Source organism: Eptesicus fuscus, chromosome 22 (genome assembly GCF_027574615.1).
Source record: "Eptesicus fuscus isolate TK198812 chromosome 22, DD_ASM_mEF_20220401, whole genome shotgun sequence".
Classification (NCBI taxonomy): Eukaryota; Metazoa; Chordata; class Mammalia; order Chiroptera; family Vespertilionidae; genus Eptesicus; species Eptesicus fuscus.
This window is the reverse complement of record NC_072494.1, coordinates 22,747,633-22,891,811: the sequence shown is the minus strand read 5'-3', so window position 1 is coordinate 22,891,811 and position 144,179 is coordinate 22,747,633. Positions and strand designations below refer to the sequence as shown.

The 144,179-nt window shown below is 41.3% G+C and overlaps 2 protein-coding genes, 1 long non-coding RNA gene and 1 pseudogene across 6 annotated transcripts; 3 read left to right on the top strand and 1 right to left on the bottom strand.

The window, feature by feature from the left end:
- Positions 1–24,942: 24,942 nt before the first annotated feature.
- ABL2 (ABL proto-oncogene 2, non-receptor tyrosine kinase) lies at positions 24,943–121,916 on the top strand. Of its 4 annotated transcripts, XM_054711460.1 has the most exons (14): positions 24,943–24,958; positions 28,253–28,303; positions 29,560–29,670; positions 96,705–96,767; positions 97,894–98,064; positions 102,352–102,647; positions 107,262–107,534; positions 109,037–109,121; positions 111,828–112,005; positions 112,762–112,946; positions 113,823–113,975; positions 115,280–115,369; positions 119,370–119,543; positions 120,092–121,916. In XM_054711460.1, the coding sequence occupies exons 3-14, from the start codon at positions 29,586–29,588 to the stop codon at positions 121,813–121,815; spliced, it is 3,477 nt and encodes a 1,158-aa protein (XP_054567435.1). In that variant the 5' UTR covers positions 24,943–24,958; positions 28,253–28,303; positions 29,560–29,585; the 3' UTR covers positions 121,816–121,916. The 4 variants fall into 4 exon arrangements, with proteins under 4 accessions (XP_054567435.1, XP_008144114.2, XP_008144117.2 ...); XM_008145892.3 differs by lacking the exons at positions 24,943–24,958; positions 28,253–28,303; positions 29,560–29,670 and adding an exon at positions 33,017–33,396; XM_008145894.3 differs by lacking the exons at positions 24,943–24,958; positions 28,253–28,303; positions 29,560–29,670 and adding an exon at positions 92,274–92,435.
- LOC129147861 (28S ribosomal protein S10, mitochondrial-like) lies at positions 83,918–84,936 on the top strand (annotated as a pseudogene).
- A 10,796-nt stretch (positions 121,917–132,712) lies between the features above and the next one.
- LOC114233090 (uncharacterized) lies at positions 132,713–135,995 on the top strand. The gene is made up of 4 exons (XR_008555080.1): positions 132,713–132,799; positions 133,849–133,944; positions 134,474–134,590; positions 135,014–135,995. It is a non-coding gene; the product is annotated as an uncharacterized LOC114233090 (long non-coding RNA).
- On the bottom strand, positions 132,785–142,637 carry TOR3A (torsin family 3 member A). Its single transcript, XM_008146035.3, has 6 exons — positions 142,172–142,637; positions 141,171–141,284; positions 140,296–140,561; positions 138,682–138,860; positions 133,678–133,802; positions 132,785–133,310 (listed from the first exon to the last, which is right to left on the bottom strand). Exons 1-6 carry the CDS (start codon positions 142,470–142,472, stop codon positions 133,060–133,062), a joined length of 1,236 nt encoding a protein of 411 aa, XP_008144257.2. The 5' UTR covers positions 142,473–142,637; the 3' UTR covers positions 132,785–133,059.
- Positions 142,638–144,179: the final 1,542 nt, after the last annotated feature.

Sequence of the window (144,179 nt, the reverse complement as noted above, 5' to 3'; positions counted from 1 at the left end):
CACAGTTCTTTTTTTTTTTTTTTTTAGTATATATTTTTATTGATCTCAGAGAGGAAGGGAGAGAGCTAGAGAGATAGAAATATCAATGATGAGAGAGAATCACCGATTGGCTGCCTCCTGCTCATCCCCCACTGGGGGGATCGAGCCCACAACTCGGGCTTGTGCCCCTGGCCGGAATCGAACCTAGGGCCTTTTAGTCCACAGGCCGACGCTCTATCCACTGAGCCAAACCAGCTAGGGCTGTACCACAGTTTTTTAATCCACTCATCTGCTGATGGGCACTTGGGCTCTTTCCAAATCTTAGCTGTTGTAAATTGTGCTGCTATTAACATAGGGGTGTATATATCCTTTCTGATTGATGTTTCTGGTTTCTTGGGATATAGTCCTAGAAGTGGGATTACTAGGTCTAATGGGAGTTCCATTTTTAATTTTTTGAGGAAACTCCATACTGTCTTCCACAGTGGCTGCACCAGTCTGCATTCCCACCAGCAGTGCACGAGGGTTCCTTTTTCTCCACATCCTCACCAGCACTTGTCGTTTGTTGATTTATTGATGATTGCCATTCTGACAGGTGTGAGATGGTATCTCATTGTTGTTTTGATTTGCATCTCTCAGATGATTAGTGACTTTGAGCATGTTTTCATATGTCTCTAGGCCATCTGTATGTCCTCTTTCGAAAAGTGTCTATTTAGGTCCTTTACCCATTTTTTGACTGGATTGCTTATCTTCCTTTTGTTAAGTTGTATGAGTTCTCTGTAAATTTTGGAGATTAAACCCTTATCTGAAATAGCATTGGCAAATATATTCTCCCATGCAGTGGGCTTTCTTGTTTTGTTGATGGTTTCTTTTGCTGTGTATAAGCTTTTCTTTTTTTAAAATAAACCTTTATTGTTCAGATTATTACAGTTGTTCCTATTTTTTCCCCCCATAGCTCCTCTCCACCCGGTTCCCACCCCACCCCCTGCTCTTACTCCTTGCCACTGTCCTCGTCCATAGGTGTACGATTTTTGTCCAGTCTCTTCCTGCACCCCCCACACCCTCTTCCCCCCCTGAGAATTGTCAGTCCACTCTCTTTCTATGTCTCTGATTCTATTATATTCAGCAGTTTATTCTGTTTGTCAGATTTTTTATTCACTTGATTTTTACATTCACTTGTTGATAGATATGCATTTGTTGTCACTTTGTTGTTCATAATTTTTATCTTTACCTTTTTCTCTTCTTCCTCTTCTTAAAGAATACCCTTTAGCATTTCATATAATACTGGTTTGGCGGTGATAAACTCCTTTAGCTTTTTCTTATCTGTGAAGCTCTTTATCTGACCTTCAATTCTAAATGATAGCTTTGCTGGGTAGAGTAATCTTGGTTGTAGGTTCTTGCTATTTATCACTTTGAATATTTCTTGCCACTCCTTTCTGGCCTGCATAGTTTCTGTTGAGAAATCAGCTGATAGTCATATGTGTACTCCCTTGTAGGTAACTGTTTTTCTCTTTTAATATTCTCTCTTTGTCTTTTGCTCTTGGCATTTTAATTATGATTTGTCTTGGTGTAGTCCTCTTTGGATTCCTTTTGTTTGGGGTTCTCTGTGCTTCCTGGACTTGTAAGTCTATTTTTTTCACCAGGTAGGTGAAGTTTTCTGTCATTATTTCTTCAAATAGGTTTTCAAAATCTTGCTCTCTCTCTTCTTCTGGCACCCCTATAATTTGGATGTTGGTACGCTTGAGGTTGTCCCAGAGGCTCCTTGCACTATCTTCATATTTTTGGATTCTCTTTTCTTTTTGCTTTTCTGGTTGGGTGTTTTTTGCTTTTTTGTATTTCAAATCTTTGACTTGATTCTTGGGATCCTCTAGTCTGCTGTTGGATCTCTGTATATTATTCTTTATTTCAGTCAGTGTATGCTTAATTTCTAATTGGTCCTTTTTCATATCCTTGAGGGTCTCACTATATTTCTCGGAGGTTTCTAGAAGATTCTTGAGTAACCTTATAACCGTTGTTTTGAACTCTATATCCAGTAGTTTGCTTTCCTCCATTTCTTTCATTTGTGACCTGTTTCTTTGTCTCCGCATTTTGGCTGCTTCCCTGTGTTGATAGAGTGGCTTTATGTGCTAGGTGTCCTTTAGGGCCCAGTGCCTCAGCCTCCCCAGTTACCTGAGGTGGAAACTCTTGGTGCACCCCTTTGTGGGCTGTGTGCACAGTCTTGTTGTAGTTAAGCCTTGATTGCTGTTGGTATCATTGGGAAGAATTGACCTCTAGGCCAATTGGCTGTGAGAACCAGTTGTGTCTACAATGGGAGAACTTCTGTGCTGGAGACACCCTTATGGGGCAGGACTTGCTTCATTGGGGCTTTGGCATCACTGAGTCTGCCCCCTGAGTGTGTCTCTTATGGATGTGAAGAGTTGTAATGTTGATGGTCTTACTCTGACCACTGGGTACACTGGCTCTTGGATCTCCAAGGAGGTGCAAAGTCAGCCACTGCCTGAGGCTACCCAGCAGGAGCTACGGAGAGATCTGTAGATTCCTCCTCTTTGTTTGGGGTTTGGAGGTGCCCAGATGAGTCCCAGCTGTGAAGCAATGCAAGCTGCTGTGGAGCCTTGAGTCTTCTTTTGGAAGCTCTGGGGCTCTCTGACCCAGTTGCAGTGTGTTAGATTGCAAAAGGCCAGGCCATTCATATGCAAAAGCCTCTGTGCACAGCTTGGGTGGGGTTGTAAATTGGGTGGGTCAGGGTCTCAAGGAATCACCAGGGTGGAGCAAACAGCAAGGGCTGACCATCAGCCCTGCCCCGAAGAGGCCCCCGGTTCTCTGTGTCCTGCGGCACCTTGCAGGAACAAGTGATTGCTGCAAGCACCTCTGAGAGAAAGCTGCCCTTGCATTCTGGCCTGATAGTCCAGTTTCTCTCCGTATGAGTCTGGGTCCCCAGAGTCTCGCCCAGAACTGGAGTTCAGAGCAGTCGGGAGCTTGTATCTCCCTCCCGATTTAAAAAGACAACAGTGTACCCAGTTGCCAGCCCCTTTCGTGCGTGCCTCTGTACCTCCACACTTCCACACCTCCACACCTCCTACTGGACTCAATGCGCTTTGCTCTTTCCTTCTCGCTGTAGAATTTCCACTCAGCCAGCCTTCCCGTGGTTCTGGATGATACTCGTTTTGTCTTTTAGTTGTAGTTTTGATATGGTTGTGCGTGGCAGCAAGTTCAGGTGTTTATCTATGCCGCCATCTTGGTTGTCCCCCGTTTTATTTTCTCCTGTGTATAAGCTTTTTATTTTGATGTAGTCCCATTTGTTTATTTTCTCCTTAGTCTCCTTTGCCCTAGGAGCTGTATCGGTAAAGATATTGCTACGACATAAGTATGTCTGATATTTTGCTGCCCTTTTCATTATTTTATTGTGTATTTTGATGAATAGAAGTTAGTAATATTTTCCTTTATGGTTTGAGCTTTTTCTGTCTTAAATTCTTACACCATGAGGTCACAGAGGAGAAGGTCTCTTACAATTTATTTGAGAAGTTCTACAAGCTTTGTTTTTCCACATTTAAATCTTTAATCATTTATTTGGAATTTATTTGATAAAAAATGTTTTTACCAGATCCAATTGAGCATCTTTTCTTAACTGAAAACTCTGTTGTATATTGAGTACCAACAGCAGTGTCTGTTTCTATGCTTTGGTTTACTTGCCAATCTTTTTGTCAATACCACATTGATTCAATTATTACAATTAAATAAGATTTTTTTATCTAGTAGGGCATGACTCTCTTGCCTGATTTTTCTTATTCACAATTTATTTAGCATTTATATATTTATATATTATTTATAATTTCATTTTCTTTAATATCTTCAATAAAGTTTTATAAATTTCTCCACCAAGATCTTGTACATTTTTGCCTGATTTATCCAAAATAACTTATACTTTCTGTTGCTACAATAAGGCTATCATTATTATTTTTTAAATGTTTTTATTGATTTTAGAGAGAGTAAAAAGGAGATAGAAACATCTATGAGAGAGAAACATCCATCGGTTGCCTCCTGCACACCCCCTACTGGGGATCAAGCCACAACCTGGCATGTGCCCTACTGTGAATGGAATCATGATATCCTTGTTCATGGGTTGACTCTCAACCACTGAACCACACCTGCTGGGCAAGGCTATCATTTTAAAATAAATTTTTCTTATGTGTTGCTGGTATACTCTTATATCCAGAAATCTTACTAATTGCTCTAATTAAATAGTTCATAGATTCTTTTCACTTTTAATGTAGAAAATCATATTATCTCCAAAGAGTTACAGTCTTATTTTTCTTTCAAATTCTTATATATTTTATTCCTTGTCTTGCCGTACTACACTGGCTGAAGTCTTTAACACAATGGTGAGTAAAACTGGGGTAAGTGGGCATTTCTGTCTTGTATCCTTTGTGTGTGTGTGTGTGTGTGTGTGTGTGTGTGTGTGTGTGTGTTGTTAATCCTCACCCAAGGATATTTTTCGCATTGATTTTTTTTTTTTTTTAGAGAGTGGAAGGATGAAGGGGAGGGGGAGGGAAGGAGAGAAAAACATAGATGTGAGAGAGACATTGACTGTTTGCCTCCTGCTTGCTCCCTGACCCGGGCCACCAGGGATCAAACCAGCAACCCAGGTAAGATGCCTTTGACCAGGAATGAACCTCGACCCTTCAGTGCTTGGGCCAACTCTCTAACCACTTACCAATACTGGCCAGGGCTTGTATCTGGTTTTAAAGGAAATACTTTAAATGTTTCACCACTAAACACAATGTTTAGAGTAAATATTTTGAAACTAGTCTTTATCAAATTTAGAAGTCTTCTTGTATTACTAAATCACTAAGAGCACATTATTTTCTGTATATCTAGGTAATTATATGATAAGTGTTATGTGATCCCTAGCTTCCCAGATGGCCCCAAATGACTCTCATCTCCTGGTAGTCATACCCTTATATAGTTCCTTCCACATTATACCAGAGATGATCTGTGTAATAAATAGAACATGGCAGAAGTTATTATATGTCATTTGTTAGGTCATAAAAGATATTAGATATATAGATCATGGAATAGAATTGAGAGTCCAGAAATAAACATTTCATTATGGTCACTTGGTTTTGAGACATGTGCCAAGTCACTTAAATGGGGACAGAATAGTCTTTTTCAACAAATGATGCTGATACAACTATACATTCACATGCAAAAGAGTGAAGTTGAACCTTACACTATTACAAAAAAACAACTAAAAATAAATCAAAACCAAAATGTAAAGCCAAAACTATATAAAACTCAGAAGAAAACATAGGCCTACATCTTTATGACCTTATATTAGCAATGGTTTCTTAGATATGACACCAAAAACATGAGCAACAAGAGAAAAAAAATAGATAAATTGTGCTTTGGCAGAAACTCAAAAAGTTAAACACAGACTTACCATAGGGATGCTCATATTCTTGACAGTCTCTGAGGCCCAGAGGCAGTGCTTTCTTCCGGAGAGTATTTGCTCAGCCAGGGGGAGCAGTACCAATCCAAGATCACTTTAAGCTACATTTTTAGCTAGAGTTTTTTGGGCTTCTTTTTGCATAGTTTGGAAATTTCAAAAGAGTCATATTTTTCCTCCCAATAAAGTTTAGGTTGAGACAGACTAAAGTCACAGACTTCTTTGTGGTATTTTTCTTTTCCTAGTTTATATGCTGAACTCAAATATGTTTTGGGGGTTCCCAGATCCATATAGTAGTTTCTGTTCAGTCTTCCAAAGCAAGTCTTGGTTTTCTCTCCTGCTTACTGAGCCCATTAACATTCAAGCTTTAGGCCACCCATGTAGACCAATAGCCCCAGAACAAACCCCAACATCAAACTGCATTGCCGATTTCAAGTTTTCCTATGTGTGTGTGTGTGTGTGTGTGTGTGTGTGTCTGTGTGTGGGGGTCTGTGTGTGTATTAGAACATTTTTAGGTGTCCTATGCCAGGAGGATTTCTCTAAACATCTAATCTGCCATAATGCCTGAAATTAAAAATCTGACAAAGCATATCAGATTTCAAAAAATAAATCTTGCCCTTGCCGGTTTGGCTTAGTGAATAGAGCGTCAGCCTGCGGACTGAAGAATTCGGGGTTCAATTCCGGTCTAGGGCACATACCCGGGTTGCAGGCTCAATCCCCAGTAAGGAGCATGCAGGAGGCAGCTGATCAATGATTCTCTCTCACCATTGATGTTTCTATCTCTCTCTCCCTCTCCCTTCCTCTCTGAAATCAATTTAAAAAATTTTTTTAAGTAAACACTAGCCTCTGGGAAAATGTGCCATGTTCATTCTGTGGCTTCTTTTACCCTTGGACATTGTTGCGTGAATCATGGTTTAAGAAACACAGTGGAAGAAGAAAGGTTAGATAGAAAAGTTAGAGAGAACAGTCTTCAGTGATTCCGTTCTTGTGTGGATACTTCCCTTCAGTGCTGTGTTAAATGAAAGTCTTTTGCAAAGCCTCCTCCTCTCCAAATGTATTAAGTTATGGAGTCTTTGTGACCATGATGTCTTTGGGTCAACTGCTAGAAGGAAGTCTGCTTAGAAATATAAAATGGGTCTTCATTTGAACTCAGTCTCATAAGGAATAGGTGGCCATAAGGAACAGAGAGGGGAGAAGGTGTTCGTTTATGTGGAACACTAAATCAGTGCTTCTCAAACTATGATGTGCCTACAAGCTACCACCACCTCCCCTGTCTTGTTGAAAATGCAGAGTCTGCCTAGAAGGGCTAGGAGGGCCTGAGATTCTGCATTTCTTACAAGCTCCCAGATGATTCTCCTGCTGGTGGCCCTAGGACCTAACTTGGAGTAGAAGGGTGTAGAGCAGAAAGGCTCTTTCTTTCTGCCCCTGGCACTGTCCCAGGTTTCCCTCTACTCCCTACAATTCTTTGACTTGGCTGCTGAAATCTAAAATTCCACCAGTTATACTTTTTCTGGGAAAAGTTGCAGATCGAGTCACAACTTAATTTTCTGTCAGAAAGTTAACCTCCTCATACCTGCTGAATTAGGAACTTTAGGAAAGGGCACAGATTTTTGTGGGTAAGAAGGGATTTTAACAGTGAGACACTGCATTAAAGGGTGAGCATAAAGGCGGAGCACGAGGAGGTTAGGAAGAGAAGTGGGCGTTGTGCAGCTGCACGGCATTAGGAAAGCTGGGACACCTGGGGTCAGCCAAAGGCAATATTGGGAAGTAGGAGGAGATGAAGAAAGAGGAGTCAGAGGATCCTATAACACACCTCATCCTTTTAAAAGCCTTGCCTTGGGCCAGTCTGAGGAAACCTGGTCCTCATAAAATCCATGTCTATTCCTTACTTCTTTCAGAAAGATAATATGACACCTGACCTGTACAGGTCAATAAAGATTCACTGTTTTTTCTTTATTTGCGTATGCAGTGGTGAAATTCAAGAAATCGGTCTGCTAAATACACATGATAGTTGAAGCTGTAGGAGAGGTCTTTTAATAAATATTAAAAGCTCCAAGATAGGATTTAGAGCTAAAGGTATGACAGGTGACTGACAGCACAGAATGATAGCACTTAAATGAGTCAGAGATCACCCAACCTTTTTATTCTGTGGATGAAGAAATTAAAAACAAGTAGGTTCAATTGGATTGCTCAAGTTCATCCGGGTAATCAATGAAATAGCCTGGACTTGAATACCAAGACTCTTGACTCTTAATCAAGTGCTTTCTATAATAAGATATTCTTGTTTGAAAAACCCAGGTTAAAAGGTTCTGAAAGGCTTCACGTTTTAATTTTATTAAGTCCTTTTTTAAAAGCATTTTTGTGCTTAATAATCTTGTACTTAAGTGGTCAACTAATTTTGGCTAATTTCCACGTGTTTGTTTGTTTTTACTTTTTATTTGTCCTTTATTTTCTTTCTCTCTTCCTCCCTCACTTCCTCCCTCCCTCTCTCCCTTCTTTTATTCCTTCCTTTCTTGTTTACAAATCCTGTGTCAAGGGCTCCATATATTTTTTTTATAATGGGGTCCATTTTCATTTAAAGGAGACCCATACAATTTATTATCTATAAGGCCCAATCTGATATAAATCCATTTATTTTCTGAACATATTCCAGGTATCACCAAGAGCCCTCCTTTTGATAAAACAATAAAACTTACTTTCCTAACCCTAACCGGTTTGGCTCAGTGGATAGACCGTTGGCCTGCGGACTCAAGGGTCCCAGGTTCAATTCCAGTCAAGGGCATGTACCTTGGTTGCGGGCACATACCCAGTAGGGAGTGTGCAGGAGGCAGCTGATCGATGTTTCTCTCTCACATCGATGTTTCTAACTCTCTATCCCTCTCCCTTCCTCTCTGTAAAAAGTCAATAAAACATGTTTTTTTAAAAAAATAAACTCTCCTAGCATGAAAGTAAGTTTGGTTTTCTTCTGAAATTCCTCTACTACTGTACACATACTTCATGTCTGGATTTGGATAGCCAAAGGCAGATGTGAAAAAAAAAGTTACAGCCAAATGAGATAAACCTGTGAGTCCTGACCGACTTTACTCCACCTACCAGCCTCGCCTACTTGGCCTGACACACCTTCAAGCGTCTGGAAGGTAAATATTAAACAAACGAAAGGTAACACTCTTTTACCATGCAGGCTGTGAAGCATTAACATTGATCACCAGAAATGGCACAGACTATTTGTTACCTTCCTAGGCTCTATCTTCCCACTTATTACAAAAAGCATTATGATAACAGACTCCAAGGCAAATTTTCACTCAACTCATGGCATTTTCTAAAACAGTTTGGATCTTATGCCTCCCTCAAAGATTAACACTAAGTAGGAGTGCCAAAAGGTCAAGGTCTTTAGTCTTCAGTCTTCCCCATTGCTGGCGATGGGAGAGAGCAAGAGAGCATTGTTTTAGAAGACAAGCTTTGTGGAACCCCTGAGCTCACACTGGGTAGAGAACAGATTATCCTGGCATTGCCATTATAGTGTCATAGAAATCTTAAAAAGACTTGTCACTTCATGGAAGATTTGTCACTTCAGGTCTCTTACAAAGATTCATCACTTCTCTTCTCTCTTTGATTAGCTTCCTCCCTTTAATTAGCGTTTGGAGCGAGAGCTTATAGTTCTGAGGGTGCAATCCCCAGGAATCCCACGCTTCAGACACAGAACTCAAACGAAAAATAAAAATGCAGTGTCCTTGCCAGTTTCTAGGTAAACTTTCAGTTTTGCTTTCCAGGTACAATGCTTAGGGGTAGAGTTTACGCGGATTAAAGAAGTTAGAGTTATATATAATAGAGCTTTTCTGGAATAATTTATGAGAAAAAAAACAGATGCCAATCTCTAGAGATTATTTTCTCTTTAGTTAATCAACTCCAAATGTAGCAAACTAATTTGCACTCCCCAAATTCAGTGGATTGTTATAACAATAGCTGCCAACATATCACGAGTCCCTTGGTTTCATGGTTCTGTGTGAGATGTTTGCTGCCTCTTCTTAAAAGGTGGGGTCTGTTATTCTACTCCCTAGAATCTGGATGGGCCTTATGACTTGCTTTGACTGACAGAGTGTGGTGGAAGTGACATAATGTGAGTTCTGGATCCGGTGCCTTAAGATGCTCAAAGCTTCTACCTTGACTCTTTTGGAGCAAAGCTGCCATGTAAAGAAGCTTAAGCTGGTTACCGTATGATAAGAAACTACTAGGAGAGGAAGGTCCCAGCCTCCAGCTACCCCCCACCAGGTCAAGGGACAACTCTTATGAGATCTTTACATTTCTTGCTTAATGTGGGATACATATATTGTAGAATACAGTAGTCCCTCCTTATCCACAGTTTCGCTTTTCGTGGTTTTAGTTACTGGAAACCGCGGTCCGAAAAGATTACATGAAAAATCCCAGAAATAAACAATTCACACATTTTAGGTTGCACACTGTTCTGAGTGGTGAGATTCAATCTCAAGATATTTACTCCGCCCCAGGTATGAGTTACTGGAGAAAAAAACAGCGATGCTAATGCTGTACTCTCCACTCCTGTTAGTCATTTAGTAGCCTTCTTGGTTATTAGCTTGACTGTGGTGGTATCACAATGCTTGTGTTCAAGTAAACCTTATTTTATGTAATAATGGCCCCAGTTGCAGGAGAGGTGATGCTGGCAATGTGGATATACCAAAGAGAAGCCATGAAAGGTGAAAAGGTAAAAATTATCGACTTAATAAGGAAAGAAAACCCAGGCCTCCTACACTTCAGAGACAGAACTCAAAGGAAACATCTACAGTAAAGAATGAATCTTCTAGCCATGAAATTGTGAGGAAGGAAACAGTTTTGCGCTCCCACCTCAAACAGCCACAGTGCACGATAAATGCTTACTTAACACGGAAAAGGCATTCAATCTGTGGGTGGAAGACATGAGCTGAAAATGACAGCAACATATTGCACCTGGAAGCATGGAGCCTGTAGGAAGACTTCAGTAAGGGATCCCTGAAACAAGGGACGCCAAGCCATTTACCGCAAGTCAGGGATGCTTGCACAGATTCTGGAACAGGTGTGGCTTTTTATCATCTCACATCATGACAAGAAGAAAGGCGAGTACAATACAGTAAGATATTTTGAGAGAGACCACATAACTTTTATTATAGTATGTTGCTGTAATTGTTCTGTTTTATTGTTGATCTCTTATGTGCCTAACTTATAAGTTACATTATAGGCATGTATGTATAGGGAGAAAACATACCATATGGAGTGTTTGGTACTATTTGCAGTTCCTGGCATCCACTGGGGTTCTTGGGACATATCCCCTGTGCATAAGGGGGACTACTATACTACACATATAAATAGAAAGGATGCTCGAAGAGAATGTCCATAGGATGTGCATAAGCCTAGGGGTTACACTGTAAAATGAACAGAGAGTGAAGGCCTTAAAATCCCTTAATTTAACACAGATGAAGTATGGCCAGGCATCAAATAACTATTGATCTTTAACAATTCCCCCAAAAGACCAGAAAAGCCAGTTAGAAAGCTGGGGTCACAATCGTGCATATAATTGATATAAGGAGCTGGTTTGGAAATAACACCTCAGCCTAAGAATCCCAGTAGACAGATAAAATGGGGAATATCATTTTTTTTAAGCTATAGTATTTGTTTCCTGGCTGGCTTTTCATTATCTTGTCTATCTGTTTATGAAACAGTTATGTGGCCAGTGGCTAGCATAACCTAAACACATAGTGAGAGACTGAAAACTAATCAAGACTCTTGCTCTGATTGAGAAAGATGACTTGAACATTGAGAAGAGGAGCTCTTTGAAAAGAAATGTGGTAGGAAACTGTAATGCTTGGTATTAGGACCCAAATCACTTTACACATAAAATCTTTGTATTTTTTTTGGTTTGAGGATCACAATGAGAGACTACCAATCTCTAAAGCAAGCATGACAAACTCGTGGCCGGCGGGCCGCATGCCTCGTTTAAGTGTCTCCTATGAATTGGAAGGCTCATCCTGTGTTCAGTTTGCACTCTTTTAAAAAAAAAATATATATATATATTTTTTATTGATTTTTTTACAGAGAGGAAGGGAGAGGGATAGAGAGTTAGAAACATCGATGAGAGAGAAACATCGATCAGCTGCATCCTACACACTCCCCACTGGGGATGTGCCTGCAGCCAAGGTACATGCCCTTGACCGGAATCAAACCTGGGACCCTTAAGTCCACAGGCCGACACCCTATCCACTGAGCCAAACCGGTTAGGGTATCAGTTTTCACTTTTAAAAAAACGCATCCCAATAACACTGGGAGGCAGATGGACCGCACTTCAGTGGTTAAGAGCATGATCTCTATAGCTACAGTGTCTGGGTGCAAATCCAGCCTCAGCTACTACTAGCTTTGGATCTTGGGCAAATTCTTCTTCATGCCTGAAGTTCTTCACCTGAAAGCTCAGGCCAGTGATAGTAATTATCTCCTAAAGTTGTGGGGGGAAAGATTGTTAAGGAAACAATATTCAGATTCTAAAGTATCTTTTTGGCAATGGTTATTTGGGGAAAAAAATTAAGAGAGAAAGATATATTTCCCATTCATTCAAATTCCTTACAGACCAGGAAAGAAAAAATCAACCCATGTTTAAAATGCTGCTCATTGCAAGAAAGCGTATTAATCATAGTAATTCTTTTAAAAAAATGTATTTTATTGATTTTTTACAGAGAGGAGGGGAGAGGGGTAGAGAGTTAGAAACATCAATGAGAGAGAAACATCGATTAGCTGCCTCCTGCACACCCGCGACTGGGGATATGCCCGTAACCAAGGTACATGTCCTTGACCAGAATCAAACCTATCCACTGAGCCAAACTGGTTAGGGCTAATCATAGTAATTCTTAATACACTTTACATGGAGCCCTTATACTTCCTTCAGTAATGAAGCAGCCCAAAACCAAATTGTGAAGTAGATGTAATGTATCTTTACCATCGCCCCCTTCGTGTTTCGGTGCCTCCCCCTAATAAGAAAACACTTCCCCAAGAGCCCTTCATTTTCCTGCCCTGTCCGTTAGAGATATTCAATTGTCTTATAAATCGGCCCGACAAACTAATCACTGCTAATGCTTTAACAGGTATGAACTTATCAATGAGTTACCTCATAGAATTGCACTCTGGGAACTTTTTGAAATAGCATCTTATCCAAAGCCAGCATTCAACTGGGAATGATTCCAAGGACATTGGTAGCTCTGTGATCAGAATATTTTGGAACAGACAGTTTCTAAAGAAATCTTGCCACATAGACACTGAGTTGCCAGCCCCGTCTCCAACACAAGCATAACTAGACTTGGCCCTATAAAAATTCTCCCCAAAATTATCGAGGTAAATGAGCATTCCCCTTTCTAATAGCATATGTGAAACCTTTAAGCTGATCAAGGATGAAATAGTATCAAATAATTGCCTTTAATGTGAGAGCCAGACAATAGTGTGTTGACATCTATGCTTTATTTTTTTTATGCTTTACTTTTTAAAATAACCAGCAAGTATCCCTATAATACATTTTTGTGCCAGAATATCTTCAAATATAGTCATTTGATAGATGAATGAATATTTACTGAGCACTTACTAGGTGTCAGATACTGTGCTATGTGGTTTCAAATGTGTATGAGCACATTTTATTATTCTTACTATACCGAATCCTCCCTTTTATAAAGTCAGTTCAGTGTTTACAATCAAACCTCTAGATTTCATATATGTATGAATGAATATAATGGATGTATGATAAATATCGTATTCCTTGAGGTGAAAGACTACCCATTTACTTTTCTATCCTCTGAGTCTCTGAGCCTTGTCCAATGCCTTAGTAAATAGACTCGCGGTTAAATTATTTTGTAATTCTTGAAGAAATCATGGAATGGTTTGTAGGACACATCATTGTGATTAGTACTTCATATCTGTATCCACTGAACGTATTGGTGTTTCGAGTTACTAGGGCAGAGGGGATTAATATATGAGCTTGACCTTTGTAACGGTGCTTTGTACATCGTAGGCACTCAATAAAGACTCAATTGAATGAGAAATTAAAGAAAGCATTGTGAGGGGTACAGAGCTATAAATGACGTGTTTTATAAAAGTATAATCAGATACTTCCTTCCCGGGTCCCCAAGCTTGGGGTTTACTCATGCCCTAGTTTTCCTGAATGTGGATACTGGATCCCTGTCATCTAAGATTCTTGCAGTATCCAGGGTAACCAGTGCATAGAATTTCTTGCTGCTATCATGAGGTGGAATGCTGACAGCAAAATGGCAGCTTGCCTGCACAGGGAGCTGGGCTGGCTCTGTCCCAGCTTCTGCCAGGGCACTGGCAGGATGCTCTTTCATACCAACCTCCTCCATCCGCATGCACTGCGGGCTTGTGGACCATAAGCTGGCCTCGGACTCAGAATCAGGATGTGCTCAGGTATGTGCCACCTCATGGATCCAAAGCTCTGGCTAATTTTTCCCTTTTCCTCTTTGGGAACCTGACCGTTTACTCTCCTAGTTGCTCCAAACAGAAAGATACATGGATTTTCTGAAAATCCAGCCAAACCTTCTTTCTCCTCAGAGTTACGACCATCCCCTAAGTCTCTGGGCCCCACAGAGGGAAGAAACAGCTCCTTGTTTGTATTTATGGGCCATCCTTCCCATACTTTCCTTGGTTCTTGCCATGGGATTCAAAGAATGGGCAGTAACTACCTTTTAGGAAGCCAAGTAGGAGTGGATCTAGCTTGGAGGTGGCCAGTCCTGTCTGTTTTCTGTTATTTTGCTCCATCTTTAATCCTTTGCTACCTATGAAGGGAGAGCTGGTAACAGCCTTGGGATCCTCCTTTCTCTGGGTTCACCCTTGTTTCCTGAAAATTCCAAAACGTGCCTTAGTGTCCATGGTTCTCCTTTGTAAATATCCATCTTCTTCAGAGCAAATGAAAGCATGACCATAGCTGGATAGTTCCTTCTGGCCGTAAGAGTCTTTGATGATTACTCCCAGAGTTCTGAGCTGTAGCTAACCTATCCAATTGGCTGCTAAGACCCATGGTGGGTCTTGATGGCTCTTTCAAAAGGATTAGGTCTTCCTTTCCTCTTTTAGAATTAGTCTCCTTAATTCTAAAAATCTTACAGGCAGTTTTCAAGCTTTAGCCTATATCTCTGCCCCTCATTAAGAGCAGTGTCTCTGATGACTTGGGTTTTCTGTGGCATCCATTGGGGATACGTTTTTGGAGCAAAATCTCTAAATGTGTATGATATCTTAATTTTTTTTTTATTTGAAGATTCTCATTTCTCCGGAGTTTAGTCTTAACATTTTTTACCAGAGAAGTCTGATGATTCTCTATATTCTAAAAAAAAAAATATTTTAACTTTTAAGGTCCGTCCCAAATCCTAATACATGCAACAACATGGATGAATCACGAAAGTATTATCCTCAGTGAAATCAGTAGACTAACAAAGTTACATACTATGTGATTTATATGACATTCTGGAAAAGGCAAAACTATAGGGATAGACAGCAGATTAGTGAATACCAGGGACTGGGATGGGAGAGGGATTGATTACAAAGGGACAGGACAATTTTTTGAGAAAAAACTGTACTTTTAGTGTAAAGTTTTAGTAAAGAGTGAGTTCCACTATATATAATCATTCTTAATCATACTTTTTTTAAATGTAAGAACTATTTTGCCCCAATCCTCTTAAGGACCTACAAACACTTCATCACATTCATTAAAGGCATTTTCTACCCAGAGATCATCAATAACTTTTAGGGCATCAGCACTGCAGCACTATATTGATATCTAGTTATCTCTTTCTAATAACTTTCTCTTTTGTGTAGGACTTCAGCAATTTGTCCTTATCAAAATTTTATTTTTTTATTTCCTGGGGGTGGAAAGGTCATTCCAGATAATACCCTCAGATTCTGGAAATCATTATTTTCTCACAGGCTGGATGGCCTTTCCCACAGACTATATTGCAACATAACACGTTAGGCATGTCTTGGATGACTTGTCCAGGCTTGGGGAAATTAGGGCTTTCTTGTACACCAAGACTTGCCACAGTCCATGCTTCAAAAAGGGTGCTGCTATTTTTAGAAATTTTATAGAGTCTGAGTTAGAAACTAAAAACTATCTTCTGTATATCTACCTTATACAAATTTCTCCAGGGATGGGGATCCCTAAAAGAAATTAATATCATCATGTCTTCTTTCCTGCATATTCTGCCAACCACTCTCTATGTGTCTGGTTTTAAAGCATCAGGTAGCATCCTTTCAAGCTCAGGCTCAACACAGACCAACAAGTCTGTATTCCCACATCAGCAGAGACTTATCAGTATCTACATCCACCCACGTGCTCTAGTTTATCAGCAGCATCATAGCCACTGTCTGAAAAACGTTGTCTACTTCCCACTTTAATCCATAACACAAGGATGTGCCAGGTGGGAATTCTTTTATATATATATATTTATTGATTTTTTACAGAGAGGAAGGGAGAGAGTAGAAACATCGATGAGAGAGAAACATCGATCAGCTGCCTCCTGCACACCCCCCACTGGGGATGTGCCCGCAACCAAGGTACATGCCCTTGACCGGAATCGAACCTGGGACCTTTCAGTCCGCAGGCGGACGCTCTATCCACTGAGCCAAACCGGTTTCGGCCAGATGGGAATTCTTAAATGTCCTGGGATAAGGCCCCGGATAATGTAACTTATTGCCCCTATGAACCAAGATACAAATATTGTCCCATCTCTTTATCTTCCAAATAAATTGCACTAGTCCCATTCTCACTTACCAGGAAGTCTAGAATCTCCCTCTTCAGGCTCCCTTCTCCCCTTGAATTTTCAACTAACTCAAAGCCTTAAGCACTTCAAAAGGGTCAGTCTGACATCCTTTCTGTGACAGAGACTGTTTGCTGATCACCAAACTAATTTGTGTAGACTTGCTAGATTTAGCATATAAAATGACAGGATGCCCAAATATTACATGGGACCTACTTATACTTAAAAAAGTATTTGTTGCCGAAGCCGGTTTGGCTCAGTGGATGGAGCGTCGGCCTGCGGACTGAGGGGTCCCGGGTTTGATTCCGGTCGGGGGCATGTGCCTTGGTTGCGGGCACATCCCCATTGGGGGGTGTGCAGGGGGCGGCTGATCGATGTTTCTCTCTCATCGATGTTTCTAGCTCTCTATCCCTCTCCCTTCCTCTCTGTAGAAAATCAATAAAATATATTTTTTTAAAAAAAAGTATTTGTTGTTTATCTGAAACTTAAATTTATTTGGATATCCTATATTTTATCTGGTAACCCTACACCAAACTCATTTCTTCTCTCTGGACATAAAGCTCTATACTACATTTCTTAGCTGCTCTTGCAGTTAGGTGGGGTTATGTAGCTGAGTTCCAGCCATAAGAACCTCTGGCGCACAATCCTCCTTGCACTTTTTCTCTCTCGCTGGCTAAGGATAAAAGGGAAGGCACCTGGGTAACTAGATCACCACTGGAGTGGGAGCTGCCCAGGGGAATCATGCAGGGGAGCCGTGTACCATGAACACTGCATGAACTGTGAAATACTTTTTTATGGTGTTAACCCACTGAGACCAAGGGCTTATTTATTACACAGATAGCTTTATCTTAACCAATACAGAACATTAGTATCTCGAAATGGAGTGTTGCTTTCTTAATCTGTTCTGCTGCTAGAACAGAATGCCATAGGCTCGGTGGCTTATAAACAACAGAAGTTCATTTCTTACAGTTCTGGAGGCTGGGAAGTCTCAGATCCAGGCGCTGGCAGATGCCGTGTCTGGTAAGGACCTGCTTCCTGGCTCATCGGTGGCCATCTTTTCGCCGTGTCCTCGCGTAGTAGAAGGGACAGGGATTTCTCCGGGGTCCCTTTGATAAGGGCACTAAGTCCACTCACGACGGCTCCACTTTCATGACCTAATCACCTCTCAAAGGCCCCACCTTCAAATACCATAACTTTGGAGATTAGGTTTCAACATAGGAATTTGGGAAACACAGTCAGTCTATAGCCGCTGCCATAACAAAAACTCAAAATTCCTGACATCAGTTTAGTGCAGTGGGTCTCAACCTTCCTAATGCCGCGACCCTTTAATACAGTTCCTCATGTTGTGGTGACCCCCAACCATAAAATTATTTTGGTTGCTACTACTTCCTAACTGTAATTTTGCTACTGTTATGAATCGTAATGTAAATATCTGTGTTTTCTGATGGTCTTAGGCAACCCTGCTAGCGGTTCTCAACCTGTGGGTCGTGACCGCTGCTGTAGAGCCTAAGACCATCGGAAAACACAGATATTTACATTACGATTCATTAACAGTAGCAAGAATTACAGTTATGAAGTAGCAACGAAAATAATTTTATGGTTGGGGGTCACCACAACATGAGGAACTGTATTAAAGGGTCGCGGCATTAGGAAGGTTGAGAACCACTGGTTTAGTGGATCAGCTGTGAGAAATAAGGAAACAGGTATCCAAACCTAGGAAAATGGAGATGCATATTGTGTACTGACAAAACATTTTGATAAAATGTCACTTAAAATAACGTAGAAGGATGATGATGTGCCTAAATGAACTTCCTGTTCTAGGGCAGTTTCTTTCCTTCCTTCCTTCCTTCCTTCCTTCCTTCCTTCCTTCCTTCCTTCCTTCCTTCCTTCTTTCCTTCCTTCCTCCCGTCTTTTTGGTGCCATGTATCCCTTTGGCAGTTTGGTGAAATTTATGGATCTCATTTCAGAATAATGTTCATAAAGGTACAAAATAAAATACATAAGACTACAGGGAAACCAATTGTATTGACAAATGCTTAGCAAAATACTTTTAAAAAGCAAATATGTTTTACATCTTTTTAAATGCATTAAATAGCAAGATCTAGGAGCATGTGATGGCTAATTGTATTTATTAATTTATTACTTTTTAAAAATATATTTTATTGATTTTTTACAGAGAGGAGAGAGAGGGATAGAGAGTTAGAAACATCGATCAGCTGCCTCCTGCACACCCCCTACTGGGGATGTGCCCGCAACCAAGGTACATGCCCTTGACCGGAATTGAACCCGGGACCCTTGAGTCCGCAGGCTGACTCTCTATCCACTGAGCCAAACCGGTTTCGGCTGTATTTATTAATTTAATCGGGCTGCCCAGATATTTGGTTAAACGTGGTGTTTCTGGGGGTGTCTGTGAGGACTTTATTGGATGAGATTAGCATTTGACTCAGGAGACTGAGTGAAGCAGATTGCCCTCCTCAATATGGGTGGGCCTTGTTCAATCGGTTGAAGGCCGGAATAGACAAAAATGCTGAGTAAGAGAGAATTTAGTTGCTCTCTGCCTGACTGTCTTCAAGCTGGGACATCAGTCTTGGGACTCAGCCTCGGACTGAAACTTACATCATCAGCTCTCCTGGCTCTCAGGCCTTTGGACTCAGACTAGAACTATACCGCCAGCTAATCCGGGTCTCCAGTGTACTGACTGCTGATCTTGAGACTTATCATGAGTTCAATGTAATGATGAGTGCATAAGAGTAAACAATATCTTGAGATATGTTGCAACATGTGTGCCGTAACTATAATATGATATGAAATACCTGCGACTTATATAATTCACAGGAACCAATACCACCACTATGGTTTGCTGCCTACGTTCATAACTGAATGAAGGAATTGCTAAATTTCAGTTGGAGGTTAGTGAAGATAAAAATTTTAATTTATTCCCCATGTTGGTGAACTCTGTTGGTTCTGTGCCTGATAACAGCTTCTATTACCTTTGCATTACCAGCTCTTACCTGAGCCTTATTTCAGAGTACTATTCCTGGGCTACTGCAGACCTTCGTCTACTGATGCAGAAAATTAAAAATGCATGGGTGTTTAAGTCCCCCAAAGGCAGCCCATAGCCAATGACTGACTGGTGAGGATGTATGACAAGTCAGCTTCTTTGCTTTGAGGTGGCACAAAACTGAAGTGTAATTGATGCTCTAGAGTTCCTCTGTAGGATGGAGCTGAGGTTGGGCCTTTGCCTAAAATTTCATCATATTATTATTCTGCTTTTCCCTCAGTCCCAGTTACTCTTTAATAAATCACTTGCACATGAATCCTCATTTCAAGGTCTGCTTGCAGATAACTTGATTTAATACACTCACCATCCAATTTATAGAACCCCTAGGTCACAGATCCCTGCTCTAGGGGAAGTGGTGGAACGAGTTTGAATGCAAATGTATTTCAGGTTGCACTTGCTGCTCTCAGCAAGTTATTGTTATTAAGAGACAGGTGAACCTAGACTAGAACAGAGCTGGACTAAATTCAAGCAGAGATCAAAGATAATGAGGAAAACCTAGAGATCATGAGATTTATAGAAACTCCCTCCGCTTCCAGGCTCCAAATATTAAGGGATAAGATAGAAAAAACCTTGAGTGACAAAGGCTTAGTAAGATTTCTAAGCAAACAAAATGACAGCTGTGTGTGTGGCAATCGGATTAAGATATTCTCCTCTCTGCTGAGCCCAAAGGTAACCACCTTTTAGGTGAAAGAGCAAATCATGGAGGAAAGAAACAAAGAAGTCAGACAGTCTTGAGAACTGGATCTAGATACGGCTGACAAATTTAGCAAGTAAAAATACAAGGACACCCAATATTTTTCTCTGGCAACCCTAGGTCTTGAAAATAACTTTGGGAGTAGTTACTGACACCAGAGTCTTTCCAAAAGCAAATAGATCAGAAATATCTAAGTTGTAGAGGGAATTGTATTGATCAAGAAATGATAAGCCTGGTCTAAAAAAAAAAACTGTGGCCTGTCCAGAGAACTTAAAAACAACTCTCAAGCCTCCAAATTTGCATGGGCAGGAAGCACATGATGCAAGCGCAAAGATGTCATGTTCTCCAGTGCCTACTTCAGATGTGGCCAGGAAGTGTAATGTGAAAAGGAAAGCCTCTCAGGGACTACAGAGAAAAATGCTAACAAAAAAATCTTCCCAAATGGTAGGACCATAGTCTAATCAAGGAACTTCTCCCACCCCAAGATGGAGGTCTTCACAATGCCCGCCCAGCTCTTTTTCACCAGTTGCTAAGGGCTAGTAACTATGTGTATCTCCTGAATGGGTGTGTGTGTGTGTTTGTTTGTTATATTGTGGATAGTTTGCCCTAGTTCCGCTATTGTATGCAGAGGAGGGGGAAAGAATAGTTTACAGAAAACTTGTTTTTCCAATTCAAAAGTTATTAGAACATGAGGAGCCATATCCAGACCTAATGGAGAAGACTTGTGTCACCCACAGATAGTGGATTTTGAGCTTGGTTCAGTGACTATAAGAGACTTTGGGTTGTTTTGGAGAAAGGCTTGTTTTCTATGTGAGGTGAAAAATGAAATGGGTATTTGATGACCAGAAGAGTGCACTACCACAGAGACCAAACCCGCGGTCTCCTCTTCCTGGGCACATAACTAGACTACATTTCCCAGCCTCCCTTTGCAGTTAGGCTGGGAAATGTCATGTGGCTATGTGTCTGAGTAATATAGTAACTATTGGGCCTGATCCATAAAAACCTCCAAGGAGTGAACCTTCATCCTTGTTCCCCCTTTTGGTTGACTGGAAGGTGATGATCCCGAGACAAACATGGGAACCACATACTGAAGATGGCAGAACCAATGATGGAACTTGGGTACCTGGATCACCGCTCAGAAGAGAGCTGCCTTAGAAAACCGCCTCACCACAGATGCACACTTTGGACTGTTGGGTAAATGAAGATTATGTTAAACCAGTGAGATGTTGAAAATTCATCTAAGACAGTGGCTCCCGAAGTGTGTGGCCCCAAGCCAGCAGCATCAGTCACCTGGCAACTTGTTAGAAATTTAAATTTGCAGTCTCCATCCCAGATCTGTTAAATCAGGAACTCTGGGGATGGGGGCCAAGCAAGCCCACCAGGCGATCCTGATGCACACTGAAGTTTGAGAACCATTGATATAACCGCTAGTGCCCTGGTCGGCAAACTGCGGCTCGCGAGCCACATGCGGCTCTTTGGCCCCTCGAGTGTGGCTCTTCCACAAAATACCACGGCCTGGGCGAGTCTATTTTGAAGAAGTGGCGTTAGAAGAAGTTTAAGTTTAAAAAATTTGGCTCTCAAAGAAATTTCAATCGTTGTACTGTTGATATTTGGCTCTGTTGACTAATGAGTTTGCCGACCACTGAGCTAGTGTAAACTAATACCCAAACCTGCTGTTGTTAACTAATAAAACATCAAGTGGGCAGCCCCTAAAGTTGATCAGTCAGTAGCTTAGCCTTCCTGAATCACTCCTGTCAGACATCTCTCATACAGATTCTTTTTCAGGTTCATTCCGTTCTGTTTCTCTACCCATTTCACTGAGGACTATAACAAAGGCACCAAATATCGAGCAATAAAAAGATCCTTTTAAAAAGGGACAGAAGTAGGGGAAACAGGTGTGTGAATACTTACACTGGTCTATTTTTGCCCTGACTATTTATTGTCTTCCAACTCTCTAGCTCCCAACCTTGTTCATGGGTACCAAGTGTTTGAAGAACCATATACATTGAGCTTATTTGTGTTCTGTTTAGAATTTTGAAACACTTATTAGATTTTTTGTTCTGTGTTGAGTAGAGAAAAAAAAGTCTCTCTTCAAATAATGACTGTTCTGGACAAGTCCTGGGTAGCAACTACAGATTTCCACTATCCAAGGAGGACACCTAGAGGCTACTTGTGATGTGGTAGCCTATCCTGAAACGTTTTCCAAATTGTTTTCTTCACAGACCCAATTATCATTCATAAATCACAGATCCTATAAGTCCAAGTAAAATAAATATTAATGTGTAGTTAATCTTTAAGAGGAGGAAACAGACCTAAAGAGGTTGCATTTATTTTCCAGGCCCAGTAGAAGTACATTACAGGGTAGAGAAGAACTTGTGAATGTGATAGCTGGACAATTGGGGAAATTTGAATGCGGACTGAATGTTGGTTGATGTAATTGAGTTAATGTTGATTTTCTTATCTAGTTAGAGCATTATGCTTGTGTGGGAGCATGTTTTCTGTTCTTTGGAGATGCCGGCTGACATTTAAGAGTAAGGTTGGGAGATGTCTGAAACCTACTTTCAGATGTTTTGGCAAAAGGGAAGAGTGTGTTTACATATAGAGAGAGGTGTAGCAAGATGTTGACAGTTGGTGAATCTAGGTGGAAAGAATACATTCATTGCACTGTTCTTTTAACTTTTCTGCACATTCAAATTCTTTTCAAAAATAAACAAATTAGAATGTAAAAGCTTTGAGCTGCCACTTAAAATGTTACCTGAGTTTGTGTGTCAATAGTTGGGACAGCTCTTGTAATCACACACAGTTATCTGCTGCTTTTTGTGTCTTTCACAGGGAACACAGCAAACACCCACAAATATTAGCTGATTGATTTAGAAGTCCTTGCTTTTCTCATACTGGATTTGTGAGATTCTCAATGTCAGTGCTTTCACTTCCCCTTCGCCCTGTTCAATCCCAATTCTTTTTTTAAAATATAATTTTTATTGATTTTTTTTTTACAGAGAGGAAGGGAGAGGGATAGAGAGTTAGAAACATCGATGAGAGAGAAACATTGATCAGCTGGCTCCTGCACACCTCCTACTGGGGATGTGCCCGCAACCAAGGTACATGCCCCTGACCGGAATCGAACCTTGGACCCTTGAGTCCGCAGGCCAACGCTCTATCCACTGAGCCAAACCAGTTAGGGCCCCAATTCTTTTTTTACAAATTGTGCAGTATGGTTTGCTTTGGTTATTTACCTATCTAATCTTGTTCAATGGATCCCTCTATCTCCCTCTCATGAAAATAACACAGTTGTTTAGCTTTCTTTTTCAACGATATGTAGGTCATGCTGGTGTAGGTATTGTAATTGTTCTCTTTCATTATCTGCATCCTTAGAAAAATATGGTCACAATGCTAAAAATTAAACTAGCGCTATCTTGATACAAAGCACAGTCGTTAATCCCCAGGCAAAACCAAAAAACTGGTTGTTACAAGGCACCTAAATTGCCCACTTAACTTGCGTCACTTGAAGGAAGGCAGCAATGGGTGATTTCTTTCTGTGAACCAATCGATAATCAAGGTTGTCAACATCAGCCTCAGGGGGGAGAAACGGTAACCAAAAGGCGGATAATTTGCGTCACGGCCATTTAAAACTAAAAAGAGGGTTGTTTTCCGCCTCTGTTTTTGAGGTCTGCCACAAGGCTTTTGCACCTTTCCCCCAACGTATGGCACAGTGCAGAAACTGGGACCTCTCACATTCAGGTGAGGGGTTTCCCAGTGCCAAAACAGGAACAGTCTCTGGCAAACTGGGCAGGTTGGCTACTCCAGCACTGGTGGCAACCCCTAAATAACAGAGACATACGAGCAAAGAGACTGGCAATGATCCATTTTCAGAAATATGTCCCTTTGAGACTGCAATGTCAATCTCTAACCTAAAGCTAATTAGTAGATCATTTGTCAGCATAGTATATACAAAAAAGCAGTCACCACTTAAGACACACGACCAGTGTTAATTTAAAAACAAATCATTCTAGCCTGGACAGTGTGGCTCCGTTGGTGAGCATCATCCCAAGCACCCCAGACGTCCCTGGTTTGATTCCTGGGTTACAGCTTGATCCTCAGTAGAGGGTGTGTGGGAGGCAACCAATCAATGTTTCTCTCTCTCCCTCTCCCTTCCCCCGTCTCTAAAAATCAATAAAAACATATTTTAAAAAATAAAATAAAAATAAAAACAAGTGATTCTAAAGTAGCCTTGTTTCATTTCTTGATGGGGTTATAAGATTTGTCAAGGAGGGCAATATCATAGACCTATATACTTGATTTTTTTTTGGTAAGGTATTTGAACTATTTGAGAATAAGTTGCCAATATGATGTGCCAATATTCCTTAGTAAGTTAGTGTGTGTTTTCTATAAATATGCTCCTGTATAATCACAATACAGGCATTAAAATAAGAATCAACACTCATACATTGGTACCTTCTACTTCAGATTCCGCTCAAGTTTTACAAAATGTCCAGGATCTGATTAAACAGATCTGTCCAGGACTCTGTGTTGTCTTTAGGTTGTCATACTATTTAATCCCTTTCACTCTGAAATAGTTCCCAGTCTTTCCTTGACTTTAAGAGCACAAAATAGTTATTTTGTAGAACGTCTCTCATTTTGGGGTTCCAATTCTTCCTAATGATTAGTTTCAGTTACTCATATTTGGTAAGGAATCCATGTTTTTTTCATTGCAACCAATCAGCTAGAGCTCAATTTTGATTAGTCCCATGGTGATTTTGATCACTTGATTAAAATGGTATCTGTCAGTCTTCTCCATTGTACAGTACTTATTAATAAGTATTTTAGGGGGATACATTGTAATATGTACACAACTCTTGACTTAACAAACCTTCAGATTATTTACATATTAATTTATATCAGTATGGACTCAAGGTTTCCTATTTTATTCAATAATTTTCTCCCTTTCTGTATCTGTAGCAGAAACCTGGATCATCTTGAATATACAGGGGTGAGTAAAAGTAAGTTTACAGTTATTTGTATGGAAAATAATACAATAATTAATAAATAACAAAAATAAGCTCTGTTTCATGTACTCACAACTGTAAGCCTACTTTTATTTGCTTTTCTCATATTTCTTTATTTATTATAGTGTTGTTGTTTTTTTATAATCCTCACCCAAGTATATTTTCCCATTGATTTTCATAGAGAGTGGAAGGGAGAAGGAAAGACAGGGAGGGAGAGAAACATCAATGTGAGAGAGACATCCATTGGTTGCCTCCTGCACACATCCCTTCTTCTTCTAAGAATCTATGCTTTTATTATTAGCCGAAGGCCGTATACTAGTTAATTCTTATAATAAAGAATCGGATCCTGTGGAAGATTGAAAACATGATCATAAAAAAAAAACATTAAAAAAACAAACAAAACAAAAACATATGATCATAATATTTTCCTGGTCCTACTATTAAGAGGTGGAGTCTATTTCCCCACCCTTTATTGTTATTTTTTAAATAGATATTTTTATTGATTTCAGAGAGGAAGGGAGAGAGAGATAGAAACATCAGTGATGAGATTGAATCATTGATCGGCTGCCTCTTGCACATACCCTACTGGGGGTCAAGCCTGCAACCCAGGCATGCGCCCTTGACAGGAATCTAACCCGGACCTTTCAGTCCGCAGGCTGAGGCTCTAGCCACTGAGCCAAACCAGATAGGGCTATTAACCCATCCTTTAAATCTGGGCTGGCCTTGTGACTTGCTTTGATTAATAGCATGTAGTAGAAATGATGTTGTGAGAGTCTTGGATCTTAGGCCTCAAGAGATTATGCAGCTTCAGCTCTTGCTTTCTTAGAATCCTGAGACCTGCCAGTGTGGCTCAGTGGTTGAGCACTGGCCTATGAACCAGGTAGTCACAGTTTGATTCCTGGACAGGCCACATGCCTGGGTTGCGGGCTCTATCCTCCAGTGTAAGGTGTGCAGGAGGTAGCTGGTCCATGATTCTCTCTCTCATCATTGATGTTTCTCTCTCTCTCTCTCCCTTCTTCTCTGAAATCAATAAAAATTTATTATTTAAAAAAGAATCCTGAGATCTCCATGCCATAAGAAAGCTCAGTTTTATGGGCTGAATTTGTTTCCCCAAATTTGTACATTGAAGTCTTAACTCCTACTACTTCATAATATGACCTTATTTGGCAACATGGTCTTTACAGGGTAATTAGATTAAAGTCAGGTCATCAGGCAGACCCTAATCCTATATGACTGATGTCCTTATAGAAAGAGGAAATTTTTAAAAATATATTTTTATCCAATTCAGAAAGGAAGGCAGGGAGAGAGAGAGAGAGAGAAAGAGAGAGAGAGAGAGAGAGAAACATCAACGATGAGAGAGAATCATTGATTGGCTGCCTCTTTCACGCCCCCTACTGGGGATTGAGCCTGAAACCCAGGCATGTGCCCTTGACTGGAATCGAACCCAGGACCCTTCAGTCTGCAGGCCAACGCTCTATCCACTGAGCCAAACCAGCTAGGGCAAAAAAAAAAAGAGGAAATTTAGACAGAGTCACACACACACTGGGAGGACACCATGTGAAGATGAAGGCAGAGATAAGAGTGATGCACCTATGCACCAAAGAACACCAAACATTGTCAGCCAACACCAGGAGCTAGGAGAGGCAAAGGTCAGATTCTTCCTCACAGCCCTCAGAAGGAATCAGTCCTGCTGACACCATGATCTTGGAGTTCTAGCCTCCAGAAGTGTGAGTAAATACGTTTCTATTGTTTTAAGCCACCCTAACATACTAATAAACTAATACACCTGCTCATTCCGCAAGTAGGTGAGATTGTTTATGTTAGTTTACTAGTGCTGCCATAACAAAGTACCACGGACTGGGTAAGTTGGACAACAGAAATTTATTTTCTCAAAGTTCTTGAGGTTGAACTCTGGTGTCGGCAGCGTTAGTTTCTTCTGAGACCTCTCTTTGGTTTGGAGATGGCTTTCTTCGGTGTCTTCCCATGGACTTCCTTCCGTGTGTGTTTGTGTCCAAACTCCCTCTTCTTATAAGGACACCGGTCCCATTGGTTTAGGACTCACCCTAATTGTAATTTAATCACATCTTCAAATACAGTCATGTTGTGAGGTAGTAGGGGCTAGAGCTTTGACATATGAATTGGCAGAGATGGGGTGCACACAACTCAGCCCATAACAAGAGGCCATATGGAGGAGAGCCAAGATGCTAACTTACAGCAGCACCAACTGCCTGATCTGAGGCCATTGTGAACCTTCCATCCAGCTCAGCTGACCCTCCAGCTGAATGCTGTTACGTGAGGGAGCTTAGGTGAGATCAGCAGAATTGGCTGGCCAACCCACAGAATTGCAAGGAGTAATAAATCACTGTTGTTTTAAGCCACTGTGTTTTGGGGTAGTTTGTTCTGGCAGCAATAGATAGCAGAAACAACCCCATTTCACATAAATTCTAAACCAGGCCCATTTCCATTACACTAAGTGATGGGCTACATGTTAAATGGATTGTTTAATCGGCCGTTTCATTATTACCATAGAAAAGGAATGAGTACTAATTTATTAACTTAAAATGAATAGATGTTATTATCGTTACTAGTGACATTTATATAGCACTTTGCCAATTTGAAATAGTCTCTTAATAATTTATAAAGTTTTTAATCGAAGAAATATTGAATCATAGACCCATGGGAGTTAAGTGGAACAATAAGAGGTCATTTAATCCATCTCCTTATCTTCAAAGAGAATGACTTATTCTATCCCAGCCAGATAAGAGTCATTTTCCTCCTCCTGATTGTCATCCAAAAAAACTTTTAAAGTGTTTCTGTAAATGGAACTGTATTTAGCGCTCTATAGGCCTTTAAAGATTTAATACAACAAAGGAGAGACAAACCACACATAAACAAAATTCAAAGTACTGCATGCACAAAAGGCTTAAAAGAATGAATAAAGAAGATGTGGTACATATATACCATGGAATATTATTCAGCCATGAGAAAGGAGGCAATTCTGGTTAGCAGGGGCTGGGGGTGAAGGAAATGGGGAGATATTGTTCAAGGTTACAAACTTCCAGTTATAAGCTGAATAAGTTCTGGGGATCTGTTGTATAGCATGATGATATAGCTAATAATACTATATTATATACTTGAGATTTGCTAAAAGAGTAGATCTTAAATGCTCTCACCACAAAAAAGAAATAGGGGGTGGGGACAGGGGTCAGTGGGAAAAACAAACAAACCAAGGGGATATCTGTAATACTTTCAACAATAAAGATAAATTTAAAAAAAATGTTTTTGTAGGGGCAGAAGAACCATGGTCCTGTAAAAAAAACCTACTTTGGAATAAAAAATGTGAGTATTGTTTACTGTTAAAAAATAGCAATTATGTGTGGTAATGTAGATATTAGCTAAGGATATGGTGATAATCACTGTGTAATATATAAGTGTATCAAATCAACACCTTAAACAATGCTATATTTCAATTATAGCTCAATAAAGCTGGAAAAAAGAGAAAGAAAACTACATATAAAATGACTTCTTTTTGGTTCCAAATTATCGACATAAACATTTTAGCCCATGTAGATAATATAGACAGACATAAACATCATCATACAAAAACATTCATGTATGCAAGTAAAAGAAAAGGTTTAGGGAAATATGACAACTCTCAGATATTTGTAGGGCTGTTGTGTAGAAGAAAGGTTAGATTTGCTCTGTGTAGCTACTGGGGACAACTAGGACCAGGGGTGAAACTAGCATGTGTCAGTTTATCTTTAGGAAGAACTTTTTAACAATTAGAACATTTTAAAACAAATGGGCTCCCTCACTGGAGTTATTATAGAGGGAATTCCAAGAGATTTGCCTAGATGACGTCTAAAATTCTTTCCAACCCTATGACTCTGAGCCACCTGTCAAAATTAAACACATTTGGGGGATATAGAGGAAGGTAACTGAATTTTATAGGCAAAGAATTGCTATCAGTCATGCTTGTTGTAGGTATGAACAGAATAGAGACCAGGGAAACTGTTATATCTCTATGTATAAATCTGAGATTTTCTTATGAAGGAGGTAGGATCTGAGTAGAATCCTAAGTAGCATAAGGGGAATCACTCAGGAGCCATATTGGGGAGAATATGATTATTGCAAAAGTCATAGCTAAAAAAGAAGACATCCCAGAAAGAGGCTAACTGGATGTACATATACCTGTCATAGAAGGGGTACGGGTTTGAGGAACAGGGGATGATGAACACTAGGCAATTATAATCCAGGGTGTCCTGGAAAATAATTTTGAAACATTAGATGAAAAACTTAGACATTGTACATAATGGAGGGGAGGGGGGTATGGTCAAAGCAATGAGAGAAAATATTTTTTGCTTTAGTAAATTGCTAGGTGCTAAAGGTTTGGAACCTGGGAGGAAAAGGCTCGTAGCAGGCGAATCCAGCAGAGAGATGACATGAGTCCAAATGAACACTGTGTCCATACAGATGTAGGGAAAGAAGTAGATATGGGAGATAACGTAAGACTGTAGCAAGAGCCTGGAAATGCAGGCTGGTGAAGACAAGGATCAGTGAAGCATGGCTCACACTCTTCTTGCTTCTGGAAATAGTGGCATTGCTTCTGGAGAAGATCAAGATGATGAGCATCTGTGTCTTCAGTGTGCCTGTTGCTGTTGGTGCTCTCTCTGATCTTTCATGCCAGTTCCCTGGCCATCATACAGGTGAGGCTGTCCCTGCGCTACTGTGCACCATCCCTGCTACTTCCCGCCCCCCCCCCCCCCCGTAACCCGGCCCCCCCCTCCCCCGCTAAGTTTTCTGCCCCTGATGGGAGCTCTCAGCTGCCCTCAATTAAGATTATGTTTTGGGATTGTTTTGAATGTTAAAATGTAATTCTCCGGCAATTCATTTTGGCTCGGTTATGTTGAGATGAAATAGTTTCCCTAACTTTGTTTCTCCCCAACTCCCTTTCTGAAAGTTCCCATCTCACTTTGAAAAGGAAAGAATGGAAAAATATCTACAAGATAGTGCAAGTATCCTAAGTCTCCACTTACAAGATATTTGCTTTGGCCTAGATAGGATCTTAAGAATCAGTGACAGAGGAATTTTCATATGAAAAACAAAGGTCTTATGTAATTGTTCACATGTGCAGGTAGCTGGCAATAACCAGGTAGGAATGACTAATAAAGTGACACATGACTCTACATGTTTTTATTGGTTGACTGGTGTTTTGTTTTTAGTTAAATGCAAAGGGGCAGGTGGTGGTGGTGGTGGTGGCTCACCTGAATAAATACTGTAGAATTTGTTCCATGATTTAAGTTTATACCACTTGAAGAAATTAGACTTGGAAAAGTTGATGGACTTCTGAAAACATTACATTTTGTTTTATTTTATTTAAGTTTATATCTTCTTATTTAAATTTTATTTTATTGTTTAAAGTATTACAGATAGTAGTACATATATCTCCTTTTTTATTCCCCCCATAGACCTTCCCCCAGCCTCCCCTACCCCCTGTTACATTTTATTTTGGTATGAATAGTAAGTGCTTATATGACATTTACATGCCCAATATTGTTTTAAATGCTTTATATATATTAACTAATTTAATTCTCACAAGAGCACTATAAGGTAGGTACTATTGTTACCATTACCTCACAGATGAGGAACTGATGCATGAAAAGGTTATTTGCCCAAGAACAAATAGCTAATAAGTATTGACCCACTTTTTAAAAAATATATTTTATTGATTTTTTTAAAGAGAGGAAGGGAGAGGGATAGAGAGTTAGAAACATCAATCAGCTGCCTCCTACAGACCCCCTACTGGGGATGTGCCTGCAACCAAGGTACATGCCCTTGACAGGAATCGAACTTGGGACCCTTCAGTCTGTAAACTGACGCTCTATCTGCTGAGCCAAACCAGTTAGGGCTATAAACCCATTTTTGAACTCAAACAGTCTAGCATCAGCATTCCTACCCCTAACCACTGTGCTATACTATATGCATCTATTACATTATATAACACTAGAGGCCGGGTGCACAAATTCATGCACAGGTGGGGTCCCTCGGCCTGGCCAGTGATCAGGCCCATTGGGGCCATCTTGCTCAGTCCTGATGGGGGCTGGCTGGCCTCGGGGAGGGACCGTGGGAGGTTGGCCGGTCTGGGCCATGGGAGGTTGGCTGTGGGAACGCATTGACCACCAGGGGGCAGCTCCTGCATTGAGTGTCTGCCCCCTGGTGGACAGTGCACGTCATAGCGAACGGTCAACCAGTCATTTGGTCAACTGGTCGTACTGTTGACCAGTCCTAACGGTCGCTTATAGATAGACTAGCAGAGAAGCCAGACTGTTACCCCCAATTGAAATTCTCTAAGATAATACAAATGAAACAAACAGAAAACACAAAGTTTTGCTCTGTGACCACCTTTATCCCTTGTGAATGATTTTTTTTCAGCAGTTGCTAACAGTTTGAGAATTAAAAAGGGGTGTGTGTGTGGTATTTTAAACACAGGGAAACTTTGATTCAAATAGAAAATTCATATTCTATTCAGTGCTAAAGCATAGTGGTTTTGTTCCCGTTTTTTTGGGGGGCAGTCTCTGTTATTTCTGGCCACAGCCTGGATGGCAATGGAATAATTTCATAGTGCTCTTTTTTTTTTTTAAATATATTTTATTGATTTTTTACAGAGAGGAAGAGAGAGGGATAGAGAGTTAGAAACATCGATCAGCTGCCTCTTGCACACCCCCCACTGGGGACGTGCCCGCAACCAAGGCACATGCCCCTGACCGGAATCGAACCCGGGACCCTTGAGTCCGCAGGCCTACGCTCTATTCACTGAGCCAAACCGGTTTCGGCCATAGTGCTCTTATAATAGTATCAATGTCAGGGATGGTTCATCTAAAGTCAGGCTTGTAAGACATGTAAAGAAGACCAGCATTTACCTCTTTCCCCTAAACCTATCTCCCCAGTGATTGTTTTATTGCTTCTTTGCCGTGGCACCCATCCTCTCTGCTTTAATTTTAAGCAAATTTTCAGTGGGATACCTTCAATAACTGATAATTTTATAAAAGAAATAGAAAAGCCAAAGGAAGATAATTATCCAATTCTTTGAAAATTTAAAAAACTGGACCAATATTAAGACGCAAGAATGTGTAGTGGGAGGATAAGTGAATATTTAGACGCATAAATATGTATTGTGTGTGCGTAGAAAAACACTTTTCTGCTTGAGTCACTCTTTTAGGTAATATAAGTTAAAGGTAAGTTCTGACTCAGAAACAGAGTTAATGATAGATTTTGTCCTCCTTTGTCATCAAAAGAAGACCTGACCACGTGCAAGGTTTATAAAGCACGCCAGTGGGAAGATTAGCTTTACTGTCAAGCATTGTGAGAGTAACGGAAACACACATGTGGTTAGGTGGTAAAGGAGTTCAAGAGGGATTCATGGTAATACAATACGAGGACTGGGGCCACAACTGCTTCTCCCGGGAGCCTGCAGAATGCAGACAACCGAGTCGACTGCACTTGACCATCATGAAATAATTTCAAAACGAAACAATAATGTACCTCTTTACTATCTTCATGTACATTTTGGATAATTTTGACCCTAGGCCTGCTGCGGACAAGGGTGTTTAAAGAGATCCTCCCGAGCACTTTAGGGACCCTCACCTGGATGGCAAGCACCTCACGCCCTATGCTTGTCTCTCCCAGCTGTGCCTGCTAATGCGCGCGGTGCACCTGGGGCGCCTGGCCGGACTGATTCATCTGGCAGGTGGAGGTGGGACAGGGAGGACTTGACACCCACCGACCACCAAAGGCGGTCGCGTGTGGAGCGGGACGTGGGAGTCCGAGATGCGGGGAAGGGACAGAGGAGCCGAAAGACCTGACAGGGCAGCGGACGTGCTGCCGAGGTGGGCACTCGGGCGCCCACCGGGGGCGGGGCCTGCGCAGGGGGCGGGGCCGGCGGGAAGCCCGCCCTCGGAGTAGCGGAGATGACTGGTTGGGCGGGGGGGACGGGAGACGCTCTGCTCCACGCTTTCCCAGAGCTCGGTGGTTTAAAGATGGCGGCGGCGGCGGCGCTGGGGACGCAGAGCCGCGGGAGGAGGAGGGGAGAGGAGGGTCTGTGAGTCGCCGAGAGGCAGCGTGAGGAGTGCGGGTGCGGAGCCGCCGGCCACCGGGCTCCCCAGGGCCGGGGCCAGGACTGGCACGGAGGCCGAAGCAGCCCCAGGAGCCCGAGGCCGGAGCCGAGGAGGAATGTGACCGGGGGTCGGCGGGGGCGCGGGAGTTCGCGAGCGCAGGGATGGGGCAGCAGGTGGGCCGCGTCGGGGAGGCTCCCGGGCTTCAGCAGACGCAGCCCCGCGGGAGCCGGGGCAGCAGCGCAGCCAGGCCCTCCGGCCGCAGGCGGGACCTGGCGGGGCGCACCACGGAGGCCGGCTTCAATATCTTCACCCAGCATGGTGAGTGCGTCCGGGAGCCGGCGCGAGGGTGCCGGGAGGCCGCGGGTGGGGCTGGGGCGGCGTGGGCGGCAGACCGGCAGCCTTCGGGGGTCGGGCGGTGGAAGGGTGCCCGGGAGGAGTGGGGGCGGAATCCGCTGCCATCTGGGCCAGTCACGGGAGGCGAGTCACACCCCTCCCCCTCCCGTCTCCAGCCTGGCTGGCAGCTCCGGGGGCGGAGGCGAGGGAAGTGGTCTTAGGGACCGCGGATGGACCGTCCTCTGTCCTGGGACCGGGCTGCGCGGCCCGGGGAGGGGAGGTGTGAGCTCCATCCTGGAGGTGTTGGTACGAATCGATCGTTAGCGAAGAGAACGGGGAGTTGTGTCTTAAAGGGATTGGGAAATAGCAACGGAATCTCAGGAGACAGGGGCTGTGTAAAGTATATTTGTAAGTCAGGCGGTGTGCAGTGCCAGGACAGGGAGCAGTGCCTGCCTACGGGAAAGATAAGGGTTGTATCTTAGCACTTTTTGATTACCCCCCCCCCCCACCCCCGCCCCATACTGGAAATGAAGGGCTTTGCCAAACCATACCTCTGTTCTGCTCTTTTAAGTAGGATAGAATTCTGAGATGGCTGGTAGGGGTTAGAGGTTGGTGGGCATGGTTGGGATTTTTGGATACGAACAAATTTTCCTACTGTGTGTGCATGTATTCATACGTATTTCCACTCTGTAGTCTGGAACCTATTACTTTGTTTGGTTATCAAGGTATTTTTAGAATAGTTGTCTCCAAACTCTTCTTGATCATACACTTTTATCAGTAAAAGAGCATAAACCTCAGGAATTCGTGTATCTTTTAAATTTTATATTTGTCTCAACTGTGTTAATATGTATACAACTTATAATGTACAGAGAAATAGAATTTAAGAAAGCATGACATGAACAATAAGTATAATAAATTAAGTTCTAATATATATCTTTTCCTGCAGCCCAGTGGATTCTTTTGCACTTCCTCTGAGCTGCTCCCACCCACGCCACTTTTGAGACTGATTTTTTTAGAGGAAGGAAGAGTGGAGAAGGGAGAAAAAAACAAAATTGACCTTCATGAGGTTTAGATATACTAAGACCTGAGAGAAGCTGAACACATAGATGTGACCTCTATATAAAGGAGGGGATAGTTGAGGTTGGAGGAGAGGTAGCAAACTGGAATCTCACTGAAGAGGCCTATAGAAAATAATAAAGGATAAAAGATGTTCTACACGGCACAATGTAGGGAACGGGTTGGGGGTGGGCGGGAAGAAAAGGAAGTGTGAACTGTTCCTTAGAACTGGAGTTTTGGAGGAAGCAAAGGAAAGAAAAAGATGAACCCAGGAAGCTATGGCTGCTAGGTGAGTTGTATTCAGAGAATTCTGGGTTTGGACTTTGTGAATAAGCTGTGTTGTTCCTTAGTGGAGGAGATATAAGTGATTTGGGGCCATTCAAGAATTACATGTCTACTATTAAAGACGTGAGTGAACATGTTATAAAGGCGCTATATGACTTATTCTTTATTGAAATTACTTTCTAAAACAGGAGGCAGCCCTAGCTAGTTTGGCTCAGTGGATCGAGTGTTGGCCTGCAGACTGAAGGGTCCCGGGTTCGATTCCGGTCAAGAGCACATGCCTGGGTCAAGGGCACATGCCTGGGTCAAGGGCACATGTCTGGTTGCCGGCTGGATCCCTAGTTGGGGGCATACAGGAGGCAGCCGATCAATGATTCTCATCATTGGTGTTTCTATCTCCCTCTCCCTATTCTTTCCTCCTCTCTGAAATCAATACACACACACACACACACACACACACACACACAAAATAAAACACAGGAGGCAAGAGGGTGAATAGTCTTCAGGGAAGAAATCCACGTAGCTTTGCTTTGTGGAAAGTGTTAATTCAGGTTAAACTTGGCCCAGTAGGCAGCGGTGATCCTCTTCCTCTACAGGGGTCCTCAAACTTTTTAAACAGGGGGCCAGTTCACTGTCCCTCAGACGGTTGGAGGGCCGGACTATAGTTTAAAAAAAACTATGAACAAATTCCTACGCACACTGCACATATCTTATTTTGAAGTAAAAAAAACAAAACGGCAAAAACACCCGCATGTGGCCCGCGGGCCGTAGTTTGAGGACGCCTTCGAGTCTAGCATCTTATTCAGGACGTAAGATTTTCAGAGAATGAGGAAGTCATGAAGAATGGAATAGGAAGAGATTTTGGAGGATGGATGGGAGTTGGATTTATGGAGCAAGAAAATGAGAGCAGGCTGGTCAGGAGAAACAAATTAAGCATGGACAGTGGAAACGAACATAATTTGTTGATGGGATAGTGAGGATACATCTGTCAGGAGTTAAGCAAATACTCCAGGAGTGAATAGTAGAGCAGAAATGGCCAGAATCAAGTCTTGGTCCTCGCTACACCTGGCTAGGTGATTTAGTCACTTACCATCTTTGGTATTTTTAATCTTTAAAATGTTGGACTGGATGATTGCTAAGGTACCTTCTGACTCTTAAGATTTTATGATTTTAATTGAGAAGCAGTGGGAAGAAAACTTAGAATACGTTGGATGGGCTCCGGTTATGGAAAATGTGGGAGAGGAGTTTATATCAATTTACCTGACTGGCTGGTTTATAGGATACCGCAACAAACCCAAGTATGAAATGCTCAAAGACTGGCCTTGAGTGGAGGCAGAGGAAATAGGAGGGGTAAGTTCAAGGGATATTTCATTCATTTAACAAACAAAATTTTTTTGAGCATCTGTTATGTACTGGGCTCTGGGGATGTTGCTGTGAATATAAGAGTCCCTGTCCTTGTGGAACTTAAAGAACTTAATGATTTGACATAGAGGGTGAAATAGGAGAGATCACTTTGGAATACTTATTAAGGGCCTGGATTCTGGAGCCATTCTGCCTGGATTTGAAACTTGGCTCAGCTGCTGATTATCTGTGTGACCTGGGGCACAGTATTTAACCTTTTGGGCCTTGGGTTCTCCATTTGTAAAATGGGCCTAATAAGAGTACTTGGTACTTAAACCTAGATTTAATGAGTTAATATATGTGAGGCACTTAGAATAGTGCCTTGCACATAGTGAAGAGCTCAATATGTGTTAGCTGCTACCATTTCTACCATTATGAGTCAAAGATTATAAGGTTTTGAAATTAGCTGAGATGGTGATTTTTTGTTGACAGGTTTGGAAGTTAGACACTGATTGAACGGATGGGAATAGGGTAAGCTTGTTGCCAAAGGAATTAGCAAATAATATAGAAAACAAAGGTGAAATGAGTACTATTCTTAGATGGGTGTTTACAAACTTTTCCATAGATCAGTTTCTCAACCTTGCCAGTATTGACATTTTGGGGTGGATAATTCTTTGCTGTTGGGGGGCTGTCCTGTGCTTTTTATAAGATGTTTAGCCACATCCCTGGCCTCGACTTACTAGATGTCTGTAACATACCTTTCTGGCAACAGCTTTCTCTCCCCTCCAATTGTGACAACCAGAAACATTTTCAGGCATTGCTGAACGTCCCCTGGGGGGCACAGTGGCCCCCAGTTGAGAACCACTGCTTAGAAATATGTAAGTAGATTCGGAATTGAATGAATAAATGAGTTAGGTTAAAAAATTCTTCAGTGGACATATCATTTGATATTTACATACAAAAATCTGGATCCTAGAATTAGTATATAAATCACTATCTTGAGTTTCAATATTGAGGCATTTGCACATAATTTTATATATGAAAGTTAAGTCTGACATGCTATTGAGTTTACATGTAGGTTTAAAGTAGATCAAATATTGTATGTAGTTAATCAGTAAACATGTCCATGTTATAGAAATGGGTTATCAGAGTCCATGATTTTTCTTCTATAGAAAGAAAGGGTATTTTCTTATTGAAAATGAGAATGATATTTTTTATTGTTAATATATATAAGTTGTTCTAATAATTTGCCTTGCAATTTTTGTGAATGCAGTTTAGAAGGAATAAAAATAATAGGGCTGTTTTTGGTATGAAAGAGATGAGTACTCTGTGGCTTTTCTGAACTCTGTTATTGAACCTTTTTGGTGAGCTGAAGTTTTGTGACTAGTAAGTAATCTAGGGTTAAATACTTACTTTTCTTTTTAATATCTGACATACCTCACAACAGTTGAATGGTTTCATTTCAACTTCCTTCTCTCACTCATTTACTAAAAATACTATTAAAAGTTAACCTTAAGTTGTGAAGTTTTGAATAATAGAAATTTTCCCTTAAATCAACTCATCATTTTGAGTGGTCTGGTTTATTTATTTTGGATCTATAGTTCATGTCTTAATCTTTGCAGAATGAAAGATGTGGGCATCCCATGTTGAACATGATACTGTAGAAAAGAACAGGAAGGCTATTGCAAGAGAATTTTAATTATGGTGACCTTATATTGTGGCCACTTACTCTTATGAGAGTGACTTTACTTTTAAAAATGAAATCAGCTGTTAGATTTTTATTAATCTCCAAATCTGTATAAGTTGCAGATATATAGATAGCTGTGTCTTTTTTAGCAAAATGGCAATATAAATTGTGATACAGACTTATTAGACCAATTGCCAGTAAGTTCCAGGTAAATTATAAAGTCTGAAGTTTCTCCTTCAGTATGCTTTAAAAAGAAAACAAAAGAAAAACCAGCATCTTTTCCCTTCTATCCCCCATTCTGTGTTGTTTTTCCTGTTCATTCTCTTTAACAAAATTGGGAATGATGATAATAAATTTTTATTTGTGTAGTATTTTTAGTGTTTATGAAGACCTTTTATGGCTTTAACTTAATTTGATCTTTACTGCTACTCTGAAATAGGTGGGGGCAGGTATTAATCTTCTCATTTAATATATTAAGACAAGTTAAGAGAATTGACTTTTCAAGGTCACCTAGCTGTTAAGTTATTGGACTGAAACGCAAGCCCTTTTCTCCAAATCTTGCCATAGTGTGGATATTTAGAGAACATAGATTCAAATCTGCCTTGTATCTGACATTAGTAAATGGTTTACAACTCCAACCTCAGCAGATTGTTGAACTAAATAATAAAATTATGTAAGGCTCTTAACGGAAGTGCCAGGCACTAAGTACTCAATAAATAGTTTTGTTGTTGTCATTGTTACTTTCCTCAAGACGGTTGTGAAGATTGAGTCATATGTGAAAATGTTTTGTAAACTAAGATACTGCTATTGTCAATACGATGGTATGCTCAAGTGTAGAATTGTCTTAGCATTTACTTTTAAAGTATGTTATTTGTCTCTGAATCTTTACTTTTCTCTCAAGTGACTCTTGGTTATTAAAGGACTTCCAGAAGCAGAAAGGTAGGGAAATTTTGGGAATCTTGAATCATAGGAGAATCTGAAATTACATTAGGCCCACATTCCTCTGAAGGTAAATATTATCCTCTCATGATGACTTGTCTTAGGGGTTTGGGTGTCAGTTAGAGCAGCGGTCGCCTTCCTTTTGGACCTCACGGACCACCGGGTTGGCGACCCCTGAATTAGAGGACAATCCATAGTTCTTTTTCATTCACTCTTTTCATAGGATGTTTTTTCTTCATTCAGAGATGTTGAATCAGAAACACAGGCCAATGCAAATGTAAAGTTTAGAGATTTCATTCTAATCTGGCACATTTGTTTGCTAGTTAATATTTAATGACTTTGTATATTGTAACCTCCATCATCTGACATCCTTTAGACCTTTTTGTTCCTCCCTGTATTATTTTAACTCTGATTATAGTTTTTGTTAAAAGCATGTTTTAGTAGGGCTTTTTATGTTCTTGATTTTGTAAGTCAATGAGCTTTTTCTCATACTCTGGAAATGAGATTTCAAAATACTTACAAATGTTAACTCGTCAGTTTTAACAGATTTCTTCTGGAAAAGGTAAATTTGGAGTTTTCACTGTAGATACTTCACCAAATCATGTAGAAGAACTGCTCTAAAACTTTATCGTAGAGAGCTTGTTAAGACAGATTGCTGGGTCTCACTCCCAGAGTTTGATTTGGATTTCAGGGAATTCAAAAATTTGCATTTCTGCCAAATTTCCAGAATTGCTGATTCAGCGATTGGGGGTGGGGTGGGGGGGTCATTTGAGAACCATTGGTGATATGAGATTAAGATAAGTAATGGATCAAAGGTGATTCAAAGACTCTGTTGTCTGAAAACATTATGTATTAACTCTCTTCTACCTAAAAATGGTTCAAGTCCATGTGTCCCACGTCTAGTGTACACATATAAGTGTCACTGTTTTACCTCATCTTTTTTTTTTTTTAAATATATTTTACTGAATTTTTACAGAGAGGAAGAGAGAGGGATAGAGAGCTAGAAACATCGATGTGAGAAATACATCGATCAGCTGCCTCCTACACACTCCCCACTGGGGATGTGCCCGCAACTAAGGTACATGCCCCTTGACCGGAATCGAACCTGGGACCTTTCAGTCCGCAGGCTGACGCTCTATCCACTGAGCCAGACCGGTTTCAGCTGTTTTACCTCATCTTTTGGTGATAGGAAGAGATGATGTGTCTTTGCTTTGGCCTCAACATTTCTTTTTATCACTAGTAAAGATTCACATGTTGAAAGTCTATTGAGAGATGGCACTTTGCCGAAACCGGTTTGGCTCAGTGGATAGAGCGTCGGCCTTCGGACTGAGGGGTCCTGGGTTCGATTCTGGTCAAGGGCACGTGCATTGGTTGCGGCACCTCCCCAGTGGGAGGTGTGCGGGAGGCGGCTGATCGATGTTTCTCTCTCATCGATGTTTCTGGCTCTCTATCCCTCTCCCTTCCTCTCTGTAAAAAATCAATAAAATATATTTTAAAAAAATAGAGGAGAGATGACACTTTTGAAAGAATCTTGAAATCAGGGAAAAGTGAGATAGGGCACATAGGGTTCTGTTGACACACTTAGGGTGGGCCTCAGTTTTTGGAAGAAGTGGCAAAGAAAAAAATGCCACCTAATGAGTACTGTGTCAGGCATGTTCTAAGTCCCTAATTTCTGTTTTGTTTTTTAAATCACATAAAACCCTACTTGCCCAACTTGATAAAGATTAGAGACCAAAAGAATTTGGATACCTATTTGTGATTCTATAGTTTTGGTGTATGATGGTGCCTCAGCTTTTGGGGTGTGTATATGCAAAAATACTTAGGCTTTCCCCCCCATCTCTCTTGAGACCAGTATTGAAGTTTTCAGAACGGTAGGCCAGGGTTAGGTGTGTATACTCTGGGGCTACAAATTCAGACTTAGATATGGTCTAATGAAGGGAGCAGTAGGCACTAACAATGCTATTTGGAATCTCATGGTAACACTGAACTACTGTCTTAATCTAGGCTTATTGTCACTAATATTTCTTATTTGAAAGCTTTTATATCCTCCCCTCCCCCTTTGTTGTAGATTACAACTTTTACTCTCTTTGCTTTTTAGAAATTATTAAGATTTAACAGATATCAGTGATAGTATATTGTGCTACTATAAGAAAATGAATATACTAAAGCCATGTTTCTCTACGAATGTGGAAGAAAGTATAAAATATTATCTATATATATCCTCTAATGTTTGTAGTTGATTTATTAGACCATACTGGTAGAGAGTCTTTAGAAAACTACTGACTGATGATATTGTGTACCAATTGCACAAATATTGGTGTAAATGACTCTTGGATTCTAAGATACTAGGTTGTAAGAATTGATTTCTTTACCTTGTGTCCTTCACACACAGTATATGCCACATAGTAAGTGTGAATAATTGTGGAACAATTTATTCTTATTTATTTTTTATGTTTTCATATATTTCTGTAATAGTCATTGATTAAAAACATCTTAAGTGACAATATGTCTGATTGTTAACAGTTTTACTTGATAAAACTGTAGGTGACTGTTTTTTCTCTATATCCAGATGTGCACACAGATGTATAAAATATCCAGATATAGAAGCTTGCATGCTATAGTGTTTGAGACTAAACATAAATAATTTTAGGGTGGCACTCTTTTATAGAATGTTAGTGTTAAAAGTGAAGTACTTCAATGATCCTGTGTTGAAATCTGTGTAGTTACTTAAAGCGGTATATTTAGTTTATTATTGCAATATGCAACTTACAAGACTTTTTTTTCCTCTTGAATTAATACGGCAGAATTTAAAAAAAATTTGCTTAACTTTCCAGAGTATTTTTCTATGTTCTTTATTCATTTATCTTATAGTAATTGACTATGTAGATGTCTCTCAGAGAATTTTTAGGTTCAATTTAGATAGAACTGCTGTCCAAAGAATGATGCTGCTTAGTTGTTGGTGAACATCCTCATGAGACAGTTAAAAAAAGTAGTCTTGTTTTGTGTGTCTGTGAGTATGATATTTTGTACATTGACTCTTGATTAATAATCTGCCCTTTTGATTTGAGTGCATAAGTTTAGTATGTAAGTTGTGGTCATTATACTAATTATAATTAGAAAACTTCCTCAAATTCCACTTAAATAGATTAATGCACGTTAAATATAGTAATACTATGCTAAATTTAATTTTGGTTGCTTAAGAAATAAGAACTATACAAACATTTTTCCCCCTTCTTTGCTTGGTGCAGTAAATGTGCCGACTCTGTGGTGGTGGTACTGCCTGCTCCTCCATAGTGAGCTCTGCCCGTATTGGCTTTTGATCCAGCGGAACACAAAGCTCAGCAGGCCCAGGCAATTTATATTCCCTGGTTTGCTTTCTAAGGAGAGGAGGGTTTAGAAACCTTTCACTTGATGTGGTCAGGGTCAAAGAAATGTTCTGTGGCTTAATGTGATATATAGTATGTACACATACAATTTTGTTAACATGTTCCTCTGTCTATTCTAATTCCAGCAAATTAAAATAACAATACTTACTAGTAGTTAGGACTAAAGATTGCCACTTAACTTAGTATTTTGTGGTTCTAGATTATTACGAAGAAAACATTTTCCTAAAACTAGCAGTACCAACAGGCACAATTAGTATCACCCATCTGTTTCTTACAGGAAAAGAAAGGTTGATATAGCCGAAACCGGTTTGGCTCGGTGGATAGAGCGTCGGCCTGCGAACTGAAGGGTCCCAGGTTCGATTCCGGTCAGGGGCATGTACCTTGGTTGTGGGCACATCCCCAGTAGAAGGTGTGCAGGAGGCAGCTGGTCGATGTTTCTCTCTCATTGATGTTTCTGGCTCTCTATCCCTCTCCCTTCCTCTCTGTGAAAAATCAATAAAATATATTTTTAAAAAAAAAAGAAAGGTTGATATATAAATGTTTTTGTTACAGTAGCTTTTATTATTTTCAAAATTTGCATTTTTTAATTGTATAAAAATATACGAAGGGGTATCTCAGTGTAAAAGAAAAATCAGTACAGAAGCATATAGAATAGACATGAAAGACCGCTTGTGGCATCCCTACCCTCAATCCATATTTCCTTATTAGAGAAAACTGTTCATGGCTTGATGTGTATTTCCTCAGAACTGTCTATGTATTTATATTTATATATGTATATGAGTGTGTACATATTAATACTTCTCTTTTTATTTCAAAAATTCATTTGTATGAATTTTTCCTCCCAAATTTGTTTTTTGTACTTACATGTCTGAAAGACCTTCCTGTGGCAGTATGTAATAGATTTTTCATTCTTTCAACAGCTTTATATAGTGTTTCATGCTCTAGGTATATATTTTAACCATTTTGTTTAGATAGTAATCATTTTTTATTGATGAATATTTGTTTATAAGATTATTTAAAAAGATCTTGTTTTTTCTTGTATTTTCTATATTATTAACTTGAATCTATCTGAAATTTTTATTTTATATATATATAAAATTTGAGGTTGGAAGAAACTTAAATGCTTTTCCATTGCACTAATTAGTAAATAATTCATTAATTCCCACAGCTTTGAAGAATCATATTTCTCATGTTAAATTCTCAAATGTTTACAGATCTTTTAAAAACTCTCTATGGTTACATTGATCTTTATTGCTTCCTGCACCTTTTTACCATATTATTTTAATTATTTAATAATTATAAGCTAAAATGTATGTTTAAGTTAGCTCCCCATTATTGTGTTCTTGTTCAAAATTTATTTGGATGTTATTGCATATTATATCTTCTAAAAATCCTTAGGATTGGGTTAAGATTTAGAAATATTATTTTAATTTATTTTATTGATTTTAGAGTGAGGAAGGTATGGAGAGAGAGAGAGAGACATAGACATTGATTTGTTGTTCCACTTATGTATGCATTCATTGGTTGACATGTGGCTTGATGAGGGAATGAACCCACAACCTCCTCATATCATGACAATGCTCTAACCAACTGAGCTACCTGGCCAGGGCAAGATTTAGAAATGTTAATGGAATTTTCATAGTGACTGTATTGAATTATAGGTTAATTTGGGGGTGAATTGACACTGTTGCATTATTGTGTCCTTACATCTAAGAACATGGTGTCCCTTTGCCAATTTCAGTAATCTTTTATGTCTGTAAGTAAAAGATTTTTCATTTTCTTCATATTGTTTTTGGATAATTTTTTTCTTTTTTGACATCTTTTGTTAAGCTTACTGTGGGCACTGTACAATTTTTGTAATAATTGTAAGTGTAATCTTACATTTCTCAGTTGCTTATTGCTAGTGTTTAGGAAGAATAGTGATTTTTTCTGTGTCAATTTTGGGTCTGATTATCTTACTGTACTCAGATTGCATCTAATAATTCTTCCTTTAATTCTCTTTCTAGGTAGGCAATCATATTTTCTTCAGTAGGAACTTTCTACCAGCATTCTTATTTTCTTAAAACTTGATGAGTGTTTATGCTATCATTACTATCCATCCTGATCATATTTCTGTGATACTTAATATAGTATAAGGCAGGCGTCCTCAAACTACGGCCCACGGGCCACATGCAGGTGTTTTTGCCGTTTTGTTTTTTTACTTCAAAATAAGATATGTGCAGTGTGCATAGGAATTTGTTCATAGTTTTTTTTAAACTATAGTCCGACCCTCCAACGGTCTGAGGGACAGTGAACTGGCCTCCTGTTTAAAAAGTTTGAGGACCCCTGGTATAAGGCTTTGGTTGGAGAAGGCATGGTAACCCATAGGTGCATTGGAGGGCGAGAGATCATCTACCCTTATTTATTAATAAATCCTGGCTATTATTAACTGCAACAACACGTTTTATCCACTTTCTAAAACATATCTAAAGAATATATAGTACATATAGCAAAATTATGTATATAACAGAAACGTATATATATGCATATATCCTCCTATATAATAAAAGCATAGTATGCAAATTGTTCCCTTGACTGGGAGGTTGCCTGGGAGTTCTACCAGGGGCTTGGGCCTGCTGGGGCAAGGGAGGGAGGCCCCAGCTGGCAGCCACTAGGGAACTACGAAATTCGTGCACTGGGCCCCTAGTATATTATAAATGTACCTTCAGAGAAATTCGCTGCTATATTTTAATAGGGCAACTAGAAAAATTGTTATTTCTCTACATTTTGGATAAAGAAATATAATTATTGGTGGTTAGCATCTAGAATAAAGCATACAATTACTTATTAATTTATGTTTTTGCACTTGAGGGAAATGTTAAGTTTGGTAAATACATTCCTAATGTTGACAATTCATAGCCACAGTGCTATATTATTAGTTGATGCAGCTCAGCTGGCTCAGAAACAGGAAGTGGAAGACTGCTAGAAACTCAGGCAATATTTATTTTTTTTGTCTCTTGTTTAGCTTCTCTTTGCTCATTTTATTCTTCTCTTGTAGACATTCAATTCGTACCACACTCCCCAATTTTTAAAACCTCATTTTGGTTTTAAATGAATTTAAAAAATAGTTAATGATAATCTTTCCTTTATCAGAAAGGGCACTTTGAAATCATCCTAAAGTAAGCTAGTTGTAGTGGCCTTAAGGGAAAAAAAAAAGAAAAAAATAAAAATATATTTATAAATTAGATAATTTTGAGACCTTAATACAAGGTAGAGTGTATTGTTTTTCGGTGTGTTCTGTGCCTAGACTTTAATTTCCAGATTTTAATATTTCTGAATGTTTAGTAAGTAAAATGTGTAGGTTTTTGGTACTGCTATCAGCATTCTGATTGGATAGTTCTAGCATTAAGTAAATGATAATCTTTCCTTTACCAGAAAGGACACTTTGAAATCATCCTAAAGTAAGTGAGTTGTAGGGGGCCTTAAGAAAAATATTATATACTGGTATATAGCCAACGCTAGAAGGTGGTGGAAGGGAGAGTTGGGAGAGTTGTATATGGATACACTGGGGATCATGACACACCATGGAGAGGAGTCGTTGTACTGCTTGGCTTCATGGAAACCGAAACTGGTAAGACGTTAGAAATTAAGACTGCAGCCAAAACCGGTTTGGCTCAGTGGATAGAGTGTCGGCCTGCGGACTGAAAGGTCCCAGGTTCGATTCCAGTCAGGGGCATGTACCTTGGTTGTGGGCACATCCCCAGTAGGGGGTGTGCAAGAGGCAGCTGATTGATGTTTCTGGCTCTCTATCCCTCTCTCTTCCTCTCTGTGGGAAATCAATAAAATATATTAAAAAGAAAATTAAGACTGCATACTCCATCTTTCTCTCTTGGGGGCTGCAAGGTATTGCATCATTTTTGCTCTGTACATCTGTTCAGCTTTCCTTTCTTCCAGCTGGCTTTCTTGGTTTCAGCTTGTATATGGCGTGTAATGACTGTTCAGCTTCTCTTATCATGACAACTCTCAGTGTATTATTATGGTATTTATTCCTTCTACCAAATGATTTAAAACTCAAATCATTTATTTAGTGAATGGTCAGTATCTTTACATGGTTCAAAATTCAAATGGTATAGAAGTGTTTCTGCTACCCCTTTTCCTGTGGCCACTCAGTTTTGGCAAACCAGTTCCAGTGTCTTATGTATGCTTCCCAAGATACACCATGTATATACATACACACCCGAGGATATTTTTCCCATTGATTCTAAGAGAGAGTGTAAGAGAGGGAGGGGGGGAGAGAGAGAGAGAGAGAGAGAGAGAGAGAGAGAGAGAGAGAGAGAGAAAGAGAAACATCTATTAGTTGCCTCCTGCACATTTCCCCGACTGGGGTTGGGGATTGAACCTGCAACCCAAGTGCGTGTCCTTGACCTGGAATCAAACCTGCGACCCTTCAGTGTGTGGGCTGACACTCTAACCACTGAGTAACACCTTCCAGGGCAGTCCTTTTTTTTTTTTTAAAGACCAATGGACGCATATTACAGGGTGGGCAAAAGTAGGTTTATAGTTGTGAGTATTTGAAACAGTTTATTCCTGTATTCTTATTTATTCATTACTGTATTATTTATTTGTATTACTACTGTAAACCTACTTTTGCTCATCCTTGTATGTATATATACTTTTTGCACCTTGCTTTCCTCCCCCCCCCCCCCCCCCACTTAATTTATCTTGGAGATTCTTCCAGGTTAATATACAAAAATCTAGCTTTTTTTTTTCTTTAAAGAATATATACATAGCATTTTATTGTATGGATGAATTATATAGTTAAATTGTTTTCCAATAGTACGGCAGTGAAAAATCTTCTAACATGAGCTAGTGTAACTATAGAATAAATGCCTTGAATTAGAATTGCTGACAGGATCAGGATGTAGGGACTTCAAAATAACTTTTTATTAAATATCTATCCTTTTATATACTAAAATTCTGTGTGCATTTTATTCTTCTGTTTCTGGATTTTCTGTTCTGTTGATTTGCCTGTCTAATTATGTGCCAGTATCACTGTTTTAATTATTGTACCTTTAAAATGTGCAGTGTAGATAGCATGGTGATTAAGAATCATAGACTTTTGTCCCTGGATCCCCCAGTGCTGCCGCCCAGTGCTGGAACTCAGAAGGAGTGAGTCCATGTAAGTTTGTGCACTGGCCCTTTAAGAGGAACTGCCTGGGTCTCCAGCAGCCTCCATGTCACTCAGTCACAATCCCTGCTGGATTTTATAGCCCATAGTTATGGGGACTTCTCTTCCCAACTCTGGAACTCTGGGCTTGGACTGTGGTGTGGGGCTGGGACCCCTTGTTTCTCATGGGAGGCTTCCACAGCCTCGATATCCCTCCCAATGAAAAACATGCCACATGTGGGTGTTGGGCCAGCCCATTCAGTGCCTCTGCTCCTCCTACCAGTCTCCGTGTACTTTCTTCTTTACTTCTCTAGTTGTAGGACTTCAATTTCATGCAGTTCTGGATGATGATGGTTCTATATTTTTGTTGTACTTTTGATGTGGTTGTGGGAGGCAGTGAGTATCGGCGTTTACCTACGCTGCCATCTGGGTTCGAGCCCATGACCTCATTTTAACTTGATTGCCTCTGTAAAGACCCCATCTCCAAAGACAGTCCATCTGAGCTATGAGGGAGGGGGACTTCTGCACATGAATTTGGGGGCACGATTTGCCCCATAACTCTGCACCCACCTCATGGCTAAGTGAGGATCAGGCAGCCCTGTGAGCAGGCAGCTTTCTCAGGGTGGATCCCCACCCAGTGTCCTAACAGTCACCTTGAAGAAGGAGCTGCAGGTTGCCCTTGTGATGTCACCCAGTGAGGGATAAAGGACAAGAATAAAGACAGCCTCTCCCTCGCTGCCCCCAGCGCCTGTTCATGAAGCTGCTGTCACTGTGTGCCACGTAGGGGTGACCTTCAGACCCGGAGCCGGAGCCGATGCTGGGGGGTGATCTGCCTGTACGTGGAGCCCTTTCCCTGTGGAGGCAGGAGGGGCTCCCACCACTGCCACTGTGCTTGCCAGCTGTGAGCCCGGCTTCTGGCTGAGCGGCGCTCCCCCTGTGGGAGCACACTGTCCACCAGGGGGCAGCTCCTGTGTTGAGTGTCTGCCCCCTAGTGGTCAGTGGATTATTAGTGACTGGTCATTTCACCATTCGGTCATTTGAATATTAGCCTTTTATTATGTAGGATACGCTGTAGATGAGGCCCCCTAGAACCATAAGAAATGCAAAAAATTCACTGTTAACTCATTCTCGAATTGCCCCCACTTAAAATCAAATTGCCCCCCCTGTGGGGCGTGTGCTGCACCTTGGGAACCACTGGGCTTGGCACTTTTCCTCTCTGAGCTTCATTTCTGAATACATACGCATATACCATGGGAATTGTAATCTCTTCTCTGCCTACCTCACTGGGTTGTCAGGATGTGCTGAGCTAATTAAACCTAGGAATGTTTCATCAAGTAAGTGATGTCTAAACAGGAAGTGATTGTTATTTTTAAGCTCACGGGTACCCTCTCAGGTAGCAGGTGCTGATTAGGGGAGGAGGGCATGATTGTTTCCTGGGACTGTAGCTATGGAAGCTTTGTAGAGGGTTCCGCAGGCCTCGGAGGGGCAGGCTCTGGCCAGCAGCCCTCTAGTGGTGGTCGTCCCTGGAGGAGGTGGCCGGGGGGGAAGGGTAGGGGGGCAGCGAGGCTGAAGGGGGAGTAACTGTCAAACCTCCCACTTGGTGCCATTCTTTAAATTGTATGTGGCTGTTTCGCAGCTGTACGTGCTCATGACGGGGTTCCAATCTCCTGGAGTGGGGTGGGGACCAGGGAGGTGGAGGGGCGAGCGGGGCCGGTTTAGCCACAGCCCCCATGGAGGTTCAGTGCACTTGGGCTGCGGACTGTGCTGAACTAAAGGTAAAGTGCAGCTCGAATTCACTTTTTTAAAAAAAAATTTAATCTTTATTGTTCAGATTATTACAGTTGTTCCTCTTTTTCCCCTCATAGCTCCCCTCCTCCTGGTTCCCACCCCACCCTCTGCCCTTACCTCCCCCCCTCCCCACTGTCCTTATCCATAGGTGTACAATTTTTGTCCAGTCTCTTCCCACTCCCCCTACACCCCTTTCCCCCTGTGAATTGTCAGTCCACTCCCTTTCTATGCCCCTGATTCTATTATATTCACCAGTTTATTCTGTTCATCAGATTTTTAATTCACTTGATTTTTAAATTCAATTGTTGATAGATACGTATTTGTTGTTCATAATTTTTATCTTTACCTTTTTCTTCTTCTTCCTCTTAAAGAATACCTTTCAGCATTTCATATAATACTGGTTTGGTGTTGATGAGCTCCTTTAGCTTTTTCTTATCTGTGAAGCTCTTTATCTGCCCTTCAATTCTGAATGATAGTTTCGCTGGGTACAATAATCTTGGTTGTAGGTTCTTGCTATTTATCAATTTGAATATTTCTTGCCACTCCCATCTGGCCTGCATAGTTTCTGTTGAGAAATCAGCTGACAATTGTATGGGTGCTCCCTTGTAGGTAATTAACTGTTTTTCTCTTGCTGCTTTTAATATTCTCTTTGTCTTTTGCTCTTGGCATTTTAATTATGATGTGTCTTGGTGTGGTCCTCTTTGGATTCCTTTTGTTTCGGGTTCTGTGTGCTTCCTGGACTTGTAAGTCTATTTCTTTCACCAGATGGGAGAAGTTTTCGGTCATTATTTCTTCAAATAGGTTTTCAGTATCTTGCTCTCTCTCTTCTTCTGGCACCCCCATAATTCGGATGTTGGTATGCTTGAGGTTGTCCCAGAGGCTCCTTACACTATCTTCACATTTTTGGATTCTTTTTTCGTTTTGCTTTTCCAGTTGAGTGTTTTTTGCTTCTTTGTATTTCAAATCTTTGACTTGATTCTTGCAATCCTCTAGTCTGCTGTTGAGTCTCTGTATAATATTTTTTATTTCAGTCAGTGTATGTTTAATTTCTAGTTGGTCCTTTTTCATATCCTCGAGGGTCTCGCTAAATTTATCGGCCTTTTCTAGGAAATTCTTGAAAAACCTTACAACCGTGGTTTTGAACTCTATATCCAGTCGTTTGCTTTCCTCTGTTTCTTTCATTTGTGATCTGTTTCTTTGTCTCTGCATTTTTGCTGCTTCCCTGAGTTAGTAGAGTGGCTTTGTGTGCTAGGTGTCCTATAGGGCCCAGTGGCTCAGCCTCCCCAGTTACCAGAGGTGGACACTCTTGGTGCACCCCTTTGTGGACTGTGTGCACAGCCTTATTGTAGTTAAGTCTTGATGGTTGTTGGTATCAGTGGGAGGAATTGACCTCCAGGCCAATTGGCTGTGAGGATCAGCTGTGTCTACACTGGGAGAACTTCTGTGCTGGAGACACCCTTATGAGACAAGACTTGCAAAATTGCAAAAGCCTCTGTGCTTAGCTTGGATGGGGTGGAGTCTCAGGGCAGAGCAGACAGCCTTGGCTTCCCGTCAGCCCTGCCCTATGAGGCCTCTGGGTCTCAGTGTCCCTTGGTAATCGCTGCAAGCACCTCTGAGAGAAAGCCGCCCTCGAGTTTCACCTGCTGCCAGACAGTCCAGTTTCTCCCCAAATGGGTCTGGGTTCCCAGATTCTCACCCGGAACTGGAGTTCAGCGCAGTCGGGAACTTCTGTCTCCCTCCTGCTAGAGAAAGCCAGCGACGCACTCAGCAGTCAGTCCTCTCCGCTCGCACGCGCGCCTCCAGACCTCTACCTTTCGCAGCTCCCCTGAGTTTCCACCTGACAGTCCAGATTCCCCCCATATAAGTCTGGGTCCCCGGGGTCTTGCCCGGAACTGGGGTTCAGTGCATTCAGGAGCTTCTGTCTCCCTCCCGCTTGGGATAGCCAGCCAGGCACTCAGCCGCCCGTCCTCTCCATGTGCACGCGTCTCCGTACCTCAGCCTTTTGCAGCAACTCTGATTCTCCGTGTGCTTTTCTCTTTCCTTCTAGTTGTAGAATTTCCACTCAGCCAGCTTTCCTGTGGTTCTGGATAATGTTCGTTTTGTCTTTTAGTTGTAGTTTTGAAATGGTTGTGCGAGGCAGCAGTTTAGTTGTTTACCTATGCTGCCATCTTGGTTTCTCCTCTCAAATTCACTTCTAATATTTGGCTGTGGAGATGGCGCCACTGCTGTCAGGGAGGATGGGTCTGACCCTGGGAGGCCACTCGGGCCTGCCTCCACCCAGGTCTGGAGTTGTAGGGAGGAGAGGTGTGCCCGGCCCCAGTGGAGGGGGCCCGGCAGTGGTCTCCCCATCCGGTCAGCCTCCCTGTCCCCTGGGGTTGCAGGGGCTGGAGTAGGATGTCTGTGCAGGGGGATTGGAAGAGCTCCCTGTGGCTGCTTCCTCTTCCTTCTTTGCCATCCGGGCTCCTGTCAGGCTCTCTCTTCAAACCCCCGGGAACTTGGCTCCGGCCACCCCGCCCTTCCGTGGCTCCCTGCTGCCCCTGCCCCACTCGGCTCTTCCTGGCTGCCCACCAGTCAGGAGGCTGCCGGGGCGCCCTGCTGCGGGCAGCGTGGTCCTGGGGTAGAGGGTGGAGGTGGGAGCAGCTACAGTAAAGTTTAGTAAACCCTGGGTCGGCATCAGGATTTGGCTGTGGTGCTGTGGGGGAGCCTGCCTGGGTGGGACGAAATCACGCGAGACCCGAGTCCCACCCTGCAGCCCCGCAGCCTTGCCCACCCAGCTGATCGGTTGTTACTGTGACAATGTCCCAACCAATTTGCATATTACCATTTTATTTTATTTTTTAAAATATATTTTATTGATTTTTTTACAGAGAGGAAGGGAGAGGGATAGAGAGTTAGAAACATCAATCAGCTGCCTCCTGCACAACCCCTACTGAGGATGTGCCCACAACCAAGGTATATGCCCTTGACCGGAATCGAACCTGGGACCCTTCAGTCCGCAGGCCGACGCTCTGTCCACTGAGCCAAACCAGTTAGGGCTACCCTTTTATTAGTATAGATATATTTTTTTAAAAATAAAGGATAACTTTTTTGCGGAGTCAGCATCTGTCAATGATTTATTTTTTAAAAATATATTTTTATTGATTTTGGAGAGGAAGCGGGGAGAGAGAGAGGAGAACATCAGTGATGAGAATCATTGACCGGCTGCCTCCTGCATGCCCCCTATTGGGGATCAAGCCTGCAACCCAGGCATGTGCCCTTTACTGTAATCGAACCCGGCACCCTTCCGTCTGCAGGTCAGCACTCTATCCCACTGAGCCAAACCAGCTAGGGCTCCTTTTATATTTCATTAGCCAAAGAAAATAGTGTGGTTTCACATCATGCCAAAGGGATGGGCAAAGTGCAGTTTTGCTATGTGCCTGGGAGGGCAGCTAGAAGTATTTGATGGAGAGCAGTAATGACTACCATAGTTTTCACTGCTGGTTGCTAAATATTGGGTCACTTTTTGTGTTATATGCAGCACATTAACCCCCTTCTTAGAGAGAGAACCCAAATTTCTATCTGGTGATCACATTGAGCTCAAACTCTAGAACAGTGATGGGGAACCTATGACACGCGTGTCAGCACTGACATGCGTAGCCATTTCTGATGACACGCGGCCGCTGAGGCGGCCGCATGCCGAGGATGAAACATTTGCTGCTCCTGAGGATGAAACATTTGCGAAATAATGTTTTTTCCTCAAAGTGACACACTACCCGAGTTATGCTCAATTTTTTGGCGAAGTTTGAAACACCAAGCTCAAAAGGTTGCCCATCACTGCTCTAGAATCTCAGTTAAAGTCTGTTCGATTCAGAGGAGGTCCCTCTTGGACTAGACAGCTGTGAATGAAACAGTTACCATCCTATCAGTATTTTCTTAAGCTCCTTGGTGGGTGGTGGGAGTGGAGATATAAAGGGAAATTTCACTCTTAACTCTACATATTTCTTTCTTTCTTTCTTTCTTTATTCATTCATTCATTCATTCATTCATTCATTTTACAGTGAGCATGTATTGTGTAAAGAGAAATACCTTAAGACAGCCTACCACAAAATAATCCTCTTGTCCTGGCTGGGTGACTCAGTTAGAGTGTCGACTCATATACCAAAAGGTTGTGGGTTCGATTCCTGGTCAGGGTGCTTGTGGGAGGCAACTGATTGATGTTCCTTTCTCTCTAAAATCAATAACATATCCTCTGGTGAGGATTTAAAAAAATAAATCCTGATCTCCTATGCATACTAAATTAGAAAATGTATAATATGTTGCACAGCTAGAGCTGGATTGTAAGGTAAGACTTAACATTAACCCACTGTGCTTTCCAGTGTACCATGATGTATCAGCTTCTGTGTATAGCTTTCTAACAATAATATAAATGCATTTTTTTTGTTATTTGTAATGAACATAGAAAAAAAAGTTGTTTTTTGAGGAGGATGATCTCTGGGAAAATAACAGAAGTGAAGAATGATTAAAGAAAGGAGGACATGAGTAAAGAAAGGGGGACAGTCTGTCCTAACAGGGAGGGTGCATATTAACTGGTTTCTAACTTGAAGTATTTAGTATTTATTTATTTTTGATCACTGAGTTTTAAGGAACAGCTTACAAACAAAGCCAACAGAAGAATGGCCAAGTGTAAAGTGTTTGTAGTTTATATTAGTTTGTCTAATGTGAAATGTTTATTAAATACAAAGCTCTTGCTCCATCTTTAAACTAGAAAAAAAGGGGGAAAGCCATTTTTAAAAAAAATATATATTTTATTGATTTTTTACAGAGAGGAAGGGAGAGGGATAGAGAGTTAGAAACATCAATGAGAGAGAGACATCGATCAGTTGCCTCCTGCACACCCCCGACTTGGGATACTGAGGATGTGCCCGAAACCAAGGTACATGCCCTTGACCGGAATCGAACCCGGGACCCTTCAGTCCGAAGGCCGATGCTCTATCCACTGAGCAAAACCGGCTTCGGCGGGAAAGCCATTTATTTACTAATTTCCTTCATTTCTTTAAACTAATTTCCTTCATTTAATTTATTAAGAAAACAGTATATTTTATTACAGTAGAGAAAGAACATAAGCAAAAAATAAATCAAAACAAACCCCAAAATGTACCTTCCTATTTGGAGATAACAATCATTAAAGATCTGGTGGGTAGCCCAGCCTGTTGGCTCAGTGGTTGAGTGTTGAGCCATGAACCAAGAAGTCTCCAGATTAATCCCTAGTCAGGGCACATGTCCGGGTTTCTGGTTCAATCCCTGGTAGGGAGTGTGCAGAAGGCAGACGATCAATGTCTTTTTCTCATCGATGTTTCTGTCTCTCTAACCCTCTCTCATCTCTCTCTAAAAAGCAATAAAGACGTATTAAACAAAAAAATATGGTGTATATTCTTGTAAATCCTCTTTTATGCATATGATTTGTATTGTTAGCCAAAATGTAAACAAAGCAAACATACAATTTTTTGTTAATAATCTTTTTTTTTTTTTTTTTTTTACTTGATGTATTTTGAATCTTGGTAATCTTAAAGGAGAAAGAATTTTTTTGGACCCTCTTTTTAGAACTTCTTTTGCATTTACTCCTCCTCACACTACTTAATATCTATACTTTGGTCTTACAGTTTTTGTTATCCCTGTTTAAGTTTCTTGAAGACTTCTGTATTCTTCATTCTGCTGAGTCATACTAAATTTATTTAAGGGCAGGGCATACAGTAATGCAAGTAATTGTAGGGAAAAAGACATTTCAGCAATTATTTCAGGGTACAGATCAATCACTAATTCACTTATAATCCAGCATTGCTTAATTTGCTGATATAACAAAATTAAGAAAGTACATATTTGTATACATTTATTTAAAGCCATCTTTTTTAAAAGCTAAACTAAAATATTCCTAGGATGTTAATTTTTTTATGACCTTTTTTGCACAGAACATACTTACTCAGAGGCATTAACTCTTGAAAATAAAAATGTGGAGGAGGACAGCAAGGTTATATTCTATTCCTTTTAAAATGTCATGAGTTGTTTAATTGCTTTCAAGAAGAAGGAAACGTGGGTTTACTGTCTAGTTTTTTAGGTGGTGATTTATAAAAGAATAGCACTCCCAGTCCAGTTGTAAATGAATATATTAACTGGTAATATGTAGAAATCTAATGGGACTGAGGCCCACTTTTTATCTTCTTAAAAGTTATTGATTCTGTATGGTTTAGATGGTCAGTAATCTCTATTAAAACGCATCAACTGATATTTATCCCAGTGTGCTAAGATTACATTTTTATTGTCTTTAAGTCTTATAAGAACTTCTTTCTTACAGGTATTCTATTTAAGGAAGGATACAGAATTTAATTATTTTATAGTGTATCTAGTATATTTGTGGCTTGTAAAAGTTTTAAAAGTTGAGCATAATTATCTGATACATTACAAAAAAATCGCAGGAAAAGAAATTTTAGTTAAACTGACAGGAAATAGGGACACATTTTGGATAGAAAACAGGGATTGCTCCAAACCAAACAAAATGTTATTTCCAAAGGGAACATATCAGTTATGCAGAGAAGAGTTAACATAGCTGGCTTGAGTCTGGTATCCTTAGAATGGCCTGCTTACAAAGTTGGCCCTTAGCTGGTATCTGGGAACTTGGATTTTTATAAGGGTCCACACCATTCCCAGAACTGAGAAGAGTGGCTCACTGTGCCTAAACTGTTTGTACAAATGATGTGACTTATGCTGACCACCGCTTTCTTCCTGGGAACCTAGTATGTTGGTATGTGGTAGGCAGAGGATGCCTCCGTGACCAGCCCCCAAGAAAAACCTTGGGTACTGAATCTCTAATGAGCTTACTCTGTAAACAAAACATTTTGCATGTCTTATAACTCATTGCTGGGGGAGTTAAGTGTGTCCTGTGCGACTCCCCTGGGAGAAGACACTTGGAAGCTTGCACCTGGTTTCCTCCAGACTCTGTTCCATCTGCATTTTCCCTTTGCTGATTTTGCTTTGTATCTTTTTGCTTTAATAAATCACTATAATTATGACTATGTGCTGAGTCCTCTGAATACCCCTAGGGAATCATAGAACCCGGGAATAGTCTTGGGGACCCCAACAAAACAGTGGATCAGATAAATTGTTAAGTGGAATTCGCCATGCTCATATAAAGCCTCTACATGGAAACACTCAATGGGTTGATGTTATTTTTTTGTTTAAGTTTGTCTTAATAGGGTAGTAGATAGAAGAAGTGAAATTAGAAGTTAGTTTGGGAGCTGTAGGAGAGAAGAAAAAAAAAGTTCTTTATTTGTAACAGAAACTTCTGTTTAAGGTCCTAGTTTCGTGAAATTGGATCTTGGTGTCAGGCTAACTGGTAAGGTTCTGTACTTTAGAGAAATATATTATTCTGAACGGTGAACCAAAAGTGAGACAACAGATATGACTTAAGAAAGCACTGATGTAGGAAGTGCAGGGTTTTTGAAACTAGGCAGATTTGGGTTAGAATTCTGGTTAATTATGTGATTGAATTTATCTATAGACTAGAGGCCCGGTGCATGAGTTCGTGCACAGGTGGGGATCTGGCCAGCCCGCTTGATGGGGGCTGATTGGGGCTGGGCCAGCGGGGGGAGGGGCAGCGGATGGTTGGCCGGCCGGCAACGCCCCCAATTGGGGTGGGGGGCCTGATCAGGGGCCAGGCCAGCTGGGGGGAGGGGCCATGGGAGGTTGGGGGGGCTGATCAGGACCCTGATCAGGGTGGGAGGGGCTGATTGGGGGCCGGGCCAGCCGAGGGGAGGGACCGTGGGGGGGGCCTATCAGGGCCCCGAACAGGCCGGTTGGCCACCGCAGTACGCATCATAGCTACCAGTCGTTCCATAGTTCCGGTCGCTTGGCTTTTATGTCTATGTAAAGATATATATATATATATATATATGTATGTATGTATATATATAAAAGCCAAACAACTGGACAACTGGCTGGTAACTATGACGTGCACTGACCACCAGGGGGCAGACTCTCAATGCAGGAGCTGCCCGCTGGTGGTCAGTGTACTCCCACAGTGGGAGCGCAGCTCAGCTGACAAATGGGTGCCAGATGCCGGGCTCACGCCAGCGCTACCAAGAGCTCCCGTGGCGCCCGGCCCCGACTTGGGCTCCTCCCCGGCTGCCTGCCACTTCTCACATTGCTACACCCCTTGGAGGATGTTGGACTGCTGGTTTCAGCCCGATCCCCACAGGCCAGGCCAGGCCTGGATTGTGAGAGGGCTCAGGCCAGGACCCCACCAGTGTACAAATCCGTGCACTGGGCCTCTAGTTTCTTTATAAAATGAAGATAATACCTACTTTACAGGGTGGCTTGAGAATTAAATAAGGTACAGTGATATATATATGAAGCTTCTACCACTATGTCTTGCACATAACGACTCAGAAATTGTTAGTATACTTTTTTTTTTTGCCCTTGAAGATGTAGAGAGATTGGAGAAATTTAAAGGTGAAAAAGGTGAAGGTTGTATTTTTCTTAATTGATCTGACGTGAAGTTGCATAGGAAGGTTAGTGAGGAGACAAGAAAATGGAATTTTAAATTTATCTTTAACATCACCCAGTGGATTTTTTCATAGTTTATTTTTATGGAATTTTATCAAGCCAGGGAGGTTAGTGTTGATTTAGTTGAGAATTGAAGGATGGGTAGGAATTAAATAGTTCAGTGGCTAGGAGTGGGGAAGAGTGTTTCAAAAAGAGGGATCTTCTTAGTCATTCTTATTCCACAAAACCAGAAATTATATGTGGTATATAAACAAATCATTTCTTTTGTTGTTGTTTTTGTTATTCCTCATCTGAAGATATTTTTCAGAGAGTGGAGCGGGGGAGAGAAACATCGATGTGAGAGAGACACATCACCTCATCAACTGGTTGCCTCCTGCATGTGCCCTGATTGGGGGGAGGGGAGCGCAAACCCGAAACCGCAGGTACATGCCCTTGATCTGGAATCGAACCCTCAACCCTTTGGTATGTGGGTCTACACTGTAGCCATTGAACACACTGGCCAGGGCCTAAACAAAGCATTTCTAAGCATCTTATCAGTTTATTAAAGTCTTTTTTGGTAACCACAGGCTCTTTAGAAAGTACTCTGCTTAATCATAATTTGAATATTGATTGACATTTACCAGTAGATCATTGAGCTACTTTGAGTAATTTTTATAATAACTTCCTTTGCTTTAAGTTATATTATTAGGAAACTGTTAAATAAGATTGATTTAAAATTAATGAGTACCCTATATAACAAAATTTTTGGAAGAGATATTAAGAAACAACAACATTTTATAAAGAAATGGATTTGTTTCTTGCAGGGCCCCCATTGAATTCAAAATTATGAAATTTACAGTGTTAATGATGCTTTGATCAAGGAAAAAAAGATACTCTTTGGGTAGTATTGTTACTGAATTTGTTATGATCAAAGACTTAAAAGGTTCAATTTAATAAGCAAAAGAACTGTTCCTCACCAGTCCACTAGGGGATACTCCAGCACTTAGGAAGAAAATCCAGTTACTAGTATAGTTTAAAAATTATCTCCCATTTAATAAAGTTACTGCTTTCCTGTTTGCTTACATGAAAAAAAAATAAGTTTTAGACCTAATTTGGGCTATAAATTTGACAATATTTACTTGTGGAAGAATTTGCAGCCTTTTTTCAGTTTTATTAAGGTATAATTAACAGATAAGAATTGTCTGTATTAAAACATCAAGTTGTATGTGTGATATGTTTTGATGTATGTTGATACAATATACGTGATGTTTTTGATATATGCATACATTATGAAATGCATGCCACAATCAAGCAAATTAACATATTCATCAACTCACATAGTTACCATTTTCTTTCTTTTTCTTATGGTGAGAACACGTAAAATCTACACTCTTAGCAAATGTCAAGTATACAATACATTATTAACGACTAGGGGCCCAGTGCACAAATTTGTGCACCTTGAAAGGAACTGTGGGCTGTGAGTCCTCAGTGGGCACAGGGGCGGGTCTCGGCCCATTCTCCATGCCCCCGCTAGGCCCCTCCCACATGGGGAAAGTGCTAGAGAGTGTTGGGATAATTAGGCCTTATTAGTTGTGCATCTGGATAGGTTGACTAGCATGACCAGCTGTCTGTATCTGTGGTAGAGTATTCCTGTTGGACCATTCTCTGCAGCCCCTGGTCTCCTCTCTGCCTGCAGCCCCGCTCCCGCCACTCGCATGCATTGACAGCTCCGGCCCCACTCGCACCTGCTGACAGCACGGAGCAATTGGGGCCAGCGCCAGCAATGGGTGCGAGTGGGGTTGGCGCTGTCAGAGGGTGCGAGTGGCGGCTGCTGCCCCGATCGCCCCTCAGGAGCAGGGGGAGGTGGAGAAGCCCGCAGTAGCGATTGGGGCCGGCAGCCGCCATTTGCATCTGTTAAGGGCACCGAGCAGCAGGTGCAAGAGCTTCTGCACAGCAAAAGAAACCATCAACAAAACAACAAGAAAGCCCACTGCATGGGAGAACATATTTGCCAATGCTATTTCCGATAAGGGTTTAATCTCCAAAATTTACAGAGAACTCATACAACTTAACAAAAGGAAGATAAATGATCTAATAAAAAAATGGGCTAAGGATCTAAATAGACACTTTCGAAAGAGGACATACAGGAGGCCCAGAGACATATGAAAACATGCTCAAAGTCACTAATCATCCGAGAGATGCGAATCAAAACAATGAGATACCATCTCACACCTGTCAGAATGGCTATCATCAACAAATCAACAAACAAGTGCTGTCGAGGATGTGGAGAAAAAGGAACCCTCCTGCACTGCTGGTGGGAATGCAGACTGGTGCAACCACTGTGGAAGACTATGGAATTTCCTAAAAAAGTTAAAAATGGAACTCTCATTTGTCCCAGTGATCCCACTTCTAGGACTATATCCCAAGAAACCAGAAACACCAATCAGAAAGGATATATGCACCCCTATGTTCATAGCAACACAATTTATAATAGCTAAGATTTGGAAACAACCTAAGTGCCCATCAGCAGATGAGTGGATTAAAAAACTGTGGTACATCTACACAATGGAATCCTATGCCACTATAAAAAAGAAGGAACTTTTACCATTTGCAACAGCATGGATGGAACTGGAGAGCATTATGCTAAGTGAAATAAGCCAGTCGGAGAAAGATAAATATCACATGATTTCACCCATGTGGCAAGTAATGATCAACATAACTTGATGAACAAAAGTAGATCCAGAGACAAATGGCAGGGGTGGGGGGTGGGGGTTAGATATCAACCAAAGGACTTGTATGCATGCATATTAGAATAACCAATGGACACAGACACTGGGGCTGTGGGGGCTTGCCCGTGTGGGAATGACTGGGGGGGGGGGGGCGGGGGGTCAATTGGGGGAAAAGGAGACATATGTAAAACATTAGACAATAAAAATAAATTAAAAAAATAAAAATAAAAAATAAAATAAAGATCAGACTTATTAATGTTTCAGAAAATACATCATTTAACAAAACATTTTTTTCTAACCTATTTTCTATTTTACTTACATGATTTTGGTTTATATGATAATGAATTTTCTGGGTATTTCATTCTTCTGTGTATGGCACATAGGTACTTAAATATTAAGTGTCTTGTCAGATTTAACTCATCAATTCACTTGATTTCTGTTGTTTATAAATACAACGGGGTGAAATCACATGCTACATGATGACATGATTTTGAAAATGGAAAATCAGGTAGTCTGGGATAAGAAGAATATTTATTTGTCCATTGAAAATAAAGGTGGTTAGGAATTACTGAGTTTAAGTAGAGTTTGGGTGATCATTTTGTAGGATATTACAGAGGTAGCATCTCTATCTTGGTAGAAGGATTGCATTTGACATTCTGATATTGTATTTTTTTTTTCTCCCTCTCCCTAGCAAAATGGGGAAAGTGCTAGAGAGTGTTGGGATAATTAGGCCTTATTAGTTGTGCATCTGGATAGGTTGACTAGCATGACCGAGACCAGCTGTCTGTATCTGTGGTAGAGTATTCCTGTGGACCATTTTTCATAACTAGTTCTATAATTATTGAGTATGGTTAAATTCCCTGTTGTATTCAATGGACTAATCAGTGAATGAAATATGCTCATGTTTTGTTATATTGTGCTTATAGCGGAAAGATAAAATGTCATTGTCACAAGTTACCTTTTTGTTTTTATACTTTCGTTTATTTGTAATAAAATGCATTTTTTAAAAGAAAGGAAACAAAAAGAAAAGAATGACTATATAATGCTTTTACTTAGGTCCAGATTAATTTTATATGACAGATTCCAATTGATTGTCCAAGTTTTTCTCTAATTTCAGTTGAGGGAGTAATTGTCCCATTTTTCATATAAAGATGTTTTGCAGTACTTACTTTGGTGGGGGACAACTCTTGTGATTTTTTTTTCTGTCTTAAGAGATTTTTTAAATGATGGTGAATATGTGTATATAGTTAGTGATTTCATATAGAAAAATTAAGCTTTCATACTATCATATGACACCTAATATTTTAATATACGAGAGTTGGAAAAGTATACAGCATTATCTGAATTTGAAAGTTAGAAGTACATGTCTTTTGCCTTATAGCTGCAGAACTCAGTGCTTATTCTTTCAGGTTAATATTTTATAATTATTATCCTATGTGATATAATACAAGTATAATGTACTGGGAAGACCCTTAGGACTAGAATGCGTTTGTAAAGGATTTCATTACTATCACATGGGTTTCCTCTTCTGAAATGGACCTTCTTCATGTGGCCTCATGTCAGTTGAGAAGAGCACTGTTTTCAAGAAAACTGGGAGTGACTTCCTGTCTAAGTAAGGGAATAGCTTTGATTAGAAGGGATAAAGAAAAGTGACTAAATAGCTGCTTCTACTTTTCCATCCCAACCCTCTTCCCACCCAGTGCCATTACCAGGTCTAGGGCTCAATTTCTGGATATACTAGAACATATCCTGAATGTTCTTTGTTACTGCTATCTTTGGTGATAGAGTTTCTGATAAGTGTTCTTGGCATACAATCCCCAAAATTAGTTAGTAAATGTATTATCATACCTGCTGTTTGATGGCTCTTTTACCCTATAGGAATGAACTAGTGAATGCCTCCTCATGACAAGGTGATTGCTAGTTAATGTGAGAGTAAGGGAACATTTAAGAAGGGACCATGTAACTTCTGGTGCTGAGAAATTTCTGCAGAATCTTATTAAAACATCCCAGAACAACCTGAAGAATGTCATATTTTTTCCATTAGTGTTCCACATCTTGAAAATGCAAAATTGAACTGAAAAGTTTATGTAATTTGAGCATTGATATTATTATTAAACTAGAGGCCTGGTGCACAGATTCATGCACTGGTGGGGTCCCTTAGCCTGGCCTGCACCCTCTCGCAACCTGGAACCCCTCAGGGTATGTCAGAGAGCCGGTTTTGGCCTGATCCCTGAATCCCCTCTGAGATTCGTCAGTCTGTTCCATGTTTCTATGCCTGTGGTTTCTGCTCCTGTGTTGAGCATCAGCCCCCTGGTGGTTAGTGCACATCATAGCAACTGGTTGTTTGGTTGCTTAGGCTTTTATATATATAGATTAAAATTTTAAATTTTATTAAAATTAATAAAAAGTTAACATATTAATATAGTATAACATGTTAATGTAGTTTAAGATGTAAGAAGTGTACCTTTAATTGCTCTATATCTCTCTCCCTTCAGCCACCCAGTTCTCTTCCTTAGAGGCAATAAATAGTCCCACTTTAAATATACACTTAACATTTATTATTTAAAGGACTTCTTTAGTATGCATGAATGACTATAAAGTGGACAGCATGGATTCTAGAATCACTCATTTAAAATTTTTCATTTAACAGTTTTTGGGCACCTATCAGGCACTTTATTGGCACTGGGAATATGGTAGAGAACAAATGAAACTCTGCCTTCATGGAGATTGCATTGTAGTGCGTGGAGATGGGTGCTAAATATTTATTTATTTATTTACTATATCATGTGGTGATCAGTTCTAGGGAAAAATAAGGCTGGGTAAAAGGACTGAGTGATAGGAGAGGTGTTTTTAACCAATAGTATTTCATGTGTTATAAATTGTTTCTTGGTTAGTCATACCCAATTTGAGTTTTGAGAACTTATTGTAGGAGAAACACCTGTGCTCCCCTCAGTTACTTGGGAAATTTTAACTGGAAAGCAGTTTCTAGTAAAACTGAATAGTTTCCAGTAAACATAATATATAACAAATAAGCAATCAAAAAAAATTCCTGGAACAGAGAAAGGATTATTAGTTGTAATAGTAAATAAATTTAATGCAAGGGTGGTTATTTTTAGCATCAGTACATACCCATTATTAGACTCAAGCCAGTATTAATGGTTTAAGAATTTAGACATTCTACTATTTTCTTATTTTTGAGACATCTTCTTGTTACTTAAAATTTTTGATGAAGTAATTTTCTTGAAATAGCATACTTAAGGAAATTATTGTTAAATGTAATATATATCCTGTTTATTTTTGGTTTGTAAATTTTATCTCCTCAATTCTGAATATAGTATAGATGTTTTAAAAATACATTTTTTTGTAGATATGTTTTAAGTCACAATCTAGCTAAGCTTCTGTTTCATTTTTTATGTTTTATGAATGAAAAATTGAAGCTGAGAGAGGTTGGACAGTTCAAGATTACAAAGCCAGCAAGTTGATTGCCTAGGATTCAGACTCTGTTACTCTAATTGTCAGTACTTACTCCTCTACCATCCTATATTAAATTTTTGTAAGTTAGTGACTAACTGTCCTTTCTTTGAATCTAAATAGCCCAAGTCAGGACTTTTGAGAAATACACATTTCTCAAATTATTTTCCTCTTCAGGTATCCTCAGAGACCTCTTCGGGGCAAAGGTGGTATTAGAAGGGTTCATTGCTACTATTATTACCTAACTGATCATATTCAAAATACACACACACACACACACACACACACACACACACACGTACCATACTTACATACATACATTAGAGGCTTAAATATGACAGTTTTGTTTAAATTCCCATTTGTAAGGGGGCTTAAAGTGTCTGGGGGACAGGACAAGTAGGGATGTACTATTCTTTCAGCAGCATGCCTGGATAGACAGCTGTTAGAATGTGTCTGTCCAAATCTGTGTGCGCATTCTTTATGGTGGCAGTTTGCAAATCTCCAAGAAAGGATAGTTTGGCTATTGGACGATACCCACTTGGGATATGATTCTCCTCTCTCCCCCCATAAGATAGTAATTATCATGCTTTTTTTGGTGTGTGTGGTCTTATACATTTAGTTTGTGGTTGGGGATAGACTTGGATTAGTTCTTTAAATGTGAAGGAAGAATGAGAGAATTATAATTAAATATAATATGAAGTAACTAGAGGCCCGGTGCACAAAAATTCATGCACTGGGGGGGGGGGGGGAAGGGGTCCCTCAGCCTGGCCTGCGCCCTCTCGCAGGCCTGGATCCCTCGGGGGATGTCCATCTGCTGGCTTAGGCCCACTCCCCGGGGGATTGGGCCTAAGCTGACAGTCAGACATCCCTCTGGCAGCCCGGGAGCCCTCGGGGGATGTCCAACAGATGGTTTAGGCCTACTCCCCATGGAGAGCAGGCCTAAGCCCCAGACCTCTTTAGCATTGCTGCGGAGGTGGGAGAGGTTCCCACCACCACCACTGTGCTCTCAGCCATCAGACCAGCTTGTGGCTGAGCGGAGTTCCCCCTGTGGAGTGCACTGACCACCAGGGGGCAGCTCCTGTGTTGAGTGTCTGCCCCCTGGTGGTCAGTGCACATCATAGCAACCGGTCATTCCACTATTAGAGTCAATTTGCATATTACCCTTTTATTATATAAGATATTTATCATTTTAAATGTTTGCCAGGGTAGAAAAATAGTATGCATAGATTTTTTATATATTTTTAAATTGTTTTTAATTGTGGTAAAATACACATACTTAAAATTTAACATTCTATCAGATGTTTTAATGTACTTGTTTATTTTGCTCATATAGTCTGTTTAAAAAATGAGTAGTTCCTGCCGAAACCAGTTTGGCTCAGTGGATAGAGCGTTGGCCTGCGGACTGAAAGGTCCCAGGTTCTATTCTGGTCAAGGGCATGTACATTGGTTGCAGGCACATCCCCGTTAGGGGGTGTGCAGCAGGCAGCTGGTCGATGTTTCTCTCTCATCGATGTTTCTAGCTCTCTATCCCTTTCCCTTCCTCTCTGTAAAAAATCAATAAAAATATATTAAAAAAAATAAAATGAGTAGTTCCTGGTGATGACCCTTAGGCACTTTGTCCAGAGGAACTCTTCTTTTCTCTGTGTTAATCACTCTTCCATTTCTTACTTGCTACTGAAACTTTTTACCTCACTTAGAATGCATCCAGCGACAGAACAGGAGAATAGAGAAGTGGTAGACCTGCTGTTCCCTCATCCCTCGTACAATATCTGTGAAACCTGGGTCATGTCGGCTCTTTCCTTCCTTTTTTCTCTGGAGCCTTCATGCCAACTCCTCAGGGGAAATGTATAGGAAAGCCAGAGTCTGAGTGCATTCAACTCTGATCCTGTTACTTCTCTAACAGCTTTCATTAGTTCTTAACCATCTTCAGGTCTACTAGGAAACTGCTTTGAAGAGCATCCAATAAAGGCTTTCATAATCTGGTGCCTACTAGTTTCATACATGTTCTTTAGGCTCCAGCCATACTAAAATACATGTAGTTCTCTAAACATGGTCTGTGCCTGGCATGTAGTAGGTGGTCCAGAATTATTTCTTGAAGGAATGAATATGTATATTTCAGTTGTACTTTTTAAATATACTAACACTAGCTTTTATTCCATCACCAACTTGTGACTTGTGACTTATTTTTTTTTAAAATATATTTTTATTGATTTCAGAGAGGAAGGGAGAAGGAGAGATAGAAACATCAATGATGAGACAGAATCATTGATCAGCTGCCTCCTGTATGCCCCTCACTGGGGATCGAGTCCACAACCCAGGCATGTGTCCTGCCTGACTGGGAATTGAACCCTGACCTCCTGGTTCATTCATAGGTTGACACTCTACCACTGAACCATGCCAGCTGGGCAATATGTGAGGTTTTTGAGGGCCAGGGGTCATGTCTTATTTACCTTAGTACCCCCTAGCTCTTGGCCTACTCTATAGGCACTTTGTATTACAGAAAGCCTTTAAGATAGCTGTTGCTCTTGTTTCTTAATGTTACATTATGAAATACCGTATTTTCTGGCATATAAGACGACTTTTCAACCCAGGAAAATCTATACGCCCAGTCGTCTTATACGCTGGAAAATACGGTACTTATATATTGAATATTCCTGGCTTTTAAAATTTCAATTATTTTTCTCCCCAAGGTGAAAATTGCTCAGATACTTGATTTGTGAAATAATCAGTATTCCAATGAGTATATATGTTATGATTAGTATATGATTGCTTATTATGGGATTGGGGTATTGTGTAAGAAGATTAGAATTGTAGACTTCATCCTCATGTGGATGAATTATCTGAGCCCTTTAAATAGTTGGATAAGATTATATAAGCCTTATCCTTCTAGATAAATACATCTGAGTTAGCAGATTTTAAATTGACGACTCATTAAATTGTTCCTACTTAATATGTATGTGTTATTAATGTATTACTAACACAAAAGTTCTGTCATCTTGGTATTCCTTAGAATTAATGACTTAGTGGGTGATACATTATTTGTTCCTATGAGAAGACTTGATTTTAGATGTTTTGACTCTTCCTAATTTTAGTTGTGAAATCACTTAGGTGAAACAATAGTCAAGGAAACTGTAAGCATACTAAAAATGTCTTTTTTGGCATGAATCTAAGTACTGTAAAGATTTATTATATAAACAGCAATTGTGTAATGACCAAAATTTATTTAGATTTATTTAAATACATTTTAAAAATTAAAATTAGGGTGTGGTATCGAAGACATCTCTGATTACTTTTTTTTCAAGTGTAGGCCAGCTCTTCCATGTCAGAGCTTCCTGCCTACAGTAGATCAGCTGTTGTGGGATTTGCTTTAAAAAATTTTTGTATTGTTATAAAAAAAATAACAGAATTGGCTATTTTAACTGTTTTTAACTCTACAAATCAGTGGCATTAACTATGTTCACAGTGTAATGTCCCCAGTAAGCAATAACTCCTCATTCCTCCCTCCTCATGACCTCTGATAACCTCAATTCTACTTTCTGTTTCTATGAATTTGCCTATTTTAAATATTTCATATAAGTGGAACTATACAATATTTGTCTTTTTATACCTATTTTATTTCATTTAGCTTAATGTTTTCAAGGTTTACCATGTAGCAGAACTTCATTCCTTTTTATGGCTGCATAATATTCTATTGTAGGTATATACCACATTTTATCTGTTCATTTCGTGGTAGATTTTTGGGGTGTCCTACCTTGTGGTTATTGGGAATAATGCCGCAGTGAACATTGCATATAAGTATCTCTTTGAATCCTTGCTTTTCATTCTATTGAGTATGTACTTGGGAGTAAAATTGCTGAGTCATATGATAATTTTATGTTTATATTTTTGAGGAACCACCAAATTATTTTCTGCAGGGGCTGTACCATTTTACATCCCCCATCTAAAATATACTGGGATTCATTCATAGGATGTAATTCTACCTACAAGATCTTAAGTTAAACATATATTACCGTGGATGAGTCTCTTAATCTCTCTTTGTATTTCAGTTACTTTTTCCTTAAAAATGGAGCTTAAATTAGATAATCAATAAAGTTTCTCCTGTCTCTAAAATTATATGTCTGACATTACAATTAATTGCCATGATGTTTACATCTTCAGTTCTTTTGTCCTCCTCTTTTTTAAAAGAGCAGTTTGACTACACAGTGGGAGGCAGAACCCCTGTATGCCTGGTGATGTGAGTATATTCGAGTCTCCAAATACTTTCTAAATCATACTTGCTGGATATGAGCCACTTTACAAAAGTTAATTACAGAATTTTCAGGTACATCTACATTGAGCTATCATAAACTTTTATTAATTTGTACTCTATGGCTATAAAAATCGTAACTGGGGAAGTTTTGAAATAGAAGTATATTTAATTGACATATGAGCAAGAACTTAAGTTGGTATAAGCTTTAATACAGTTGCTACTTTCAGTAAAATTTTGACATGTTGGAACTTGAACCTTTTATTGCCAAAATTTGTTTATTCCTTTCTATGTAATTATATCCTTGATGATACATATGTGTGTATGCACACACAAGTATAATTGCATAGCACCTAATTACATACCAGAATGTATTATACATACAATGAGCAGGGAGGCCAGAAGTCTTGGATCTTGTGTTATGGACATTTTTTTAAAATATATTTTTATTGATTTCAGAGAGCAAGGGAGAGGGAGAGAGAGAAACATCAATGATGAGAAGGAGTCATTGATCGGCTGCCTCCTGCACCCCCCCCCACTGGGGATTGAGCCCGCAACCCAGGCATGTGCCCTTGACCGGAATCAAACCCAGGACCCTTCAATCCCCAGGCAGATTCTCTATTCACTGAGCCAAACTAGCTAGGGCAACATTCTTTTTAAAAAATATATATTTTTATTTATTTCAGAGAGGAAGAGAGAGGAGAGAGAGAAACATCAATGATGAGAGAGAATCATTGATCGGCTACCTCAAGCACGCCTCCAACTGAGGATTGAGCTCAAAACCCGGGCATGTGCTCTGACCAGGAATGGAACTTTGACTTCCTGGTTCATAGGTTGACACTCAACCACTGAGCCATGCCGCTGGATGTGGACATTCTATTAGAAGGTCATGATACCCCAATAGGCCATAATGGGTTAAGGAAAAGAAGTTTTAGTAGGAATTCTTCTCTTGGCTACTGATGACTGAACAGAGAGAGCTGAGTAGTCCTTATTCCCTGACCAAAAAGCCACTTTTAAGCTGGTTATGTAACCAGCCCAACTTTGCAAGAAATGGGCCACCATATGTACTTAAGTATTTGAAAAGTTGATTTTAGCACCTACTGTTTTCCTGAAAATAAGATTTATAAGTTTTGGCCTATTCTTACCACCCTCAATGTATTACATGATGCAAAAATTAAGTGAATTAATTGCTATTAAATTCAGGGTTTCTAATTCTGTTTATTGGGTTTCAGTGGATAAAGAAGTACAGTAGTAATAACTGATTGCCCTTCTGAATTATGTATTTAGTCCCAGGGCAAGATACTCCGAAAGACCGACAGTCTCCTTGAGGATGACTGTAGTTGGAAGGGGATGGTATGTCATGACTATTCTTGGAACTTGACTTGGCTGTTTCTGTGCTGCTTTGGCAAGAGCCAGAAGGGTTGGGTTGGATCGGAGGGCATCTTTGGAATAATCAAGATGCTTAGTATAGCAGCCCAGCTTGCAACTAGGGCTCATTCCTCTTACAGGTTTTGTTTTTTAATCTCTTACAGCATTTTTTAAAAATTTCTTTATTGATTATGGTATCACATAATTGTCCTCATCCCCCCATTCCCTTCCCAAACCCCTCCCCACGTATGCCCCCACCCCCCTGTTGTCCGTGACCACTGGTTAGGCTTATATGCATGCATACAAGTCCTTTGGTTGATCTCTCCCCATTTTCCCCAGCATTTTTAATCTTATTTTTCTTGTCAGTAACAGAAACCTACTCTTCATTAGTCCACCTCTTCCTCTAGCTTGGGTGTTATATTAAAGCTTATTTTTTTTTCTGTTGATATACTTACTAGTAAGTTTGATCATCAAAGTCAGAGTATACTTCTAAAAAATACTCAACTGCTTATATTTTTCATAGGATAGGAAATTGTAGCAACACTAAAAACTAAAACTGACTGCTATTAATAACAACAACCTTATTACTTTTGTTTCCTTGAATAGCACTTGTCGAATCCAGGTATTTGCCTATATCTCCCAATGTGACATAGTCTTAGAACGTTAAGAACTCTTTTATGCATATAGTTAAAAAGGAGTGATAATTTATTTAAATCAGTTTTTTATAACTTCTTTTGATTGTAGAGACTGTGGTAAAAATTTGTCTAGCTTGTAATCTCCTTTATTAATTTGCTTCATCATTCCCTTTCATCAGCCTTTATGTCTTACTGCCTAGGGCATGAGCTCACATTCCCATTTATTAGATGGTGGCATGCCAGACAGTAGTAAAACTTCCTAGGATATCTGTCTGCTAGGAGACTAAAATTAAGAGCTAGATGTTTATTCCTTAAGTACTTCCATTTAAGGAGAATAGTTCCCCTCTCCCATCCCACTCCTCAAATAGCTAATTTATTTTCTTTAGGTAGCTTCAAACTTGTCTATTCTAATATTCTGAATAGGCCACCAGATATTTACTAAGCTTTTACTATTATGAAACATTCTTGGCAGTGGAAGTCTGGTCTCTACAGCTCCAAGAAACTGGTGGTAGTTTTTCTTTTCTGAGTTGACAAGGAACAGAAGACAAAATCAAGGGGTCCAGGGTAAGGAGCTAGTTGAACATCTGTCAGCCTGCTCTAACTTCCTCTTTACGTTTTCTCTGTGCCAAAAACCAAAACAAAACAATCTCTCCCCCTCCTTCCAATAAAACAAAAAAACACTGTCTCTTATTCTTGAAATAAAAGGAGCTCTAAAGAATTTCACAGGGAGTAACAAAAGGTAAAGGCACTAAGAAGAGATCAGGGATAATATCCCTTTTATATTTTTCCACCATCTCCTTTTTGGTTATAACCAATAGAAAAGTTGAGGGGTATAAAAGGACAGTTGTTAGAAGGTTTTAAGACCACACTGTGTGCCCTGGCTAGTGTTGCTCATTGGTTGGAGCATTGGCCTGAGCACCAAAGGGTCTCTGGTTTGATTCCTGGTCAAGGGCACATATCTGGGTTGCAGGTTCTCAGTGTGTGTCGGGGAGGCAACCAAGTGATGTGTCTCATATCAATGTCTGTCTCCGCCCTCCCCCCCCTCCCCCCCAATCCCTCTTTTCCACTCTCTTCAAAAATCAGTGGGTAAATATCCTTGGGTGAGAATGGAAAAAAAAAACAAAACTACACTGTGGACTAAAGCTAAATGAAGTAATATTCATATATGTAATATATTTATTTCAAAGTATTTCAAACTGATTCTCAGGTAAACATACAAGTGCAGGGAATTTCACTGAGGAATATCAAAGAGGAACTAACTATAGTACTGGAAAAGCTTTGGGTTCATCATGTGTCTGTAAATGCAGGGGGTGGTAAGCTTATTTCTTCATCCAAGGTGAGGAGGTAGGAATAGGGGAATAATATGTTCCCAGAGTATGTAGGGAAGGGAAAGTCAAAGAGAGATAAAGGAAGAGAACTGTTAGAAGTGGAGGGAGGTTCTGCATAGGTCAGTATATAAAAAAAAAAACAGGGATTGTTTTCTTCTTTACATAAAGTTTTACATGAACATACACACACATTAAGGGGAAACTGTCATAAAAATGTTGGTTTACCAATACATACAAAACTTTTTTCCCCTTGCTTTAGTATTGTTTTTGTTTCAGAAAGAGCCTTAAGTGTCCTTGTAATTTTTTTTTGTCGTCATAATTTTAAAAAACAAACATCTGTTTTGCTTTTATATAGTCACATATCCAGTTGGTGTTCAGGTGTTATTCCTTTTCAGTTTGTTTGAATTAGTATCCAGATAAGACCTATTTATCACAATGATAATTTAATAATTGATATACTATTTAATAATATATAATATTTAATAATATATCTATTTACAATGATATAAACCTTAAATCTCTGTTGATCTGTAGGTTTTCTGCCTTCACATACTGTTTCGTGCAAAGGAAAGTGTTATTAATTCTAAAAAGGCTTTGACCCTTTGTAGTTCAAAAAAAATTTTGCTATGTTATTCTAATTATATCAGCTATTTCTTAGAACATGCTTTCAAAATATTTATTGATGATTTTGGAAGACTGCATATGGAAGTTACTTTTAATTGGAAAATTTCTTTATAACTTAAGATTTTTAATAGTTTTATAATGTTCAGATGGGGCTTGTTATATCCATTGTTATTACAATGCAAAGTTCCCCATAATATTCTAGGTGGACATGTGTCCGACCCTGTTAATTCAGTATCTTCAGAAGAGATATGCTTGCTTTTTTGGCTAAAGTTAAAATAGAGCTAGCCCTAATGTATATCTAATAGGGATAGGAAGAATAGGCTTTCTGGCTTGATTTCAGGAACACCAGCAGTGCTCCTCTGCCTACTAGCTATTGCCTAAAATTCCTTGGGGGAATTTTTTAAACTGTGCAACCTATTAAGATGTAAGCATTATTATAATGTTGGGGGTGAGATTATTTGCACATTAGTTTCTGTACATTTACCTCTTTATAGAAGTTACAAATCAGATTATCTTTAAATTTTATAGCTTATCTTTAAATTCTAAGGCTCTAGATCACAACTGTGCTAGAGACCTTACCTGGAGAAGTAAACACCCTTAGGTCCAGTGTAGTTAAAATAAATGGAATCTGTTCTCTTCCCCCTATTACTATCCTCTAATCAAAGATAAAATTACTCCAGCCCTTCAGATAAGAAAATACTGACTTGGGACAATCTGCATGTGCAGCTGTGTGTGCATACAGAGAGTCATGGGAGTGCCATGAGGGGTTAAAGTCCTTGGGATAGAAGAGGACAGATTCACAAGAGAGGCCAGGAAGGAGAGTGTACCAGTCCCTCAAGGCCCACTTCCCTAGGACCAGACCTAATTAAGGAGGTACCTTTCCTTGAAGTGTAGCATGTTCCAACTTTCAATTCTGTTTGTCTTTGTTTTTTTAATAATACTGATAACCTATTTATTATTTCTAATAAATATGAATTAATTTGCTTTTTTACTTTGCTGTGAATTATTTTGGGCTCCAGCTCTATGAATAGTTTTAGTGAGGAGAAAGGTATTTATTTGTGGTCTCTATTGGGATTCTTTTCTTTTCCTTGGAAATGTAACAGCTAGTAAGGAACATCTGTAACCAATGGTAGTTAAATTTGATGATTTTATTGTTCTTGTTCAGAAAAGAGAAAATAAATTATACAAGACTTTTCTGGGTACATGAAACATGAACATGAAAACTAATTCTTTCAAGTTGCGTGGAGTTCCTTACAGAATTTTATTTCTATTTCTTTGTATTTAGGTGTAGCATAATTAAGTACCTGTTGTACTTTATGATAGTGTAAAATGAACTTATTCTAACCAAATCTGTAATTTATCTTTTATCTTTTTTTTTTTTGTCCCCATAGTATGTAGCTAACAGTAAAACCATCCTGTTAGTACAGTCCAAAATGGGGTGTGGTATTAAAAGGTTAGTAAAATTGTCGGAGATTCTGCACAAATGGCCATTAGTTATAGAGCCAATCACTAATCATATTATATCAGAGCTATAATTCCTTAAATTCATAGGTACAGAGAACAAACTGACAACTGTCAGAGGGGAGAGGGGAATTGGGGGGCTGAGTGAAAGGTGAAGGGATTAAGAGAAGAAACATCATGGACACAGACAACAGTAGGAAGATTACAAGAGGGAAGAATAAAATCATCAAATTTAACTACCATTGGCTACAGATGGGGGAGAAGGTAGAAGAAGGTAACTGGGGCATAAATGGTGACGAAAGATACTTGATTTTGGATGGTGAACACAATACAATATACAGATGATATATTATAGAATTGTATACTTGAAACCTATGTACTTTTATTAACCAATGTCTCCCTAATTCAATAATTTCTTAACAGATCTATAGTCCCTTAAACAGAGTAGTTCAAAATTTTTGAATGATTGAGTGTTTCTGTTTTTATTAATTCATACTAATATAGATGATTTAAGTGCCCACTTTCTATTTCTTTGTTATTCTTAATTACAGTTATGTTAGGAAATTTTATTGTGGGTTTTTTTTTTTTCTTTTTGTTGTTGCTTTTTAGAGAGAAAGGCATTATTTAATGTTTGGTCTTCATGACTAATGTCAAGTAAATAATATTGACTAGGTGTTGACCTAAAAGGATTTGTGAAAAAGAAAGGGTTGCAACTCAGTGCATGCAAATGTGGCAAGCCACATCCACACTCTGGCCTGCATGCCAAGAATGGAGGGGCATTAATGGATGGGAAAAGGAAGTTCAGGGAAGGAGAAGCTAGAACCATAGAGCTTTATGATAAACATAGAGTTCTTCCTGTAGGGTTCTTGGGTGTAGGGTTCTTAACAATTAAGCCCTAGCTCCTCCCATAGGAATGTTATCTTAAAGTTCCATTAGTCTTTATCACTGAAGCCATCCACTTTTGTTACCAGGGTTTGCTATAGAGTTGGATAGGATTAAAACTGTATTCTTAAATAATTCAATGAGAACCACTTTAGGTTATTTTCTATATTTGACTTTCCTTCCCTTTTTCATAACTGTTTATTTAAATCCCTTGTTTTTGACTTTTGATGCCTTTCCTAGTGGTGGTAAGCTTGGTGTTTTGAGAAAGACTGGTTAAAATCTTTTTGTGTGCAAAGGAGTTTATGCTTTTTGTATTAAAAGGTTAGTAAAATTGCCTGGTATACTTTGATGATTTTCATTTGGAATTGCTCTTTAAAAATGATATTTAAGTCACCTTTCTCAATAATTAAGGCAAGCAGAAAATGGGAGAAATTTTAACTTGGAGATTTTTTAATGTTATCCAGTATAACCAAACAAATCTATTTAAAGATAGTTTTCAGATGAAATTAGTCTGTATCATTTTCTATGAGTATTGTGGAGAAACAAAGTCTTGGCTGCAAAGGACTCTTGAGTCAATAAATACATTAATCAATTCAGTGTTGATAGACTTTAATATATTACTTGGCCCACAGAGTAGATTTTACCATTGCTTATGGGATATTTTTGGCATTATTCATATTATTAAATGAACTAAAATTTGGCTGAAAATTTGAAGCCTCAACTGAACTAGTAAGTCAAGCTAGTTAGTGTAATATAACAGTGATTTTCCAACTTTTTTGTTCATATATTTTTTTAAAGAACTTCTAAAAGACCTAGGTGAGACGAGATTGCAGGATCCTATCTAATAAAAGAGTACTATGCAGATTGATCATCACTGCAACACACAATATAGCTGCCCCCATGTGGTCAAAGATCCTGCCCCCATGTGGACACAAGATGGCCACCACAAGATGGCCAGCAGGAGAGGGCAGTTGGGAGGCACCTGGCCTGCAAGGGAGGGCAGTTGAGAAGGACCAGGCCTGCAAGGGAGGGCAGTTGGAGGTGATCAACCCTGCAGGAGAGGGCAGTTAGGGGTGACCAGGCCGGCAGAGGAGGGAAGTTGGGGGCAAACAGGCTGGCAGCAGAGTGGTTAGGGGGTGATCAGGCTGGCAGGCAGAAGCGGTTAGGGGCAATCAGGAAGGCAAGCAGTTGGGAGCCAGCAATCCTGGATTGTGAGAGGGATGTCCGACTGCCCGTTTAGGCCTTGAGGGGTCCCATATTGGCGAGGGTACAGGCTGGGCTGAGGGCCTTTAGTGTTACTATAAAGAGGATAGCATGAGGGAGATTTATCATTTTTGTTTCTTTTACAAACAGGTAGTGATTATATGTATCTATACATGTATTAAAATTCATAGAACTTATTCACTAAAATAAAATGGCTGTCTATGCTCTTGCATATGTTTTGGGTGATATATGAAAACTTTTTCATCACAAGTTTAAATCATTGTAAGTTATATATTTTCAGTATGTTTAGTGACATTTTTAAGTTAATGTGTTATATCATTTAACAAAATGTGTCCAGGAATCTAAATACCACAGTGATTTATCATCCCATTATCCATTTTAAAATTACATGAACAGGCTCTTTATTAACAGCTGGAAGTTGTAAATTATTCCTATTTTTCTTTGGATTTATATTTCTTCTTCACTTCCCTCGTAGAATTTATCCTAATATTTTATTGATTACTCAAATACCATAAGAAGGATGAGAAACCACCACACAAAGCCTGTTAAGTCTCCAATTCAAAATTGGCACATTGCCCACACTGGTAGAGAAAGTCACATGGCCAAGACCAACATCCATGGGGCAGGAAAATATACTTGCCCATTCTTACGGGTAGGTAACTCCAGATTCTTTTGGTCAAGCATGTGGATCTGTAAGCTATAACATGGAGAAACTAAAAAATTGGGAACAATAATTCAACCTATCCTGTGCATTTTTAATGAGACGTTTAATGATATATAATATGGATGATATGTAGTAGAATGAGACAGCAAAATAGAGATCTGAGGCAGAGGAGTTAGCCAGGCAAAGTAGGGTTGGGGACAATGGGCAGAAAATGCTTGGGGCTGGGAGAACGATATTTGGGAAAATAAAAGGGTTTGGGGAACTATAGAGTTGAGTATGTCCAAAGTATAGGGTGAGAGGTGAGGTGTTTTATGCCATGTGAGGGATATAAGATTTTAACTTCAGTGCACTGGGAAAATTATTGGAATGTTTTAATCAGAGTAGGGGTGTAGTCAGGTTTTCTTGTGCTCTAGAAAAAAATCATTTTTGTCTGTTGTTTAATATTAGATTGATGATGAGTTGATAAGTGAATATGTTGTTTTATTGCAACTAGAGAAGCTTTATTTAACTACTAGAGGCCTGGTGCATGAATTCATGCACAGGTGAGGTCCCTCAGCCTGGCCGGTGATCAAGGCCTATGGGGGCGGAAGGGGGGGGTGGCTAGGCAGGGGACGTTGGCTATGGGAGCGCACTGACCACCAGGAGGCAGCTCTTGCATTGAGTGTCTGCCTCCTGGTGGTCAGTACAAGTCATAGTGACTGGTCGACCAGCCATTCTGGTCGTTCAGTCATAATGGTCGCTTAGGCTTTTATATATATAGATTATCTCCATGACCTAGTGTGTATTGTACAGATAAGAGACCAATGAGGTGACCATTGCAAAAGCCTAGGTGAAGAATGAAAATGGCCTAAACTCTGGTAGTGGACTTAGGGCGGAAAAGAGATACTGTTGAGCCACAGAGAACTAGGTTGAACTGTTTTCAGCCATTGAGTACATTTGGTTACATTCTCTCAATTATATATAATTTGAATATTAGAAAAAGGGCATTTTTTTTATTATATGTCCTCAATCTTGAATTTTATAGAACAGTGTGAATGTTAGCAGTGTATGTTAAAATGATTTGTAAATAGTAAAGTTTAATACAAATGCCAATTATTAATATTATGCAGGAAGTTCACTGAATTCCTTAGGAAAAGAATTGATAAGTGAATATGTTGTTTTATTGCAACTAGAGAAGCTCTATTTAACTATTATCTCCATGACCTAGTGTGTATTGTACGTATTTTCCATTTACCTATTCCCTTCCCTATAATCCGGAAAATTCAAAATACGTACATATTTGTCTGGAAAGAAAACCCAAACGTCTCTTGAAATTGTTACTGCTCTTTAATGCCTTCTGATTGCCAACAAGATAAATCTGAATTTCTTGGTGTGGCATTCAAGTTTCTCCAAGATATGGTCCTTACTATGTCTCCTACTTTAACTTTCTTAGCACTTCATTTCATGCACACACACCCTCCACACAAAATCAAACAGAAACCCTGGTGCCATACTAATTCTTTTTTTCAGTTTCCAGAATATACTATGTAGTTTGCTGTCTAATATTAATCGCCTTTCACTTTTACCTATTTCAGATGGTTGATATAATAAAAATGACTTGTGTATCTAAACTGGAGGTGATACACGAGGGCCAGATTTCATTTTTTCAGTTTACTGATAAACCCCTGGTGCTTTTTACATAGTGCTTGGCACAAAGTGGGTGTTCAATAAATATTTGAATAGTTAATACATTGATGAATTATTATTGAGAGTTAGGCATTTTAGAATTTCCTGTAGATTGAGATATTTTGTTTATGTGCACACACATTCACATAGATTCCATGCCCAGAAACATGTGTATGTGTGCAGTTGTTGCATGCTTCCATAGAGTCAGTGAAACAGCTGACTGCTTGGATTACAGAGGATTGTATTGTAGATCTTTAGGAATGATCGAGGTTTTTTGGTGAGTCCCTCTGTAGGAATGTCAGTTCTGAACTTGTATTGAAGTCATTGTACCAGGTGCTAGTCTCATTGACTTTGAGAATTCCCTGAGGAAAAGAGGACTGGCACATTCCTTTCATCCCTTAGATATTTTATTATCTTTTGCCAGAACAACATAGGCAATGATGTGTTTCTGCTAAGATGCAAAGATCTTGGAATGCTGAATTCCACAAATTTTATCTGTTTAGGAAGGATTTTAATTTCCTCTAAACTTGTGTCACAATTCTGAACAGAACAGTGTTTATATATAAATTAAATGTAGAAATTTCAGGTTCTGAAGTTAAGCTGCAAATTCTCATTTGTAGGTATTACTAAATTTTAGTGTTCTGTGATGATATACTTATGGTGTGATTTTTTAAAATTAAATTTATGGGGGTGACATTGGTTAATAAAATTATATAGGTTTCAAGTGTACATTTCTGTGATACATCATCTGTATACCGCATTGTGTGCCTACCATCCAAAGTCAAATCATCTTCTGTCACCATATATTTAGTCCCCTTAAATTTCCCCTACCCGCCTTCCCTCTGGTAACAACCATATTGTTGTCTGTGTCTATATGTTTCATACTAGCAAATAGAATATAACAATACATAAAAAAAAAAAATCCATCACAATCAAGTGGGTTCATTTCAGGGGCATTCCCTGGAATACTAGTCTATCGATGCTCAGTGGAAAGAGACTCAGAGAAAAGAAATCTGAGATACGCTCATGTTATACCTACCTTTTGGAGGGCTACTCTGAACATGAGTATATCAATGACTCTAATAAATTAGACATTCTCTGTTGTAGGGCTTTTATTCAGCATTTTCCCATTTTATTTAACTATGGAATACTTGGCCTGTGACATCTTACTAACCTATTTTATGGACTACACTTTGGGAAATACTGGCTTAACTTGTTACCCAAAATAGTGTGGCACATGATAAGTCTTTATAAGCATTTAAAAACATATTAACTCTTGTCTTGAGTTGGGTTATATAGCCGATCATATTCTTCTCTTTAAAAAGTGTTCTCTTTTTGTAACTTCTTTTCCCCATTTCTAAGGACATTCTAGGCAGTGGTTTGAAAGTTCGATTACTAGACCAGTAGCATCAGTATCACCTCTTAGTGAGATGAGAAATCAAAGTCTTGGTTACCACCCTAGGTCAACTGAATAAAAAACCTGGAGTGAGGCCCTATAATGTGTTTTTTAACAGGTGCTTCAGGTGATTCGTGTGTATGCTAGTGTTGGAGAACCCACTTTAGGGAATCATTCAGTTTGGGGTTTTATTATCAGAGCACCAAAATCTGAGACGGTTTGGATCATCTAGGTCTGACTGGGATTAATCAGAACACTTTTCTGTACTATCTGTTGATGCTGAAAACTTTGTAAAACACATTAGAACACTAATACAACAGTTGGACACATTTTATTGCCTTAGTAGTTTTACAGTTTCTGGTTGTGAAATGAATTCATTGGGAAGCCACCAGGAATTGAGAAGGTAGAGAGGGAAAGGAAAGGAAACATAAGAATGCATCATATTTAGTAAAAGTATGCTTTACAATTCTATTTCATAATGTACATGTTTGTATGCAAGCACATATTTTTCTTACTGTGGGTTATGGGTTGGGAGCATATAAAAGGAAGCAGATCTGTTGTAGAGGAATGAACACTGGATTCAAAGTATAAAAACAGGTTTGAGTACCACTCAGTTATGTCTTTTGTCAAAGCTCTATATATCGTAGGATTGTTGTAAAGATTAAATAGGCGGTTCTCAACAGGGGGCGATTTGCTCTCCAGAGGACATTTGACAACCTTAGAGACATTTTTGGTCATCACAGTTGGGGATAAGGTGCTATTTGCATTTAGTGGGTAGAGGCTAAGGGTGCTGTTAACCATACTACAGTTCACAGAGCAGCTCCCCAAAACAAAGAATTACCTAACTCAAATGTTAGTAGTGTCACAGTTGAGGAACCCTGGATTTAAATGATTATGCTTGAAAAGTTGTCATATAAGGTATATATTTGTTTTATTATTAAGAATATAATTTAAATATTTTAAAAAGACTTGCATCTCAGTATTATCTTTCAAAGATGAATTTTTATCATAAAACTAGAGGCCCAATGCAGGAAGATTTGTGCAAGAATGGGCCTTCCTTCCCCTGGCTGCCAGCACTGCCTTCACTCTGGCCAGAGCTGCCTTTTCCCTCCTGCCCGGAGCCACCTTTCTGCCTTCCCACTCTGCCCAGAGGCCTGGAGCGGCTGGAGTGGTGCAGAATGCCTGCGTCATCGCCATGGCGACGATGCAAGCATTCTGCCCAGCTGCTTGGCGCCTGCGTATGCAAATCAACCTGCCATCTTTGTTGGGTTAATTTGCATACTCACTCCTGATTGGCTGGTGGGCATTGCGAAGGTATGGTCAATTAGCATGTTACTCTTTTATTAGTGTAGATATAGTATATAGGGCAGATGAAGGAAATTGGAGCAAATCTGTATGATCTTGGATTAAGTTATTTACCTGACAGGTTTTTATGAGAATTAAATAATTAGATATGTACTAATTATATTCATCTAATATGTTAATTAGGTATATACTGATACATGTTCCAAAAGCCTAGCATTCAATTTAAGTAGTGTTTTGATATATATAGGAATGGTGCATAAGAGTATTCGTATAAGAAATGATTTGCATCAATACAAGCAGCTTCATGCCGAAACCCGTTTGGCTCAGTGGATAGAGCGTCGGCCTGCGGACTGAAAGGTCCCGGGTTCGATTCCGGTCCAAGGGCATGTACAAGGGCATGTACATCAACAGCTGGTTGATGTTTCTCTCTCTTCAATGTTTCTAGCTCTCTATCCCTCTCCCTTCCTCTCTGTAAAAAATCAATAATAAAAAAAAAAAAATACAAGCAGCTTTAGAGAAGTCTGTATCTAAATACATTAATTTAGTCCAGATTATTTGAGAGATTAATATAATTCTGTTAGTCTGTGTTAGCCAAGTATAAAAAAAGTGTAGCTACCCAGGACTTTTAATCAGAATTCAAATTTGTGGAACAATCTATCAGTACATTCTCTTTCCCATCTTTTAAACTTTTATTTATCTACATACACAGAGGACAAGCTCATCCAGTCTTAGGGCCTTAAATATTTGTTGTTGTTGATGATTTCCAAATTTATGTCTCTGGTCAAAACTTCTCTGAATTCAGACTCTTAAATTCAGCTGCTAATGCCATATCTTCCTTTGGATGTATAATAGGTTTCTTAAGCTTAATATATCCAAAATGGAGCTAACTAACTAAATGGGGTTGCTGTACACCCTTTAAACTATTCCTCTGGTCTCCATCTAATTTTTTTTCTGTCCTGTGATTTTTACCCCACATCATAAATTAGGCCAGTGCTAATGGCGAACTTTACTATGAGACATAGTACACATAGTCATGTGAATACATAGTATTCACATAGTACTTATAGTTCTGTGTATTCACAGTTTGATACTGACAGATATAGTAAAAATAACTTTAATATAGAGTTTTATTAACTAAGATATATCATTAAAATTTTTCAGTAATTTTGCAATTTCAGTGATAGTTTTTTAGGCTGGAGAGAAATAGAGGATTCAGCAATGAAGTAACAGATTGAATGCTGAGTTTTTTATAGATTATTTGAACAAAAAATGTGTATTAATATGAACTTTAACCAAAAGAATTTTGTAATTTAAAGTATGGTTTTTTCTTATTACCTCTAACACTTACGCTGTAGGGAGAATTCTGTTGCTTTGGATAGCCAGCAGTCTCTGAAATAAGGGTAATGAATAAGGTCTTTGTTTCCCTTAGCTAAGTCAATTGGAAATATGTGAGTTCAGCCAGCAGGAAATAGCTTGTAGCCAGGACTCAAGTATAGGGAGTGTAGTATATATACACATGGACATGTCACTTCATAGATACTGTAAAACTAGCTCCATGGGTCTGAAACAGGAAAAACCAGCCTTTTGATTTTTAGCATCACATGAAAAGATTGTTATGTTGCTATTTGCAGGACAGTGACATGCATCCTGAAGGGTAAGGTTGGAGAACCTTTAGAACTGTAAGAAATACCTCCTACTGCATACCCACATATACATTACTTTTTGTGTGTGAGATGGTTGTGAGGTGAGTCATATACTAAGGAAAGACTTTTGTCTGCTCATCTTTGGAGGAGAAATCAAAAGGAAAGACAGTCTATTTTGTTTTGATCTAAATAAGATTGTTCAAAGAAGTGATGAAAGTTGTACAGTTAATTAGAGAAAAGGTTATTTGTTAAGATGCATTCTAAGTTCAGGCATGACCTATACAAATTTTTAAAACTCTGAGTCATTGTGCATTAACTCTGGAAAAATGTGTGATTACTCAGCTGCCGGGAGTAAATGATGAAATTTCCAGTCCTGTGATGAATGGATTGGTTGGTAAGCACATATTTAACATTCTAATTAGTTTCTTAGGTTTGACTCTTCAATATTATCCTATGTATGAACAGATGGACCAAGGTCATTCCACCTGGGGAGTCTGGCTCTCTTCAGATTCTTTTGCAGAAGGATAGAGAGACTTGCCTCAGTGTTTTTGTACTACTCTCTTGAATAAGGGAGGCAGCCTGAACTAGTGAAAGGAGCATAGGCTTTGGTGTGAGACAAGACCTAGGGTTTTGAATCCTGGCTTTACCAACTCGTTAAGTTATTTAATATTTCTGAGCATTTGTATATTAGTTCTTCGGGGCTATAGATAATGATATTATAAATTATGACATATCAGTAGGAAGACTTTGAGTCCAAAGTATGTTGTTATCTGTGGTTTTGTAATTAGAGAAAGGTCCCACTCTAACAGGAGCAAATGAGCCCTTTAAGTGTTTGGAGGTTTTGGATAATGGAGCACACAGTCTCAGCCAGAGTGACAACTTATTTACAGTGGTTTGTGACCCTCCAAAGCTCAGTGCTACTCTATAAAATCTCATCCTTTTGGATTTAATTTCTTTTGTTAGGGAAAATTTGAATTAAAATCAGTAAATTAAATTTATTTAGATTAGTTTAGGTTAAATTTAATTTTCAGAGTAGTGTTATGGTCCCTAAAGTTAGTACACACTTTTCTTAAATCCAATAAATCTTTATTAAGCATCTTTGGACTCTGCCATTCAAAAAGTGTAGTGTCATTGGTTAAGTTATTTAAATATCTGAGTGGACAATTTTCATTTGTAAAACAGGGGGAAAAAATGGTTAAGTGCATTATAGAGTCCTTAAATGAGATTATATGCATGCAAAATGCTTAGTGGAGACCTTGACATTATAACTGAAAACTTTAGTTCTTTCTGTATAATCTAAAAGGGGTGCTAAATCCATTAAAAGGTAAGGATAAATTTATTGGGTTCAAGTTGAAGATTTGTATGGCTAAAATAAGTCAGAGGTGTAGAATCTATGTATATACTAGTAAAAGCCTAATATGCAAATTGTCCCCATGGGAGTTCGACCGGGAGACAGTTCACTTGCTATGACATGTGCTGACCAACAGGGGGAGACGTGGAACGAAAGAAGGCCCTGCCAGCAGCTGGGAAAGGGAGGCCCCAGTCAGCAGTAAGCAGCTGTCAGCCAGCAGCCAGGGAAGGGAGGCCCCGGCTGGCAGCCAGAAGGCCCCCGATCGGCCCTAATTGTTGGCCAGGCCTAGGGACCCTACCTGTGCACGAATTTCATGCACTGGGCCTCTAGTTAAAAATAAGCAACTGAAGGATCTTGGGACGTCGACATGGCAACATGGTGGCACTAGCTGCGCTCGGGGCCCTGTGCCTGTGTCTCTGGCAGGAAAGCTTAAAGGAAAAACAGATACTAGCTTGGATGCACTCTCAATTAAGGCAAATTAAATATATATAGTACCATAGTACCATGTTTCCTACAACTAGAAGTTTTGATCCACTAGGGGGAGCTGACAAGGATTTGGAAAAGCTGGATTGTTGAGTTATGAGGCACAGTAATGGTGTAAAATGGATGGTTCGAGGGATTTTTTTGTAAACAGTTCTAAGAGCAGTACAGCCAAAAATGGTGGCTTTCTTCTCAGTTCCAGTATGAAGTGGGTACAGTTTTCAAACCTACATGTTGATGTTCCCAAGGATTTGACCAAGCCTGCGATAACTATTTCTGATGAACCAGACACATTGTATAAGCACCTGTCAGTTTTAAATATATTTTATTGATTTTTTACAGAGAGGAAGGAAGAGGGATAGAGAGTTAGAAACATCGATGAGAGAGAAACATCGACCAGCTGCCTCCTGCACACCTCCTACTGGGGATGTGCCCGCAACCAAGGTACATGCCCTTGACCGGAATTGAACCTAGGACCTTTCAGTCCGCAGGCCGATGCTCTATCCACTGAGCCAAACCGGTTAGGGCAGCGCCTGTTAGTTTTAGTAAAAGGCCATGATAAGGCTGTGTTGGACAGTTATGAATAATGTGCCGTGCTTGCTGCTAAAGAACTTGGTATCTCTATTGAAGTATATGAACCTCCAAGGAAAATAGAGCGATTTACTCTTCTCAAATCAGTGCATATTTTCAAGAAGCACAGAGTTCAGTATAAACTGAGAACACTTTACAGATGCTTAGAGCTAAAACATCTAACTGGAAGTACAGCAGATGTCTACTTGGAATACATTCAGCAAAACTTACCTGAAGGAGTTGTCATGGAAATTACAAAGACAAAATTAGAACAGTTACCAGAACACATCAAGAAGCCAATCTGGGAAAAGATAACAGAGGAAAAGGAAGAAAGCTGGTCATAAAGTCTCAGAGACTAGTTGTGGGGTTTTGAATGAGGGTGGGCCAGCCATGTGGACTGAAGTGGAGGGTGCTGCCAGTTGAGATGGTTCTCTGTTGAGTCCACATGTCTGTCTGATCATGGGCAGCAGGGGATAGAGCATTAAGGATACAATGGACTGTAGTGAAAGAACCAATTAATCTGTCTTTTATACGTGTCATCATTTCAGTTCTGATTTTACCAAATGTGAGTAAATCATTTTGACCACAAAAAAAAAAAAAAAAGCAACTGAAGAGGCTCTAAAATATTGCAAGATTAATTCTCTTTAGGTCAGTTAGTAATCGTAGTTAATGTCCTTTCTTCTTAGCTTGGATGCACTCTCAATTTGAGTGTATCACCCAACAATCAACATGGCATTTTAATCACTACTATGCTGGGTATTTCCCTTTGTCTATTTAATTCCTGTATTATCTTTCAAATGGTAGTTCAAGTTCTTAGATTCTCCTTGGATCTGACTTCTCTGACCATTTCTGATTAAGTAATCTCTTCCTTTGCCTAAAACGGCAACTGTTGTACTAAACTAAGACACCTTCTATAGTGTATTTACTATAATTATTACTTCCTTTTTTGTTTTTTTTCCTCTAATAAGATGAAATTTCTACAAGTACAGAATCATTATGCCTCTCTGTCCAATAAAACCCAGCAAAGTGCTTTGCTAATAAATAATGATTAGTAAAAAGGATTGCTAATTTAATAACTCTGAGACTTCCTGTCACAAAATAAAAAAACTGGCCCGGCTGGCATGGCTTGGTGGTTGAGCGTCAACCTAGGAACCAGGAGGTCACCGTTCAATTCCCCATCAGGGCACATGCCCAGGTTGCAGGCTCGATCCCCTGTAGGGGGTGTTAAGGAAGCAGCCGATAAATGATTCTCATCATTGATGTTCCTCTCTCTCTTTTTTTCTCTCTCTCTCCCCCCCCTCCCTCCTTTTCTTAAACCAATAAAAAATATACTTAAAAAATAAAAAAGCTATAATGGCATCTCTTCTCTTTCTCTACACGAATGTTTCTCTTAGATTTAAAAAAAGCTTATTAACTTTAGGGATCTTTTTGTAATGAGGGGCCAGTATTTGTTCCTAAAGCCTTGAGCTCACAAAGGGAAAGGTAAAGTGGTGAATGCTGAGAGTAAAGTATCATAGTGATGCTCTCCTTTCTTCTTAGAATTCTAGCCAGCTGCTATGTTGGGAGGGTGAGCCGCAGGGTTAGTAACAGGCAGGGACATGGCAGCTGCCACCTTAGAGATCATCTGGTTCTGACACCAGCTTTGTTTCTTCATCTCAGTAATAATGGAGCTGAATGTATTTTAAGATCTACAATTAGATCCTGAAGTACTTTGTGCCCACCTCTCTGCAATGCTCTCTTTAATGCTGATATGAAAAAGGGATAGGTGGTCTGTTGTGGGTTAGTTTACCTGTTATAAAAGTGACAGCTCCATTTGTGAGGTATTTGAAATTTAGGGCCTACAGTAGGAAGAATCAATATTTTTTCTTTGTTATATCTAGAGATAGGAGAAACACGAAGTATTTTGTAATTTCCCATTTGTTGATTTTTATTTACTGCCCGTGCTTCTGACAGCTTGCAAAATGGGAAATATAAACAACAAAATAAATGGGAAATGTTCTACCTTACTAGCAGTGAGTTTCAAATTTAAACAAGTAACTGCTCTTTGTCTTTAAAATAGATAAGCACCATTGTGAAGTGAGCATTCTCACATAGTTCATGAGTATAAAGAGAACATTTTTTGGAAAGTGGTTTGGAAATATGTATCGTGAGTCTTTTTTTTTTTTTAAATAAATCTTTATTGTTCAGATTATTACAATTGTTTCTCCTTTCTTTCCCCCATATCTCCCCATCACCCAGTTCCCTCCCCCCCGTTGTCCTTATCCATAGGTGTATGATTTTTGTCCAGTCTCTTCCCATACCCCCCACACAGACACCCCTTTCCCCCTGAGAATTATCAATCCACTCCCATTCTATGCCTCTGATTCTATTATGTTCACCAGTTTATTCTGTTCCTCAGATTTTTAATTCACTTGATTTTTAGAATCACTTGTTGATAGATATTTGTTGTTCATAATTTTTATCTTTACTTTTTTCTTCTTTTTCCTCTTTTTAAAGAATACCTTTCAGCATTTCATATAATACTGGTTTGGTGGTGATGAACTCCTTTAGCTTTTTCTTATCTGTGAAGCTCTTTATCTGCCCTTCAATTCTGAATGATAACTTTGCTGGGTAGAGTAGTCTTGGTTGTAGGTTCTTGCTATTCATCACTTTGAATATTTCTTGCCATTCCTGTCTGGCCTGCATAGTTTCTGTTGAGAAATCAGCTGACAGTCGTATGGGTGCTCCCTTGTAGGTAATTAACTGTTTTTCTCTTGCTGCTTGTAAGATTCTCTCTTTGTCTTTTGCCCTTGGCATTTTAATTATGATGTGTCTTGGTGTGGTCCTCTTTGGATTCCTCTTGTTTGGGGTTCTGTGCGCTTCCTGAACTTGTAAGTCCATTTCTTTCACCAGGTGGGGGAAGTTTTCTGTCATTATTTCTTCAAATAGGTTTTTAGTATCTTGCTCTCTCTCTTCTGGCACCCCAAAAATTCGGATATTGGTATGCTTAAAGCCATCCCGGAGGCTCCTTATGCTGTCCTCACACTTTTGGATTCTTCTTTCTTTCCGCCTCTCTGGTTGGGTGTTTTTTTCTTCCTCATATTCCAGCTCTTTGGTTTGACTCTTCGGGTGCGGTGGTCTACTCTGTATATTCTTTATTTCAGACAGTGTATGCATAATTTCTGACTGGTCCTTTTCCATTTTTTTGGTATTCTCATTTAGGTCCTTGAAGGTCTCTTCAAGTTTCTCAGCGGTTTTTAGAAGATTCTTGAGTAACCTTATAAATATGGTTCTGAACACTGTGTCGTCCATTAGTTTGCTTTCATCTATTTCTCCTACTTGTGACATACTTCGATGTCTCCACATTTTGGCTGCCTCCCTGTGTTGATGGAGTGGCTTTGTGTGGTCGGTGACCTATAGGGGCCGGTAGCTCAGCTTCCCCACTCACCCTAGGTGGTTGCTCTTGGTACTCCCTTTTGTGGGCTGAGTGGAAAGTCTTGGTGTAGTTAAAAGCCCTGATTGCTGTTGGTACACTGGGAGGAATTGACCTCCGGTTCAATTGGCTGTGAGGGCCTGCTGTGTCTATAACAGAAGAATTGCTGTGCTGGAGACACAGTAGGGCTTTGGTGCTCACTGAGTCTGCCTCTTGAATGTGTCCCTTATGAGAGTGGTTGAAATCTGGTGTCGTCCACACCGACAGAAAAGTCACTCTCACTCTCCGACCGATGGCCGAGAGTCCCATAGGCGTCTGGGTCCCCCGCGTGTCCCCAGAAACTGGAGTTCAGAGTGGTTGGGATTGTTGGTATCACTGGCGGGAGTTGATCTCCAAGCCAGTTGGCTGTGAGGATCAGCAGTGTCTCCACTGGGAGAGCTTCTGTGCTCAGCTTGGATGGGGCGGAGTCTCAGAATGGCACACACAAACTTGGTTTCCGTCTGCGCTGCCCTAAGAGGGCCGGTTCCTCCGTGCCCTAATCAATGGCTGCGCGCCTCTGAGAGAAGGCTGCTCTCAAGCCTCGCCTGCTGCCAAACAGCCCAGTTTCTCCCCGACCGCAGCTGGATTTCAGTGCAGTCAGGAGGTTTTGTTTTTCTCCCAAATGAGAAAGCTAGCCACGCAGCGTCTGCTGCCCTCCCTCTCCGCGCGCTGCGAGCAAGCCTGCCGTGTATTCAGCCGCCCGCCCTTTCCGCGCTCACGGATCTCCGCACCTCCACAGCTCCTGAGGCTCAGCGTCCCCCTCTCTGTTTTTCCTCTAGTTGTAGGTTTTCCACTCTGCCAGCTTTCCAGTGGTTCTGGATGGTATGCGCTCTGTTTTCCAGTTGTAGTTTCAAAATTGTGGTAGGCAACAGTTAGGTGTTTACCTTATGCCGCCATCTTGGTTTCTCCTGTATCATGAGTCTTAAAATGTCTTTGATTTGAAAATTTGCCCTAATGAGATACTGCTAAATAGAGAAAAATTGGGGGGTCTCTTTCTGTTTGATCTCTAAATGTGGGAGTACTTCAAGGCTTGTCCTGGATCCTGCCTCTTGAGTGTGTCGCTTGTGGACATGTAGAGTTATAATCTGGTATGGTCTGAAGCTGTCCACCAGATGCACTGGCTCTGGGGCCTCCAGGGAGATGCAAAGTCAGCCACTGCCTGGGACCACCTGGCAGGAGTTATCCAGCAATCTGCAGAAGGCTGTTATTTGTATTGGGGTTGGAAATGCCCTGGCGAGGCTGAGTTGTGAAGTAAGGCAGACTGGTGCTAGTGCCTGGTCTTTGGCCTCATATTGATAGGTATGGGGTATGCTGACGCCAGTTGCTGCTTGTTTAAGAGATTTTAGGAAAGTCTGAAGCCTGAGCCAGGATAGGCTATTCATATGGAAAAGCCATTGCAAAAGTTTGGGTGAGGCTGCAAGTTGGGTGGGGCGGGGTCTTGGGGAATTACCAGGGTGGAGCGAAAAGTGTGAGCCATGCTGATGGAAACAGAAATGCCTGCCAGTCAGCTCTGCAAGGGGGTGAGGTTCCAGTACAGAAACAATGACCCCTGCGAGCACCTCCATTTGGAAAAAAGCCACCTTGAGTTCCTGCCCTGATGCCAGACAATCCAGTTCCTCGCTGTATGTGTCTGGTTTCCCCAGTGATGCTCCCCAATGCTGGAGCTCAGAGGGACTGTATAAGTCTGTGTGCTGGCCCTTTAAGAGGGACTGCTGGAGTCTCCAGCAGCCTCTGTTTCACTCAGTCACAATCCCCACTGGTTTTTACAGCCTGAAGTTACAGGGACTTCTCTTCCCAGCTCAGGGGTCTGGTGTGGGGCTGGGACCCCTTGCTTCTTTCTCATGGGAGGCCTCTGCGAGGTATCCCTTCGGATTAAAAACACTTCACGTGGGTGTCAGACCAGCCTGTTTTGTGCCTCCACCCCTCCTACCAGTCTCAGTGTGCTTTCTTCTTTACTTCTCTAATTGTAGGACTTCCATTCAGCCAGCTTTTCAGGCCGCCCGGAATGATGATGGTTCTGTATTTTAATTGTAGTTTATCTTTCTCTTTTTATTGATTTCAGAGAGCAAAGAAGAGGGAGAGAGAGAGAGAGAAACATCAATGATAAGAGAGAATCATTGATTGGCTGCCTCCTGCATGCCCCACTGTTGGGATCAAGCCTGCAAGTCAGGCATGTGCCCTTGACTGGAATCGAACCTGGGACCCTTCAGTCCACAGGCCAATGCTCTATGCACTGAGCCACACCAGCTAGAGCTATTTTAGTTGTAATTTTGATGTGGTTGTGGGAGGGGGTAAGTACTGGCATTTACCTACACCACCATCTTGGTTCTCCTAGCATAATGTTTTCAAGGCCCCTCTATGTTGCAGCTTTTATAAAAAATTCATTTCTGCCCTAACTGGTTTGGCTTAGTGGATAGAGCGTCAGCCTGCAGACTCAAGGGTCCCGGGTTCGATTCCGGTCAGGGGCATGTACCTTGGTTGCGGGCACATCCCCAGTGGGAAGTGTGTAGAAGGCAGTTGATCGATGTTCTCTCTCATTGATGTTTCTAACTCTCTATCCCTCTCCCTTCCTCTCTGTAAAAAATAAATAAAATATATTTTAAAAAATGTATTTCCTATGGTTTAGTAACATTCCATTGTATCTATATACCACATTTTGTTTATCTAATCACTTCTTTACTCCTGGTTATAAAGTTTTCGATAACGTAATTATTAATTATTGGTAATTTAAATAGCAGATTTACTGATTAAATAATAAATCATATGCTCTAGAATCCATACAATCTATATAGATATGTAGAGAGCATAGACTATGGAGTTTCTTTTTCTTATATATATATTTTTATAATCTAAGGAAGGAAAAATTTAACCTAGTATTTGAAATTCTGAGTCATTAACTGAGATAACCATTAGTCATTTATGTTAACAGAACTGGTTTTATAAAGGTTAATTTTATTAAAAGTATAAGCTTTGTTTAAACTAATAATTACTGCCATCAAAGTCATTCTTCCTCTAAGGTTACATTATAATTTTGTTTCAGCTTTATTGAAGGTTATTTCAATCCTGCTATCCTATCATTTTACCTTGTTACCTTTATTGACCTGGAACCTGGCTCAGTGGTACATAGTAAGGTGCTTAATAAATATATATCAAATCAGTGAGTGTTTTCAGCTGTATAGTTACAAACATTCTTGTATTATTTTTGTAGATTATACCAGTAAATTCATTTGTTATTTGTAGGTGTTACTAGTTTAATTTTCATAAGATAGTCTTATTTTCATATTCTTAAATTTTATTTAACTTTGTTCCTATATATTAAAAAAGATTAGGCTTTGGCTTTTAAAAGTTTTAGCACTGAAAAGTTTTCAACACTATTATGCCATGTTTTTAAACCTTTATTAAGCTACTTAGGCCCCAGGGATCGGGCCTAAGCCGGCAGTCAAGACATCCCTCTTCCAGTCCAGGGCTCTCGCAGTCTGGGACCCCTCGCTCCTTACTGCCCGCCTGCAGCGGAGGCGGGAGAGGCTCCCACCATCACTGCTGTGCTCGCTAGCCGTGAGCCCGGCTTCTGGCTGAGCAGAGCTTCCCCTGTGGGAGCGCACTGACCACCAGGGGGCAGCTCCTGTGTTGAGCGTCTGCCCCCCTGGTGGTCAGTGTGTGTCATAGCGACTGGTCGTTCTGCCTTTCGGTTGATTTGCATATTAGGGTTTTATTATATAGGATAGAGTCACACTGTTAGTGAAAGGAGTACTTTCCAGGCTTCTGTGTTTATGAATCAGATTGTAACTATTTCTTTGGCTTTGGGTTTGTGGTTTCTTGAACTAATTTAAGTGATGCAAAAGATGAGTCTCCTTAGGCGTTTCCTTTTTTAAAAAAGTGTAATTGGTGTTTTATTGTAAACAGATTTTCTCCAAGGAAAACTTTTCATCATCCATTATGAATGAAATCCCATCTATATATACCAGTCCCTATATATTTTATTATTTGCTACCCATATGTGTGGGTTTTTACTTATTTGTTTTTGTGGGTTTTTTCCAAAAGAGTTCCTGTGGTTTTGAAGTAACTATTCTGACTCAATATTTTGCTAATTGCTAATATTTTCCTTTTGATATCCCCAACCTACTTTGGCATTTGTAAATTCTTACACTTCTATTGGTTCCCTCTGGCCACTGGGTGTATGACTCAGTGTCACATGCATGTGGTATTACTTGTCAGAGTGGAATTCTAAGACTTCCTCATGACATAGAACAGTTTAACTTTCGTGCTTCTTGGGCAGAGAAATGGTCCTGGGCACAGTTCTCCTTCCACCTGATAGTTATGGCAGAGATCAGGACACGTTGCTTTGCTGCCTGTGCAGTGAGGCCTCAGAAACTGCTCTACCCACCTTAACAGGTATGATTCGGAGGTGATAGTTTGGGGGAGGGTAGATAAGCACAGTAATCAAGTGTGAATGGAGATCTCAAAAAAATGAATCGTATCTATTACTGTCTTTTTTCTTAGCCAGTGGTAGTGTGCGCGCGCGTGTGCGTGTGTGCGTGTGTGTGTGTGTGCGTGTGTGTGTGTGTGTGTGTGTGTGTGTGTGTTTTCTGGTATTTTACAGTAGGACCTCAATAAGTACTTATTGAAAAGAATAAATGAGTAATATGTAGTATTTTGTGATCTTAAGATACATGTGGCTTGATATGAAGAACTTAAACTATTTTTTGAGAATTGTTGAATGATTTATCCAACCACCTTAAATAATTTTGAAGAGGTATTATAAAGTATTAGCTTATAGGAGAATATGCAGTTTGGTAAAGTAGAATTCTGGCAATATAAGTGTTTGTAAAATACTTGGAAATGCCTAAGCTGAAAATTTGTATATTAATTTTTCTAATTTGTACCTGACAGATTTCTAATTAAATTGATAAAAGCTATTGAATGACTAATTGGTGAAAAGTGTTTTTAATACAGTTAAATATTAAATTTATCTCTGAATTTGAGTTTGAGTTTTAATCTGGATTTTAACTTGTTTAATCCTGATAATTTACTTTGTATAAGCTATTTTTATGTTTAGCCTTATTTTTATTGTATCCTGCAAGTGTATCAGTAGAAAAAGGTAATAAAACTACCTTTTATTAATACTCAGAATGTATTTCTGCTACCTGTGTCTTATATTCTATATATGAAAATTGGTCTTTTTTTGTCTCATCTAAGTGTGATCTACCCTATAACAATGATTAATAAATTATCTATCTTCCTATCTAAGGTACCTAATGTGTAGTAGTCACTTCACATTGTTCAAAAATAAAACATTTCCAGACTACACACTTGAATTTGGGTGGGTGCAGGACATTTGAATCATGTGTATGTTTTTCTGTTTTAAACTGTTGAGGAAAGTGGTATAGACTAGATGCACTGGATAGCACTGAAACATTTACTACTTGCTTTTCCTGTGGGTTTTTTTTCTGTCTTTTTTACCTTTATTTTTTAGCTTGTTCTCCTCATTTAGTTCTTTAAGTCTTTATGATTTAATAAATGTTCATTCTTGGCCTCAGGAAAATGTTAGGATGTTGTTTTGTCTTTGAAAAATTTTCCCTTTGTTTTGTGCTAGAGGTAGGATGGCGTTTCTGTGAATATCCGGTGCAGACGGATTGTACGGAAAGTTGACCCTTAGTTTTCTGAGAACAAAAGACTGAGCGGGGAAAAAAGAAGGAAGGAAGGAAATAAGATCTTTTGACTTGATCATAAAGGTTATAAAGCCAGAGATGGGGAGAAGGAGAGTGGGGGAATAAAAAGGATTGTTTTCCATTATGGTTCTTTAGTACTTTGGCTTCAAAAATTACTTTTATCCTGTTTTTATTATTTTGTATACTTGAGAAATGTACATTACTGTTTGGTCTGAATACAGGATGAGCAAAAGTAGGTTTATAGTTGTTCATATGGAAAATAATATAATAATAAATAATACAAGAATAAACTGTTTTGCATACTCATAACTGTACTTACCCTGTATATCTTTTAAGTTTATATAAGATTGTGCCGTAGGTCTCATTCTCTTTTCTCCTTTTGTCAAATAACATGGTTTTTAGGAAGCTGACTTGCCTTTAACAATCCTCCTTTGAGTTTGTTGGGAGTTCCTCTTCAGTACATGTGAACTACATTTCATAGACATGTCTTGCACATTGACAGTCTGTCACTCTACTGTCTTCTGTGCAGAATTCCTGTTCATCCAATTTTAATGCTTTCTCTTCTCTGAAACCTTTACTGACTTCAGAGCTTTGTGTTCTATTTCGTCCTCTCGGAGCATCCTCTGAGTACATGATTCATTTATACAACATCTTTTTTGAGAGCCCCTTATATACATGCACTATTCTGGGTGCTTATAATTTATCAGTGACCAAAGCAGAGAGAAATCTCTGTCCTCATAAAACTGGTATTCTGGTTGAGGGAGTTAGCTTAATACACATGAATATAATAAAAAGTAAATTATATATTTTGTGGTATTAAGAGCTTTGGAGAGAAATACATTGGGAAGGGAGATACAGAGAATGCGTGAGTGTTGTCAGGAATAGATGTATTTTAAAATAAGACAGTCAAAAAATAGTGCACTGGGGGGATAGCATTTGAGTGAAGTGTCATGTGGTGGATATCTTGGGGAAGAATGGTTTAGGTAGAAGGTAAAGCCAGTACAAAAGTCCCAAGGCAGGGGAGTGCCTGCCTTGTCCAAGGAAGGCCAGTGGTCAGAATGGGGTATATTAGAGGAGTAGGAGTAGGAAGATGAATTGGGTAAGGTAAGTTGTAAAGGGCCTTGTAGGCCCTTGTTAGACTTTGGTTTTTACTATAAGATATAGGGAGCAGAGGAGTAATACAATCTGATTTATGCTTTAAAAACTGGCTGGTGTGTCCTAGTCGGTTTAGCTCAGTGGATTGAGTGTTGCGGCCCCCCCACCCCGCAGGACTGAACGGCCCCGGATTTGATTCAGTCAAGGGCATGTACCTTGATTGCAGGCTTGATCCCTGGCCCTGGTTGGGGCGCATGCAGGAGGCAACCAATTGACGTATCTCACGTTGATGTTTCTCTTTCTGTGTCTATCCCTCTCCCTTCCACTCTCAATGGGAAAAATATTCTGGCGAGGTTTAACAACAACAAAAAAACCTGGCTGGTGTGTTGAGACTAGACAATAGAGAACAAGGATAGAAGCATGGAGATCAGTTAGGATAGTGAAATAATCTAGGTAAGAGATGATGGTTGTGACATGGTGGTAGTAGTGGAGGGGGTGAGAAATGAATAGATTCTGAATATTGAAATCAGTGCCAGTAGAATTTCCTGATGGGTTAGTTGTGATATGTGAGAGCAAAAAAGGAATCATGAATGATTCCAAGGTTTTTTGTCATCCCCCTCCCACCACCCATCTTTATTGATATAGTTGACATACAAGAATATGTAAATTTAAGGTTTATGATGTGTTGATTTGATACACTTGTGTATTGCAAAATGATTACCACCATAGCCTTAGCTAATACACACATTGCATCACATAATTACCATTTCTTTTTTTTGTGGTGAAAACATTTAAGATCTATTCTCTTAGTAACTTTCAAGTATATAGTACAGTATTATTAACTACAATCACTATGCTTGCTGTACATTAGACCCCCAGAACTTACTCATCTTATAGCTAGAAGTTTGTACTCAAGCTTTCAAGGTTTTTGGTTGGCATTTCATAACCCAATGGAAATTCTGCTAAAGTAGATAATTTTTCATTAAAGAATAAATAATAACATAGAACATGTAGCCAGTTTATAGGATGTTTCATATAATATAGTGTGTTTTTTTTCATTTTATAATTCTAATTCCCAGTCACTGTAACTCTGCCTTTAAACAAAGAGCTACACATTTGTTTCAAATTAACTGTCAGGACATCTGGACATATCTTTAGGTTTGTCATAGTTATTCTAAATGTAAAACAAAATTTAATTAGCTGTGGAATTTTAAATATGCATTCCTTTTAAGAGGAGAAGGAATGTGATGAAGTGAAATAAACTCTAAAACTGTTAGAATTACAGATCAACCTACAACAGGAATTTGTCTATTTCATGTATAGACAGTGATGAAACCATTTTTAAAACATTGATTAATGCTATTTTAATATTAAAATACATGCCATTGTTTTCTGTCGCTTACATTTTTGTGTAATTTGATCATTCATTCAATCAACAGTTATTTAACACATATTATATAACTCCTTACTAGAAAGAAAAAATTCTTAGCCAAAGAGCACATTGTGAAGTTTGGGAGGCAAACATGAATTGAGGATATAATAAAGGTAAAGATAGAGGGTGTTTTTTTGAGAGCACCAGGAGGAGGAATCTGTGAGGCTTCCTAGGGGAGGTTATTGGAGCTGAGTGTTATGAAATGAGTCAGCCAGTCAAGAAAAGGGTGGAATGAGACCACATTCCAGATCGGACAGTGTGAGCAAAGGCAGAAAGGTAGGAAGCTTCACAGTGCATGTTAAGATTTAAAATTTGAGATTAGAGTGGGTGGAGGTGAAGCTAGAGAAATAGGAGACCTGATCTTAAAGCCCTTGAAGGCGATATTAAAGAGATTTTAGCTTGATGGTAAACTATTGAAGGATAATCTTAAGAAGAGTGACATGGTCAAATTTTTGTTTTGAATAGATCACTTTGCCAGCTGTGTGGAGGATGGATTTGAGGGAGACAAGACTGGAGGCAGTAGTCCAGGTGAGAGACGATGGGGATTTGAACTAAGGCGTTGGCTGTAGAGATGGAGAGAAGGAAATGGATTTGAAAAGAAATAAAACCACAGATTAAAGGCTTATTCTCCTGTAAATATGATAAAACCAATTTTAAATTAAAAATGATTGGAGAAAAGTTAGTGGCACATAGCTGCTAAAAATAATTCCAGTTATTAAGAAAATTGCTACTAGAAGAACAGAGTATTTTTTGTATGATTGACCTGGGCTGTAAAAAGATGGTTTGTGTAGTATGACTAAACTTAGGAACCATAAAGCCTTGAGGAAGAAACCAGGTCTTACAAGGCTTCCACCATTACACATGACAGAAACTCAATAAATGTACATTGTTGGTGGTATTTTCTAGGGCAGCATTCATTTAAGTGCCTATTTTACAAAAATGTATCACCAAGGAATAGAAAATAGGGTAGAATTTTTTTCATTAAAACAACAATTGTAAACTATTATAGACAGTGTTGCGTGGTAACACAGTTATTTTGGAGTGGTGAGAATATTGTATAAAACCAAAACATTTTTCTGTTGCTTAACAGGTAATTTTTTTTTCTAGAAGCACTATTTTTAGACATAAATGGAGGGTCTGGATTTATACAATATGTACATATTTCTTAAAATCTGTTATCTTTTTCACAATTTGTTTTATATGGACAGAGTAAGGGAAGGAGGGGAGTTTGGGAGGACTTAAAAAACATAACTATTCCTTCTTAAAACTACCACTCCACCATAACAAAATATCCTGTATTTTTATAAAACAAATTGCCAGTTCTTTTTGAGATTTCTTCTTTCCATTTTGAGAAAACTGCTTTTCCTGTTAATTTCTGATTTTGGTGACTGCATATAAAGCACGGTTAACTGTGTTCTTTTCATTTTGTGTTTTCTCTATCTTGTTACATTTTTAACAAGTAGACTTCTCTTGTGTTTAGGAGACATTTGTTCATTCTTCATTATTCTAAAACTATATAGTTATGCCCCTCCCTGGAGCCGTCCATCTATGCCAGCAGCTAAAATACTGCCTACTTACTGAATTCAAATGAATTCCCAGCTGTGAATTTCAAATGAACTTACTGTGAATTTCTTTTTCTTCTTATGTCTTTCAGAAGCCTTGCACCGCCCCTATGGTTGTGATGTTGAACCCCAAGCACTGAACGAGGCCATCAGGTGGAGCTCCAAGGAGAACTTGCTGGGAGCCACTGAGAGTGATCCTAATCTCTTTGTTGCACTTTATGATTTTGTAGCAAGTGGTGATAACACACTCAGCATCACTAAAGGTAAGCTTCTGAGTAATATCCCTTACTTTTCAGTTTTCATTAGTGGATAGGAAATAAAAGGGTCTGTTCTAGATTCTGCCTCTAAAATTAGCTAGGTGATCTGGGCCCAGATACTCTTGGTTCATAATTGTCTGTTTTTAAAAAGTGAGAATATGTTTTTCATTGATTCTAGAGAGAAGAGAAGAGAGAGAGAGGAAGAGGGAGAGGTAGAGGGAGAGAGAGAGAAAAAAAGGAAAAAGAGAAAGTAATATCAATCAGTTGCCTTATGCATGTGCCCTGACCGGGGATTGAACCTGAAACCTGGGTATGTGACCTGACTGGGAATCGAACCACAGACCCTTCAGTGCACAGGGTGGAGCTCTAACCACTTAGCACACTGGCCAGGGTGTAATTGTCTTTTTTAACCTGTGTATGAGGTAATGCCACGTTGTCTACTTTATAGGCTTATTAAGGATAAAATGAGATCGTCTTTTAGAAAAAACACCACACAGTATACACATAAACTTTCCTCATTTTCAGAATTTGTATTATATGTAATATGGCAGCATTCATCTGCCACAGAGGTAGGGTTCACTGTATATCTCTTCTCGTTGATTGAATCATGTTGTCCATGACTGGCTGCCTATCTGAGAACTGTTTGTTATCAGTTAGCAATGAGATTAAAAACTTGTACCCAAAATACAAACCAACTACATTACCAAGTACAATGTTTAGTTCAGCTGATATTTCTTTTCTTTTCTTTTCTTTTCTTTTTTTTTTTTTTTTGAGCAAGACTTTGGGCATGAAGAAAGTAGTCTAGTGATTCACAGTCTGGCATAAGCCTCTTACATTATTGTGGACTTGCTCTGAGCAGCACTGGCCTAGGCAATTTATCTCTCATTTTTGTTTATATGGATCAGTGAAAGGAACAGTATGAAGGGTTTCTATTGTTGTAATATTCTCAGATTAGTTTATTTCAGTAGTAAATGCTTATAAAAGGGAACACTAAGAACATGACCAAATAAAATCATCCATTATTGGTTTTTTGAACAAGGATAGGAAATATGAAACTTTTATGAGAAAGAAATAGAAGTATGGGAGATTGTCATTGTGTACATGAATTGGATTGCTAATTTGCATAAGTTTGTTCTTATCTTTTGAATCTACTGGGAGAAAATATATTTCAGGACAATTTTTCACTCCACAAAACTGTCACATTAAATAATTATTTACAAACATATGCCTTTTAAAATATGTATATATTTTTATTGATTTTAGAGAGCAAGGGAGAGGGAGAGATAGAAACATCAATGATGAGACAGAATCATTGATTGGCTGCCTCCTGGGGATCCTACTGGGGGTCGAGCCTGCAACCCAGGCATGTGCCCTAACCAGGAATTGAACCGTGACCTCCTGGTTCATAGGTTGACTCTCAACCACTGAGTCACGCCAGCTGGGCCAAACATATTCTTTTCATTTGTAAGGTTCAGAATGAGGTAGGTATTAATTGGGAGTGGACATAACAAATTAAGAACATAAGCCTCCATTCAAGGAATGTTACCTTTAAATAAAATTTTTACATCAGTTTTTGAAATTTGACCAGATTCATCAAAAGCAGAAATGCTAAAAACTGAGTTTCTCGCCCTAGCTGGTTTGGGTCAGTGGATAGAGCATTAGTCTACAGACTGAAGGGCCCAGGTTTGATTCGGGCCAATGGCACATGTCCGGGTTGCAGACTCGATCCCCAATAGGGGGCGTGCATGAGGCAGCCAATCAATGATTCTCTCTCATCATTGATGTTAGTATCTCTTTCCCCCTTCTCCCTTCCTCTCTGAAATAAATAAAAATATTAAAAAAAACACACACACACAAAAAACAACAACTGTGTTTCTCAAACTGGGGTATAAATATGTCCGAGTGTGAGTGTGATGGCACGTGTGCATGAGCCAGGAGGTTCTAAAGGCACAGGAAAAGTAAAGTGCATTATCTCCTCGTGTCAATTTACTTAAAGATTTTGGGTAGTTTTGGGGATGGATGGATGTATGAGAGATGGGTGTTTATGCATTGGGAAGAAAGTTTTAGGATAAAACAAAGGACTTCATACAAATTTTATTCTTGTGGTTGTCTTTTTGAGCTACAATAGACCCTTATACCTTTACTGATACTTCAGTGGAGAAGTTTGTGAAGCTGTGACTCAGAACATTCTTTCCTAGATATAATTTGCACGTCAGTTATTTTCCAAGATAGCTCAGTCACTGAGGAAACATTGATAAAGTTTATTGAGTCTTCAGTTACCAGTTGTGGCAACCACTAGTGTGCAGCTCAAGGAATAGGATTCCCTTTACCTTATGGCCAGCAGGGATTTTTCAAAAAACCCATGAAATGCCAGATTTTTGTATCAGGTCCTTATTATAAAATAATGTTATGCTAAAGCTTTTTAATTATTTTAAATATAAGAAAATATATTTAAAAAATAAAATAATCATTTTACTTCCCTTTTTTTGAAAATAATAATTTGCTTGAAGTAAGAAACAAAGTTCTACCAGGATTCTTCTCTCAATAGGGTAATGCTTTGTATCCTACCAGCTCATACCCCTGTCACTTTCCTTCCAGAGTAGAAAATTCTTCTCCCAACTGCCAAAAAGAGGAGAAATGAGACAAAAATTTAGGGTGTTTCACTGTATCCTAATTTGATTACCTGTCATTACCAGTTCTTTATAAGGAAGCAATAATAATATGCTTAGTAAAATACTTAGTGTTTTACCTTCTCCAGTTCTCATGGAGTAAAAGAGAAAAGCTACAGAGCAAGTTTTATTTTGTTTTTCTAGCAGTACTAAGATTTTTTCCCCCCAGTGCGTTTCCACCACCACACTCCTATTTATACATATGTATATTTTATATGTATAAAATGCATATGAGTCCATACTCCTGTGTTTTTTCTCACTGAATGTTTCATATCCAGGTCTCTTGGGTGAGATAGTAAGAGCCGATAGAAAGTTACCCTGTGGTAGACATTTCTGTAAACCACTGAAAAAAGTTAGATAACTGTCATAATAATGATTCTGAGTTTTTCCTCAATGGCCTTTGCCTGATAACTGGATCATATGCTCTTGATTGACTTGGCTTTTTCCTGCTTTCTGACACTGAGAAGTGGATGTGAACTCTATAGAAAGGCATCTCTCAGAGTTAGGGGCCTAAATTGAAAGGATTATTTAGGTGGTCATTTATTACTAATGATAAATCTTTTGCTTTCCCCATCTTGTCCATGCTGCAAGTGTAGGGGCAAGGTATATGTTGCTGGAATCTGAAGTTGATGTTTACAACTTTAATGGAGCAATCAAGTACACGGAAACCATTAGCAAAGATACTTTGAGTAACTTCAGTTTTGGGTTCCAGCATCAGACTCAGCTTCCTTTCCCACACACTAATTTTAGAGGAATGGATAGGAGTGACTCATTCTTCGTGGGGAAACTATATCTATTTAAAACTTGAGTCCTGGAAAAGATTGTGCTTTGAGAGTCCTCACTACTCACCTCCCTTCCCCCAAAAAATTTTCTTTTTGAAAACATTGCTGAAAGCTCTGTGGTCAGTGCTTTTGTTTTTTACATTGATGGTTTTGTTGCCTTGGTGCCATGTGAAATTTAGAAGTAATGTTGTGTTTCCCATAGCTTATCCTTAATCCTTGAGTGCTTGTTAACATTGAACCATATATAAGATACATTCCTTGACTAACTGTTTTGGGAAGAAAAAATGAACAAAAAAATGTTTTTGAAGGGTGAGACTATGTCATTTTCCAGCTATTTGAGTAATCTTTTTATCTTTGTATACATGGAGTTTTCTAAAGACATTTTTAGTTGGTATAAAAACCTTTGAAAACCTGTAGTAAATGTCAAAATGCCCCTTTTAACTATGCTTCTTTTGTTTAAGCTACAAGCTAAAGAGATCAGTGGAGGATATGATGAACAGCCAAGTTTGTTTTCATTATTATTTTTTAAATATTTTTATTGATTTTAGAGAGAGGAAAGGAGGGAGAGATAGAAACATCAGTGATGAGACAGAATCACTGATTGGCTGCTTCCCAGGCATGTGCCCTTCCTTGACTGGAATCGAACCTGGGACCCTGAAGTCTGCAGGCCGGCGCTCTATCCACGGAGCCAAACTAGCTAGGGCTGTTTCCATTATTTAAAAAAACATTTGTTGACAATAAAAGTTCCTATTTATTTTTCAATGAGTTTAAAGTTTGATAATAGATTGCTTTTGAGACAAAGTATTAACATCTCTTTCATTCTGTGATAACCTTATGACTAGGTGAAAAGCTACGAGTCCTTGGTTACAATCAGAATGGTGAGTGGAGTGAAGTTCGCTCTAAGAATGGCCAAGGTTGGGTGCCAAGCAACTACATCACCCCAGTAAACAGTCTGGAAAAACATTCCTGGTACCATGGACCTGTGTCACGCAGTGCAGCTGAGTATCTACTCAGCAGTTTAATCAATGGCAGCTTCCTGGTGCGAGAAAGTGAGAGCAGCCCCGGGCAGCTGTCCATTTCGCTCAGGTACGAGGGGCGTGTGTATCACTACAGGATCAATACCACCACAGATGGCAAGGTAAGACTGGCGACCACCTTTAGGTGTGGATGGTCTGCTCCTTAGAAATTATATTCAGAATGACTGAAGAATATAGTTTTTATGTCTGATGAAAGAAAATAATCACTGATGTTAGTTTGGGCTGTTTGCCATGTTAAAGAGAGCTTACGTTTTTCAAAAGAATATGGTAATGGAAATTTAAAACAGTATTATAATAGAAGTTTAATGATGAACTAAATGCGAAGAAGAATGAAGGAAATTGCTGGATAAATTAGTTCTAATCATTGTTAATATGTAAATAGACATACTAGGTGTACCGGTTAATAATGTGGATTTTTTTCAATAGATGAAGTTACACATATGTTGATATATATGCGATTTGATATGTAAGCTATTTTGTTGTATTGACAAAAAGCTTCAAAACTTCATATGTCAAATTTGCTGAAGGTGTTAACATCATAGATATTTTTACACTTTAAAATGTCAAATTTCGGGCCAAAAAAAGAGCATTTGTGGAAAGTTATAATTCATTACTTTATTTTGAAGAAAAGTGCTGCTGAATACTTCGGGAAGCTTATGGTGAACTGCTCCATCTCAACATACTTGTGAACGCTGATTTAAACGCTTTAAAGGTGATGATTTCGATAAAGAACATCCAGGTCAACCGAAAAAGTTTGAAGACCAACAATTACAAGCATTATTGGAGAAGATGTGTGTCACACTTAAAAACAACTTGCAGAAAGATTAAATGTTGCTCAGCAAACAATTTCCAATTGTTTACAAGCAACGGGAAATATTTTAAAGGAAGGAAAATGGATGCCATATCAACTGAACAAAAGACAAATGAAAAACCGAAAAGTCATTAGTAAAATGTTGCTTCAACAGCACAAAAGAAAGTCTTTTTTGCATCGAATTGTGACTGGCTATGAAAAGGGGATTTATTTTGAGAATCCCAAATGCACAAAATCATGGGCTCATCCAGGTCAACCATCAACATCGGCTGCAAGGCCAAATCACTTTGGAAAGAAGACAATGCTCTGCGTTTGGTGGGATCAGGAAGGTGTGGTTTATTATGAGCTTCTAAAACCAGGTGAAACCGTTAATACTGATGGCTACCAACAACAAATAATCAATTTGAACCATGGTTTGATCGTGAAACGACCAGAATGTTCCAGAAGACACGGCAAAGTAATTTTGCTTCATGATGACGCACCATCACACACTTCAAAAACAGTTAAAGACACGTTAAAAGATCTTGCCTGGGAAGTATTAACCCCCCCGCCAGTTTTCACCAGACCTTGCTCCTTCAGGTTACCACTTGTTCCGATCGATGGCACACGCACTTTCTGAGCAGCACTTCAAAACGTACGAAAAAGTGGAAAATTGGGTCTCTGAATGGTTTACCTCAAAACAAGAAAAGTTCTATTGGGACGGTATCCACAAATTACCTGAAAGATGGGGAAATGTGTGGCTAGATGTTTCTCTTGAAATTATCGTGTTTTCTTTGATTACAAAATCCGCTATTAGTAACTGGTACACCTAGTACACCTAATGCATTGTATAGAATTGATTTATTTTTTAAATACATTTTTATTGATTTCAGAGAGGAAGGGAGAGATAGAAACATCAATGATGAGAGGGAATCATTGATTGGCTGCCTCCTGCATGTTGGATGGAGCCTGCAACCCGGGCATGTGCCCTTGACTGGAATCGAACCTGGGACCCTTCAATCTGCAGGCCGACGCTCTATCCACTGATCCAAACTGGCGAGGGCTATATAGTATTTATAAGTTAAACCTTATATCTGAAAATTATAATAAACTCTGCAAGGAAGTTAACAGAGTAACAATTTAGGCTTCTAAGACTGGTGTTGATCATTAATATATCTATCTATTCTATATATATATAAAAGGCTAAGTGACCAACTTTCCGTCTGACCGTCTGACCTACTGTCTGACCGACTGACTGATGGCTGGTACATATGTCGTGCATTGGCAATTTAAAAATAAACGTTGACGTGCGATGCATATAAAGCTCTCACTGGCGCTAATCGCATGCATGTTTTAATTTTATAATACTATATTATATATACTATTTTGACCTATAATTTTTGCAGTAACATAATTACCGCATGAATCCTTCTTCTAATTAATTTCCTTTCAATGTGCATGTATCTGTGCACTGGGCCACTAGTGATAATATAAGTAGATGAATCACTTAGCAGTTTACATGTTGGAAAGACCAACCAGTTTAGAATGGTTGTGTTAGATTGGAATGGTTTCTCACTTTATAAACTGTAAAGCATAGGCTTATGTTAGTTCCTCTATTGAACAGTAAATGTAAATTGAATCATTTCTTCCATTCTTTTCCTCTCAGGGATATGCATACTAGGGGAAAAGCACAGGCTTTAGAGCAAGCAGGACCTGGTTTGTTGTGTAACTCTACCGTTTATTTATAACTTTGTGATCTGACCTAAGCCTCAGTTTCCCATTTCACTTTATTGCATTCTTGTAAGGATTAAATGAAATAATTTCCATAAAGCATAATGGCTGGTATAAAGTAGGAAATAGAAAATTATGAATTCTCTTTCTCTTTCACACTATCTTATATTGTCTCTTGATGAAACCAAATAGAATCAGATAAGTAATAATATACAAGAGACAGCTCAACAGAAATGAGTGCATATGTGTACAGAAGGCATGCACAAGAATGTTCATAGCAGTGTCAGTTGTAATAACCCTAAACTAGACTCTCCTAACTGTCTAACAATAGTAGAATAAACTAATAAATTGTAAATTGCAGTCTCATATAACAACAGAGATGAACATAGTACTGATATGCACACTTCAGGAAAACTGTAGCCTGCCAGCTGCCTGCTTTTGTAAATAAAATTTTATTGGAATATAGCCACACCCATTTGTTTATGTATTGTCCATGGCTGCTTTTTCATTATTACAGCAAATTTGAGTAGTTTCAGCAGAAGTGCTATGGCCACAAGCCTAAACTATTTTTTGTCTGGCCCTTCACAGAAAAGTTTGCTGATCCCTGCCATAGAGGAACCGCACACATATAAAATGGAGCGAAAGGGATCAGTGGTTGCCTAGGGAAGGGATGGGACAGAGGGAATGACTGCTAGGGGGTGTGGGTTTCTTTGTGTGGGGTGATGAAAACATTCTAGGGTTAAATAGTGGTGATGGTTGGACAGCCTTGTTGAATATTTAAGATTTAAGTTTCTTAAATGTATTTTTCCTGAATTAAGTATTAATTTGATGAAAACTCCTTTTAAAATCATCACTTAGTGGGTTCTAATAAATTAAACTTGAAAAAAATTGAGTGAAAGAGCCAAAATCGGTTTGGCTCAGTGGATAGAGCGTCGGTCTGTGGACTGAAAGGTCCCAGGTTCGATTCCGGTCAAGGGCATGTACATTGGTTGCGGGCACATCCCCAGTGGGGGATGTGCAGGAGGCAGCTGATCGATGTTTCTCTCTCATCGATGTTTCTAACTCTCTATCCTTCTCCCTTTCTCTCTGTAAAAAATCAATAAAATATATTTAAAAAAAAAATTGAGTGAAAGAAAACAATACATATTGTATGATTCCATTTGTATGGAGTTAAGAGGCAGGCAAAGGTAAGGTGCTAGAAGTCAGCAAAGTGGTCACCTTTACAGGGGTATATAGATGGGAGGGCACAGGAGAAGCTGCTGGAGTGCTGGTGATGCTATAATTCTTGGTGTGGGAAATGTGAATTCATTTTATAAAAATCAGTAATTCTCCATTTATTGTACATTTTTCTGTATACAGTAAGGCCCACAGACTGCTATATTACTTTACACTTACTGCCTATCACAGATTAACTACTGTTTTAATAGACCCTCTAAAATAAAATTGTGACTCTTTTTTAGTAAATGGTGTAGACACTCAAAAGCACATCCTAGTTAAATGAAAATTATAACATATTTGATATCCTTGCTCTACCAGAAAAATCGAAACAGTGGTTTTCAGATTATGTACTGTGAAAGATTCTGAGGGGGTATTTGATAAACTCACAGGAGGTCGAGTTCCCTCTTGCCTACTTTAATCAGAGAATCTCTTCCTTTATATTTGTATACTATAGTTGAATTTCATGCTTAAAAAGTATTTGAGGACCAATGATCTTGATGATCCAGAAAGATATCTTTGAAGTTTTTTCCCCAAGACTAGAGCTAATTTAGTAAGCATAGGAAGAGTGGTTAAAAGTAAGATGGAAACTGAAATTCTGTGTTATCCCTTACCATCATCATTTAATTCTTTGATTTACCTCAATAAGATAACCCCCTAACTCTATACCTTTAGATCAATGAAAAAATGGGCTTTTTAAAAAAAATTTCTGGCCCTGGCCGGGTGGCTCAGTTAATTGGAGCATTGTCCTGTACACCAAAGGTTGCGGGTTCAATTCCTGGTCAGGGCACACACCTAGGTTGCAGTTTTGATCCCCAGTTGGGGCGCATGCAGGAGGCAACAGATTGATGTTTCTCTCTCCTTCTCCCTTCCCCTCTCTAAAAAAAAAGTGAATAAACATTTCCTTGGGTGAGGATTAAAAATTTTTTTCTGATCTCTTTTCAAGTTGGCTTAGCTTTTCTCCTGCCTTTCTCACCAGGTATACGTGACCGCTGAGAGCCGCTTCAGCACCTTGGCAGAGCTTGTCCACCATCACTCCACAGTGGCTGATGGGCTGGTGACAACATTGCACTACCCCGCACCCAAGTGTAACAAGCCTACAGTTTACGGTGTGTCCCCCATCCATGACAAATGGGAAATGGAACGAACAGATATTACCATGAAGCACAAGCTTGGGGGTGGTCAGTATGGAGAGGTTTACGTTGGCGTCTGGAAGAAATACAGCCTGACGGTTGCTGTGAAAACATTGAAGGTGGGTTGCTGAGAATGACAGTGCTCAGGCATCTTTTTCTTTTGTGCTCAATTACTTGGAAATACCAGCATGCCCATCTTTAACTTTGGAACGCTTTCCACCCACTGGTGTCACGCATTTCAGCAAATGGTGATGATCAACCCTAGTGCCTTTGCTGACAGTGCCGAGGAAGATTATTCATTGCAGTGCAGCGAAACCCACATGTGGGGAATGTTTATCTCTGGAGGCTGTTGATGGAGATCTTAGTGGGAGGTTAGAAGCAAATTACTAGTTATAAAGCAAAACAGTTTGTTTTGCTTCCTCAGCACGACCCCTGCTGGACAGAATTCTTCATGCATTGTTCGAGGATCATGGGTACTCTTTCTGGCTTGCTCTCTTACGCCCCCCCCCCCTTCCCCCCTCTCTCCTTCTCTCTCCACCTCTCTCTCAAGAGAATAGACTACTACTTGTTCTTAATATTCACAGAATTCTTTTTCCCTGTCGCCAGCTCTCCTCTTTAAGCATCCTATCAGATTGCAGGGTTTTCACTCATCCCGTTCTCTGAAGATTCTCCCGTGTGCCTCAGTGGCTCTGCCACATTACTCATAAGGGCTGCTCTTCAGCTGTGAGTCGTAGTTAGTTCTTTTCAGCAAGCATTTATTAGGCATATTTTGAGTATGAAACAATATTTAAGGCCTTGCAAGCATGCATTGCTCCTTAAAGAATTTGTCAGGAAAACAAACATGCAAACAGCTAACTGTTCTGTCTCCTCTTTCAAAGCTGAGATGTCTTAGGACATAAACTGTCAGAGAACTGAGTTATCCAGGTTTCCCATGTGTGTTTCAGCTGTGATAGGATGTGATTGCTGAATTTTGCTCACCCTGCTAATTTTTACTCATTTCAGATATTGGATAAATTTAATTTATTTCTTTCTTAATACCTTAAGCGCCCAGCCTGTTTTGTCTTCCGGACGGAAAGTATAGTGTCAGTCACCGGTGACTGATTGGGCGCTTAACGTGTTAATCGGACTTCTGTAGAGCATATTAGGTTATGATAAGATTCTCGATGTATATGTTAAAATATTCAAAAGATGCCATTTTTTAAAGCTGAAGTTTTTCACCTTGGCCAGTGGCTCAGTGGTTAGAGTATCAGTCTGCGCACTGAAGGGTCGTGGGTTTGATTCCCAGTCAAGGGCATGTACCTGGGTTGAGGGTTTGATCCGAGGCCCCAGTTGTGTGCATGTAGGAGGCAACCAGTTTATGTCTCTCTCTCACATCAGTGTTTCTCTCTCACACCCATCCCTCCTTTTTCCTCCCTTCCACCCTCTCTAAAAATCAATTGAAAAAATATCCTCAGTGAAGATTAACAACAACAGAATACCCAAATAAAAGCTGAAGTTTTAGGATTGTGAGTCGACTCAAATAGTTAAGATGGGAGTTCACTCTGAAATAAAAAAATATATTTTTTTAATAAAAAGATGGGGGTTCATTCCTCTTCTCTTTTTCTTGTTCCCCCTTTTCCAGGAAGATACCATGGAGGTGGAGGAGTTCCTGAAAGAAGCTGCAGTGATGAAGGAAATCAAGCATCCTAATCTGGTACAGCTATTAGGTGAGGAAGCTTGCCTAAACCATAGGTTTCCGCAAAACTGCTTGTCCCCCAACACCCCATTATCTCCAAATCCTCCCTTAAATCACCATGGTGGAAGCTCCAAGTGTGAATCTACTTTAATAAATGGTTGTTATTTTAATCAGCAGGCTCTGTTTAAAAGTTGCCTAAGAAACAGTGGCCTGGATTGATTGCAATGTGTAAAACTACCCAGTTTGTGGTGATTGCCCCAGATTCAGAGTTCCAGAATCATTTAAAATGATTCCAAATAAAAAACTACCATAAGCTCTGGCCGTTTTTTCTCAATGGTTAGAGCAGTGGTTCTCAACCTTTCTAATGCCGCGACCCTTTAATACAGTTCCTCATGTAGCAAAATTATAGTTATGAAGTAGCAACGAAAATAATTTTATGGTTGGGGGTCACCACAGCATGAGGAACTGTATTAAAGGGTCGCAGCATTAGAAAGGTTGAGAACCACTGGGTTAGAGCATTGGCCCTTGGACTGAAAGGTTGAGGGTTTGATTCCGGTCAAGGGCATGTACTTGGGTTATAGGCTTGATCCCCGCCCCAGTTTGGGGCATGTGTGGGAGGCAACCAATTGATGTGTTTCTCTCACTTTGATGTTTTTCTCTCTCAGTTTCTCCCCCTCCATTCCACTCTCTTTAAAAATCAATGGAAAAAAATACCCTTGGGTGAGAATTAACAAAAATAAAAAAAAAATCACAAAATAATTTCACAAAATAGACACTAAACAAAGGACTATTGAAAAGAAGCAGATTAAAAATTGTGGCTACACTCATCAGTTTACCTTGATCAGCTGAAAATGCTATGCTCTGGTAGATTGATTTCTCACCTGTTCAGGTCACAAAGAAGTCTGTGTCTGAACCCTTTGCCCTTTTCAAAATAGGACCACGTTCTTTGGGTGTTCAAATTGAGCCCAACTATCCCAGAGGAAATAGTTTCTTGTTGGTTCTTTATACGGAATCTGCCATGTATTTGACTATGGAAACAATTATAATTTTTTTTACAAAGCATTATTACAGGCTGGGCTCACATAGTCTTCAACATAGGTTATTTTAGATAAGCATCATTAGCACCCCCAGTGGAGAATGGGAATCATGGGCATATACAGAACTCTAGAAATTTTGGTCTTCTGACCCCTTATGGAATTAATACAAGTAACTCTGCCTTTTGCCCTCAGCAAATACTCAAGTGCATATGAATTTCCAGAATTACTAGGTGTACTGGTTAATAATGCGGATTTTGCTAATCAAAGAAAACACGATAATTTCAAGAGAAACATCACAAGTGCTTTATTCAAAGTAATGTCCATCACTAGCCACACATTTCCCCATCTTTCAGGTAATTTGTGGATACCGTCCCAATAGAACTTTTCTTGTTTTGAGGTAAACCATTCAGAGACCCAATTTTCCACTTTTTCGTACGTTTTGAAGTGCTGCTCAAAAAGTGCGTGTGCCATCGATCGGAACAAGTGGTAACCTTGAAGGAGCAAGGTCTGGTGAAAACTGGCGGGGGGGTTAATACTTCCCAGGCAAGATCTTTTAACGTGTCTTTAACTGTTTTTGAAGTGTGTGATGGTGCGTCATCATGAAGCAAAATTACTTTGCCGTGTCTTCTGGAACATTCTGGTCGTTTCACGATCAAACCATGGTTCAAATTGATTATTTGTTGTTGGTAGCCATCAGTATTAACGGTTTCACCTGGTTTTAGAAGCTCATAATAAACCACACCTTCCTGATCCCACCAAACGCAGAGCATTGTCTTCTTTCCAAAGTGATTTGGCCTTGCAGCCGATGTTGATGGTTGACCTGGATGAGCCCATGATTTTGTGCATTTGGGATTCTCAAAATAAATCCACTTTTCATCGCCAGTCACAATTCGATGCAAAAAAGACTTTCTTTTGTGCCGCTGAAGCAACATTTTACTAATGACTTTTCGGTTTTCCATTTGTCTTTTGTTCAGTTGATGTGGCACCCATTTTCCTTCCTTTAAAATCTTCCCCATTGCTTGTAAACGATCGGAAATTGTTTGCTGAGCAACATTAAATCTTTCTGCAAGTTGTTTTTAAGACACGCATCTTCATCCAATAATGCTTGTAATTGTTGGTCTTCAAACTTTTTCGGTTGACCTGGACGTTCTTTGTCTTTCACATCGAAACATCACTTTTAAAGCGTTTAAACCAGCGTTCACAAGTATCTTGAGATGGAGCATGTTCACCATAAGCTTCCCAAAATATACAATAACTTTCAGTAGCAATTTTCTTCAAAATAATGAATTAAAACTTCCTGCAAATGCTCTTTTTTTGGCACGAAATTCAACATTTTTAAGCATAAAAATATCTAATGATGTTAATACCTTCACAAAATTTGACATGAAGTTTTGAAGCTTGCAGTCAATACAACAAAATAGCATACATATAAAATCGCATATATATCAACATATGTGTAACTCCATCTATTGAAAAAAATTTGCATTATTAACTGGTACAACTAGTGTGTAATGGAAGTAGAGACTTCCTTATCAACCATCTTCTTAACTTGGCTATATTATTGTCAGAGAATGTGATGGCAAGAAGGGAAAAGATTACTGCCAAACAAGATTTTTTAAAATTGTTGATTAGTTTTGTCAAAGTTTTTTGGAATGTTTGAATATATACTAATAAAACAAGCTTTATTCTTGAATTCTCAGGTGTGTGTACTTTGGAGCCACCATTTTACATTGTGACTGAATACATGCCGTATGGGAACCTCCTTGATTATCTCCGAGAATGCAACCGAGAAGAGGTGACTGCAGTTGTACTGCTTTACATGGCCACTCAGATCTCTTCTGCAATGGAGTATTTAGAGAAGAAGAATTTCATCCATAGGTGTGTAAAACCTGAATATTGTCTGTGATAACCATGAAGCTACCTTGCTTATCCTGTAAATAAAGGGAAGAAGGCAAGAAGCTTTCTAGAAATTTCCAGATGACTCAGGAAAGGAATTTTTCCATTCAGGGGCCCATTATGATGTCATTTCTTAGTAAAGAACTTCAACACTTGTAGGAAAGTATCTGTTGCTCACCTCTAAAACCTATGCCAATGTGCAGTTGACTCTGGAACAACATGAGTTTGAACTGTGAGGGTCTACTTATACACAGATGTTTTTCAATAACTAAATATAGTACTGTAAATGTATTTTTTTCCTTCTGATTTTCTTTTCTTTAGCTTACTTTATTGTAAGAATACAGTTTATAATACATATATAGCTAACAGTAAGCTGCTTTAGTAGCTAAGTTTTTGGGGAGTCAGAAGTATACATAGATTTTTGGCTATGTGGGGGGTGGTGGGGGTAGTTTGGGTACCTCTCACCCCTGCATTAAGTGTCAACTGTACTTAATAGGAACCCATTTTCTGAAGCCTGCTTTATTCCAGCATCATGTAACTGCCTCTTGATAAGTATTCTACAATTGATATATAATTAGTGATTTTCTACCATGTTCGTGATTATCATAAAAACCTGCCATATCTGTTAAGCACTTATCAACTCTGCTTGAGGCACAAAGAACCCAGAATAGAGCCTTCGTGGTCACTTTCCACCTCATCTGAATAGAATCACATTAGGGTTGGTTCTCTTTCCTGCAGAGATCTTGCAGCTCGGAACTGCCTAGTGGGAGAAAACCATGTGGTAAAAGTGGCTGACTTTGGCTTAAGTAGATTGATGACTGGAGATACCTACACTGCTCATGCTGGAGCCAAGTTTCCTATTAAATGGACAGCCCCAGAGAGTCTTGCCTACAATACCTTCTCAATTAAATCTGATGTCTGGGGTAAGGTTGGAAGGAGTTTTTTCTGTATGTTATTTTATTTATAAATGCTCTTAATTCTCTAGAGCTTATCTTTTACATGATCAGTATCCTCTGCCTTTACCCCCACCTCTTCAATCATTCAGCAAGCATTTATTAAATACCTATTATCAGGCATTGTGCTAGGTGCTTAGCATAGAAGTGAAAAGAAGAAAATAAAAAGAAGTCCTGCTTCAAAGAGCTACAGTCTCAGCTTGCATTGGAGTTCTGATGAGCCTTTAAAGCTCCCTGTTTTCCACATTAGGTATTAGTGCTCGTTTCCAGAGTGCTGGGACACACAGAATGGCATCCTCTTTTCAAGAAAGGCATGCTGAAGTTTTAGCTAGGTTTATCCTGGTAACTGGTAACTACTGCCATGAATTAGTACAAGCCCAGTGGACTGAACCAGTCTGGAAATTTGGATTGTGGGCCAGTAGAAATAATTGCAGGATTCTAAGTCACTCTTTACCAGAAATCTCAAACTCAGAAATAACCTGTGACAGAATCAAGCAAATTCTTTTTTCTACTGTGAATTTTACCTGATTTCAAATGAGTTCATTTTTATATTTACTCCTCTAACATAATGTGATACTCATTAATTAGATCATAGATTATTCTAAGAATAGTTTGATTATGCCCCAGACTTCTTATATGGTCATAGTTTATTTTCCTTCATTGTAGTAAAGGAAGTCTAAATTAAAGGTGGGAAATATAAAGAAAGCCATCTTCCCATGACAGTTAGGAGGAATACTTTTGGTAATTGAATATTATCCAGAATTTGAAAGATAATTACCTAGTGGTATAAAATAATAATAAATCAGAGAAGAAACATTAAGCTCTTTTTTTTCGCCCCTTATGCAGCTTTTGGGGTACTGTTGTGGGAAATTGCTACCTATGGAATGTCACCATATCCAGGTATTGACCTGTCTCAGGTCTATGATCTACTAGAAAAGGGATATCGAATGGAACAGCCTGAAGGATGCCCCCCTAAGGTTTATGAACTTATGAGAGCATGTGAGTATTTTTGCATATTTTAATTTTGAGGGTCTGAGTCAGCAATTTGGGATGATTAGCAAAATTAGGAACATTTTTCCTCTTAATGTTGTTAGATGGAATCTAACCGCATGGCATATAAAGAGTTGGTCATTGATTAGCCAGTTGGCATGTCATATGCTATACCATTGAGTCTTACTGAATCCTAAGAATCATTGTCCATAGCTGAAATGTTGAGTCAGTTTCCCAGAAACACTTGCACATTTAGTCTATATTATGAAAGGCCAGTGGCCATAACGACCAAAGGACCGATCACCAGGAGGTGCATGGAGAACCTCTCGGGCGCTCCCCCTACCCCCACCCCCAGAGTGGTGGCAGCATCAGCGGAGCGTCGTGGGACGCCGGCACCGTCCGCGTAGCGTGTGAGGCGTCTCAGGGCGGCTAGGCCTAGGGAACCCTACATATGTCCCTGATGGCAGGCTAGGCCTAGGGGACCCTACACACGCATGATTTAATTGTGCGCTGGGCCTCTAGTGGGATAAGAGCCCTGGCCCGTGTGGCTCAGTTGGTTAGAACATCGTCCTGTACACCAGAGGTGGCAGGCTCGATTCCCAGTCAGGGCACATGTGGGAGGCAGCCAATTGATGTTTCTCTCTCTCCCCTCTCTCTCTCTTCCTATCTCTAAAAGTCAAAATATTTTAAAAAATAGAATAGTAAGAAATTGGGTTTGGAGTTTAGGTAGGGGAAATGATTGAAAATGACTAGATGAAAATGATTGCTAAAGACTGGTGAGAATATATGCACGTAACCTCAGTGATAAATAAACAAAGCATCTGACTCCTTGAAGATGGGAAGGTGGTAGTAAAGTGCAGTTGTGTGTGAGCATAAATCTTATTTTCTCATTGAGCATTGGCATTGCCTGCTGCCCTGTCTTTGTCAAATATGACTGCAAGCTCCTTTCGGATAGTCCATTGTATTTCTGAATATGTACAACTCATGATTTCTAAGGTTAGAGTGAGTTTGAAGACAGGTTTAACTTTTATTTTTCCAGTGAAAGAAAACTTGCCATTTTCTAAATTATCTTCCCATCCCTCCTCTCCCCTGTGTAGAGGGAATAGGAGCGGAGGCTGCATAGAGGGACTTGCTCTAGGAAGTGGGTTCCTTACCCTCTGAGTCAGACTGAGAGGCAGCGGCCTCACTATCATTGTGCACCTGCTGCAACTCTGCTTTAAGAGGCACGCGTCCTGATGCATGGGACTCACTCAGGCGCGCACTGGGTGTCCATTCCTGCAGCGGCTTTAGCATTTCCTCCTCTTGTTACGTAGGCTGGAAGTGGAGCCCTGCTGACAGGCCCTCTTTTGCTGAAACACACCAAGCTTTTGAAACCATGTTCCATGACTCCAGCATTTCCGAAGGTAAGAATCTGGTAGTTTATTGGTGGCTAGTTCTGGATAGTGATAATATTTCAAAAATGATGGACTTTTATAGCTTGGGACTCCATTTCAGGATATTGAATTAATTCTTGGCCTTCATCAGGGGTCCTCAAACTACTGCCCGCGGGCCACATGCAGCCCGCCGAGGACATTTATCCGGCCCGCCGGGTGTTTTTGCCGCCGCTGCCTGTCCTGCTTAGCAGCTGATTTAGCAGTGTGCATAGGAATTTGTTCATAGTTTTTTTTTTTTAAACTATAGTCCGGCCCTCCAACGGTCTGAGGGACAGTGAACTGGCCCCCTGTTTAAAAAGTTTGAGGACCCCTGGCCTTCATTCTTCTAGTTCTGCTTTTTTATTTTTTGCCTTTTTTAATTTCTTGTGTTTCTATCATTTTTAATATTAAAAGTATACTTTAATTGTAAATTAATTCAGTCTCTTCATAAAGAGTAAATTCAGTAGTTCTTTAAGCATTAACACTTATGTAGGGAAGAGAAAGGGGAAAAAATGAGTCTGAAAAATATTTCAACTCCTTGAATCATACCAGCAAAGGCAGAACTAAGTCATAAGAGCAATATCCAGAAATTTTATTTCTAAAAATAGATCCCAAGGAAATAATTAAGGGTGTGAACAAAAATTTAGCTACAAGAATATTCCATCAGAGTATAGTTTATAATACTGAAAAATTAAGAACAATTTAAATATCTAGTGGGCTGTTAATTATCATATTCATATAATTAAATATTTAAAATGATATTCTTGAATTGACATGGAGGGGAGTTTAGAATGAACATATACTAAGTTATGCTGTGAACAGTGAGAACCCTTATCTAAAAACAACAGTATGGACATATATAGGCAGTTTTCTACTTTTGTATATAATGCTTCTAAAATTGTCAGCAAATGTCAAACAGTAAACTTGTTATAAAGAGAGACTTTTCCTAACGGGCTAAAACCACAACATTCTTAGTTAAACTTGCCTATTAGACACTTTGATATAGTTCCAGAATGTTATACTTATTTCTCAAGTTTTTTCTTTCCTTCATAATTGAACATAGAACTTACTGCTTAAGTTCAAGTTTTAAAATATTAGAAGAAATCAGGCAAGTTGATTTTTGTCTGCTTTCCTCAGTGATTTATCATATCTAGGTGAGAAGAAGGAAAAGTGTAACATCAAACTGAATAGTAAGTGCTTACATTCTAGTTCTTTGATGTATGGAATTTCTACAGGTTGGGGAGGGCACAGCTGGCCCTTGGGCAGCTGCCTACCACCGAACTCTTCTTTTCTCTGTGTGCTTTTCCTGTGGTGTCAGAGTGGTAGAAGTCATGAATATCAGCCAAAGAGTAGGGTCCATTTCTTTAGTACTTTTGTGTCAACTTTTTTTTTTTTAATTTTATTTATTTATTTATTTATTTAGAAAAATTTCTTTATTGATTAAGGTATCACATATTTGTCCTCATCCCCCCATTCCCATCCCACACCCCTCCCCACACATGCCCCCACCCCCCCGTTGCCCTTAACCGCTGGTTAGGCTCATATGCTTGCACACAAGTCCTTTGGTTGATCTCTCCCCTTTACCCCCACCCTCCCCTACCCTCCCTCTGAGGCCCGACAGTCTGATCCATGCCTCCTTGTTTCTGGGTCTGTTCTTGTTCATCAGTCTATGTTGTTCATTATTTCCCCTAGATGAGTGAGATCATGTGCTATTAGAAATACACTTATAAGAACCGAAAATGAGACAAGCAATAATGGTTATGGTGACAGGCAAATAAATCAGTCTGTAGTGAGTTTCTTTCTGGGCCAACAGTTCTTTTGAGACCCAATTTCAATGTCCAACAGTTCCTTATGTGTACATGTCAGCACTGACATTTCAGTTCTGGATGGTGGACAAATGGTGGTAATGCAGGTCCGACTCTCTCTGGTTTGGTCCTGGGCAATCTGCAGTGATGCACAGCTGCTCCCTGCTAGTATGGGAAGGCCACGTTAGCGTCTTCCATCTCTGGACTGCTTTTGTGTCAACTTTTAACCTCTGTTGAATCCTGAGTTAAATATTTCTGCTTCTCTTGAAAATGTTACATCCTTTTAGAAAATTGGCCCTTAACAATTTTTAAGGCTAATTTTAATTCACTACTGCTAAATAAGAAACAACGTTATTCAACCCATAATTTGTTAAGCATTTAATCTGTGGCAAGAACTATACTAGATCTGAGGACACAGAGATAAGACACTTAAAGGATGTACTTATTAGTTGTAAGTGAAGGAACCCTAACTCAGACTTTAAGTAATAAGAGAAGGATTTATTGGCTTATGACCAAACCATGGGGAAACGGGGATGGTGCTCATCTCAGAGTCATTTGAAGCCATGGACTCAAGTAGCTTCAGGTCTTCCTCCTTACCCCTTCCTCTTTCCCAGAGCCACTCCCACCCAACATCTCTTTACTTTTGCTTCTGTGTTGATCTCTTTCTCAAAATCCTCCAAGTGGCTTTGGACACAGTTGTCAGCATCCTTGAGGAAATGTCTGTCTCCTAGCTGTTTGTATAGCAGTGTAAAAACGAAATCTCATTGCATTGCCTTGTATTATGTGCCATTTACCCACTCTTGTGGGATGCTAATTTTTAAAAATAATTACCAGCCCGGCCAGTGTGGTTCAGCAGCTGAGCATTGACCCAGGAATCAAGAGGTCACTGGTTTGATTACTGGTCAGATCACATTCGGGTTCAGTGCCCAATAGGAGGCAGCTGATCAGTGATATTCCTCTCTCATTGATGTTTCTACTCTCTGTCCCTCTCTCTTCCTCTCTCTCTCTAAAACTCAATAAAAACAGCCCTAGCTGGTTTGGCTCAGTAGGTAGAGTGTCAGCCTGCAGACTGAAGGGTCCTGGTTTCAATTCTGGTCAAGGGCACATGCCTGAGTTTCGTGCTTGATCCCCAATAGGGGACATACAGGAGGCAGCCGATCAATGATTCTCATCATTGATGTTTTTATCTCTCTCTCTTCCTTTCCTCTCTGAAATCACTAAAAATATATTTAAAAAAATAAAATAAAACTCAATAAAAACATATTTAAAAATAATTACCAAAAGATGTAAAATAATTACATAATTTCACAATTTAATTGATCCTACGGGCTTCATTTTTGTTTAGAAATGAATAGCAAATTATGTGTTTGTTTCAGCAAAAGCCACAGAAGCCATGGCCAGGTTTAGTCAGCAAAGCTTACTTACTAATGGCTCAACCTTTTTTCAAGAGCCTCATTTGCATGAAAGGGAATGTACCTACCCTCCTTTTTAGTACAAGGTGCAACTGAAAAATAAAGATATCTGTAGACATCTGTCTGCTTTGTTCAACTTCTGAATAGGGACATAGTAAGCAAGGATAGCTAAATGACCAGTAAGCATATGAAGCCATGCTCAATATCATTCCTCATCAGAGAAGTAGAAAATAAAACCATGAAATCCCTCTACATACCTACCCCAGAATGGCTAAAAGTAAAATCAAACAAGAAACCTCATAACATAAAATGGACGAGTATTCAGATTAACCAGAATTTTATATGTTGTTAGTGTGAGTGTAGATTGGTACAGGCATTTGGAGAGATAGTTTGGCAGGAAAAAGCTGAATTTATATGCACCTCATGACCACGCATCATGCTTATGCAATTGTGAAGCAAAAGATGTAGCAGAATGGTCCCTAGCAATATATTCATAATAGCCAAACACTGGAAACAAATAGGTGAATTTTGGTATATTCATTCTCACATTTGAACAATACACAGGAATGAGGAAAAACCTGCCACATGCAACAATATGGATGAGTCCACAGATGTAATGTTGAGCAAAAGAAGCCAAAAATAGAGTGCATCTCTGTGGTCTATTTATACATCTTAGTACTCTCTAGTTCTTCCGCAGTCGTACGCCTTTTCTGAAAAGAACTCCTGTGCTCTGTCATGAAGTTCTTTTTATCAGTCCCCTTGTCTTCCTCACAGAAGTAGCTGAGGAGCTTGGGAGGGCCGCCGCCGCCTCATCTGTTGTCCCCTACCTGCCCCGATTACCTATACTTCCTTCCAAGACCCGGACGCTGAAGAAACAGGTGGAGAACAAGGAGAATATCGAAGGGTCCCTAGATGCCACCGACAATTCTGCCTCCAGTTCAGCACCAGGTATGGGTCCCAAGGCAGGCAGAGTCAGGCTGCCTTGTTTAAAGAACCATGGGTTATGGTGCTTCTATTCGCACTTCCCCTGCCCGTCTTCCCCGAGGAAAGTGGCTGGCATCCATTTCACCTACCACTCTAGTCCTCAGCTCTGCATCACAGTGTTAGGAGTCCTGATCCATCCACTGGCATGCAGCTCTGCCTCCCACTCCATTCCCTTAGCTCCGGATTCCCAAATGCTTAGCTTCTTTGCAGTTCTGGCAACACTTCTTCAGTGAACCTGATATTGAGGGCAGTTTGTATGGTAGCTTTTGGAGAAAAGATGAAGGCCGAGGTAAACACCAGCAGGGTTTTTCTTTCCATTTACATCCATGTCACATTTGGAATACTGATCAATGTGAAAGGATAATGTATGTATTAGTTTCCTCTGAGTCCCTCCGGCTATCACCTGGCATTTAATAGATTCTGACAAAACTCTTACAGTTCAGCCGTAGTAACTCAAGTGTAACAGAGTGCCTCCTTGTCTTTCACATTACTGACTGGCCGTTTCTCATCAGGGCTCATTAGAAGTGCACAGGTCCCCAGTGGGTCCCCAGCACTGCCTCGAAAACAGAGAGACAAGTCACCCAGCAGCCTTTTGGAAGATGCTAAAGAGACGTGTTTCACCAGGGATAGGAAGGGAGGCTTCTTCAGCTCCTTCATGAAAAAGAGAAATGCTCCCACACCCCCCAAACGCAGCAGCTCCTTCCGAGAAATGGAGAACCAGCCCCACAAGAAATACGAACTCACGGGTAACTTCTCATCTGTTGCTTCTCTGCAGCATGCTGATGGGTTCTCTCTCACTCCTGCCCAGCAAGAGGCGAATCTGGTGCCCCCCAAGTGCTGTGGGGGGAGCTTCGCACAGAGGAACCTCTGTAATGACGACAGTGGCGGGGGTGGGGGCAGTGGCCCTGCGGGGGGTGGGTGGTCTGGCATCACAGGCTTCTTTACACCACGCTTAATCAAAAAGACGCTGGGCTTACGAGCAGGTAAACCCACAGCCAATGATGACACTTCCAAGCCTTTTCCAAGGTCAAACTCTACATCTTCCATGTCCTCAGGGCTTCCAGAGCAGGATAGGATGGCAATGACCCTTCCCAGGAACTGCCAGAGGTCCAAAATCCAGCTGGAAAGGACAGTGTCCACCTCTTCTCAGCCAGAAGAGAGTGTGGACAGGGCCAGTGACACACTTCCCAAAAAGTCAGAGGAAGGTGCTGCTCCAGCCAAGGAGAGACCAAAAGCCAAACTTTTGCCCAGAGGAACCACAGCTCTTCCCCTAAGAGCCCCCTCTGGGGACCCAGCCATTACCGAGAAGGACTGTCCAGGGGTGGGGGCAGCTGGCATGGCAGCTGCCCCAAAGAGCAAGGAGAGGAATGGGGGGGCACGGCTTGGCATGGCTGGAGTCCCAGAGGATGGCGAGCAGACAGGCTGGGCTTCTCCAGCCAAGGTTGCGGCCATCCTCCCCACCACTCACAACCACAAAGTGCCCGTCCTCATCTCCCCCACTCTGAAGCACACTCCAGCCGACGTGCAGCTCATTGGCACAGACTCTCAGGGGAACAAATTCAAGCTCTTATCTGAGCATCAGGTCACATCCTCTGGAGACAAAGACCGACCCCGGCGGGTAAAGCCAAAGTGTGCCCCCCCCCCACCGCCAGTGACGAGACTACTGCAGCACCCGTCTGTGTGCTCGGACCCCACGGAAGAGCCGGCCGTCCCGGCGGCCGGACAGCCCACATCAGAAACACAGGAAGGAGGGAAAAGGGCAGCTCCAGGGGCAGTGCCCATTGGCGGGAAAGCTGGGAGGCCTGTGGGGCCTCCACCTCAAGTGCCTCTGCCCACATCTTCCATCTCGCCAGCCAAAATGGCCAACGGCACAGCAGGTACTAAAGTGGCTCTGAGAAAAACCAAACAGGCAGCTGAGAAAATCTCCGCAGACAAAATCAGCAAAGAGGCCCTGCTGGAATGTGCTGGCCTGCTGTCCAGTGCAATCTCGGAACCGGTGCCCAACAGCCAGCTGGTGGACACTGGGCACCAGCTGCTGGACTACTGCTCAGGCTACGTGGACTGCATCCCTCACACTCGCAACAAGTTTGCCTTCCGAGAGGCCGTGAGCAAACTGGAGCTCAGCCTGCAGGAGCTGCAGGTGTCTTCAGCCACTGCGGGCGTGCCCGGGGCAAATCCTGTCCTTAATAACTTACTGTCGTGTGTGCAGGAAATCAGCGATGTGGTGCAGAGGTAGCCACTGTTAGACTACTGGGAGAGGCACATGTTTCTGAGGGGACGGGAAGGGACTTGTTTTCCTGTGTTCTTGTTTTCAAAAAATGAAAGACTGATACTTGAGTGTGTTTATGTGAAGTACCTCAGCTCTCTGAGATCTCACGTTTACAGGTTCATCTCAAAAGTAACAAAAAGCAAAACTCATAGGAGAGGGAAATTGGAGGGGACCGGGCGGTGGTGGACAGGATTGGAAGCTGCACTGGAATATCAGGGAATGTGTGTATGTGGCTGTGAAGAACCACACCCAGCCATTCTGACCTGGAATGGTGCGAGGTGGTTCGACAGGGCTGCCCTGGGCAGTGCCGTGAGACTGCCCACACAGAGGGAACTGGCTTAGGGCTCCAGTAGGTACTGATGATCATGTTCCACCTCACCAGGAAGTCAGTGGAACAGAAGAAAGGAAAGCTGGGAAGGTGCTAAGTGAAGTTTCATCCAAGGCTGTTGGAAGCAGCTATTAGCCTTGCTTCCCCAAGGTCATTTGCTGCAGTAAGAACTGCAAATCAAATTGCTGGAATTACAAAACCTACAAAACCGGAAAGGTGGCCCTATCTGTTGCTCCTCTCCTGTTTCCCATTGATGTGTTAATTGGAGCCGGAAGTAAAGAAATCTAGGAAGTACAGTCAGGGAGCTTGAAAGTTCCTAAAATCTCACATTGATCAGCACAAGTCACTTGTCCCAGTCTAGAATGTTGTTTCCTAATGGACCAGGATTATAGGGGTCTCTAGTGGTTCTTCTCTGCCCCCTGCTGGGCAGGCTGTCTTCCTTTATTCCTGCAACATTCAGGCATTAACCAACATTGATTTTGAAATTAGTGGTCATGGACAGGTTCTCACAGGGAATCCTTTTCCGATACAGTGCCCTGCATACTGACATACTAGTCAAGGACCTGGGAAGCTGTGTATTTCGTTATCAACTAAAATATCCAAGAAAGGGGCTCTTCTTGGAACCCAGCAGCCAGGCCGAGAGGCCTATGACCGAGGAGAAGCTGGTTTGGTCCTAGTGGCTGTTTCTCTGTACCTTCCCTTCATCACCTTAGACCCCATCTGGGTAGAAAGTAGAGAGAAGCACACACCCTCCTCTGGATTTCAGATGAATCACCCTAAATTATTCTCACATGCCTTTCTCCTTTCAGACCCCCCTCCCCAATCCGTGTGCTTGTTTGTAAAGATCACATTGGGAATATTCTTTGATATTTATTTCAATATCATATTTTAAGAGTGTATAATTGAAGGAGCACATCATTTCTAGGAAAAACCAATTAGATCCTGGAAATCTAATGACAGCCCTCAAATATACTTTGCCTTTGAAAAATAGGCCTTTTCCTTCCCTACTCATTCATAATTATGGAAGCTAATTAGGATCGCAGGGAGCTGAGCAGTATATATTATTAATATTCTCAATATCAGGTCTAATCCCAGTTACCAACCACTTCATTCTGTTTTTAAAGCTTTGTGACTCCCTCCCCCAAGGAGAACCCAATACAAAAAAATAAATTATTTTTTTCCTTCCAAAGGAATATTAACTTAGGAAGATAGGAATTCAGCATCGGTGAGCAGTGAATTTTCTTCCTGCCTCTGTCATCGATCCACTGTCAAGCCACAGCCCCATCTCTAAATCTGTTAAATGAAGGTAATGATACATGTTCTCATGGGTGTTTCACAAACAAGGGTGTAGTTCTCCCTCTGAGAGCCTCCCTACCAAGCTGTTTAGTGCAGTGGTGTTATGTTGAATGGTTTTCAGTCTCTCCTATGCTCAGTAGCAAATCATGAAATTTAGAGCTGTTGAGATTACATTAATCGCGCTAGAATACTAATAGGGAAAAACTATGTTTTGGACAGAGTTTGACATCTTTGACCAAGAAGGACATTTAGTTTTCATCAGAAAGAAAGGAAACCTTGATTCTTATCATGGCTGCTCGAAAGGAAGCCCGGCCAAGGAAGGACTTGAAGGGAGGGGACAGTCCTGGGCATTCCTTGCTGGGTGGGTGGTCTCGGTCTGATTCCTGAAGATGCAGCATAGGCAGCTAGTGATGTGCTCAGTCTCCTTGCAGCGGTTGGAAGAGAAGCTAGAGTTCCTTTCAATTCAATGTGGGTTTAAAGACCAACAGCCCCGCTCCTATCTCCTTCCTAGCCACTTCCCTTCATTATACACTTCCATAAACTTGAAATCGTTTTAGCAATTAGCCTTTTAAGGGTGGGGCAGGGAAAGCTAAAACTTCAGAATATTTTATGCTGCTTTTTACGTTTATCCCTGTCATTATGGGATGCAAGTTGAGGGATTATTATTGTTTTTCAGGGGATTTTTTTTTTTTTTTTACTAAGCAAGGGATCTTTCATCGAGAGCTCTGAGAATAAGCCTTGGAGGAACACTACTGAGTGTATTTAAGCTCCAGATTTCTCACCAAAATAGTCTTGAGGGTGGGGGCTGTGTCTTACTCAGGGGTGGCACCTGGCTCTATCTTGCCTACAGTAGGTGCTCAGTAAGTTAATGAGTTGCGTTTTCTCAACACTGTCAATAGTAGCATTGACTTTTGCAGCACCCCCATCCACATGATGCTTGAACTGTGGAACTTCAGGAGTTGAGAGCTCAGGGTTAAGGTTAAAGAGGCACTGTCAACTTATAAAAGTCTAATAGAGGTCTTTCCTTTTTCTACTTGAAAAGAATTAAAAAATAACCTTATGTAAATTTAAAAGTTTGAATTCAAAGCAGAGAAAACTGCTTTTTAGAAATTAAAAATGTAGTTTAATTCTAATTGGTTTAAAAGCAAAGCAGAGAGCAGGAGCAAAAAGACAATGTTGAAAACTTTCTAAAATGGTCATATATATGTATGTGTGTGTGTATATATATATATATATGTATATACACATATACATACACACACTCCTTTGGGCTATGACAGTTTGAATCCTTTCATGTACATATAATACAATTTCAGTTTAGATTTCCTACCTTAAAATGCAATATTTTGTGTAGAATACATCTTTATTGTGCTTTACATTAAGTATTTTCTTAAAAGGCTTTGTGTAAAATTAAAATGTGTGTATTTTCTATTGACTGCCATTGTAATTTTCAGAGATAAAGCCTTAAAAATATTGGCCCTAAGAAGTTCTTTCAGTGTTTTTCCAGATGACCTCTGCACATTGAGGTCTTTACGTGGAGCCACTTGCCCAGCTGCATTTTGGGGTTTAAATTAGAATTTTCTTATAATTCAATTGAAAGTTGGCTAATAAAGTAGTGCCCGGTTAAGGCATAGCCCATATTTATTTAAGTAACGTCATGGAGCTTTTGAGTTGAGGATATAGTATAGACAGTGATTAAGAGCTCAGACTCTAAAGCCAGTCCAGAAGGCAAGTCATTTAATCGTCCTGAGCCTTCGTTTCCTCATTGGAAAACCGGGATAATAATAGTAACTACCTCAGGTTGTCATAAGGATTAAATGATAATATTTTAAGATACTTAGCTTCAGTGCCTGGCACATAATGAGCACTTCATAAATGTTAATGACCACTATTATTATTAATAAACTTGGTCCAGTGAATCTTAGCCAGGAATGTGCAACAAAATCTTCTGCGTTTAAAAACAAAATAAAATCTGATGCATTGATGAGAATTCCCCGTGGGGTGAGGTCTCAGCCAGTGTGTTTTATAGGAACCCTGCCAGGTGTTTCCGACACCAGCACTGTCTGAACACTTACAACATCCCACCTTTTTCTTTATGGCTTCAGATCGGGAGAGAAGGTAGTTATGTGCTCTGGATCTCAGAGCAGTTATTTAGTGGCAGAGCCAAGGCTAGAGCTCACTCTCTTGACTTTCTGGTTGTGGGGGTCCCTCCGCCATCCTGCTGCCTGTGAGACACTGCAGAGGAAGTGGCTCCGATAGACAATCAGTCTGCACAGCGCTGCACACTCTAAAGCACATGCTGCTGGCACCCTCTGACCTTAAGGGGCTTGAATGTTGAGTAATGGCAATATAGCAAAGTAGGCAATCTTCAGAAGTCAGTAACTTAAAAATCTGTATGGAGTCATTCTTTGGGACAGACCTCAGCAGCACAGCAATCTGCACTTTGTAATAAATACCAACTTAAGTTTTAAAAAACCTAGTCCTACATTCCTCTTTCTTAAGAAAATAACAACATAAAAGTTTATTGTTCTGTGCCATTTTAATGACTGAAATAATGTATATGAAAGCACTTTGAGGAAAAAGTATCAAATGTAATATAACTATAATGTCATATTATTAAGGTCTATTTAAAAGTTAAAGCAGTTGGTTACATGCTGATCGACTTACTGGCTTTTACCTGTGTGGGACCTGAAAATGCAGGTCTCTGTAACTTACGACATTTATAAATATGAAATTGCTAAAGGACTATGTGCAGGTCTTTTACTGAAATTGTAGCTCAGTATTAAATAACTTCAGAAAACTGGGACCAACTTTCTGGTTTAGTTATAATCATTCAAAAGTAACAATGGGCACTCGCTCACAGCGGAGAAGCCCTTCCAGGCACCTTGGCGGAAGAAGGGGGCCCTGCTGGCTGTGAACATTTGTCCGCTGCATGTTCAGTCATCCAGCATCCTAAACGTGCGGCAGCAGACACATTGCCTGTTGATGTTGACAGTGTCTTTTTCAACCTATGTCCTGTGTGGGGGTTTTTGTTGTTGTTTTTCTGCGGGGCAGAGGGTGGGGGTGAGAGGAGATTGGATGGCTATAGAACCAGAGCGTTTAGGATTTCCTATCAGTTATAAATGAGCGTGACATTCATAATCCATGTTTATTTTTTCTAAGAAGAGTAGCTGAACATAACTCACCTGTTAGGTCATAAAATACCTATAAGAGAGTTAACTACATTGGTGGCCACTTTGACAGCTGCACTGCCTCCTATTTCCTTCCTTGTTTGCTACTGATGTCATCGCTCTCTCAGGCTCTGCTCCCACGGGAATTCACATTGGGCTGACGGGGTTGTCTGCAGGTTTGTTCTTGAGGACTTCTGGGTTTCAGCATTTTGCTTGCATTAATTTGGGATCCATCTCTCTACCCTTAGCCTTTATGACCAGTCCTCTTTATGTACTAGTAGGTGGGTCTCTAGACAGAAGTTTCTTCTAATGTATTTAATAGACTCCAGCTGTCTAGATCTCTGTCTTAGCTTCTGTCAAGCCAGTAGCTCTGTTCTTTTGTAAATCCCTGATTCAGTTTGAGATCTGTGGGAGCGAGAGAGAAAGAGAAAGGCAGCCCCAAGGGCACCTGACATCCAGGGAAGTTGCTGTTAGCCACAGCCTAGGCACAGGGGAGGCCTTGGGCGGTTCTAAAACTGTCCTACTGTTAACAGGACATTTATATCTTCGGGGTAGAGTTTCCGTTTTCCAACTCCCAGACTAAAAAAATCTATAATGTAAGGCTTGCTTTTTCGGGCAGGTAAATAGTGCCTGGCCTAACACTTACATTACCTGCTCTGTTACGAGGGCTTCCACTGCCGCCCAGTTCCCCTGTGTTACTGGGGGAGCACGGGGATTTCAGGGCTCTCAGTCACGGTCTGGGCTCCAGCCCGTCTCCCGTGGGGTTGACTGCAATGTCCAAAAAGCTGAGCTTCTGCTCTGGTTCTGCTGCCTCCCATGCCACCCACTGAGGTGTGTGTCGTGTCTTGAGATACTGTGTGTGCAGGGTGACTCCGTGTCCTGTTTCCACAGAATAGGACCCTGGGGAAGGCTTCCCCTGTGGTTATCGGGCAGCGTAGGGCAGTCCCAGGCTTCTCCCTGGGGGGCGGCCTGGGCAGCTCATCTTGCTTTTAGCTGACTTGGGGGGGGGGCGGGTGGAGGTCACTCCGAGAGGATTGTGCCTTCAAGGATGGGTTTCCTGTGTTGCAGAGGAAAAGACTTGTCATCCCGGTTGAAGTTGTAACGTTATTGAACTGGTAGGCATGAACATGATGGTTGCAGTGGCTCAGAGCCCTGGTCAGGGAGACTCCCCCCATTTGGAAGTTCTCCCCACACGGGCCATTGATCTTGGCAGACCACTGCTCTTCTCTCCGTCCTGCTGGTGAGGGGGGAAGGATGCTCTAACTGCACCCTTCCCTCCCTCCAGGTGCACTCACGTCTTGCTCCTGTGTACAGTTACACATTTGAAACTGTTTACCTCTCCTAGAAAAGTATATCCTTAACCTCCTCACTGCTGAACACAGTAGCAAGGCCCTGTTAACTCAACCCGTGGTCACAGGTGGTGTGTGCGCAGATCTTCAAACCTGCAGACCCTCTCAATCAGGGGTGGGGAACCTTTTTTCTGCCAAGGGCCATTTGGGTATTTGTAACATCATTTGAGGGCCATACAAAATTATCAACTTAAAAAGTATATTGCTATGAAAAAGCTTCTAGATTTATTGAATTTCTAGTTCCGCCTGCGGTTGCCCTGGCAGGGCCAGACCAAATGATAAGGCCGGCTGTTCCCCACCCCTGCTCTGTGGAAAGGATGGCTCTTGTAAGTTGAAAGGCTAGACCAATGGTTGGCAAACTGTGGCTCGCGAGCCGCAGTTTGCCGTTCTGTTGACTAATGAGTTTGCAGACCGCTGACCTACACTCTCGATTCCAATAATTACAGGCTGTTGTTGTTCCTTGTGATTAAGCCCCTATCCCAGTGGTCGGCAAACTCATTAGTCAACAGAGCGGCAAACCACGGCTTGAGAGCCGCATGTGGCTTGCGAGCCGCAGTTTGCCACCACTGGGCTAGACCAATACTGTCCTCAGACCACACCTTGTACCGCCCTCTTGTGTCTTGTCTTTGTTCATCTTTGTACTGAAAGCAGCAAGTTTCTGGGTCCTACCTGTCACTCATACTTCTGAGCTGTACACACAGGGCTTGAGGTCTTGGAGCATTCCAGTTACTTTTTTCGGATACAGTGGAAATGAACTGTCAAATGCTAGCAGACTTAAAGGAAATATAGTATGTATGGGTTGGAGCTTGTTTAGATTTGCTTCTGAGTCTTAAGATGGTATTAAATCATGTGTATAAGCACCATAAACGTTAGTTGGAGAATGGGACTTCTGGTTAATAAAATAATCATATGTAAGGATAGTTAATTTCAGCAATTATAACAATAACACAGGTATGCCAAATCAGTGTATTCTAGGTTCAGGAGATACTGCAGGAGCGGCGTTGCTTTAGGTGATCAGTGTTGAATCCCAGCCCCTATTCTGTATGATTCACAGATACCTTGGCCTGCGTGCAGAGTGGCAGCAATGCCCAGAGGCAGAGGTGCTTCTGGTAGATGAGGCCTGGATTTCCTCCATTTTGACAAGCTATTTCACATGATGGCCCCTGTTTTTGGAACTCTTTTATGAGAGAAATTTTCAGAGATCTGGAGAAGTCACCTTGATTAGGCTAATTGTCCTTCTGAGAAATCAGTATTCAGAAGCTGGAAAGGACACTGAGGTACTCATAGCTATTTAGGGCGTATGTTTGAAAACCCTCCCATCTCGGGTCTGTATAGAGGGAACATGCCATGTCCACGCTACGTGCATACACTGTTGTCGTGCTCACTGCGAAAAGCGGGGTAAGAAGGGAGTTAATCAGATCGCTCAGTGAATAGAAGCTGTGCCCTGGTGGTGTTTGCGGAGAACAGGCTGCCTGAGCTGTTGGTCTGTGCTCAGAGCCTGTCTCCTGGGTGTACCCCATACTCTTCCTTCTCTGCAAGTTGATTCTATGACTGTCAGTGGAGGAACCCAGTTTTATGTTCACTTGCAAAAATAAATTAGAATATTTTGTGGTGGTTGACAGAATTTTGTCCTAAAACATAGGCTTCAGATTCTTCAAAACTTGTTCAACGTTTATACCAAAGGTCACGCTCTGCAGGGGCATGTGCGGTGGGTGCACAGAGGGTGAGGTCTGGAGGGCCTGGCACTGCGCGCGTTGCTAAGGGGACACAGTGAGACAACACGGGGTTAAACTGAAAACGCATCAGTCATGGGTCACACTGCCGGTGTTGTCAGGTGTTTGCTCTTGTTATTGTAATATATTTTCAGGTGTTTTGTTTTCTAATTTAATTCTCTCACCCTGTTGTCTGACTGTGAACTGCTAACAGTGTTAAACTTGATGTAAATAAAGGAGGCCCTGGAAAGGGGAATGCTGTCTGCCTGTTGTCTCACAAGGCTTGCCAACTTGTGTTTTATTTTAAATAAAGGTTGCAATATTTTATTGGCAAAGGAGGCTTTTGATTGGAGTGTTTCTCCCATCAATTTAACTGGCAGGGAATCTGAGCATAATTTGTGTGTAATAGATGTCTGTAAGGTAAAGAAGCTGGGTTTAGCAATCATCCCTCTGGTACATTCTGTAGAATGTCCTCTGTGGGGGTGAATACTTCTCCTTTGATGGATTCCATTTTTGAAAATGGCCAAAGGCATCGTCTGGAGTCCAGCTGGTACATCAGGTGGGTAAGTGTGTGTGTATGTCTTGTCTGTCCGTCAGTCCATCAGACGTAATTCTTTCCAAGTCCATTTTGAGGACAACTACAAATAAGTTCTGTAAGTGTTTTGAGCCCAAGCAGCATGAAAAGAGTAAGTGTAGAACCTCACAGGGAACGTTCTGTTCTTGTTTGACTTGATCTTCAAAGTATTTTAACAATGAGCCATTGCTTTTAGACGTCATGTTTTCATTAGGGAAGAGTAGGATGTACTCAGGTGGTGCCCTGTGAGGTCATTAGTGGCTGTTAAACATCAGCTTGTAACCCTCTCACTCCACCTGCCGTCCTTTTCCCCCATCTGCTTTGGTTTAGTTCAGGAGAACCTTGTTCTAGTCTGCAGAGAAGACACGCTGAGCTCTGCGCCCTGCTTCGTATTACTGGGACATTTCCACATCTGAGGCTGTGGCATTTGCTGAGGAAATCTGGAAATGGTTTCAGAAACAAGTCCTTAAAGCACAGGAGCTGAAGTCAGACTGCCTGGGTCGAACCCCCCACTCCTGGCTAGAGCTCTGTGACTTTCCAAAGACATTTCACCCCTCGGAGTCCAGTTGTCTTATTAAACAGCGAGGGAATTGGGCCCTAAGTCATCGTGTTCAAGATGATATGAGAGAATGATTGTCCAGTGCTTAGCACAGGGCCCAGCACATGGTAAGTTCTCAGATGTTGGTCACCTAGCCAGGCTCCAAGAACTAGAATGGACAAGGGCAGCCATGGCTTGGAGTGTGGTGTCAAAACTGACAGCAGTTGTACCAAGTTTTTATTGTTCTGTTACCCGAGCACTTGATCAGGATTAACCAATTTAATCTTCACAGCATCCCTATGAGGTAAGTACAGTTGTGCTCACTTTTACAAAAGTGGAAACCAAGATTATACTGGGGTTAATAGCTTTCCTGTCATCGCACAGTGGAATGTGGCGCAAGGCACTCGGGCTCCAGTGAAGTGTTCAGAACCGCTGACTTCCGCTGTTTGTCTTGGTTCCCGGGCTGTAAGAGGCTTAGACCTATGGTTATGACATCAGACATGCTGGCCAGTGCTGAAAGGATGTCAGCTGTACCTCTTACAATGTGTATTGCAGTTTAGAGCTGGGTTTGTAAGAGGATCGGGTGGCCTGCACATCCCTCCCCAGATGCTCTAGCCCAGTGGTCGGCAAACTGCGGCTCTCGAGCTGCGGTTTGCCACTCTGTTGACTAATGAGTTTGCCAATCACCGCTGTAGCCTGAGACAGTGGAAACACCGGCCCCATCTAACCGGTGCTGTTAGGTCGTTTCCTTTTGTCCCGTGAGTGTTTGCTGGGGACCTGCTGCGGCTCGGGCTCGGTGCTCCCTAACCAGGAGGCAGAAGTCTGCCACTTCACCCGGGCTCGGTGCTCCCTAACCAGGAGGCAGCTATTGGAGGGAGTGAGGACAGAGGTCTGCCACTTCACCCGGGCTCGGTGCTCCCTAACCAGGGGGCAGCTATTGGAGGGAGTGAGGACAGAGGTCTGCCACTTCACCCGGGCTCGGTGCTCCCTAACCAGGAGGCAGCTATTGGAGGGAGTGAGGACAGAAGTCTGCCACTTCACCCGGGCTCGGTGCTCCCTAACCAGGAGGCAGCTATTGGAGGGAGTGAGGACAGAAGTCTGCCACTTCACCCGGGCTCGGTGCTCCCTAACCAGGAGGCAGCTATTGGAGGGAGTGAGGACAGAGGTCTGCCACTTCACCCGGGCTCGGTGCTCCCTAACCAGGAGGCAGCTATTGGAGGAAGTGAGGACAGAAGTCTGCCACTTCACCCGGGCTCGGTGCTCCCTAACCAGGGGGCAGCTATTGGAGGGAGTGAGGACAGAGGTCTGCCACTTCACCCGGGCTCGGTGCTCCCTAACCAGGAGGCAGCTATTGGAGGGAGTGAGGACAGAGGTCTGCCACTTCACCCGGGCTCGGGGAGGGCTTTAAATCAGAGGCGACACTGGAGGTGATGACCGTGACCTGTGTGTAATTAATTCAGAAGTGTGTGGGGGAGAAATGGGAGCACTCGTCAGTGTCTAGGGCACAGTGTACATGTGGCCACTCAGTCCTCAAAAATGACTTTTCTCTTCAGAGCTGGGAGCATGGGAGTGACATTTTCTTACAGAAGAGCAATATGAAGAAGTTGAAGTGAACCGGCAGAACAGACCCCTGGTGTCAGCTTGGTGAGTCCGCATTCGCTGTCCCCACCCGCGTTACCGGGCATCTGGCTGAGTGAACAGGATTACTAGGTCCCATTAAGAAAGTAGGCTGAAGGTTTTAGAAAAATAGAAAATTTTAATTTTTACATATGGCACAGTGATGTCAAGGCCCTTAACTTTAAAAATATTTTTTTAACCTGCAGAGCAGAACAAATCTCAGCCTATACTGACATGATTTTTAAAACATTCTGTGTACCTATATTTTCCAGCCCGAGGCTCTTCCCCGCTGGTCACAGATACAAGCTGCTCAGCTTCCCTCTGAGAGTTACGACGACAACGTGAAAGCCGGCCCCACCTGCCACAGGTAAGAGAACTCCTTTTCCCTTCCTGTCACGGAGAATCCTGCAGCCTCAGGCCCCACCCAAGTCCAAGCAGCTGCAGGCAAGAGCAGAGATGCTAAGAAGCCCCTGGGATGTGTTTCTCTAGCCACCTGGCCCACATTTTGGAATGTGGCTCTGGCTTCTGATTTAAGGCCTTCCTTTCATACACCACTTGGGTTAGTGAGTGCTGGGCGTCTGCTGACCCCAGGGTCCTGTTAGGCAGCTTCAGGTTTTCATCTTGCTCTCAAGGCAGGAAATAGTTAATTCTCTGGGAAACAGATTTGCATCCCTGAGAAGAAAAGAATTGTTCCTCTTTGGGGACATACACCATCATCTTGGCAATTTCGTCCAGTGCCTCTTCTGTATACAGGAGCTCCTGGCTCAGGAAAGCATCACGTGCACACAGCCTCACGTGGTGGTACTCCAGCGGCAGGAAGGGGACAAAGAAGTCAATCAAGTTTTCCTTCACAAGGCGGCTGTGGCCAAAGCCACTGTCTGAAATGAAGACCACAGTTACGTGGGATCTGAACTCAACTGGAGAGAGAGGTGTCCTGACCCTAAGGCCTGGGCAAGGTTTGCTCTCAGGGCCACTCCAGGAGGGCTGTCTAAGTATCAGCACTACCTGCTCTGGAAAGAGGGACCCGGCAGAAGGTAGCGCCACCTTCCCTCTGACCGGAGGCCCAGCCCCAGGGTCCACAGGGCAAACTGCTCTCAAAGCATTTTCAGGAAAGGAGTTCAGCTTTCTTGGCACTTTTCTTGTGCCTCCCTGAAGTTGAGGAGATGATCACAGGGTGTGTCCTGGGGTCCTGAGTGCCCTGTCGGCCTCAAAAGCACACATTCGAACCCGGTGGGAGTCAGTTACCTGTGGACGCCACAATCTCAGCCTGGAGGCCGGACTCCAAGTGTTCCATCGTGATATCTTCCCGGGACCATCCAGCCTTGAGCAGACCCAGGACCACCTCATTGATGACATTGCCTCCAAGGTTACTGAAAGAGACAGGAGCTTGTTAACCGATTTCATCTTCATATTTAGGTTTCAAGTGGACGACTTGACACTGAGGCCACTGCACTGGAAGAATGGAAGCTGAGGTCCGGGGCCTCCTCCAGGAGATCTTGTCACAATGCAAAGGTCTGTACAGAAGAGACATGGTCCTGCCTTGCTCCCTTTTGACAAACACAGACTGCGGGGTGCCGGGAACCCAGAGGTGGGGTGCTGTGGTTCTCCCCGTTGACTTCCATGTGTATGTGATTCCAGGACAGTGTGGCAAGTGCTAATGTAGGAGACAACTTCAGAGGGAGGGTAAGTTTAGGAGGCACAACTCGGAGGGGCCCGTGACTGAAGGCTGTGAGAGTGAGAGAAAGGTCATTAAAGAAAACACCTGTTTGCCTTGAGCTGCCTCGTCCTAGCAGAAGTGGACTATAGAAGGATGGAGACATGGGCCTATATCATTAGGCAACTAGAATTTCAGGTCTGAAGCACAGGAAAGGGGACTGGGTTAGAGATATGAAGGAGAAAAAGGGTGAGAAGAAATCTTAGTGCCACCAACAGGGATGCTGGGAAGGGGGAGGGACACCTGGAGTTGGCAGTGCTGCTTCCTTCTCTCCCCTCCCCTCGGGCTTCTGCAGCTCCTAAACAAACCAGGCTCTCCCTTTCCCAGGCTCTCCTCAGGAAGCTCCCGGGTACATCAACTCAAGTGTCTTCGTTTGAGTGCGGCCTGTGTGCCAGGCTCCGGGGCACAGAGAAGAAGCTGACTGGTTCTCTCCCTGCCTAGCAGGTAAGCTGACCATCTAGCCAAGTGACCCAGTGCCTCCTTGCCCAGCTGGAGAGCCCCTATCCCATTGCACAAGTTCAGCTGCACGTAGGGAAGCTTCTGCCCCAAGGCCTGCCAGGGAGGTCATCTCTGCACACGCAAATGGCCGCACTTGCATCAGCTGAGGTAAGAACTGCCCACAGATTGCCCCATCAAGGGCAAGAGGGGGCATGTGTAGGACTCGCTTACTCAGCCGCAGGAGCACAGATTCCAGTGGCTTCCCCCTTTCTCCCAGAACCATCTACCTGACACTAAATTTCTGGAGAGCAGGAGCTTAGCCTATTTATGTGACTACCGTGTATAGCACATAGCAGGTGCTCAGTGGGTATTTCTGTCTGCACCTTTGTCTCCACTTCCCCTCCGAATTTCTCCTCTTTTGTCCTGCAGCCATCATCTCACTCACCACGACATAACCTGGGCGCCGGCACCAACCTTTAGAGGTTGCCTTCCTCATCCTCCCAGGTCACCTGCTGACGGGGGTCTGAAGGGACACAGTCACCTCTAGAGACTCGCCCTGGCTCTGGGGTAGGACAACATGTAATCTCACCAGCCCTCAGAGCCCAAAGGCCTTTTCGGAACGCTAATCTTCGAATCGTAGTTTCCGCATTTGTAAAGTGAGAGACTAGACCATTTAAGATACCCTCCTTAGGCTCCACACAGTCAACATACGTGCATTTGTGTCTTCCCTGGGTACAAGTCCTTTCTTTCTCTCCTTTTCCTGACAACAGTGCAGGGGGAACAGCCATTAATGTCCCTCTTTACTTTACAGCAGTGAGAAGTGGGGAGTTCCAAGGTCCTGCCTGTGGCCACCTGGAGCCTTCCATGCTTACAGACGAGGTGGCAGCAGTCAGTGTGAGTGTTCCGGCCCAGAAGACTCGGCTCTGAGGGCTGGGCCAGTCTAGGCCTCCACACCCTACATGTCCTGTTTCAACCACCACCTCAACTCCAATAGCAGCTTTAGGAAATTTTTCAGGATGAAACTGCTGTGAGTTGTTCACACTAGAAGTTTGAATCAGCTGTGCTTTTCTTTCAGCTAGAGGAGTCCTTACCACACAGTCTAGAAATCAAGCCCAGAAACTCGTTAAAGAGAAAAACCAGAGTCACTGTGCTGAAAGCCTCATGGCACCAAGCCTAGACGTCTCTGGTCAGTACACTGACCTCATCTGTCACACAGGCCCTCTTCCATCACCAGCGGAAGCTGGCCTTGTCAGAAACAGTCCTTCCTTTTGCCAGCAGCTTTCAAGTCCTGCCCAGTTTTGCCTATAAAAAGCTTCCCGTTGTCCAGCTTCTCAGAGCATCTCTATTTACTAGATGGGATGCTGCCTGATTCAGGAACCACTTAATAAAGCTTATTAGCTCTTCAAATTTATTCGATTGAAGTTTTGTTCTTTAACAGATTCAAATACATGTCTTTCCCTACCCATCACTAAATAACTGAAAATCTTCAAGGTTTACAGCAGGTGTCCTTAAACTACGGCCCGCATGCGGGTGTTTTTGCCCTTTTGTTTTTTTACTTCAAAATAAGATATGTGCAGTGTGCATAGGAATTTGTTCATAGTTTTTTTAAACTATAGTCCAGCCCTCCAACGGTCTGAGGGACAGTGAACTGGCCCCCTGTTTGAAAGGTTTGAGGACCCCTGGTTTAAAGAGTGGCAACCTTGCTGACCCTTGGGTGGTGGTACCTAGCCCTCCTGTCACAGGTGTGGTGTCCTCCTCCCTGAGGGCGCCTTTTCCCTGCCTCCACCATTCATGGTCCGTCTGGGTCACTGGAGAGGGGACGAGGGGATATAGAGACCAAAATACTACAATGGCAAACATCTGTTAGAGATACAGCAGGGTCACCTTAGGAAATCCTGGCACAGGTGCTGAGAACTGGGCCGAGCCCATGTAGAGGAACAGTCAGCTGCAGCCACAAGGCAGAATTGGCTCAGGTGAAGTGAAAGGAAGGAGAAGCTATGCACAAAGTCAAAAGATTTCTACAAAAGTGAGAGAGAATCACGAGCTGGTCACCAGCATCCTTCCATGGGGGAAGGACTGGTGTCTGCAGCAGTAGTTCAGAGGGTCCCCTGGACTCCCACCACCTGACAGGGTTTAGGTGGAAAAGCTGTAAGGAGCCTCTAGACTGCCTCAGAAGGTGGTCAGTAACACAGAGCCAATCATATCAGCAAATATTCCTGCTTTTCTCTTAAAACCACCTTGGTCGGCCTCCTGCCCTCCACAATGCACTATAGTTAGTGTCCCATAAGCCTTTCTTATAGACTAAGAAGGACTTCCCATCAATGCATCGAAATCACAACAGTTTAAACTGGTCTCATCTTGTGGGTCCACAGTGCAAGAGGATCTGCCCTCCACAGCTCATCCTTCACACTCTCCAAACCTGTATGCACCCTAAAGCTGGGGAAGATTCCCTAGCAAGCATGTACTAGCCTGGGGAGGGAACAACTGGTTTGTCTTCCACAGACTCAAGAAGCGGCTTGTGAAGCATTCAAGTTGGGCCAACAGGGACCCAGACTTCAACAGGCCTTGGGCAGTACATTCCCAGTTGGAGCCTCCATAAAATAAGGGTGGACAAGTTGATTTCTAAGCCTGTTTTCAGCATAGCCTTTTCCAGAGCCTGGAGCACATAGCACAAAACAGGAAAGGTCCTGTGTGGTGGGCTTGCAAATAGGGAGACACAGAGCACTTCTCATCCAACACATCATCCCGGAATTTCAAGCCAGTAACTTCCTCTCATGATCAGAGAAGACAAAGACTTTCCAGGATGGGAAGAGAACACACCATGTTGGAGTTAGTGGAAAACTACCCTTTGGGTCTACAGTAAGAATTTTCCAAGGTATTTTGTACTTGACTTTGAACTCATTTGCTGACTTGAATGCCCTACTAAGAGGGGAATTCCCAGTGTATGAGCTACATTTCAAACTATATTACAAAGTTAAAGTAATCAAAACAGTGTGATAATGGCATAAAAACAGACCCATAGATCAATGGAATAGAACACAAAACTCAAACCCATGTGTATATGGTCAATATATGACAAAGGAACCAAGAATAAATAATGGGGGAGACAATCTATTCAATAAATAGTGCTGGGGAAACTGATAGTCACATGCAAAAAGATGAAACTAGACCACCATCTTATACCGCACACAAGAATGGACTCGAAATGGATTAAATGCTTGAATGTAAGATGTGAAGCTCTAAAACTCCTAGGTGGTAAGCTCCTTAATATTGGTCTTGGCAATGATTTTTTTGGATCTGACACCAAAAGCAAACACAACAAGCAAAAATAAATAAGTGGGACTACATCAAACTAAAAAGCTTCTGTACAACAAAGGAAACCAAAAAAAGGAAGAGGCAACCTACTGAATTGGAGAAAATACTTGTAAGTCATATATCTGATGGGTTAATATCTAAAATATATGGAGAACTTATAACTCAATAGCAAAAAAATACACATCCCAAACAAGCAGATTAAAAAATGGGCAGAGGATCTGAATAGTATTTTTCCAAAGAGGATATACCAGTACACAAAAAGATGCTCAACATCACTAATCATCATGGAAGTGCACAGTGAAGACGTCACCTCATACCTGTTAAAATGGCTGTTATCAAAAGGATGAGTAAATGCTGGTGAGGATGTGGAGAAAAGAACCCTGTGTACTTGGTGGCATTGTGCAGACGGGAGTTATGAGGGGAATCCCACCATCCTGAGAACAATGGGGGAGCTAGATGAGGCAGCTGCTCTTTCCCACGCCAGTCCCCAGAGTGAGTTTGTACTTAGCTGGCCATTGGGGGGAAGTGAGGACCACAGTCCTTCAGCAGTGTCCTGGGGGTAGAATCAGGGCAGGAGCCGGAGACAAGGCTACCCACCTGGTGGCGACACCCCAAGCAGCTAGGTTTCTATGTTCTCGACTGCAGTTGTATTGGTTTCCCTTGTGAAAAGGGTCTGCAGCCTAGGAGAGCACAGAAGCCCTCTACTGCTGCCTGGCACACACAGCACCTGGACAGAGTTCTTCCTCCCCTCGCCATCCCTCCTGTGTTCCCTCAGCCCTTACCTGAGAAAAAGGAAGATGGTTCTAGGGGACTCAGCCCTGTGGTTCTCCAGCACCTGACGTTCCAGATGTGGCCCGAGGGCCTCCAGCAGTCCTGGGTGCAGCTTCTCAGCCTCATCAAAAATGAACAGGGTCTGGTGGCAATGCTCCTGCGTCTTCCTCACCTGTTCGGTCAGCTGCTCCTGCACAGAATACAGGGAGCAGCTGGGGACCCCTGGCGGCACAGAGGGCCCTGGAGAGGCTCCCTTTTACCCTGGTGAAGCATCTGCAGTGGATTGCCTAGGGCTGGGTTCTATCCTGGATATACCAACTTCAAACTGGTGGAGGTGGGGCTAGCCTGGGAAAGGGAGAAGGTGAGGAGGGCCTTGCCTGCTCTTGGTAACAGACTGCAGGCCCTGCTCCCTCCCCTCCAGGAAGAGGTCTCAGAACTAACAGCCAACTCACCCTCCCCAAGGGGAAGGAATCAGGCCCTAATACAGGGGTCATAGGTAGAGATAAGCTCAAGTGCCAGAGGCGGCCACAGTCCCATCTTGAACTTCCAGGAGCAGAGCTCCCACTGGGAAGGACCTATCTGGGTCTACTTGGCCTACTTGGAACTGGGGCTCCCCATTCAGGCAAGAATAGTCCTCAGTTGAAAAGATGCCGCTTTGTGGGGTTCACCAGATCAGGGCCAGCTCCGCCCCAGGGTGGGGTGTTTTAGCAGAGTCCATACTCACTGTCGCCTCTAGCCTTCCTGGATCCTGACTTCAGTGCCCTGTGACCCGAGTGTGTGTGTGATGAGACGTGCAGGGTGTGAGTGTGTACATGTCATTTTTCATGGTGAGGAAGCCACAGTCAAAGCCAGCTAGTTTTTCCGGGAAGGCCTGGCTGACCAGCTGCCTGCCCTTAGGACAGTTCACCCTACCCTGCCCTCCGAGGCCACACTGAAACTGCCAAGTGACTCAGGCAATCTCTCCTCCAATGCTTACCTAATCTTCCTAGGTTATCGCATTCCAAATATTGGACTGGAAAGCCAGACACACTCACCTCTGTCAGGCTGCAGTGGGGTTTTGGTCATTGTCCAGCTTACTTTAAATACTACATCTCAATGGAAGAAACCCAAAAGAACAGAGCAAAGACAATTTTTGTCTCTCCACTTGTTGGGGGAAATCACTTAATGATATGATAGACTTCTTTAAAAAAACAGGATATGCAACTTTCTGTCCACTCTCATGACAGTGACATCAAGCAGCATAGGGAAAGGCTTGCAGGAAGCACACCAAAATGCTAACTACTTGTGTCTGTGTGGGGAGGTCATGATAAAGCTTTTGCCTTCCCCTGTTCCACATTTCCTGCAACTTCCACTATCACAGAAAATTAACACACGGACTCTTTCTAAGCTCAGTGTCTGGCAGGAAAGGAGACAGCTCGGACAAGTGGTGTGGAACATGTCAGTCCTCCACGTGTTCAGGGCCTCCTCTGTGTGGAGTAGATGTTTCTGTGGGTTACAGGTTTTGTTGAAATGGACCCTGTCCCCCAAACCCCACACCTAGGCTTCTCCAGAGCCCATCCCCCAGCACAGAGGGCTGCACCTCGGGCCGTCCAAGCCTCATTCCAGCCCCAGCACTGCCCACTCACCTTGTACAGGTCCACATACTTGGGGTGAGGGAAGTGGATCATAGTGATGAACACCTTGACACAGTCACTCCTCAGCCCATCCCGGTACAGGTTCTCTGCCAGCAGCCGTGCCACGAAGTTCTTGCCTGTGCCAGACCAGCCGTGGAACGACAGAGCCAGGGCCTTGTCTGGCCGGGGCAGCTCCAAGTAGCTCCGCACTGTTGTCAGGACCAGCTCCCGGGCCAGATGCTGGCCGTGCAGTCGCACGCTCAGGTCCGACTGTAGGCCTAGGGGTAGGAAAGAGGAGGCCACGGTGAGAGGTGCACACAGGAGCAGTCCCCACCAGGCTCAGCAACAGCCGAGAGAGTGAACACCTCTGAACATTGCCGAGGTGGGATCACGTTGGCCTCAGAACAAGCCCTGGGCACACCTGGCAGCAGAAGGGACCCGAGGGCTATTTTCTGAAGAATTTGAGAAGTCACCATTGAACTTGGGGAGAGAGTGGATTCATCCTTTCTGAAGGCCCTGAAGACCCTCAGAATGGTTGGGAGAGCCCTATCTGGAGGAGGAACCTCACGCCATGCTCGCACAGTTGCTCCCACCTGGGAGTTTCAGAACTCCCTACATATTTCATGGAACACCCTCATTTCATTTTATTCATTTTAACTCAATTCAGCAAACACCTGTTGACAGTGTGTGCAAAGTCTTCTGGTAGGCTTTCCCTCCTTGCGGCCATGAGGCTGCAGGGTTTGGAGATGGGGGCCGTGGTGGGGACAAGAGCGAGGGCTGCCAGCTGGGGAAGGATGAGGAAAGGTTCTCTATACCTTAGCCATTTCCCCTGAACCGCCTCCCCTTCCCACAGATCTCTATCCCCTTAGAGGCATGCAAGGTCCAACCTGTGAAGTTGTTGGAGACCCTGCAGTCCCCATGGTCACAGCAATCCTGGAAGCTGCAGTACCACGTGGTCAGGATATCCAGGTACTGCTGGCCCAACAGGGGAAGGCTCCAGCCTGGAAAAGGAGGGGCTGTGAGACAGACACAGCATGGGGCCCAGAGGGAGCCTGCCCGCCCTGCCCGGCCCTGCCCGCCTCGTCCTTCCAGTCCTTCGCCCTCCCTCCAGAGCCACTCTCGCTGCTCTTCCCTGGGCCTCCCTTGTGCCTGGGTACGAGTGGACACCTCTAGCTTTGCTATTGATGCAGCTCCAGGAAAGTCGGTTGACTCAACAAACATGCCCTAGGCACTGTGCCGGGTGGCAAGGAGCCCAGACCCTGCCTGCAAGCAGCTGGCCATCTAGTTGGGGACAGTCAGCTGGTGATCATCATTCTTCCTACTTGCTCTGGATTCCAAATCTGATCATAGCCAAACCCAAAGGCCTCTAAATTCTTTTGCCAAATGTCAATTTGAATATACCCAGCATTGGCAAAAACAAAAACCATACGCTGGAAATTAGAAGTCTTGGATCTAACAAAAGATGTGTAGAGCACCGTTACAGTACTATTACCAGATCCAGAATTATTAACAGAGACCGAAAAAAGCCTGAGATCATCTGGTCCATGACAGGGACAGAATGGGAACAAGAACTCAGGTTGGGACTCCTAGCCCAGGCTCCACCTCTTTAAGCAGCGGAGGCGGAAAAGGGACTAGGGGTGTGTCCAAAGGGGACTTGAAGCCATCAAGGTGTGAGCTGTCTGGAGGAGTCAGTTACGAGCACAAGAGGACGGCCAGGCCCATCCTCTAAGACGGCTGTACCTGGGGTGAGGGGGGCAGGGGTGAGGCCTCCTGGCCCTCCCGGGACTGGGCAGCACAGTAAAGATGGCTGCTAAGGCGCCTGCAGGGTGGTCCTGAGGTTGCTGGCCCCGGACAGTGCGCCCGGGCACATCTCACCCCCGGGTCTTACCCAGGGCCCCCCCGGGGGCCTCCTTGTCCAGCGAGCAGGTCTCGGGCCACACGCGGCAGCTGAAGAGCGCCCAGTACCGTCTGGAGAGGGCGCCGGCCGCCCTCACCCACTTGCGCAGGTCCCGGAAGGGGAAGGACGGCCAGGCTCGTCCTGAGCCGGGCTCCTCGGCCTCCTCTCCAGGCCCAGCCGGGTCGTGAAGCTCCAGTGCGCCCGCCAGGGGCGGCGGCGGCGGCGGCGGCAGCAGCAGCAGCAGCAGCAGCAGGACCCAGAGCGAGAGCTGGCTCCGCAGGCCGCGAGGCATATCCGGCTGAGCTCCCGCTGCTCCCGCGCCAGGCCTCGCTCAGTTGTCAAGTCCGGGCTCCCGGAATCCACAGGCACCTGAGCTTCCCTTCCAAGGCTGAATCCAGGTCGGCTGGCTGGAGATCGGGGTTGCCACAGGAACTGCAGTCCCACGTGACCCGGGGCGAGGCGGTGCCCCAAACCGAAACCTAGGCTGGGCCCAAAGCAAGCACCGCCCATCCCAGGGGCGGGCATCCAGGCGGCGGTCTATTCTGAGCTGATTGTGGCTACAAGGGTGAAGTGGAAACGGCCCCTGTCATCACCCTGCTATTCCTTTCAGGCAGCTCCGGGGGCCCATTGAGGCCTACCGAATATGGGCACCCTCTGTGCCCTGCCGGTGTCAGGTCAACTTTCTGCCAATCTGTTAGAGGAAACCGGAGCACCCACTCACCCGGAGGCAGAGGCTGGGTTGGCCGGCAGGTCAGCTGCGTGGAGAGGAGGCCCTGAGAGGGAGAAGGGGCCTGGCCCCTCCATGAAGGGGAACCTGGCAGCTGGTCACCAGCAGGTTTCCTCAGCTGGGCATCAGCACGAGCAAAAGGAAGCTGTGGGCTCCCATCTGGAGATGTGGGTTTTGGAAACTCCCAGAGTCATGGGGAAATCATAAGGTCTCATGTCCATGTAATCAGATCTCATTAAAAAGAAACACTGTGTGAAACTTTCGTGGCTATGTCTGCAATTTTTAAGCGCTTGTGACCATGAGCAAGAAATCAATAAAAATATGTATTTTTTAAAAACCCATCCTTGTTATACCAGTAATTACGACCATTCTTGTCTCTTACAAAATGAGGGCTGCTAAAAAGTTCTTATAGGCAAACACACTGGGTAAAATTAGCCCTGACACCACTGGCAAAAGACCTGAGGGCCTTCCTTTCCCCAGCCGCCTTCCCCGTAACTAACACATGCATCCTGCCAGGCTGTCAGATTTCAGAAGAGCTTAAAGCATTTTTCTGTCACCTGACTTACTGAATTCACTGGCTTACAGCCACCTTGTCTTAAGAAACTGCTTAAATAGGGTCCATGGGACTTGGCTACTGTCATAGGCTCAGTGGCTGAGGTTGGACTCTCCCGCCAGTACAGTGAATCCTAGCGCCATGTCTCACTAACGTCACAAGTAAATGGATTCACTTGTTCCTCCCAGTCTCTGCTCCTTCCTCAGCAGCTCACCAGATCTTCTTTCAGAAATCAGGCAAGTACCTTGGTTAGGATACGAGAGCCAGATTGTAGAGTACTGTTATCTAAATATATTGTACATCTTAGCCACTCAGAGTGATGTCAAAATTGAACCCAAACCTTCCAGAGAACAGTGCCCAGTCCACATTATGTCCAGTCCAGCTCATGGAACCCTTCAGGGGACAGTGTGGGGCGTGCAGGAGGCAGCCAATCAATGATTCTCTCTCATCACTGATGTTTCTCTCTCTCTCTCCCTCTCTGTAATCAATAAAAACATTTAAGAAAATTAAACAATGAATCCAGTTTTTAGACAGCCTCTAGTTTCAATAAATTGCTAACATTGCCTATGGGTTGAACTCTAGGAGCAAATCTCATGGAGGATGGGGACATCTAAAGGCACATGAGAAAACTACAGGCAGCAAACCCTATTAGTGATATTCAAGTGTGGTCCAAAGACCACAAATCTACTCAAATTCTGCATTTTAACAGAGAAAATGGG

Coding starts and splice junctions, on each gene's coding strand:
- ABL2 (XM_008145892.3), top strand. CDS start 33,240: ATGGGGCAGCAGGTGGGCCGCGTCGGGGAGGCTCCCGGGCTTCAGCAG. Junction 107,535..109,036: donor TTGCTGTGAAAACATTGAAG/GTGGGTTGCTGA, acceptor CCCCTTTTCCAG/GAAGATACCATGGAGGTGGA. Junction 112,947..113,822: donor AATTAAATCTGATGTCTGGG/GTAAGGTTGGAA, acceptor CCCCTTATGCAG/CTTTTGGGGTACTGTTGTGG.
- TOR3A (XM_008146035.3), bottom strand. CDS start 142,472: ATGCCTCGCGGCCTGCGGAGCCAGCTCTCGCTCTGGGTCCTGCTGCTG. Junction 141,285..142,171: donor GGCCCCCGGGGGGGCCCTGG/GTAAGACCCGGG, acceptor CTCCTTTTCCAG/GCTGGAGCCTTCCCCTGTTG. Junction 138,861..140,295: donor AGTATGTGGACCTGTACAAG/GTGAGTGGGCAG, acceptor TATTCTGTGCAG/GAGCAGCTGACCGAACAGGT.